This window comes from Diabrotica virgifera, chromosome 9, assembly GCF_917563875.1.
Source record: "Diabrotica virgifera virgifera chromosome 9, PGI_DIABVI_V3a".
Classification (NCBI taxonomy): domain Eukaryota; kingdom Metazoa; phylum Arthropoda; class Insecta; order Coleoptera; family Chrysomelidae; genus Diabrotica; species Diabrotica virgifera.
The window spans coordinates 72,684,029-72,828,207 of record NC_065451.1 but is presented as its reverse complement, the minus strand read 5'-3'; the positions used below and the strand labels follow the sequence as shown (position 1 = coordinate 72,828,207).

The 144,179-nt window shown below is 33.1% G+C and overlaps 1 protein-coding gene across 1 annotated transcript; it reads right to left on the bottom strand.

Annotated features, from left to right (window-relative positions):
• Positions 1-81,454: 81,454 nt before the first annotated feature.
• On the bottom strand, positions 81,455-84,551 carry LOC126892519 (uncharacterized). The gene is made up of 3 exons (XM_050662077.1): positions 84,274-84,551; positions 83,804-83,919; positions 81,455-83,745 (listed from the first exon to the last, which is right to left on the bottom strand). The coding sequence occupies exons 2-3, from the start codon at positions 83,891-83,893 to the stop codon at positions 81,529-81,531; spliced, it is 2,307 nt and encodes a 768-aa protein (XP_050518034.1). The 5' UTR covers positions 83,894-83,919; positions 84,274-84,551; the 3' UTR covers positions 81,455-81,528.
• Positions 84,552-144,179: the final 59,628 nt, after the last annotated feature.

Here is a 144,179-nt window from a genome sequence, read left to right as displayed (position 1 = left end):
TATATACTCGTAAATATAGGAACTTTATAACCTATCAATATCTTACGTAATTCACAAAAATAGAACATTAATAAAATACGAGAAGAAAATACCGCTTTTATTCTTCTCTTGTTTTCATGTTCGTCTGAAAGTCTGACGTCGCAACCGTACGAACTCGTCCATCCGTAAAAAAGGATGAAGGTATATTTCTAATATACCGTAGATTATATTCTAACTGACTGATGGCCTGTCGAACGTCAGAAATAGGGCAATCGGTTAAGGACACTGTAAAAATGTACATGAGATTTATTGGTATTTTACGTTATTTTATTTTTCCGATATTTTGATTCGAGTGACTTTGTTAAAGCTCATCCAAACCCTTCTTTCAGCGACTCAAAGATAAAATGTCGAAATGTACTAACCTAGAATGACAATTGTAATTTTACCCCTTGACACAGGGTCGTAACTACCATTGGGGCAACTGGGGCAGTGCCCCCGGCCAAGAGGGTCCCCGTTTGGTTGGCCGTGCGTAGATTGTAACGAGGTCAAATAAACTTTGTAAAGTGCTTTCATTCAAGTTCAATTTCGAGTTGTCCGATTGTAATAAGTACATGCATATTAATTCTAACAACTTCAATGATCGATTTTAACCTGTTTCACCTGCACCATTATAAAAAATTTTGTCTCAAAATCTCTCCATGAAGTCACCTCATTTTCTTTGCTTTCAAACCACAAAGGATCTCCGTTTTTAGATGGCTTCTTATAATTTCTTTGCAGTTTTCAAAGTTGTGCATATGTTGGAATTGTTTTTTAAGATTTTAATGAAAGGTACCGAATCTCGTTTTCTAATATCCCCGCCAAATTGGATTCTGCTCTCAGTACACTTGTATATAATTACTTCACGACGGTCTTATCATTTTTGACATTTTCCTATCTCCATCAAGTTTTCTTCCATTTTTTCCATATCGAATTTTAACGCGTTCTTGGATTTTTCTTCCACCTTTTCAATTTTCTGTATCTTCTCAGCAATCTGGTTTACCTCTTCCGGCATTTTCTCTCATTAAACCTTTATATCTTCATATTTTTCCAACTCCCAACGAACAGTATCGTTCGGTGGGGGGGGGGGGCACTGAAGTCCCCATATCAATCTCAAGGATATTCGTCAAAAGTCACTCTAAACCTCTCAATCCAGCTCGCTGGGCAGGAAGATTTGATGCAGTCAATACATTGAAACACAGATTTTGCGATGTTTTGAAGTGCCTTTCAAGTCCAGTTCTGACAAATAACAAAAGAAATGAAAGAGACGAAGAAGCACAAGTGAAAAAAAAAAGAATGTGTGTGTACTTTGTACGCACGTAAGAAGTTATACTTCTATTATATGATTTAAACGAAATTAATATACTTTTTATTTATATTTTGTTTAAATATTAAACTAATTTATACTTACTACTTCTCAAACATTTTTATTAGAACAGTGCCAAAAATTACAATAATAAAAGAATAAAACACATTAAACAAGCCACAAATGATGTCTGAACATTAATTGTCGAAAATTTTTTTAACTAAATACGTATTTTCTGAAAATACAATTATATAATAAATATACTTACAATCATAAAATGTATTAAAAAAAACAAAAAAGAAAGTTTCTATTGGGACTCGAACCAGCGCTGATAAGAGCGGTTGGTATTGGAATCCATTCGCCTTCTCCGCTTAGCCACGGACACTATGTGTCATTATTTACGAAGATCGACTAACTAAACGGATTAAACTTGTGATATTTTGATATTTTGAAAATTGATCAAATTATTTTAATTTTGAATTGAAATGATTTAGAATTGAAAAAATACAACAAAACATAGAGTAAAAAAACAATATATTAGGTGAATATTGATAGAAATTTTGATGGTAATCAAATTATATAAATAAAAGTATTACATACTATGTATTTTAGGCAGATCAAATAGGTAGGTTTATACCCATGATACATTAACAATTATTACGTACCTGTTGCTTTTAAAAACTATTTAAAAGTCACTACAATTTTATAAGCTTTTTTGTTTCTGTCCTCACAACAATAAAACTGATATATTATACATTTGTTTACCTTTACCTTTACCTCCAAACCACAGCTGCCATATCGGATAATTTTTGACATGTCATTTGAACATCCGATCAGAACAAAGTTATAATGCGCATGCGCCGGGCTGATAGGTTTTAACATATAAAAAAAGTCACCCTCTATCGCCGGTAAAGAAGTATAACTTCAAAAAGAAACTAGAATCATTCAAATTTGTTTTGTTACTAGTTGCGCAAAATAAAATCCTTGAAACCCTCAATATAGTCTCGAAAATACTGCAATCAAAATCTTTGGACTAGTTAACACTACTTAACAGCTTAAAGTTTACTTGAAGAGAGCCTCTTAAAATTAACTGAAATGAGAGGACAATTTGAAACCTTCTTTGAAGTGGCTTCAAATATGTGTCAACGCTGGGGAATACCAATAGGGTTTGTTCCAAAAAAAAATGGAGAAGACGAAAAAAGATTTCGAAGAACTGTGCAAAGATGAAAGACTTCAAGATCCCAATTTGTGTTTAGTTAGATTAACCGTGTTTTCGACACATTATGGCATCAGCTAGACACTCGCTTTTAAGGAATGAAAGCAGTTAGATACGTACCGAATTGTTCAACATGATTTTATTTTGAATGCAAACGAACAAGACCTTCAAAACGAAACAATCAACTTCGTAAAACGTTTTCCAGATGAGAGATGGTGAGTTTACCCCACCCCCCTTCCACCGAGAGCCGCCAGTAGGTGGTCCCCAGATCATGTTTGCCCCGGGACCCCCAACATCGCACTTACGGCCCTGCCTTGAAATTGTAAAAGTATGCAACTCTCTGTCAACGAATACATAATTTTCTCAGTTCTATGTATATGTATCACGATATAGAGAATTTGACGACAAAATTACATGCAATGAAAGAAGGGTTTAGTATGAACTTTACAGAAAAAACATACCGTTAAATACATTTTGTTTTCACCCATTTTAAAAAATTATGAAATCCTGGAATTATTATCCATGTCCGTCTGTCCCGGCTTGTAACTTGTAAACTTTGTAAACACGAATCCTGCTTCATTAGACCAGACAAAATGACAGAGGAGGTATCGAATGAAAGCTTATAAACCGACGATATGACTAAAGGTCAAAAATTTGACCTCGAATTCTGGCTTTAGAGTTCTATGCTACCGGATGCTACTACTATACTATTTTTGACATTTTCCCCACCAATTATGAGGTAGAGTCTAGCAGCGCGTTTTATATATGGTATCTCCAGAAGGCCTAATCCAGGGCAATTTTTGGACAAAATGATATTATTTGTTATTATACAGGGTGTCCCGAAAATATTGGTCATAAATTATACCACAGATTCTGGGGTAAAAAATAGGTTGATTGGACCTCACTTACCTATATACAATAGTGCACACAAAAAAAGTTAGAGCCCTTTGAAGTTACAAAATGAAAATCGATTTTTTTTCATATATCGAAAATTCTCAGAGATTTTTTATTGAAATTGGGCATGTGGCATTTTTATGGCAGCAACATCTTAAAAAAAATAAAGTGAAATTTGTGCACCCCATAAAAATTTTATGGGGGCTTTGTTCCCTTAAACCCCCCCCCCCCAAACTTTTGTGTACGTTCCAATAAAATTATTATTGTGACACCATTAGTTAAACACAATGTTTTTAAAACTTTTTTGCCTCTTAGTACTTTTTCGATAAGCCAGTGTATATCGAGATATTTTGAATATTTGTCGAATCCACTACATATTTGTATATGGTTAAGTACGATTATAGAGACCTATTAATATTCTGAATTTTTTTTACAATTTACATTTTTAGGTATATTTTGAAAAAGAAGCTACATCTCGATAAAAGGTGACTTATGAAAAAAAGACTAAGAGGCAAAAGTTTTAAAAACACTGTGTTTAACTAATGGTACCACAATAATAGTTTAATTGGAACGTACACAAACATTTGGGGCGTTTTAGAGGAACAAAACCCCCATAAAATTTTTACGTAAATACAGGGTGTAACGAAAATACAGGTCATAAATTAAATCACATATTATGAGACCAAAAATAGTTCGAATGAACCTAACTTACCTTAGTACAAATATGCACATAAAAAAAGTTACAGCCCTTTGAAATTACAAAATAAAAATCGATTTTTTCGAATATATCGAAAACTATTAGAGATTTTTTATTGAAAATGGACATGTGGCATTCTTATGGTAGGAACATCTTAAAAAAGAATTATAGTGAAATTTGTGCACCCCATAAAAATTTTATGGGGGTTTTGTTCCCCCCAAACTTTTGTGCACGTTCCAATTAAATTATTATTGTGGTACCATTAGTTCAATTTAATATTTTTATAACTTTTTTGCCTCCTAGTATTTTTTCGATAAGGCAGTTTTTATCGAGTTGCGGCTTCTTTTTTAATATGTTAACATAAAAATTTTATAGGGGTTTTGTTCCTTTAAACCCCCCAAATGTTTGTGTATGTTCCAATTAAACTTTTACTGCGGTACCATTAGTTAAACACAGTGTTTTTATAACTATTTTGCCTCTTTGTATTTTTTCGAGAAGGCACTTTTTATCAAGATATTACTTCTTTTTTAATATGGTTCAAAATATACCTAAAAATGTAAATCATAAATAAATTTTTATATTATTACCAAGTCTCCATAATCGTACTTAGCCATATACAAATATGTGGTGGATTTGACAAATATTCAAAATATCTCGATAAAAACTGACTTTTGGAAAAAGTATTAAGAGGCAAAAAAGTTTTTAAAATATTGTATTTAGCTAATGGTACTACAATAATAATTAAATTGGAACGTACACAAAAGTTTGGGGGGGTATAAAGGAACAAAACCCCCATAAAAATTCCAAATCCATAATGTCCAAATTTCACTGTATTTTTTTCTTAAGATACTACTACCATAAGAATACCACACGTCTATTTTCAATAAAAGATCTGTAATAGTTTTCGATATATTGGAAAAAATCGATTTTTATTTTGTAAATTCAAAGGGCTGTAACTTTTTTTATGTGCACATTTGTACTAAGGTAAGTTAGATTTAATCGAACTATTATGGGTCCCAGAATATGTGATTAAATTTATGACCTGTATTTTTGTTACACTCTGTATATTGAAAAAGAAGCCGCATATCGATAAAAACTGGATTATCGAAAAAAGACTAGGAGGCAAAAAAGTTTTAAAAACGTTGTGTTTAACTAATGGTACCACAATAATGAATTAATTGGAACGTATACAAAAGTTTAGGGGGGTTTAAGGGAACAAAATCCCCATAAATTTTTTATGGGGTGGACAAATTTCACTATAATTTTGTTTTAAGATATTCCTGCCATAAGAATAACACATGCCCATTTTCAATAAAAAATCTCTAATGGTTTTCGATATATTGAAAAAAATCAATTTTCATTTTGTAACTTCAAAGGGCTGTAACTTTTTTTATGAGCACATTTGTACTAAGGTAAGTTAGGCTCAGTCGAACTATTTTTGTCCCCAGAATGAGTGGTATAATTTATGACCATTCTTTTCGGGACACCCTGTATATTGAAAAATGTCTGTAATAGTTATTATTTTTTCATTCTCTCCAATGGTCCATGCTGCGAGTTAAGATCTGAATCAGTATCTGAGGTGAATTTTTGTGGTATGATGGGAGTGAAGGTTGGCGTCATTGTCAGTAATTCATCTTCCAATTCATTTTCTTTAATTAACGTTGATATGTCCACGATGTTGTGAAATATCTATACTCTGGGTATTGAGATTTTCAAAAGGAAGAACTGACGGAATAGGGGAAAACTGGAAGATAAGTTATTTACGATACTAATGAAGAGTGGCTTAGCTCGGAAGAACAAATCAAATGGGCAGGGAGACACTATATCCAAGTGAGTATTCGGGCTACCTTCAATACACTGAATATGGGCTTTGAGATATAAAAATAGAGAGATGTGATAATGAAATGATGAAAACAAGGAAGAAAATGAGACCTGTTAATACAAAATGGAAGGCAACTTGATAAGAACGATAGAAATAGAGTGATATGAAAAGTACGACAAGGAAAGAAGAAGATGGGCTTCAACTGGGGATTTCTGGGCCTAGAATTTGAAAAATTTACTTTACCTCTAGCGAAAAAACCTAATTTCTGGGCCTGGAATTTGAAAATATCGAGGTTTTTTTGAGGTAACGAACCACAGGAAATAAATGACAGTTGACACAATGACCTGAAATACAAAAATACTCAACTTACCTTGTCTTGCTATATTTATACTGGTAATAGAGACTGGAATAAAAAAACCAACCTTACTAATAATAAATATATTTATAATAAATATATTATTTATATATAAACAATTAACATGTAACGCAAAAAACTGAAGATCAGTGGTAGTGGGTGGTGTAAAGATCGAACAGGACCTAATAGCCACTTAACAAGCAAATAACCACTACCACTGGGCCAAGCAAAGGTATTAATATCATAATCCAAAACAAAGTCCGTTAGAATAGCAAAATGGTCTTACAACTAAAAGTTAGTAATATTAACTAAATGATCTCGACTAGAGTGAGATACACGAAAAGAACATCTACGGTTGCCAAAAAAAAAATAAGTATCTGACCTAGCAAAATAATAATTATATAAATGAGTTGGTCAGTGACTCTTTATATTCTATTCAAAAAACCATAATAGACGTATTCTTAAAAACCTCTACATAAATTTTAACAACCCTATTCCCTGTCAAATTTTAATATGCAATTGTTTATAATGATTATTTAGCAAGACCTGATTTTATTTACTTGAAAAAACTATTATTTATATTGAACAAAAACAAAGACCTAAAAACCCTATCTATCAAGAAAAATATGTAGTCTACTTGATCATTTGCATATGAACAATTGTACACTGTAAACAAATATAGATTACCCAAAATATGTAATGAAAAGTAAATATAACTTAGCTTTTACGACAACAGCTCGTTAAAAGTAAAGTTGAAAGTTCATAGGAATAAATGTCCTCGTGGTACGGTAAAGCTGATTGGCTGCTGTGTGTGTAAGTGACTCAAATGTGTGTATTCAAGTGACCAAGTTTTCAAGTGACGTAAAGTGACGGAATTGTAAATTTTATCAAATTTCAGTTATTATGTATTTTACTAAATGTAGTAGTTCAGATTGAACAGGCCCAAACAAAAACATTAAACATTAGGTTAGGTCAGGTATATGTCATGTAAAAATTTCTGAAGCTACTTTCAATGAAAACATGCCAGAGACATTGCCTTAGATTCGTATGACGAAAGGCTGCCTGATATATGTTAAAACTTTTTATATATTACCTCATATAAAAAATGGAAGAAAAAGCCTAATGATAAGACATGAAATAAATTTAAATTAAAGTTTGACAATAGAAAAAAAAACATGACCTTAAATTAATAAAGGATATTATGCTATAGTTGGCAAAAATTAATCCCTAACGAAATGATGAATTGGATTTTATGACGAAGAAATAATGAGAAATATATCCATATAGTACTTACTTAAAACAAGCAACACGCCGCGCCGCCGCACATAGGGGTATTTAAACGATCTAGCCGGTCAAAAGTCCATTTTTCAAAACTCAAAGCGGTAGAAAAAAAACGGATACTCGTGAAGTTAAATAAATAGAGAACCCAAGGCGACCTTTTCCGTTGTGTAATAAGTTGCACCAGTGCCGTAGCTTTAGTCGGAATTTGACCTTGTCGCTACAGGTGTATGTATCTTTCTCAGCTGTTTGGTGCAAGTGCAAGTGCAAGTAATAAAAAAAATATCAAGTGTTTGTTGTTAAAAAAATACAGTTATGGATCTAGAACAAGCAGGGAAGAACACATACTTTTCATGTACTTATTGATTTATTTGTTGATGTATTAATAATATTTTGGATGTTTGGAAACGGGGTTTAAATATTTTAAAGTTTCGACCACATTTTAACACATCAAAAGGTTTTTGTTATACTTTAGGGTGAGATCCGGTTGTTGTATTTTTTTTAATTGGAAGATATGAATTTGTACATCCTAATAATTATCAAATCAGCCGCCCATATTCGCACTTTCTTGACTTATGGGCAAAAAATCATGAAAGAAAGAAATTACACATATTTAAATTAAAAATTTAGATTACGTTTACGTGAGATAACGTTAAGATAACTTAAAACCATAAAATTATCCAAAAAGTATCGCAAATTCCTTCAAATGGAATTTGCGATGCAATGACATAAATTTGAGAATTGGCATAATTATTATGGTTTTAAGTTATTTTTCGGGTGTAACTACAATGCTATTATGCTAAAAATGATGGTGTATCGCAGATTTAAAATGCGTTTATCTCGAAAACGGTTGAGTTTAGGGAGATGAAAAAGTATACCTTTTTTAAGTAAAACTAATAGGAGAATAAAAATTTTAATGTCAAAATTATACAGAGTGAGGGATAAAAAAAATTGAACGTAATAAATTAGTGCTGAAAGGCGTATGTGGCGCCCTCTGGGCAATACATAATTTTTGTTAAGGAATTTAGTTTTCTCGACCCAAAAAAACCCTATATACCAAATTTCATGTTGTTATCTCATTCCTGTCAGGAAATATTCAATAATAAATAAAAAAAAAGTTTAACTTTGACACCCTGTATCTCGGTTATTATAAACTTTGTACTAAGGTGAGTTAGCTTAAATCGGTCTATTTTAACCTCAGGAACCTGAGGTTAAGCTATGGCCCATTCTTTACCAAACACCCTGTATATGTAGTAGAATATGGGTCAATAAAACGAGACAGACGCACTGCGCATGCGCCGGCACAGTCCCAGACAATGTCGGTAAGCATTGGATCTGCATTACCGGCCAACACGTAACTTAGCATGGTTCAGAACCTAGAACCTAATATTTTTTAATATACTCCGGGACTGCGCGGCTAATAAAAATTAAAAAAGGAAGTACAAGGTAGTGTGACGTCATAACGTCATATATGACGTCATAAAGTCAGATATGGTTTCGGTCTTGACTAAAAGGTTCTGAACCATGCTAAGTTACGTGTTGGCCGGTAATGCAGATCCAATGCTTACCGACATTGTCTGGGACTGTACCGGCGCATGCGCAGTGCGTCTGTCTCGTTTTAGTGACTCATATTCTACTTATATATATGTTGTAAAACACTCTCTATAGCTTAATTCAATTAGGAAATCATTTTAGAATAATAAAATCGAAAGAAATAATTATGACCGCCTAGATTGGCAAAATACCCCTATGTGCGCCGGTAAATATAATTCTTTTATATGAATAAGTCCCAAGATATATTTAATTGTGATTTACTATTTTTCGCACATGGTATTGGCTGATGTTTGATTTTCTTTTAGTTAAATTTCAGTTCGAGATCTCGCTTCAAATTTCGCTTCAAATTCCTCCACTTATAAGTAATGCAGCGTGTTACCTTGGCGAGCTTTTGACCAACTGAAGTTCCAATCGAAAAATGACTTTCGCTTCCACTACAAAAAGCTTGTCGCGCGTGAGCAGAAAAACGTCGTTTTAAAATCAATCGCGGGCGTATCACAACGAATTTCTTGAGGGATATTATTAACGCAACTTTAATTGAATTAATTTAATTAGTAGCGTAACCGCTACAGTTGCTGCAGCTTTCACCACCACAATGGAAGCACACTGCTGAACATTTGAGGCCTGCTTTTCGTCAACCGCACGCACCTCCTCAGTTTCTTTTGCATCTGCAAAAGATTAATTTCGTAAGTCCAGAGGGTGCTGGAGACTTGGAAGTTTGGATTGGTATCCACAATTTTTCATGCTTTTTCAGGCCCCAATCTTCTGGACCGCAATGTTTACCGAGTCATGATCGATTCTGGTAATACACTCGGAGACTGTGAAAATGGGTTGCATCAAGAAATCGCTTTTGGTGTCCATGCATGAGTAATTAGAATGTGCACAAAATTATGTATGAAGCATTTTAATAAAGGGCATGGTGTATGAAGGTAATGTAAAGGGCTTGGTGTATGAGTATGAAGTATGAAAGTGAAAATCACTTTCTTTATTAATTCTTCCATTTTTGGGGTGGTTCCAGAAAAAAATGGGGTGCATTATAGAAATTTAAAAATAACACCAGTGCATGGATAATCGCTGAAAGTTTTTTTACTTAAGCATAGGCGATTCAGATGGTATAAAAAGGGGTTTTTTAAAATTTAACACCCTGTAATTAAAAAATTTGCAATTGCCCTTAAATGGAACCTATACCAGAAAATCAGTCACTCATTTGTAATTAATTGCCACAGGGTTTCTTCTTAAGTTTCATGACAGTTAGGGAAAAATATATTTTTGAAGTAATACTTCTTTACCGGCGATATGAGGGTGAATTTTTATGTGTTAAAACCTATGATCCCGGCGCATGCGCATTATAATTTTGTTCTGATTGGATGTTCAAATGACATGTCAAAAATTATTCAATATGGCGGCTGTGGCACAGCTGTAGTTAGATTATTTATGGTTGTTGCGTTTTAAAATTTGTGTGAAAAGAAACAAAAAACAAAAGTTAGTTAATAGTTATACTGCCTTTTTAAATAGTTTTCATATACCTATATTTTTAGACTCTTGGACAAGGAAAACTCATTCTAATTTGGTAAGTAGTTTTTATTATAATCATATTGTAATTATACATTTGGATTATGTTGAAATACAGTAGAGCGTCGATTATCCGAACTAATTGGGGGACATAGGTGTTCGGAAAACCGATTTGTTCGGATACTCGAACTACAATATATTGATATATATTTATAGTCATACATATTTATCCACAAGTGAATAAAAGCCATATTTATATACCTACATATTTATTTATATCTTGATAATGACAACTAGCAACTAAACAAAAAAGTGCAGTCTTTGCAACAACATAATTATTTTTGGATACAATATTGAAGAAAATTGAAGATATTTTAAGCGTCAATTACTAACGCTTTCTCGGATAATCAACGCTCTACTGTACATTTATTTTCTCAAGAATGGGGATTTTAGACAGAAATCCCAAATTAGGTCCGATTTTTATTTTTAAATTATGATTTTTTGGCGTAGATTTATTTATCTAGTAGGTATGTAATGCTTTGATTTACATACTTAATTTGATTACCAACAAAAGTTCTACCAATCTTCATCTAATATATTGTTTTCTTACTGTTTTGTTATATTTTAATATTTCCTTCAACAAAATTTGAACTGTATAATTTAATTATATTCAAAACAACTGTCAAAGAGTAAAACGTTCAGTTACCCTATTTTTCCAAATGACAAATAATGTGGAATGGGACGAGTGAGTCTAGGCTTCGATTACGAATCAAAGCGCCCAGAAATTCACGGGTTCGATTCCCGATGCAAGTTTTTATTTTTTTATTTTTTTATGCATTTTATGATGGTAAGTATACTTGTTATATAATTTTTTTTTCAGAAAATGCGTATTTAAAATTTTTGCCAACAATTATTATCGTTCAGAAATCATTTTTTCTTTGTGGCATTTTTCAACGTGTTTGTGTGCGTTTTATTCTTTTATTTTTTTTAATTTTTGGTATTGTCTTAAAAATCACATAATATGTAGTAGAAGTATAACTTCCTACGTGCGTACAAAGTACACACACATTCATTTTTTTTTAAAACATGTTTTATAAAAATTGGTCAAATTTGGGGCGCCACCACCGCTAAACGGTGGGTGATAGACATATGCTGTCGGGAAGTAAATAGTAGGAAATATAGTCCACTTTATATTTCTATTAAGTAAACTTTTTACAAAACGTACAGGAAGGGCTACGTTTCGCAAAAATTACAAATTACCCCCTTTAAAGAGATGAAAAGGGGGGTTATGACACGAAATTTTTTAAGAAAAGGTTAGTCTCATAATACGCAGCCCTTGATATATCAGAAAAAAAAAGAGAATGTGTGTACTATGTACGCACGTAAGAAGTCATATTTGTATTATATGATTTCAACAAAATAAATATACATTCAACAGGTTATTTGTATTTAAAAATTAAACTAATTTTTACTTACTACTTTCCAAAAATTTATAATACTAAAAATACCAAAATACTAAAAATAAAAAAAAGTTAGATAACAGACGGAATTGAAACAGGGACCCCTCGATCTCCGGTCGAACGCGCTACCACCGAGCTAAACCCCCTTTGCTTTGACAGCTTACAAGATTTGTCATAGATACTGACATAGTGAGGTATAAAAATACTTTAAAATTTAAAGTAAATATACTTACTATTATTATAAAATATTTTATTCCCGAGGAAGACAAATCCAAAGACACAAAAATTTTAATAAATAATACATTTACTAAAAACACTAATATATTCTTTTAATGAATTATTTGTGCTGATACATACATAATTTGAAAGATTAGCAACGAACTACATACTGTCTGTCTGCGCATGCGCCAGGTAAGTATAAAATTTCACCCTCGACCCTAAAGAAGTATAACTTCTCTTTCAACCTCTGTTTCCTACACTAAAATGTAACACTTCAATGATCATTCACACCCAGTACATTAACATTGTAATTTTGGATAATCGCCTAGGTGACCATTTCGTACTTTAGGAAAATCTGGGTGTCCGATTAATTTTAAATCCCAATGTAATATTCCACGCCAAAACAAGCATCTCTCGAATGCCTCCAATCTCTGTAAATTTCTTTAAACCACAAAGTCCTTTAGAAATTAAAAAGAATGCATTTAAGTTAGTGCATGTTAAAAAGTTTAGCTATATCCAGGGTTGCTTTACCTTTCAAACGCGCTTTAAACTATAAAGCCTACATTCACATAAAATATCTCTATACATAGTTCAAAGCCTTTAGCCTTTGTACATACGACGTGAATACTTGCTTGTGAAAGATTTTAAAAAAGCGGTGACTTTTGTTATGACTATCATCGCGATATCTAGTTACCCTGCTTTTCATTACGTATTACATGTAAATAGATACCAATCAGCTACTCGTTCTAGACAGAACAAAGGAATCTTCCTCGAACACAGACAAATTCAGTTCTCAATCGGTCAACGATTTCGTTTGAACTCGATTTTGCTCGCAAAGGCCTATTTCACCACTTTACACTGACTTCTCACTTTTCAAAAACTGGACTGCTCTCTCCCTATATTAATCACACAGTGACAATCTTTTCTCTCTCAAATTCAGACACCACATTCTCATCCCTTCCATCGATCTTTCTCTACCAATCAAAAACAACCTCTCTACTTAAAACATCCATACTTTTCTTTCCTAAGAAAACCAACTTAATTTGTATCCAACTTTTCATTTTGTTAAAATTCTAAGAGACATCAAATCGTTTTTTTACAAAACTAAACAAAAGACCTTACATTCCAAACTCAATAAAATTTGTTTACCGTTTAAATCTTCTACGAATTATTTACAAAAATCCTATTGATGTTCACAAAACGAAATAACATGCACTTTCCAATTTTTTCGAACCATTGTCTGTAAATCCTTTCAAAAAACCCATTAACGAAAACCACATTAGCGATTTCACCTTCCCCGAAAAAGCACTGATTATTAGCTAAATTAGACTCTATACAATTTTTGGTCATATACAGGGTGAAGAAAATCTACGATCTCTTGGTTCCTGATATAAATTTATTTTCCGAATTTTTCCAAAAAACCATTCTACAACAATATATACATATAGTCATTCCACCAAAGGACTTTTTTATAAAAGTATTCACACGAAAATTCCTACCAAACCATGGTTCTCTAATGGCATTGCAAAAAAAGATGTAATGGTAAATATCCCAAACTGCGAATGTGGAGAATATAGCACACTAGAACATATGATATTAAATTGTAATAAAAATAGAACGAAGATCAATATGTTTATGGAATTAATTATGAAAATGAAATTTTTAGTAAAACCAATCAATCTTTATGAATGAATAATAGTGTCTAATACTTTATAAGTTTATAAGTTGATATATCAATACATACGCAGTTTAAATATAAGAATTTGAAGTATTAGTTTATAAAGAAAATGTATACCAAAACATACATGTTTGTACATAATTGGGAAACAGAAAAAAAAAGGAAAAAAAAGTAAACAAAAATAAAAGAAAAAGTCATTCTAATAAAAAAATTATTGGTTAAAAAGATAGAAAAAAAAAGGAAAAAAAAGACAAAAAAATCAATAAATAAATAATAATAAAAAAGAGTTATGGGCACAATAAAAAATATAATAATAAAATAATAAATAAATATTTAAAAAAAAAACAAGAAAATAAATACAATTACTGGAAGCGAAACTGGACAATACGGAAGAAATAGAACCACTGGATTGGGAACTGGATTGGGAACTGGATATGGAACTGGATAATATTAGAAAACTGTGTACGAACATTAATATTATGTGATTTGCAAGTTTGCCAATTGTAGAATGTAGAATTTTTTACCATACTGATATTGTTTAAAAACATTAATAATATTGATTTAAAATGTTAATAAATTTTATTTTTTGCTATAAGAATCAAAGGTAAATATGATTAGGCGAATGAAGTTTTAGGTTTCGCAGTCGATATCCCAACCACTCACACAGGCATCTCTCGAATGCCTCCAATCCCTGTAAATCTCTATAAACCACAAAGTCCTTTAGAAATTAAAAAGAATGCATTTCAGTTAGTGCATGTTAAAAAGTGTAGCTATATCCAGGGTAGCTTTACCTTTCAAACGCGCTTTAAACTATAAAGCCTACATTCACATGAAATATCTCTGTACATAGTTCAAAGCCTTTACCCTTTGTACATACGACGTGAATACTTGCTTGTGAAAGATTTAAAAAAAGCGGTGACTTTTAATAGGACTTTCATCGCGATATCTAGTTACCCTGCTTTTCATTACGTATTATATGTGGATGTGGTAAATACTTGTTGAGAGCTCTTGGTGTTTGCAGATTTTTCCCAATTCGGCTTGAAGTTGAATTGAAAAGTTTGTGAAAGACTTGTTGCGGCTGTGTTCATTGAACAAAATCGAAATATTCGTCAGCATATAAAACGGGGCCTCGTTATTTATACCTGCGCTGCGGGTAAATATGTACTTACAGTTTGTTTTGAAACGAATATATTTAGCGAAATAGGTTTAATATGAAAATATTTGATATAAAATAAATAATAATTAACCCTTAAGTACTAACATCTTAAATCAATGACGTAAACACTAAACTAACCGCCTGACAGACGGGTTTAACATTTTAATGGTAATTTTTGTTTTTGTTAAATATTTTAATGCAAAAAATATCTCGATAACTTACTGACAGGAATGATTATCTAAAAAATACAGTAATTAATCTAGTTTTGCTGTATTTGTTAAAATAAAAAACATTATAACAAGAATGGAAGGATTGTTTGTGTACCTTTTTTTATGTGTAAAAGATTATAGCTAATCAAGCTAAACTAGAAATGCTGAATAACTAAAGATGAAAGAAAGACAAAAAGAACACCCAAAATTTATATCGCACGCCGAGTTCAATAGTGCCATAAACCTAAAAAATGGAATATTAAATTCTTTTTCCGCCTATCGCGTTTCATTAGGCGTTTTCTTCATTGTGTAATAATGTCATATACGTTAGTTATCTTAAAATCATTATAGTCGCCTGTGTCGTTATTATCATTTCCGGTTTTTGCTCTCTAAATGGGATCTCACAAGAAATAAAATATGTATAGAATAGAGAAGGCTAGGAGTGCATTCAATAGCATGGCCAAACTCTTTAAAAGCCACAACCTTAATCCGGAGGTAAAAGTAAGGCTCCTAGGATGTTATATTTTCTCAATATTGTATTAAGGAGTTGAATCCTAGACACTCACTAAAGCAATAGAGAAAAAGCTTAAAGCCATCGAGATGTGGCTATACAGACGAATCCTAAGGATATCATGGACGGACAAGATAACCAACTAGACCGTATTACGAAGAGTGGGCAAAGAAAGAGAGGTGATGTATACCATTAAAAGGAGAAAGTTAGAATATCTCGGACGCATAATGAGAAACGGCACTAAATACAGATTACTGAAGGTAATCCTTCAAGGTATAGTATTCGGAAAGCGAGGAATTTGGAGAAGAAGAATATCATGGTTAAAGAACCTGAGGAAATGGTTCTCCACAACAACAACTAATCTATTTAAACATCAGTTTAAGATTACAATGTTCCATCTCCTTTCTCTAATTTATCCTATAGTTTTCCTTTTTGTTTTACTTCTCATATACAGATTTTCTCTTTATTTTGTTTTTTTGACATTTGGGTTAATTTTTGTTCCAAGCCTTTTCGTTATAGTTAACATTTCATTCTGTAGTATTTACATTCAAATTAAGTTCCCATTCGCGTCAAAAATTAAGTTCCTCACTTCAATTGTTCTAGCTCCTGTCTTATTCCCTTAACGTACTTCAAATAATAATTTTCTGAAACCCGATCTATTTATTGTAATTAGCGAGCATCAAATATTCGTCAGTACTAGTTTTTCTCCAATATGTTAACCACTTAAAAATGAGTGCCTTCATATAATTTGTTCTCTTCCGAATAAAACTAGAAAGAAGCAAAACCCATAAAATATAATTATCTACAACAAGAAGTTTTTCCCAACTTACTTGGGTCGCTGGGAAGAACCTATTCCATAATCCATAAGACGAGACATTAATAATATAATAATAATAATATAATTTATTTGTAGCAATTAGTACATAATAATAAACCCAAGTTCTCACTGAAGTTGCGTTAGTCACATGGACTACAACTTTTGCACGAGGGTTAAATTTTTATTATAAGACAACATTAATTTATCTTAGAGTTTACAAAAAAAATATTAAATAGTCTGTTTCGCTCATCTGTCTTCAAATTTGGGCTCCTCTTCTCACTAATTCAGTTAACGTTAAATTTTGTTTATCGGACCTACGAAAATCTCTAACAAAATTCAACAAAGGATTGCGAAAAACTTCAGATGGGATTGTTTTGGCGGGACTTCGTTTTATATGAGAATTATCATGACTTTTTAAGTGTTTTATTCATTTTTACAGCAATTTTCTCAATTTAAACATTTATAAGTGACATTTAATATAAATTGCCTGTGCACTATTATTTAGACCAAAAGGTGAGACATTGAAGCAAAACATTCCCCTCCTTGGCATAGAAAATGCGGTTTTTAACCTGGATTCTTCGTCTAATGGAATTTGATAAAATGCCTGACGTAGATCAATGAAAGAGATGAATTTAGCGTCTCGTACTTTTGAATTATATTAATTAATCTCCCTTAGATCCTTGGGGGGGGGGGGTGTTGGGGTATTTTATAGAGGTAGTACCTTTTATGAGAACGGCCACATCGAGCGTAATATACGGGAGATGGTTCGAAGTAACTGGTCCTCATAAGACATCCAACTGTCACTTATGGCTCCACGTGCCACACCCTGGGCAACTGCATTGGTCTGTAAGCTAAACTAAGTGAGGGTAACCACCGAGCGATTGCCGGTGTAAGCAATCTCCACTTACTAGCCAACAGCTTCGGGTGGATGATCTAGTAAGTGTTAGGGCACTCTTTTGTCCTGAGACTGAGAAATCGGTCTCGAAGGCGGATGAACCCTACAGAATGGTCAACGGCATAAGAATGCAGAAGGCAACGGGGAACCACTGCATTAAGGACTCATAGAGTACCCCTAGTAGTAATCATCATGGTGGACATGCAAAAGAGAAGTACTGATCATGGACATCGGATACCAAGATCCGGCAGAGGAAGACAAATAGATAAGTACAAGGCTTCCTCGGTCGTAAACCTGCGAAACCCTTGTAATAAGGAAAAGACAACCATAAAAATTGCTACGTGGAATGTGAGGAGCTTATTCTCTTCGGGAAAATTAGATAACACCGTGTTGGAAATGGATCGTTTGGGTATAGACATATTAGGCATAAGCGATACACAATGGCCAGGAAATGGCAAATGCCCCACAACTAATCATGGTATGTTTTATTATGCCGGAAGTGACACCACAACCCATCGATATGGAGTTGGAGTCATCATCTCAAAAAAATGGAAAGATGCTGTAGAAAATTTTAGTCCATTCTCAGAGCGCGTGATGTTAATACAACTGAAAGATAAGAAGAACATAATAAACATCATACAAGTGTACGCTCCTACAGCAGACAAAGACGAAGAGGAAATAGAACAATTCTATAATAACTTAGAAGAGGTGATGAGAACAACAAAGAGACAACACATTAACATAGTAATGGGCGATCTGAACGCCAAGGTAGGTCAGGGTAAAGTTGGAGAAAATGTCGGTGAATACGGCTTAGGTAATAGCAATGAAAGGGGTGATCGTTTAGTTCAGTTTTGTCAAAGCGAAGATTTAATAATAACTAATACATTCTTTAAATTACCCCCAAGGAGACTGTATACGTGGACGTCACCTCAACACACACAAGAAAAAGTAATCAGAAACCAAATAGATTACATAATGGTGACAAAAAGATACCGTAATGCCGTGAAATCTACTAAAACTTACCCTGGAACTGATATCGGTTCGGATCATAATCCAGTAGTATCTGTGGATCTGTATCTTTGGAAGCTAGACCAAAGAAAATGAGAAAAACCATCATCCCAACGTTAGACTTAAGTCAGCTTAAAAGTGAACACCGACGACAAACAGTGCGCGAAGAAATCAACACCGACCTCAGTGTAGCAGAAAACCAAATCCGCAGAACAGACAACATAAATGAAAAACTGAAGTATATAAACAATATAATAAGAACTACGGGAAAGAAACACCTAACCAAATCTCCAAAGAAACATAAGGTGTGGATGACACCAGACATACTACAACTAATGGATGAAAGACGCAAATTGAAGAATAATTCAGAAAAATACAGAGAGGTTGATAAGAACATAAAGCAAATAATAAAGAAGGCCAAAGAATCATGGATTAAAGAACAATGTGTAGAAATGGAAGACTATGAAAGAAAGTATGACACATTCAATATACATAAAAAAGTAAAAGAACTTACAGGAACCCAAAGAAGACATCAAATAAGTTTGCTTAAGGACAAAGACGGAAATATTATTGTATGCTTAACAAAAAAATTAATAGATGGAGTGAATACATAAGAGAATTGTTTGAGGACAACAGAAATAACATTGACAAGGTAAATGGTGAAACGGGACCTAAAATCCTAAAATGTGAAGTAGAAATGGCACTTAGAAATTCCAAAACTGGAAAGGCAAATGGACCCGATGAGGTTCCTACTGAATTACTAAAGCTCTTGAATGATGAATCAATAGGTATAATATTGCACTTATTTAACACAGTATACAATACTGGTATTATACCTCAAGAATGGCTGCTGTCTACATTCGTTACACTGCCAAAGAAATCCAATGCAAAAGAATGTTCAGAACATCGAACAATATCTTTAATGAGCCATCTACTAAAGATATTTCTAAAAATCATCCACAACCGAGTTTATCAGAAGTTGGAGTCAGATATTAGTAATACACAAATGGGGTTCAGAAAAGGACTAGGTACTCGAGAAGCTCTCTTCGGTTTGAATGTTCTTACACAAAGATGCTTTGACGTTAATCAAGAAGTACATGCATGTTTTATCGATTTTGAAAAAGCATTTGACAGAGTACGCCACGATAGGCTAAGAGACATTCTTGAAAGAAAAGACATAGATAATAAAGATCTGCGAATAATTCTCAACTTATATTGGAATCAGAAAGCTAACATCAAAATAGAAAACGAGATATAAAAAGCAATAGAAATACGTAGAAGAGTAAGACAGGGATGCATTTTGTCACCACTGCTATTTAATATATATAGTGAAAGCATCTGTCAGGAAGCCCTTTTGCAAGCAAATGAAGGAATCGTAATCAATGGAGAGGTTGTAAATAATATTCGATACGCAGACGACACTGTACTAGTTGCAAGAACAGTAGAAGAATTACAACGATTACTTACAAACATAAATATAAATAACATAAGTATATGGTCTTCAGTAAAATCATGACACAACCAGAACATATTAGTATAAACGGCATTCAAATTGAAAAAGTATCAAGTTTTAAATACTTGGGAACTTTAATAAACGAAACTGGAGACCAAAACAATGAAATAAAAAGACGTATCGAAATTGCCAGGGCCACCTTCATAAAGATGAGAAAATTCTTCTGCAACAGAGATATAAGCATCCCTCTACGATTAAGAATGCTAAGTGGCTACGTATTTAACACACTACTATACGGTGTAGAGGCCTGGACTCTCAAACAGAACAACATAAAAAATATTGAAAGTTTCGAGATGTGGTGCTACCGTCGAATGCTGAAGATAAGTTGGGTTGAAAGAATCACAAATCTTGAAGTAATACGAAGGATAGGAAGAGACCCAGAAATTTTATTAACGATAAAACGAAGAAAACTCGAATATTTGGGTCACCTGATGAGAGGTCATAAATACGTATTACTTCAAAATATAATGCAAGGAAAAATAGAAGGAAAACGGAATCCAGGCCGTAGAAGAATGTCGTGGATGCGGAATTTGAGAGAGTGGTTTGGCTGCGCCACTAATGAACTTTTTAGGTCAGCTTTAAACAAAGTCAGGGTAGCCTTGATGATTTCCAATCTCCGATAGGAGTGGCACAAGAAGAAGAAGAAGATCCTTGGAAAAGTGATTTATTATTGCACAGCACAGGACCTACGCCAGGCTGAGCTAGCCAATAACCTATGTAAGGGTTACAATTGGCGCCCAACGTGGGGCGCAATAATAAAATAATTAAAGCCAGAATGATCGCCAATACTCGAAACGAATAGACACTATAGACACTAAAAGAAAAAGAAGCTCTCTAAATATTAGCAAGCGTATTACACGGCAAATTACGTTAGGGTGCGTCTAAGGTGCACACTGGTTTTCGAAGTCACCCCTGAGTCCGTTTGCGAATAATCCTTTGTACGTAAACGGACCTGTACAAAGTGCAGCTGACAACTGAATACTAAGGGATATTCGCACACTGACTCGGTGCTGACTCCTAAAACCAGCGTGCACCTTGGACGTTCCCTGGCGCTGTAGGTGGAGTAGTCGAAAGTGGACGTGAAATAGGTACTGTTTATTTTTAAATATTGCCCTAAATATATGATAGGTACAACGCATTTGTTAGCCAAGAAAAATGACTTAAGGCTATGGGTACATAATTCGCAAATATTTTACGGCTATCCCTACCTTTTCTGTCTTTACATGGCAAATTACATGTAGTAAAATTCACACTGGTATGGATATGTACATATTACTAGAGTCATTCTACTTGACAATGTCCTAACTAGCTTAAAGAGATGGCTTTTGAATGTTCTTGGATAACTGTTATTTTTTGTATAATTGCAAATTATTATTTCAGTTAATAAATGTGATAATTTTTTCACTAGCTATGTATTCAGTGATTGTAATAATATGTACCTACAACAAAAACTAATACTCAATCGGGAAAAGAGCAAAAGTGTTAAAGTGATTTTTTAATAATATATTGTTACTATGGAACGCTTACAATTTTGAACATCTTTAAAAACAAAATACTTGGATAACAGAATATATCTTAATGTATTCTCTGCTTCTATCTTCCATAAATAATACACAATAAATAACTTTTTTCAAGTTCACCTCTTAAATCAATTATTTATCAATATTATTTAATCAACAACTAAAAATATTCCCGATTCATGTCAAAAATTATTTAAAATTGTCACTGATTGTCAGTGTCTGACTGACAATATTCTATTCGACTAAATGCGTTGTATGACAAAGATAGATTTGGAAAATATTACCACGGACATGTGTTCATTTTTTTCAAATCCTGAAAAAACCAATAAATATTTTTGAAAAATCTAAACGCAGAATGAAAGATTAAATTATTACCGAGGGCCGAAAGTCCCTTAGAATAAATAAAAAGTTTATTTTGAGTGAGATATTTGAAATTAAAAATAACACTAAATTTTCTCTTAGTTTTTCACATCTGTAACTTATTAAAATAAACAATATAGAAGTTCTCAGGGACTTTCGGCCCTCGCTAATAACGTAATCTTTCATTCTGCGTTTAAATTTTTTAAAAATACTTATTAGTTTTCTCAGGATTCGAAAAAAATGAATCCCCATTTGAATAGCATTGCAGCCGAAAAAACGTACCGATCCTCTTAAGTAAAACTTCTCTAGTGCCATATATCTTATTTAGGAGTGATACTCCCTAAACCTCGAATTTTGAATATGGGTGCCTTAGCAATAGCGCCTTATAATATTTTAAGGATGTATTTAAGGGTAAAACAATGTCAATAACTAGAAGTAAATAATAGCATTCGATGGCTACACATATAATCAACAAAGTACAGAATTTGGTTAACTTAGATATGGAAGTTGCAGTGAAAAAAATTGAGGACTTCACACGAGATTTTTACTTTCCTGAAAAGTTTGTGATTTCCGGGTAATGGAATTAATGAAGTAGAGGTACGATATATAAACAAAAAACATGAAACAACTACACTACATACCTTGTAGGTTGTTACAAATTGGTCATTTTTATAAGAGCTTCTTCTTCTTCTTCAAGTGCCGTCTCCTAATCGGAGGTTGGATATCATCATCACTATCTTTACTCTATCCACCGCTGCTCTAAAGAGTTGTATAGAACTGCATCTAAACCAGTCCCTTAAATTCTTTAACCATGACACTCTCCTTCTTCCTATACTCCTTCCGCCTCTTATCTTTCCCTGTATTATCAGTCTTAGCATTTCATATCGCGGTCCCCTCATTACGTGGCCCAGATATTGCAACTTTCTTATTTTTATTGTGTTTATTATTTCGCATTCTTTACCCATTTCTCGCAGTACTTCCGTGTTCGTTTTCCTCTGTGTCCATGCTATTCTAAGCATTCTTCTGTAACACCACATTTCAAATGACTGTAGCTTATTTATGTGTTCTTGCTTTAATGTCCAGCTTTCAAGTCCATATTGTAGTATCGAGAACACGTAACATCTCAAAGCTCTTGCTCTCAGTTCTAAACTAAGGTCTTTGTTGCAGAGAACTGTTTTCATTTTTACAAACGCATTTCTTGCTATTTCTATCCTGGTCCCTATTTCTGTTGTTTGATCATTTTTCTCCGAAATCCAGGTTCCTAGGTATTTGTATTTATCAACCCTTTCTATCGGTACATTTCCCAAATGTATGCTTGTTTGTATGTTTGTTTTCTTAGTTATAATCATGTATTTGGTCTTTTTTATATTCATTTTTAGTCCATATTCTTTACAGAAATTGTTTGTTTTGTTCAGTAGTAGTTGGAGTTGTTCATCAGAGCTTGCTATAATCACGGTGTCATCTGCATATCTTATGTTGTTAATAGATCTTCCGTTAATTATTATTCCTTCACTTTGAGATAGCAATGCTTCTTCAAAAATGGCTTCACTATATGCATTAAAGAGTAATGGAGACATAATACATCCCTGCCGAACTCCTCTCCTGATTTCAATTTCTGAACTGGGTTCGTTATCTATTACAATTGTGCTCTTTGATTCCAGTAAAGGTTTGTTATTATTCGTAAGTCCCTTTTGTCTATGTTTTTTGTCTTTAGAATTTGGACTAATTTTTCATGTCTTAAGAGCTTATTGAGAATTAAGAGCTTATTGAGAGGTAAATCATAAATTTTCTACCTGCAATATTCGTATATATTTAAAAGAATAATAAAAAAATTAATTATCTTTTAAAAATAAAACATAAACGAATTTACAACAAATGTGTATAAAGGTCAGGAGACACCAAAATTGATTTAAAAAGCAACATGGTTGGTCTTCTCTTTCATTTTTTTTTCGCTTTTAGTTTCTAATATTTTATTTAACTTTCTCTTAAGATTTTCAACACTGCTCTTAGTGTATATTAAATAAAAACTTCTCAGATATCTGGGATAAGGTCCAAAAATCTTGTTACCTATTTCTAATATTTTTTATTTCATTGTTTTATTTTTATTTGCATAAAGGTTACGCAAATGCAAATGTCTGGAAATTTTTACTTTGGTTCAATGCCAGTATAAAAGTTTTTCTAAAATTCATAAGAGGCTAACTAAGAAAAAGTTCTGGGCACTAATGTGTTAAATATGTTAAACGTATTCCATTTTTTATTTTTCTAATTTTTTCATCCTCCCTTGAAATAAGTTTTAGGCATTAAACTTAATGTTATTTAAATATTTTTTTTTTGGAGCGTATTTTAATTTATATATTCACCATTTAAATAACCCACAAGGAAAAACTTGCTGTAGCTGGCTGTATAGATACCATTAATTTAAAAAATTGAAGAAAAATCTTCTGTGCAAAAGGTATATTTATTTTAAAAACCCCCAAAAAGGGCTACAAATACAAAACAGAACGTTTTCGCTCTAAAGAGAGCATTATCAGTGTTCTTTGCAAGCTTTACATGCTAAGCCACCAAAAATACATGGGTTAAAACCCTTAAAATCCTGACAATGGATGAAATTAATAAAGATACCCTAAGGCAGTATATGACTATTCCACGAAGCACGTGGTTTGTTGAGTCGAATTATCTGTCTTCACAAACAAAAAGGTGAAAGCCAACTTTGGCTTTCAGCTGGCTTTCACCCTTCTCTTTGTGAAGACAAAAAATTCGACTCAACAAACCACGTGCTTCGTGGAATAGTCATATAATGCTTTAGACTGTCCGCACATGGGTCGATCGAACACACGTCTCGAAGTTCGCGCGTCTTGCTCGTCTTGTACGAACCCTGCGCCACAAGCGATTGCCCTCCGCACACTAGTCGATTCTGTTTTTATAAATTATCGCATTTTTTATATAGTAACCAAAACAACTATTTCGATCTGTAAAGAGTACGGTATTATTACATTTTTATACAGTTGCATTATACAGATGAGGGTATTTTTCTACTTCCTCAACGAATTTTATAATAAACATCTAGAAACAGAAGTTCAATGTTTGCAGAATTTTATATTGCAAACAATATATTTCCACAAAGCTAATAGTACTACAATCAACGAACATAACATTCACCGATCTTTAAAAAGACTAAAATTTAATTGAAGGCAAAAATCAACAAAAACGAAGCAAACAAATAAAATAATGACCGTGAACATGCGTCTCACTCGAGTTTTCTCGTTCGCTTCAGATCGCACGGAACGAGAGTCGTACAAGACGAGGAGATTTTGCAATCGTAAACGCCCCGTGTACTGAACTCAATGCCACAACGAAAGAACTTAAGTGACGGGCAGAGATCTACGCGATTGGAATCGAGTCGATTTCTTCGAGCGTCGCTCCATGTGCGGACGGCCTTAGGGTATCTTTATTAATTTCATCCATCGTCCGGATTTAGTATATAACATTTCAATGTAAGACTTTTATTCGATATTTGAAGGGTTTTAACCCATGTATTTTTGGTGGCTTAGCATGTAGAGCTTACATAGAACACTAATGATGCTCTCTTTAGAACGAAAACGTTCTGATTTGTATTTTTAGCCATTTTTTTTGGTGATTTTAAAATAAATGTGCCTTTTACACAGAAGATTTTTCCTCAATTTTAATTTAAATAACGTTTTCATTAATTAATACAAGTTATGTAAAATATTTTAAATATTAGTGGTCAACAAATTTAATAAATGCAAACAAAACAGATTTAAAATTTTAAATAATAAAACAGATAAAAAGGTTTCCCTAAAAAAACAGTTAACTATAATAAAGTGAGAATGGGTGTTTCAATATACAACTTTGTGATGTTTATTTATTAAGTTACAGTTGAGCATAAAGGAACTTGCCTAAAGTATTTGAATGAAACAACAATAATGTTTTTTATTGAGTAACAAAAACAGTAAATGAACGGTATGCCATTCAGTTGGTAAAATTAAATTCTGTTATTCTTTCGTCTACCGAAAACAAATTCGGGTACATTGAACCCTTTGGTTGAATGAACGCAGTTAATTACAACAAATAATTATGTATATTATTTGTACAGTAAATAAGAACAAAGAAAACTATCTCTGACAAGTAATGATGCCTAGCTTCTCACTGTACAAGAAACATGGCCATAATAAAAAGTTATATTTTATTATTATTGCGATACTCGGACGTTAGAAGTAGGGATGGCGGTTTTTGACAAAACACCGGTTTTCGGTTATACCGGTTTTTTTGCTTACGGTTTAACCTGGCGGTTATAACTGGCCAAAAAACCGGTTATTCCAAAAACCGGTATTAGGTTTTTTTTAATCCAATAGGTTACAAAGTTACATTTACAATACACTTTAGTTTGCGATACTCCATTCGACTCGATACCAATATGATCAAAATTAGTACTATCGAAAGGACATGTATTACTTTTAACACGTTTGTATATTTGTAGAATAGGTACATTTTAACTCATTTAATACTTCCTGTATGAGTGTATCGTTTTGAAAGCGTAGCGAAATTCTTGGAGATTCGTATTCGTAATCAGTAATTCGATAGTCATAGTCAGAGCATTATTTTTGGTAATCAGAAAAAGTCATTCACCCACTTTCAAAGTCAAGAGTTTAAGTGTGAAAAATAGATGATGTTTGCGTCTAATTCAACCAGATCACTTCTTATGTAAATATTATGATTACAAATACCTTTTCAAGGAAATATTATAATAAAACTTAATAATTGTTTCTGGCTGATGTGAGTGTGCACTTTCTGTTTGCTTCGGTATTTTATAAAATAAAATAAAATTTGAATTATGGTTTTATTTGCAATAATTACTTGAGAATAATAATTATGATTGGGATCCAAAATAATACCTAACCTAATCCTAATCACTGTAAAAACCTAATAACCGGTTTTTACTTTAAAAAGAAAAAACCGGTTATAACCGGAACAAAAAATCAACCGGTAAAACAGGTTATTGCGAAGTGAAAAAACCGGTTTTAAGTTTAAACCGGTAGGTTTTTCCCATCCCTAGTTAGAAGTCTTAATCTTGAATAACTTCTAGCGAAATTTTGTAGTAAAGGGACTCACCGAAATACCATTGGGAATATCATACAAGTCGATTAGACCTGCACTTGAAATTATTCTTGAGTATTTTTAGATGAATAGTGTCACTTGTCATCTGAGAATGAGAACTGGGAGCACTTTTATAAAAAATATATATTCACAAAAAGAATTAAAATTTAAAATAAAAAAAATCATAATTATATCTTATTTATTGGAATTGTTATTAATTGTTATAAGAATAAAAACAAATTTCAAAATTAAAGAAGTGGATAGGACATACACAGAGACGCCTACACTCAGATACGTTCTTCTTCTTTTTATATAATTTGTCTGTTTTTCAATGTGCCTCCAGTAAGTTGTCATTCCATCTTTTTCGTGGTCTTCCCACTGATCGTCTTCCTATTGGGGAACCGTCTCTCGCTGTCCTTACTACTCTATTTGTTATCATTCGACTTATGTGGTCGTTCCATTCTACTCTTCTGCTTTTCACCCAGTTATTAATGTTGTCCACCTTGCATATCCTTCGTGTATCTGCACTTCTAGCTCTATCCTACAGCGTCTTACCATCGATTTTTCGCAATGTTTTCATCTCTCCTGTTTCTAGCATTCTTTTTGTCCTTTCTGTATCAGGTCGTGTTTCTGCCGCGTATGTCATTATTGGTCTGATGACTGTTTTGTAAATTCTGCTTTTCACTTCTTTTCCGATGTTTTCATTTCTCCATATTGTTTCATTCAGGCAACCTGCGGCTCTGTTTGCTTTATTCACCTGATCTTCCAATTTTGTTTCGAGCTTTCCGTAGCTGCATAATGTGATGCCTAGATATTTAAACTCCATGACTTGTTCTATTATTTGACCCTCCAGCTCAAATTTACACCTTATTAGATCTGCTGTTATAACCATGCATTTAGTCTTTTTTGGGGAAATTAACATAATAAATTTGCTAGCGGTTATATTAAATTCGTGCAGCATACGTTGTAAATCATCTTCACTTTGATAGATTAGTATTGCGTCGTCTGCATAGCAGATTATTTTAAGTTGTTTTTCTCCCATTTGGTATCCTCTTTTTGTTCTTAATTTTTTTATTATTTCATCCATGATCAGGTTGAACAACAGAGGAATCAGTTAATCTCCCTGTCTTGTCCCATTGCCAGCTTCAATTGGGTCAGTTAGTTCTTCATCTACTTTTACTTTTATTGTGTTGTTCTGGTAGATATTTTCGATCGTTTTAATTATTCCTAGAGATACTTCTCTTGCGTACAATAAATGGATAACGTCCTTTAACACTGCCTGGGGTAATTGCAGGGTGGATCGAGTAGCTCTGCGGTTACCACAGCCGGTCCCAAACCCTGATAAAATGTGGAGGGTGATTGGGAAGGTTAGCAACCTACCAATCGTAAAAACGAAAACTGCTCAAAGAGACAATGTGACTCAGATATGTTCTTCTTCTTCTTCCTCTTTATAAGCAATTCTGATTGTTCATTGGCGGATTGATACCTCGGATTTATCTCGTGCTATTTTGACCACACATGTCTCCCCCATCCTCGTTATGTGGTTGTTCCATTCTTTTTTTCTATTTAGTGTCCATTCGTTTATACACTGTACGTTACATTGTCTTCTAATATCTTCCTTCCTCTTTCGATCTCTCAGTGTATTTCCTGTAATTCTTCTCAGTACTCTCATCTCTGCCGTTTCTAGTAGTCTTTGTGTTGTGGCTGTATCAGGTCTTGTTTCTGATGCATATGTCATTATTGGTCTTACACTGGCTTTATAAATTCTTGACTTCATCTCAGTGTTAATATGTCGGTTTCACCATATAGTGTTATTAAGGCATCCTGCCAATCTATTTGCTTTTTGTACTTGATTTCTCACTTCTTTGTCTATGTCTGCGTAACTTGACCATGTAACTCCAAGGTATTTTACTTCCATTACTTGTTTAATACTGATACCATCAATTTCTATTTTGCATCTGATTGGTTCTTTACTGATTACTATTGTTTTGGTTTTCTGAGATGAAATTGTCATATTGAATTCTTTTGGGCTTATTTTAAATCTGTTGACTAACCTTTGCAGACTATCTTCATCTTGGGCTATCAATATTACATCGTCTGCGTAGCAGAGTATTTTTACTTCTTTGTTTCCCATTCTATATCCTCTTCCTTTGTTGACGTTTTTGATGATTTCATCCATGATTAAATTGAAAAGCATATGACTCAATGAGTCTCTCTGTCTATTTGCGCTGCCTATATCTATAGGTTCTGTAAGTTGTCCATCTATTCTGACTTCCATTTTGTTGTTTTGGTAGATATTCTCAATAGTTTTTATGATATCTAGGGGGACTTCTCTATTATACAGAAGATGGATTACATCTTTGAGTCTTACTCTGTCAAATGCTTTCTTTAAGTCAATCAGACATAGAAATGCTGGTCTATTATACTCTAGTGATTTCTCAGTAATTTGCTTTATGACGAATGTTGCATCTGTACACGATCTTCCAGTATGAAAACCCTGTTGTTCATCTGCTAAACTTATCCTCTGATTCTTTACGTCTTGTAATATTTTAGTTGTAAATTTTAGGGTAGTATTTAACCAGTTGATACCTCTGTAGTTCTCTGGCTGCTTTTTATCTCCTTTTTTGAATAGTAGAATTAGTTCGCTCGATCTCCATTCTTCCGGTATTTTACCGTGTTTTATGATTTTGTTAATTAATGTTATTAATTGTTTTGTCATTGCTGCTCCACAATATTTCAGTAATTCGTTTGGTATTCCATCCTTACATGCAGCTTTTCTGTTCTTCAGCTTTTCGAGTGTTTTTCGTACTTCCTGTGCACTTATATTAACATCTTCATCTGTGGTAATTTCTGGTGTTTCCGGTTCTCGCATTATTTGTTCTTCCTCTGCATAGAGCTTTTTTAGATAGTCAATCCATGTACCTATCCTTTTATATGTGTTTTGGTTCTATCAGTTCCTTTACCTCCATTCTTTGACCTCTTATAAATCGCCATATTTCCTTTTGGAGACCATAAAAATCATGTTCCATTTCTTTCGAAAAACGTTCCCAGTGATCGTTTTTTATTCTTCTTACTACTGAAAGTGTTTCGTTTCTTATAGTCTTATAATTATCGTATGCCTCTTGTGTTTTATTTGACATGTATTTTAGGTAAGCTTTTTTCTTCTCTTTATATTTTTCCTTCACTTCTGTACAAAACCATGAAGTTCTTCGTCTTGGAAGCGATTTATTTTTATTAATGTTTCTTTCACCAGAACTTCCGTGGCTGAGGCTAAGATATTAGACTTCATTTCTGCCCAGCTTTCTTCAACTCCGTCACTTTCTGTGATATACATGTTGCTGCTTTTTTCCGTTAGTCTTTTTTGGAATAGGTATCTGGTGGAGTTGTCCTGTAAGCTTTCGACTTTAATCTTGGTGGTGCATTCTGCGGTTTTGTTATCACATAGATGTGTTTTTATTCTGATTTTGCACAATACCAATTTATGATCGCTTCCTATTTCTGCTGATGTTAGTGCCCTTACATCCAAGATTAGAGACGGGTGTAACTCTCTATTCGACAGAATATAGTCTATCATAGATCTTTGTCCTCTAGTGTTTTCAAAAGTGTATTTGTATTGTTCTTTGTGAGGGAAAAATGTATTGTTAATTCGTATTTACTCAGATATGTTGAGAAACGTAATCATTTGAACACCACTATCGCCCAGGTATACAGGAAAACCTAAAAGAAGATGGCTGGATGATGTAGAAGGAGGCATAAGAGAAATGAATTTAAAGATTGGAAAGTTTAGTTCAAGGACAGAAAAAATGAAAACAAAAAGAATCACGGCAGCATCAAAAATACACTGCAAGCTATAAATGACATAGAAGATTAATCCAACCAAGAATAGGATTTTGAAAGCCATAGTGTTAGCTATAATCCCTAGGACTTGGTATATCGGGTGGTGAATCGTCAAACGGGCCATAGGAAACTCAATATAAAATTCTAAATTATTGAATTTCTGCTTCCTTAATAATTGCTTTAAAATAAAAGGTAAGTATAGACTTTTTCTCATGAGGATCTTTCAGTGCGTCACCGTTTTTCGATTTCTTTCTAACGCGCTAAATTACATGTGACAGAAAAAACGCACGTCGGTGATTACATTTCGTCGGTGACATTTATAACATTTATTCTAGTTGCCAATAGATGGCGCTATAATCGAAATAAAAATTATTTTCGAATTATATAATAATATATCTACGAATATAATCTGTACAATTTATAAGACTATACAAATCAAAAAAAATACCATTTTATAAATGCAATAAACAGAATTGAAGAACTATTGAATCATGACAACCGTACAGAAACCAATACTGAACCAGAAGAAACACCTGAAGAAAATGTAGAAGAACCAATAACATTAGAAGAACTACAAGAAGCCATAAAACAGCTAAAATATGGAAAAGCTCCGGGAATTGACAAAGTAGCGGTGGAAATAATAAAAAACATGGGACAACAAGGTACTGAAATACTACTAAAAATAATGAATAAAGTATGGAAAGATGAAATATTACCAGAGGACTGGAAAACCGCATTGATAGTTCCCATACATAAGAAAGGTGACAAAAGAGAATGTAATAACTACAGAGGATTGACATTGCTATGTGTATCCATGAAAATATTAGAGAAAATCATAGATAAACGAATAAGAATAATCGCGGAAGATACACTAGACGAGTCACAAAGTGGTTTCAGAAGCGGAGGAGCATACAAGATCATATATTCACGCTAAAACAAATAGGTGAAAAAGCGCTTCAAGAGAAAAAGAACATATACTTAGCCTTCTTAGACCTAGAAAAGGCCTTCGACAAAGTACCCAGACAGAGAATGTGGAAAGTGCTGAGAGAGAAAGGTGTAGGACATAAAATGATACGAATCATCCAGAAAATATATAGTCAGAATGTGAACTCGGTGATTAATAACAACAATAGATCAAACACTTTCACAGTAACAGGAGGACTAAGACAAGGCGGAGGTCTTAGCCCAACGCTGTGTATATTGTTCATGGACCAAATAATTAAAAGATGCACAATAGAAAGCAGAAAATTAAATGTTGGACACAGATATCTTCGTAGAGTGGAAATATCAGAAGGAGTGTTTGCAGACGACTTGGTGTTAATTGCAAGAAGTGAAAAAGATTTACAACACAACATTGAAATATGGAACAGAGTATTCATCGAAAATGAAATGGTAATAAACAAAAGCAAGACCAAAGTACTACAGATCGGTGAAGAGAGACAGGAGCTAAGAATAGAAATTGAAGGAACACAAATTGAACAAATGAAAACTTTCTCTTATCTAGGTGTAATAATTGATTACGCAGGCACTCAAGATGCTGAAGTAAACAATAGAATAGACAAAACAATAAAGCTGTACCATGCAATGAATAAAAAATTTATCAGTAGAAAAGAAATTTCAAGAGAAACAAAAATAAAAGTGTTCAAATCAATCTATAGACCAGTACTAACATTCGGCAGCGAATCTTGGGTCTTAATAAACCGACAAAAAAAATCAAGCTCCAAGCCATGGAACTGAAGTTCCTGAGAAGAGTAAAAGGCGTCACTAAATTAGATCGACTACGGAATGTAGACATAAGAAGCGAGTTAAAAATACCATCTACATTGAAGTATATAGAGCAAAGACAATTATGTTGGTGGGGACATCTACAACGAATGAAAGAAACTAGAACGGCTCGAAGAGTATAAGAAGCAAAAATATCAAAAAATAGGAAGAGAGGGAGACCCAGACAAACATGGGATAAAGCAATAGAAGCCATACTGCAAAAGAAAAGATCAAACTGGATAGATGTCAAAGCGATAGCATAAGACAGAAAAGAGTGGAAAAAATTTGTATATTATGGATAACTGATACTTTTATAGAATTAATGAAATTAATTTTAGAAATGTAGAATTAGATGTAAAAGTGTAATTTGTATATTTGTAAGTACCTATGTAAAACTAGATATGTTAATTTGGCAGATTAATGTTGCAACCCTACACCATTGTATGGTAGGAGGGAAATGATTATATATATAATAAACAGAGTTGATTTGTTTTTATGCCAAATTGCAAATAAAATTTGACAACTGTCAGATCTAACTAAAATGTCATGTCACTAAAATGTATATTATCATGGACTTACCTTTTTTTCTATCATTTGTAACGCACTGAAAAATGCTCATGAAAAGAAGCATAACAAACTTTTGTAGAGAATTTAAATCTCTTTGAAAAACGAATGTTAGATTTATTCTACAAATTGAACAGATTCCAAAATTTTTCAAAAATATAATTTATTTGCCAGAGTATTATTAGTAGGTACACTCATGAAAGATTTGACCTCTAAAAATTATACGAACAAGCTGACTTTTGCTGAGACCATCAATTTTGGGACCCCCCAAAAAAATGCAAAAAAGTTTGCCACTCCTACCACTTGACTTCCCCCTAAGACCCCTATAAAAATAGTAAAACATGTCAAAAATCGCGCAATTTTTATTTATATAACAGCTGTAAAAAAACTGACATTATTTGCCACAGAATACAGTGGAACCTCGGTAAGTCGGATTAATCGGGACCGCGACCGATCCGGGTTATCGAAAATCCGGGTTTGCCGGAGAGCATAGTTAAAATTAATAAAATACAGTATTCTCACAGATAAACTCCATTAAAATTGCAAAACATGTAATACATTATGCACAGTACATCTAAATTACGTACAGTTGTACACAGTATTGTTCATTTCTTCGTAAAAAATTCAGTCAGTTTCGATTGTGTCAATATTACGTTTTTATTGTTGAAATGTTTGTCTGATGAATATCGGTCCGGGTTAACCGGACTTCCGAGTTATCGGAGGCCGACTTATTGGGGTTCCACTGTACACAAATTGGATGGGAAAGTTTCACCTTTAAAACACGTTTTGACGCAATCTCGACGGTAAGAATTCGATATTTTTAATTGGAGTGTCCTATCGAAAAGAATCAAAATTCATTTTAAGAGTAAACAGTAGCGATCAACAGGTAGCAACAAAATATAACTTCGGGAGATAGTATCATAAACTTTGGCAACAGTGGTAATCTTTGACATTATCTAAGATTAATATTTTGACAATATCATAGTCCCGCTAAATGGAAGTAATGGAAAATGATTTTATTATTAATAAATAGATATTTATAAAAATAAACCAAAAGGGGTGAAAATTTTATGTTAACCCTTAACTGGTCCGGTACTGTAGCAGTAGCGTAACTGGTCCGGCGTCGTCTGCGAAACTACTGTTTTCAAGAAAGCCAAACAACACTCAAAAATAATTTTTTTATATAAATAAATGTTACAAACATACCTTGATATGTTTATATAAAAGTGAACGTATTAGATTTGGGCGTTACTTGGGTTAAGAAATAGTACATTGTTTACCGGGTAGGAAAAGCTTAACATTCCTGGACGACTGTGAAGATTGCTAAGTCGAGGCGCAAGCCGAGACTTAGCAACACAGAGTCCAGGAATGTGGCTTTTCCTACGAGGTAAACATACTATTTTTCCGCAAATCGTTTAAAATTCGACAGATATTGATTGATTTAAAAAAAAAACGCGATAATTTTATTCCCAAATAAATGGTGCTTTGAAATTCCTAATAAAATTACTTGGGTTACTATGGAAACGTATTGAGGTTGAATTGTCAAACTTGACGCTTATAAATTTAACACTAACAACTGTACGGAAATATCATTTCCTTACAGTAAGGAAATGACATTTCCTTACAGTAAGGAAGTCCTGACTTTTTCTTCAAGAAATTTTGACAGGAATGTCAAAATTTCCTGGCGATTTGCGGAAAAAAATATTAAAATAAAACTGAAATCCGCACAAATATTTGTGAAAAAGTACATAGTTTTGTAAAGTTAATAAAAAAAATATAAAAAACAACATGAAAAACAAAATGTATTGCTAGGATAGATGTTCAAACTGCACACTAAACCAAAAACTAGGTAAAATAAAAATCGATCAAAAATGTTTGTTTCCAGCATCAGTCAAACTTTACCTATTTTATATGCAATTTTTACATAGGTAGTGGTTTTGTACATCCCAAACAAACAGGCTTTTTGCAACGCAAGCACAGGTATTTTGTCAGCCTGCGCTTTCTACAAGGTCATAAACTGCAAATCTTGCGTTTTTCTAAAATAAGAACATCCTCTTGTTCTTCTTGAACTCCAAGTATGAACACAAAAAAGTGACACCAACGGTCCGGCGTCGTCTGAGAAACTACTCTCAACCTAACTGTTGCGATAACTTTTTAGGAACTGAGAGAAACTTGTCTCAAATACACCCACTTGTCAAGCTCCAATAGTTTAAGGATTAGATATAACGACTTGCCTGTGGGCGGTGCCAATTTCCAACAAAAAATAATCAAAATTATTGAATCATCTGTCAGACGACGCCGGACCAGTTAAGGGTTAAGGCAGGTATTTAGAAAGGTATTTGCATGAAATATCTAATAATAGAACAATAATAAATAATCACGTTTTGTTGTGAAGCGAAACAAATTTCGATTTTTGCATAATGTTGGCACGGTTTTTAATGGACTTTTTCTTGGAAGGTTTCCAAAAGTCCTCCTAAAACTTTATATACTCGCATAAGAATTCGAAATATTTTTACGTAAAATATACTTACCTACCTACATATAACTAAAACTCACAATTAACAACAATATATTCTTTCAAAGAGGCCAACAACTTATACAACAACAACAACTATACAGGTTGTAACACAAATACAGGTCATAAATTTAATCAGATATTCTGGGACCAAAAATAGTTCGATTGAAGTTAACTTACCTTAGAAAAATGTGCACATAAAAAAAGTTACAGCCCTTTTGAAATTACAAAATAAAAATCGCTTTTTTCCAATAAATCGAAATCTGTTAGAGATATTTTATTGAAAATGGACATGTGGCATTCTTATGGCAGTAGTATCTCAAAAAGTTAAATTACAGTGAAATTTAGACACCCCATTTTTATGGGGGTTTTGTTCCTTTAAACCCCCCCAAACTTTTGTCTACGTTCCAATTTAATTATTATTGTAGTGCCATTAGTTAAACACAATGTCTTAAAAACTTTTTTGCCTCCTAGTACTTTTTCGAAAAGTCGAGTTTTATCAAGATATTTTGAATATTTGTCAAATCCACCACATATTTGTATGTATATGGTTAATATAAGTACGATTATGGAGACTTGGTAATAATATGAAAATTTATTTATGATTTACATTTTTAGGTATATTTTGAACCATATTAAAAAAGAAGCCACATCTCGATAAAAGGTGCCTTATCAAAAAAACACAAAGAGGCAAAAAGGTATCTAAAACACTGTGTTTAACTAATGGTATCGCAGTAATAGTTAAATTGGAACGTACACACAATTTGGCAGGTTTAAAGGAACAAAACCCCCATAACATTTTTATGTAAACATATTAAAAAAGAAGCCGGAACTCGATAAAAACTGCCTTATCGAAAAAATACTAAGAGCCAAAAAAGTTTTTAAAATATTGAATTTAACTAATGGTACCACAATAATAATTTAATTGGAACGTACACAAAAGTTTGGGGGTGAGGGGGGGGGGGTTTAAGGGAACAAAATTCAAATAAAGTGTTTATGGGGTGAACAAATTTCACTATAATTTTTCTGTAAGATGCTCCTGCCATAAGAATGCCACATGTCCATTTTCAATAAAATATCTCTAACAGATTTCGATATTTGGAAAAAAAAAATTTTTATTTTGTAACTTCAAAGGGCTGTAACTATTTTTGTGTGCACATTTGTACTAAGGTAAGTTAGGTTCAAACGAACTATTTTTGGTGCCGCAATATGTGATTAAATTTATGACCTGTATTTTTGCTACACCCTGTATAATAAATTAACTATCAATAAACACTACTTTCCTATGAAACAACAAAAACGAATTCTTAAATTAACACACTACTGCACTGAACAGATATCGATAAAGATGACAGAACAGATTAGAGAAAATCTTATACAGGTTTGTCAAAATGACAGTATGTAGTAATTTTTCTATGTGGCCTAATTAGTTATTTAGTTATAATATGTTCGATTTCTTGTTAGAAATAAAAAATTTTAGTAGTTCCAAGATTACACAAAATCTAGGCATGGGATAAAAAAGTTTATTTGAAGAAAGTTTATTTTTTTTTGTTCTTAATGGCGGTACAGGCTACTTTTTTCAATATTTTATTTAGTTATAGAGTAATTTCCACGTACTAACATATTTCTGAAATTGGGCTCTGTACCGCCATTCTTTATTATATTACGAATACGTGTGCCAAATATCTCGACAAAATATTCAAAATTAGAGCCGCAATCTTGTAACGCGTTTATTGCTACCTGTTGATCGCTACTGTAGCCTCTTAAAGCCTTTAAATTTTTTGCATTTTGTCGCAAATGAAGTCAGTTTCTATGCAGCTGTTAAAAAAAGAATGTGTGTGTACTTTGTACGCACGTAAGAAGATATTCTTCTATTATATAGGTAATTTAAACGAAGTAAATATGCTTAACAGGTTATTTGTATTTTATTTAAAAATTAAATTAACTTTCTTATTTACCACTTTCAAAATTTTTTTATTAAAATAACGAAAAATAAAAAAAAGTATGAATCGTCCAGGATAGAACCCGCGACCTTCCGTGTGCCTCCGTTCTCTGTCCTACCGCTCTGCCAACTACGCCATCGAGCCACTTGAATTGACACGTAAGTTTCGGATATAATTACACAACACGGCGACAAACTGTAAACATGTTATGCCTACATATTTTATTATTTTACTACAGGGAAACACAAATCCAAAAACACAAGAATTATAATAAATAATACATTTCCTAAAACCACTAATATATTCTTTTAATGACTTATTTGCACGGTTACAGATACATACATACCTAAAATACCTATCTTGAAAGATTAGCAATGAACTACATACTGTCAGTGTGCGCAGGCGCGTGGTTCATGTACCGGGTGTCCCAATAAGAATGGCTCTCGGCCATATTTCAGGAACCGTTTATAGTAGAGCTTTGAAATAAAAAATTTTATAACAAAAGTTGCCTCAGGAAAAGCCTGGAAATTATCTTCATAATTGTGGGACCACCGCTAGAGGGCGTAATTGAATATTAAAAATTGAAAAATCTAAATTTTACAAAATTTTCCTAATGAAGGGGCACTGGAAATCCAATCGTCGTATTCTTCATAAAATTCTACGCATATTTGATTTGACAAGTTTAGGTCTACCTTTAGAAATAAGAGGTGGGGGTGAGTGGGAACCTTGTTATGAAAAACTGGCTGTGAGTCCGGTTCTGCTTAATCAAATTTTGCAAACTTGGTCTTGTTGAAGACAGATCTTTTTCGTCAATGTAAAAGTTATGATTTTGAACCAACTTACTGAGTAATATGCCAGCTAGAAGGCGTTATTTAATTTTTTTCAGAAATCTAGTGTTCCTTGGAAAATATTAAATACAAACATGCATTTTTATACAATATTACAAAATTAGACAAAATTAGCAACAGAATAGCGAAAACCGCATGTTAATACCTTTTTTCTATCTCGAGATATCTTACAAAACGTGTCAATTTAAAAACATAACTGTAACTGTCACCGGTAAAGGAAATTCATTAAAAGTAGTGTGCTATGGAAACAACAAAGAAAAATTTTCCAGCTGTCAACGTATATTAGGTATTTTCAACGCTTCTCATTTGTTTCGAGCCTCGTTCATATCTCGTATATTAATATTATACACGGATTACACGGCATATGACAGAGGCTCGAAACAAATGAGAAGCGTTGAAAAGCCATATTACAAAGAAATAAAAACAACTATTTAGTGATGACATAAACGTTCAAATTTTTGCCCATCATTTTCGTTGCAAACATTTACTCTTTCAAGAGTAGATTGAACAGCAGTCTCAATTTCTGCTCTCGATATGCTTTGAATGGCGTTTAGTATTCTCTGGATAATGTCTTCTAGAGTAGTGCATGATGGGCAACAATTTGAATATCTAGGTCGTCACTAAGTAGTTCTTTTTGTTCTGTGTTATATTTAATTTTAATAGTATTGTTTCTCTTTATATTGTTGTTTTAATTAATTATATTTTTATACGTTGACATCTGGAAAATGTTATTTTGTTTTTTCCACAGCACACTACTTTTCATTAACTTAGTTTACCGGTGATAGTAACAGTTATGTATAAAATTTACACGTTTCTCGAGATATCTTGAGATAGAAAAAAGGTATCGACATGCGGTTTTCGCTATTTTATTGCTAATTTAATCTAATTTTATAAAGTATGATTAAAAATGCATACTTGTATTTAATATTTTCCAAAGAAAACTAGATTAGAAAAGAAAAAGATCTGTCTTCAACAAGACCCAGTTTTCAAAATTTGATTTAGCAGAACCGGACTTACAGCCATTTTTTCATAACAAGGTTCCCACTCACCCCCACCTCTTATTTGCAAAGGTAGAGTTAAACTTGTTAAATCAAATATGCGCAGAATTTGATGAAGAATACAATAATCGGATCTCCAGTGCCCCTTCAATAGGAAAATTTTGTAAAATTTAGATTTTTTTATTTTTGATATTCAATTACGCCCTCTAGCGGTGGACCCACAATTATGAAAATAATTTCCAGGCTTTTCCTGAGGCAACTTTTGTTATAAATTTTTTTATTTTAAAGCTCTACTATAAACGGTTCCTGAGATATGGCCTAGAGCCATTCTTATTGGGACACCCGGTACAATTTTACCCTCAATCGATTCGCCGCTAAAGAAGAATATCTTCAATAAATAAAAATTGCGCGATTTTTGACATTTTTTACGATTCTTATTGGTAGCCCGGGGGTAGGAGTAGCAAACTTTATTGCATCTTTTTGGGATCCCACAATTGAGTCAAATTCAGCTTGTTTTTTTATATCAAATCTCTCACGGTTGGACTAACAATACTCTGAAAAATGTTTTATATTTTTGCAAAATTTTGGAATGTCTTAAATTCGTAGAACAAATGTAACGTTTGTTTTTAATAGAGATTTCAGTACTCTACAAGTAATTTCTCATAACTTTGATGTAAAATAATTAGGGAACAAGGAATTCAACCAATTAAAATTTTTGATTGATTTTCCTATGGCTCGTTTGACGATTCACCATCTGGTATAACTAAGATTTTGCAGATAATGAAGTTCTTAATAATCATCACATGTGTAACATTACCACTAGTACTCAAAATTAAGGAAATCCTAATTTGTTGTTTGAACATTTCCAAATTTTTGAAGTTATACTTCTTTACGATCGAGGGTGAAATTGTATAATTCCCTGGCGCATGCACAGACAGACAGTATGTAGTTCGTTGCTAATCTTTCAAACTGTATATGTATCAGCGCAAATAAGTCATTAAAAGAATATATTACTGTTTTTAGTAAATGAATTATTATTTATAATTTTTGTGTCTTTGGATTTGTCTTCCGCGGGAATAAAATATTTTATAATAATAGTAAGTATCTTTACTTTAAATTTTAAAGTATTTTTATACTTCACTTGGTCTATTTTTGTCAGTATGTATGAGAAATCTTATAACCTGTCAAAGCAAAGGGAGTATAGCTCACTGGTAGAGCGTTCGACCGGAGATCGAGAGGTCGCCGGTTCAAATCCGTGTGTTATCTAACTTTTTTTTATTTTTAGTATTGATTTAATAAACATTTTTGGAAAGTAGTAAGTAAAAATTAGTTTAATTTTTAAATACAAATACCCTGTGGAAAGTATATTTATTTCGTTGAAATCATATAATACAAGTATAACTTCTTACGTGCGTACAAAGTACACACACATTCTTTTTTTCTTAATTATTTAATTTACTAAAATTATAACTTTTCTAAATTAGCAATTTTTTCTAATTATCCTTGTTTACGTGATTGCTCCATATTTTACCGTTCAAGATTCATACAGAACATGAAGAGAGAAAAACTACTACGTGTTCAGCCTTCATACTTCGATGTGTAGTGGACTAAAACACATCTTGCTCTCTATACGTCGTTCTATCCAGTTGCACTCACTCTATCACTCCAGCTAGCCACCACATCCCATGAATATAAATTGTGCTGGCCGACTATAGGCTAAAAACTGGGAGTGACTAAGTGACCTTCTTACGTAAACAACAGTTGTTTGTGAAGTTCAATTATTACCCGACTGCAAATTCTGATTCTCAAATGCAGTTGCCATGGATGTGGCTGTTTGCCTGGATGATTTATGTATGGAACATCTAGTTCGACCATTACGTGCCACAAGGATTAGACTGCGGTTTAAATTATTAACCCAAAAAATATGTTTTGCGACACCTATTATTATACAAGTAATATACGAATACATACGAACAATATACAAATACAGTATGGTGCAAATGTTTGGAATAAATTCATTAATTTGTAAGCCAACGACTTTAAGAAAAAATACCGAAACAGGTCGATTTTTTTTTAAATTATGAGTTTTTGACATATATATGTCAAACAACATGTTTTAACAACATGAACAGTATACATATACAATATGGTGCAAATTTTTGGAATAAATTCATTCATTTGTAAGCCAACGACTTTAAGGAAATCCTGAAACAGGTCGATTTTTATTTTTATATTATGATTTTTTGACGTATACACCATACTAGTGACGTCATCCATCTGGGCGTGATGACGTAATCGCTGACTTTTTTAAATGAAAGTAATAGGAGTCGTATGCTATGGGCCATTCCACGAACATACGCCTGTTTTGGATTACTTCGACAACAAGTATTTTACTGTGCAACATAAAAAGTACGAAAGTAAATGGCGCTAATAATTATTCCAATAAACAACAATGTAATTTGCAATTTACTTTCGTTCTTCTTATTTTGCACAGTAAAATATTCGTTGTCTAAGTAATCCAAAATAGGCGTATATTCGTGGAATAGGGTATAGCTCATTTGATCGGATATTTAATTCTTCATTCAGTAATATAAATATTAATATAATTATTTATACAGGGTGTCTAAGAAAAATTATTTTGAAATAATTAAATTGAGACAAAAAGAACAATGTATGTAATTTATTTAATTCAAAATACAATCTACTGCTGTCAGAAAACAGTCAGAGGATTTTTCGCTCAAAACCTTTAAGGCAGTTCTTGATCTTTCTGCCACTTCTGCAACTGTTTTGGTGCCACTTATTTTCTCAAGCCATAGTAACACTTATTTTTTTTTATTTACTCCATTGAGTACAACAGTCTGACCATTGGGCATTAAGCATTTGTTATGGTAGGTAAAAAAATACAGACATGTAGAGAGTTACTCCAGTAAGTAACCCTTTTACAATTCTAAAACTAAAATTTTATCAGTCTGAATACACTTTTGATTACATTCAGTTGGTCAAGTCAGACGGCAGTTGCCGTTTTAGTCTACGCACTTCAAACACGTCCCGCACATTTAATTGTCTGGCAAACGCATTAGGATGCACTAACACTCGTTCACAGTATTTAACACTAAAACGTTGTATAGCTTCTTTCACGGATTCTAGGGGGATGTCGTGTTGAATCAACTCGTTGGATACATAGTATGGCTCATTGACTATGGCACGCAGCACCTTGTTTTGAAATCTCTGTAAGATGTTTGTACTGGAGACGGTAGCAGTGCCCCATAGCTGAATCCCATAAGTTCATATGGGCTTGAGGATGGACTTGTAGAGTAAAATTTTGTTATCCAAAGATAGTTTGGAATTGCGTCCAATGAGCCAATACATATTTCTCAATTTAAGTCCAAGCTGTTTTCGTTTGGTAAAAATATGTTTTTTCCAAGTTAGACGGCGATCCAAGTACATGCCAAGATATTTAGCGTCCTCGGATTGAGGAATTAGACAATTATCAATAATACAGGGGGGCATGTTTCTCTGCGTAGCGTGAATGTTACATGCAATGATTTAGTTCCATTAGATTTGATGCGCCATACTTTCATCCATTGCTGAATTCTATTTAGGTTTGATTGAAGATTCCTTGATGCTGTTGTTGGATCTGTGTGGGATGCCAGGATAGCAGTGTCATCTGCATACGTTGCAACTGTAGTTTTACCAGATGTTGGAATGTCCGCTGTGTATAAAATATATAGAATTGGGCCGAGAACGCTGCCTTGTGGGATGCCTGAGTGAATAGGATATATCTTAGTGTGCTCGTTACCGTACTTCACAAGGAAGTGTCTATTTTCTATGTAGGATTTTAAAAGTTGGAAGTGAGGGTAGGGTAGGAGCTTCTTTAATTTAATTTGTAGCCCTATATGCCATACCTTGTCAAAAGCCTAAGATATGTCAAGGAAAGCAGCAGAACAGTATCTTTTGGCGTTAAAATCCTTGTTTATTTGGTTGACTAGTCTATGCACTTGTTCTAGGTTCCGTGTTTGTCTCGGAAACCGAATTGATGTTCGGGAATTATTTTATTTTCGTCTATTATCGTTTTCAACCTTATTACGTACATTTTTTCAAAGACTTTGCTAATCATAGGCAAAAAGCTTATAGGCCGGTATGAAGATGCATTTTTCGGTCTTTTTCCGGGATTAAGGATCATTGGGATTTGTGTCACTTTCTATGAACTAGGGAAGTAGTTTAGGCGCAGGACTGCAATAAATATAAAGGTGATTAGTTTTATGCACTTATCCGAGACTTGCACTTGCACTTGCACTTATTCTTTTAGAATCTTGCCAGAGGTCAAATCCAGGGGCTTTTTTGAGATTGATTTCATGTACTCGTATTATTGTTTGTTTTACTTGGTTGACTGTAAATTTCATGTGAGGCAGATCCGTTTGAAACGGTGCTGTTAGGAATCTGGTTAATTCTGTTTCTTCCCCTGTTGATATTGTAGAAGGGTACGGCGTGAATACTTTTTGAAGGTGCTTGCCAAAAGATCAGCTTTTTCTTTGTCGTTCCTAGCCCAGGTGTTTGCCTCATCTTTGATTGGTGGGTTATGCTGTTGGGGCCCTTTGAGTTTTTTCGTGGCTTTCCAGAGTGACTAATCTGTAGCTTCAGTTGGTGTTAAATTTTTTAAATGTTCTTGTATTCCACGGTTTTCTTCTCCTTGGATTAGATCCTTTAATTCCTTTGTTGCTTTTTAAGTGTTTTCTTATTTTCTGCCGTTTTTGACTGTTGCCAATTTTTACGTAATTTTAATAGAGTGTTTAATAGAATCATGTATAATCATGGCACTTCCACCGTGAGCTCTACCGTCTGGGTGATTTGTATAATACAACTTGTAGTTGGGAATCCGCATGTAGTGTTTTTCTGTAAAGTGAGTCTCAGAAATTAAAAATATATCAATATTTTGATTAAGTATGAATGTTTTGAGTTCTTTGGCCCGTTGATAAAGACCATTTGCGTTCCACACTACTATTTTATATTTTAGTTGTGAAGCCATTAAGCGATCTTATTTGATGACAGTAGTAAGCAAATTGAACATTGTGCCCATTTGCTCCATGAGTTTTTACATCATTTCTTCCAGCTTGGCTAAGTTGTTATTAGGTTGCTTAGGTCCTGGTATTGTTTGGTTGTTATAGCTACAGTGTGGTTGATTTATGTTGACTATTTGAGTATAGGTTAAGTCAGGTTGTATTTGTTGAGTATTATTTGTTTGGATATGTGGTTGCATAATTCTTTTCTCTCTTAGTGTAGGATATAGCTTCTGCTGTAGTTGAATGCGAATTTGGCATCCTCTATAGTTAGCCGGGTGGTCACCGTTACAATTGACACATTTTACTTTGTCATCACGTGATTTTCGAGGACAACCTTTTGTTACATGATTACCTGTACATTTTACGTATCTGTGTATTTTGCGGCAGTATGTTTTGGTGTGTTCGTAGTCTTGGCATCTTGTACACTGGGGGATTGTCCTTTTCGTACGAGGAGGTTTGCATTTGATGATATTGTTTCCTAATTTTTCTATTTTATAAACTTCTTTGTTGTTTTCCTTCGATACGATATCAATGAAAAACATTGGCAAGGGTGTTTTTGATACATAATGTTTTATATTGTGAATGTTCACTGCTTTGTGTCCTTGTGCTGCTAGATTTGCCTTTATGTCATCAGTATCTGTACCATGATGCAGTCCTTTTATGACAAACCTGAATGTTTTTTCGCTTTTTGGCCTAAAAGTATGGTATTGTGTATTCCTTTTATCAAGTTCAGTGATCAGTGTTTTAAAATGTTCGGCCACAAGGACTTGAACTTTTACTTTTTCATAACTAATGGTTTTAATCGTGTATTTATCTCCTGTGGTTTGTTTAATAATAGCACTAAATCGAAGGCACTATTATTCTTTTAATTTCTCATCTGTCGTTGTTATCGAATCTTATCTTATGAACAGCGAGCCTAGGTATGTGAATGTGTCCACACCTTCCAGTTCTAAATCATAAATTATTATTCTTCTAGGTATCTGGTTGCTTGATCTAGTGCCAGACATACATATATTTGGTTTTTTGAGCATGTATATTTAGTCCTATTCTCTACTCAGTTGTCCTTAATGACCTGAAAGCATCGGTCACAGACTCTGGGGAAATAGATCTGATGTCGATGTCCTCTGCATATCAGATAACTTCCTTATATTTGTTAAAGACAGTGCTATTTTTGTTAATATAGGACTCTCGAGTTACCTTTTCCACTGCAAGGTTAAATAAAATAGTCGCTAGCCCATCGCCCTGTCTTAGTTTATTTTTGCAATGGAAGTGCCTGGAAAGATCGTTCCAGATTATAAGGATGCTTGCTGCATTTGTTAGTGTAAGTTCAATGTTCAATTAGTTGAATAAGATGAAACGTTAGATATTTGAATATAGTGCAGAAAGCCACTGCGCATCCGCTAGGAAAAATATTCCGATTCGGATTTTTTACACAGTCTTACTCAAAAAGGGCCCCTTTTAACAAATTTGCATGTTGCCAGGACCAAAAGTGAGTCAAAAATTTTTTAAAGGATTTTTTTTCCTAAAATTATTTTTTTTGCATGGATTAAATTTTTTTAGGTTGTTTGGATCATTCCAAACAAAAAAGGTCTTTAGTGACTTTTCTCTAAAGATGATAGTTTTTGACATATAAGCGATTAAAAATTTAAAAACTGCGAAATCGGCCATTTTTAACCTTCAAAAACTATGTGAAAACTTAAAATTTGAATGTTGCCAAGGTAGGTAAATATTCTTTAAACATCGATTGATGAAATCCCGAAGATTTTTTTGCCATGCAGTATTCAAAACTCCTATGTTTTTTAATGTCTAATCACGCGTGCGCGACACTATTTTCCACCGTTGCATGTGTATACAGTATGGTGCAAATGAAAGGAATAAATTCTTTATTTCGTTAACCGGCGACTTTAAGGAAAAAATCCGAAACAGGTCGATTTTTATTTTTAAGTTATGATATTGTGGCATATATGGTATACTAGTGACGTCATCCGCCTGGGCGTAATGACGTAATCGATGATTTTGTTAAATGAGAATGGGGGTCGTGTGGTAGCTCATTTGAAAGGTTCTTCAATTTTCTATCCACCAATGTAAACATTTATATAACTATTTATACAGGGTGTCTAAAAATTTTTATTAAATTAAATTATTTGACAAAAAAGAAGTACACCCTGTATAAATAATTATATAAATGTTTATATTACTGAATAGAGAATTGAAGAACCTTTCAAATGAGCTAGCGCAAGACCCTATTCTCATTTAAAAAAATCATCGCTTACATCATCACCTGCAGATGGATGACGTCACTAGTATACCATATATGCCACAATATCATAACTTAAAAATAAAAATCGACCTGTTTCGGGATTTTTCCTTGAAGTTGCCGGTTTATGAAATAACGAATTTATTCCTTTCATTTGCACCATACTGTTGGTGGAAAATAGTGTCGCGCACGCTTGATTAGCAATTAAAAAATAAATGAGTTTTGAATATTGTATTGCAAAAAACTCTTTCAAAATTTCATCAATCGATGTTTAAAGAATATCTACCTATCTTGGCAACATTAAAATTTTCAATTTTTCACATAGTTTTTGAGGGTTAAAAATGGTCAATTTCGCAATTTTTCAATTTTTAATCCCTTGTATGTCAAAAACAATCAACTTTAGAGAGATGTCACTAAAGACCTTTTTGTTTGGAATGATCCAAAAAACCTAAAAAACTTTGTTACATGCAAATAAAATAATTTTAGGCAAAAAACAAAAAAACGTTTAAAAAATTTTTGACCCACTTTTGGTCCTGGCAACATGCAAATTTGTTAAAAGGGGTCCTTTTTGAGTAAGATTGTGCAACAAATCCGAATCGGAATATTTTTCCTAGCCGATGCGCAGTGGCTTTCTGGACTAATATAATAGTTGGATAGATGAAAAGTTAAACACGATGTAGTAGGAATTCCAACATAGCCATGAGAAGTTTATATCTATTAAGTGGGTAGTATGCAACTTTAATATTCACGAAAATATGGTAGATGTCGACGCCAAACTACAGGACTTTTTCAAAAATCTGCCTTACTGTGAATATTTTGTCTGTTGTTGATTTATTATTAGTTGGAAGCCGCACTGATATCCAGCCACTATTCGTTAAGCAAAGGGAAGCATTGTTCTGTAAAATACGTTGGACAGTATTTTTTATGCAATGATACAATTAATGTAAACATTAATGTAACATGTTTAATTTGTGTTTAAGTTTAATTTTAATCTTCTTAATGGTAGGGGAGCCCAAGCGGGGATTTTTGCAGTTAGTCGAGCGCGTCAGATTATCATATGGAGAGAAACCTGGTACCCTGCACATGTACCTCTACCATATATCGGCTCTTAACACAGGGGAGTTCGTTAAGGGGAGTCCGAAAAAAAATCTATCCTTAAAAAACTCGAGATTGTCAGATTAAGATAAGGTAATATAAGTACATGTAAAAGAGTGTATATTTCAAAAATCTGACGATGTGAGCCAGGCGTAAGGAAATGGGTGAGTCCCAAAGTTTCACAACGAAAAAACGAATATTTCGTGAAAAACTAAAAACTATGTGCTAAATATTTCTTAAAAATCTATCGAATGATACCGAACACGACTTCCCACGATAAGGGGTGGGGGGTAGAGCTCAATCCATTGAGTGCAGTAGAGAGAACAACATTAGCGCGGTATCCAGGGGGAAGAGGACTTCTGGTTGCTAATTTAAAAACCTATTTTCAGACGCAAGCCGAGATAGCGTCTTAAACAACGGGGCTTAAACTGATGGAAAAAACAATGAGCATAAACCACTTTTCTAAGCAAGAAAATGCAAACCTGAATGAGTCGAACTACTGGTTGATATCAGGAAGGATATTTGCCGAAGCAGAGGAAATATTATTCACCAGGAATTTACCAGTAAACTGGGACTTCTCGAAACCGACCATCTCCCTTGTTATCAATACATCCCTGACTAAATGCTTCAAAACGACAACTACAAGCTCTACTGGGACCGCAACTCAGAGTCTTAGGCAGAGCGCGAGCCGTATGGCTAAATCTGGATAATAATAATAATAACATTTTCGGGAAGTCCAGCCCCCCTATTATGAATTTCTAGATCCGCGCCTGGCTACCGGTATTATAATTATTATATTCTGGATGGAGTGACGAGTGCGTCCATATGGTTTCCTGTTTCTTCCCGTATTGAGAACATTTGGTAGGAATTCGGTTTAGGATATGGATTGATTTTATGGCTTTAACCCGGCTTTAAGCCCGATTTTTTTAATGTTTGTCTGGGTCCACAGTCCACGTGTCGTGGAGCATGACTTAAGTGCACTAAAGTGCAACATAGTGTGTTAATTCTACGAGCCTGTTGGGTTTTAATCTGAATTTTTTATTGCAAGTTTTTTTAAATATATTTAGAGCTATTCTGCGCGTAGGATGCGTTAGCATATGATAACTTTTTATTAAGTTAATTTTTATCAAGTGCCCAAGCATAAAATTATCTGATAATTTTTTTGTCTGGTCTGGTCGTTATAAGCGGTTCAAAGCTTCAATGTAATAGACCTGGATCTCGCGTACCAAAAAAAAGTTGATTAATGGCAAGCTGAAAATTTGTTAATAGCTTATCGGTGTCTAGTCGGACAAATTTTGATGTATGGGAACACTGGAACAGGGAACTTTTAATTGTGGAACAGTTTAAAAATTTGGAACGTCAGATTACGAAAACGTTCCATGTATTCTGTCGGACAGAACATCCAATTGATTTGTTACCCTTTCATTACACTCTCATGCAAACATCAGACTGTTATTAGTAACCAAAATGATTCTTGTCATTTAATATGTTCCACTCATTAAAATGCTCGGTTGGTGATAAACGCCAGTCTGATTTTTGCACGAGAGTTTAATGAAATGGTAACAAATCAATTGGAAATTCTGTCCGACAAAATACATGGATCGTTTTCGTAATCTGACGTTCCAAATTTAAACTGTTCCAAAATGAAAACTTCCCCTGTTCCAGTGTTCTCGTACATTAAAGTTTGTCCGACTAGACACCGGTAAGCTATTAACAAATTTTCAGCTTGCTATTAATCAATCTTGTTTTGGTACGCGGGATCCAGGTCTATAACCAATCAACCTTTTAATTAACTTTGTTAATATAATCTAATAAAAGTTTTAAAACCCCCTCTGTGGCTCAGTGGTAAGAGCGCGTACCTTTGGATTGAAAGGTCCGAATGGTCGTGAGTTCGAATCTCACCAGGGTCAGGAATTTTTCGTTTATTATAAATTAATAAATGAAAATAGTTTCTGTCCTTGTGGGATCGGTACTAACCGGAGGGACCGCAGACGTTCGGATACAATTAGCGTCTCTTTGCAAAGACAATGACGTCGACTTGTAAAGTAACAAGACACTTACTCAACACATACACACACTACACATGACACTAGGTAACTAACTGCAAAAATTCACCGTACCTACCATGCTAATGGCCATTAGTTGTGGAGGCATTAGCTAAATGAAAAAAAAAAATAAAATATTTGTAAATTATAATTGAATATTACGAGGAAAACGAAAAGCCCTAGATACAAAGTTTACTACTTTTTAAACAATTAGAATAATTGAAATAAAAATATAATAAACAATATTTTAAATCCAAGACTTTTCGTTAATAAACTGCTTTCTGGCTGCATCCCATATCTCCGGATTTTACAATATATAATCAAATAGAGACGACGAAATAGGAGAAAGCAAACAGAGGACACTTAGGCCACGCATTTACCTTCTCTTCGTCTAGAAAAAGGACCGAAAGACAGTTTCTAAATACTCACAAATTGAGTAAAAATGAAAAAGATAAAAAAGGGTTCAAGTCAGATTTTGTTTATATTCGATTCAGAGTTGGACTACCATCTCCATATAGTAACTATTTCAGCATCCTTATGCATCATCAGTGAAGATTATGCAGTCACAACTCTGAAGGGAATACAAACATTCTGCCTCTTTTAAAGCAAACCATCGCGATGCGATGAACCCGCCTTTTGAGACGAAAAACAGCGACATCTCTCGTATTACGAGGAAAACGAAAAGCCCTAGATACAAAGCTTACTACTTTTTAAACAATTAGAATAATTGAAATAAAAATATAATAAACAATATTTTAAATCCAAGACTTTTCGTTAATAAACTGCTTTCTGGCTGCATTCCATATCTCCGGATTTTACAATATATAATCACATAGAGACGACGAAATAGGAGAAAGCAAATAGAGGACACTTAGGCCACGCATTTACCTTCTCTTCGTCTAGAAAAAGGACCGAAAGACAGTTTCTAGATACTCACAAATTGAGTAAAAATGAAAAAGATAAAAAAGGGTTCAAGGCAGGTTTTGTTTATATTCGATTCAGAGTTGGACTACCATCTCCATATAGTAATTATTTCAGCATCCTTATGCATCATCAGTGAAGATTATGCAGTCACAACTCTGAAGGGAATACAAACATTCTGCCTCTTTTAAAGCAAACCATCGCAATGCGATGAACCCGCCTTTTGAGACGCAAAACAGGGTTCATCGCATCGCGATGGTTTGCTTTAAAAGAGGCAGAATGTTTGTATTCCCTTCAGAGTTGTGACTGCATAATCTTCACTGATGATGCATAAGGATGCTGAAATAGTTACTATCTGGAGATAGTAGTCCAACTCTGAATCGAATATAAACAAAACCTGCCTTGAACCCTTTTTTATCTTTTTCATTTTTACTCAATTTGTGAGTATTTAGAAACTGTCTTTCGGTCCTTTTTCTAGACGAAGAGAAGGTAAATGCGTGGCCTAAGTGTCCTCTATTTGCTTTCTCCTATTTCGTCGTCTCTATGTGATTATATGTTGTAAAATCCGGAGATATGGGATGCAGCCAGAAAGCAGTTTATTAACGAAAAGCCTTGGATTTAAAATATTGTTTATTATATTTTTATTTCAATTATTCTAATTGTTTAAAAAGTAGTAAACTTTGTATCTAGGGCTTTTCGTTTTCCTCGTAATACGAGAGATGTCGCTGTTTTGCGTCTCAAAAGGCGGGTTCATCGCATCGCGATGGTTTGCTTTAAAAGAGGCAGAATGTTTGTATTCCCTTCAGAGTTGTGACTGCATAATCTTCACTGATGATGCATAAGGATGCTGAAATAGTTACTATATGGAGATGGTAGTCCAACTCTGAATCGAATATAAACAAAACCTGCCTTGAACCCTTTTTTATCTTTTTCATTTTTACTCAATTTGTGAGTATTTAAAAACTGTCTTTCGGTCCTTTTTCTAGACGAAAAGAAGGTAAATGCGTGGCCTAAGTGTCCTCTATTTGCTTTCTCCTATTTCGTCGTCTCTATGTGATTATATATTGTAAAATCCGGAGATATGGGATGCAGCCAGAAAGCAGTTTATTAACGAAAAGTCTTGGATTTAAAATATTGTTTATTATATTATTATTTCAATTATTCTAATTGTTTAAAAAGTAGTAAACTTTGTATCTAGGGCTTTTCGTTTTCCTCGTAATACGAGAGATGTCGCTGTTTTGCGTCTCAAAAGGCGGGTTCATCGCATCGCGATGGTTTGCTTTAAAAGAGGCAGAATGTTTGTATTCCCTTCAAAGTTGTGACTGCATAATCTTCACTGATGATGCATAAGGATGCTGAAATAGTTACTATATGGAGATGGTAGTCCAACTCTGAATCGAATATAAACAAAACCTGCCTTGAACCCTTTTTTATCTTTTTCATTTTTACTCAATTTGTGAGTATTTAGAAACTGTCTTTCGGTCCTTTTTCTAGACGAAGAGAAGGTAAATGCGTGGCCTAAGTGTCCTCTATTTGCTTTCTCCTATTTCGTCGTCTCTATGTGATTATATATTGTAAAATCCGGAGATATGGGATGCAGCCAGAAAGCAGTTTATTAACGAAAAGTCTTGGATTTAAAATATTGTTTATTATATTTTTATTTCAATTATTCTAATTGTTTAAAAAGTAGTAAACTTTGTATCTAGGGCTTTTCGTTTTCCTCGTAATACGAGAGATGTCGCTGTTTTGCGTCTCAAAAGGCGGGTTCATCGCATCGCGATGGTTTGCTTTAAAACAGGCAGAATGTTTGTATTCCCTTCAGAGTTGTGACTGCATAATCTTCACTGATGATGCATAAGGATGCTGAAATAGTTACTATATGGAGATGGTAGTCCAACTCTGAATCGAATATAAACAAAACCTGCCTTGAACCCTTTTTTATCTTTTTCATTTTTACTCAATTTGTGAGTATTTAGAAACTGTCTTTCGGTCCTTTTTCTAGACGAAGAGAAGGTAAATGCGTGGCCTAAGTGTCCTCTATTTGCTTTCTCCTATTTCGTCGTCTCTATGTGATTATATATTGTAAAATCCGGAGATATGGGATGCAGCCAGAAAGAGGTTTATTAACGAAAAGTCTTGGATTTAAAATATTGTTTATTATATTTTTATTTCAATTATTCTAATTGTTAAAAAGTAGTAAACTTTGTATCTAGGGCTTTTCGTTTTCCTCGTAATACGAGAGATGTCGCTGTTTTGCGTCTCAAAAGGCGGGTTCATCGCATCGCGATGGTTTGCTTTAAAAGAGGCAGAATGTTTGTATTCCCTTCAGAGTTGTGACTGCATAATCTTCACTGATGATGCATAAGGATGCTGAAATAGTTACTATATAGAGATGGTAGTCCAACTCTGAATCGAATATAAACAAAACCTGCCTTGAACCCTTTTTTATCTTTTTCATTTTTACTCAATTTGTGAGTATTTAGAAACTGTCTTTCGGTCCTTTTTCTAGACGAAGAGAAGGTAAATGCGTGGCCTAAGTGTCCTCTATTTGCTTTCTCCTATTTCGTCGTCTCTATGTGATTATATATTTTAAAATCCGGAGATATGGGATGCAGCCAGAAAGCAGTTTATTAACGAAAAGTCTTGGATTTAAAATATTGTTTATTATATTTTTATTTCAATTATTCTAATTGTTTAAAAAGTAGTAAACTTTGTATCTAGGGCTTTTCGTTTTCCTCGTAATACGAGAGATGTCGCTGTTTTGCGTCTCAAAAGGCGGGTTCATCGCATCGCGATGGTTTGCTTTAAAAGAGGCAGAATGTTTGTATTCCCTTCAGAGTTGTGACTGCATAATCTTCACTGATGATGCATAAGGATGCTGAAATAGTTACTATATGGAGATGGTAGTCCAACTCTGTATCGAATATAAACAAAACCTGCCTTGAACCCTTTTTTATCTTTTTCATTTTTACTCAATTTGTGAGTATTTAGAAACTGTCTTTCGGTCCTTTTTCTAGACGAAGAGAAGGTAAATGCGTGGCCTAAGTGTCCTCTATTTGCTTTCTCCTATTTCGTCGTCTCTATGTGATTATATATTGTAAAATCCGGAGATATGGGATGCAGCCAGAAAGCAGTTTATTAACGAAAAGTCTTGGATTTAAAATATTGTTTATTATATTTTTATTTCAATTATTCTAATTGTTTAAAAAGTAGTAAACTTTGTATCTAGGGCTTTTCGTTTTCCTCGTAATACGAGAGATGTCGCTGTTTTGCGTCTCAAATGCGGGTTCATCGCATCGCGATGGTTTGCTTTAAAAGAGGCAGAATGTTTGTATTCCCTTCAGAGTTGTGACTGCATAATCTTCACTGATGATGCATAAGGATGCTGAAATAGTTACTATATGGAGATGGTAGTCCAACTCTGAATCGAATATAAACAAAACCTGCCTTGAACCCTTTTTTATATAATTGAATAATTTAACATGATTTTGTAACTTTGGATTTTTTTATTTAGGAATTTGTACTTATCATTAAAAGGATATTTTTATTTTTCGATAAATATAGTGCTCATTTTCTATGAAGGTATTTGTTTAATTTTTTTATCTAGCCCTGGACGTATTTGTTCAATAAGAATCCAAGAACCATAAATATTATTTTTTTGAGTTTTGGTTTAGAGTAGAGATTTAATCAAATTTAAGTACCTTGATGGCATACTCGGGGCACAATCCTTTTAATATTTGAATATCTGGCACCTTTAAAAAATATTTTTTGGTGAATGGATTCTTTTGAACCTCTTGAGGAAGAAGCAATTTCCCTAAGAGTATACTTCCCTTGGAAATTTAAGAGTACTCAGTAAACTTTTGCTTTTAGTTTCATAGCCGGACCTTTAAATTTTTTTTCAGTTTTGAGTAGTAAATTTTTTATTTCGTTTACAGTAAAGTTTTTATGTTGTAACAGCTTTATCAAGTTGAGTGATACCTATATATCGTCGGTATACTGCGAAAACCAGGTAAATGCCGAAATACCGAAACCGAGAAAAAGCGTTTTTAAAGTTTAGTGTTTTATTTTGAATTAACAGGACAACTTGTGTTTGATATTCGGTATTCTGGTGAAAGATGCATATATCAGAAATGATCTTATATCATAAGTTTGAAAAAGTTAAGACACCTAGCTGATTAAACCTAAATTTAAGATGGAGATGCGGTCACTTATCTGGTTTTACCTGTAAATCTAAATTAATCAGTTACCCTTAAAATAACACATTTATAAAAAATATAATAAACCAGGTATAATATTCTGTAGTTTTGTGATCGGAATATGAGGCTTTAACTAGTTAATAGTAATGTTTTTAAGGGTTTAGTCAATAATTATAACATTTAACTGGTTTTCCCTGAACATTTTATTCAGAGCTGTTTGCAGTTATATGGATATTATTTACATAAATGATAGGCAGTTTCATAGAAAAAACAAATTTATTTTGAACGTGTTATAGATACAAGAAAATAATATTACTATACGTAATACTCGTCAGATTAGTCACTGAAAGCAGGATCTGACAAGATGCCATTGGCATCGTAAAATACGATACCACCTGTTATAATATTCCTCCGGTATCACTCCCTTATCAAATAGCTGTTACAAATCTCTGTTTTTTGCTATGTTAGGTGGCGTAGTTCTATCATAAAGTTGCTTAAGTTTTTATCGACTAACATAAGCATGCTTATGTTACATAAGCATGCTTATGTTAGTTGATAACTCAGCTTGCTTTTTTCGTGTTGACTGCCGTACAGTATGAATTAGGAAATGAAGCTTGGTGACGCGTCATAATTGAAATGGATTCTGTTTGTCTCTTGTTTCACAAACTTATTTTTCGCAGTTTTGGTCTTTTGTTTGGTTTATAATTAGAGTGTGTGCCAATTTTTTTAAATCATAAAAGTCGTAGTACCTATTTAAAATTGACATTTTTAGTTTCCCTTGCATTTTGAAGAAACAGACAAGTAATATGACTTAATATAGAGAGACCTAATTTCTAGCGGTTTAGATGCTGCTATGTATAGAGTCAACTTCCATACAAGAATGTCCCGACTCTAAAAATTTATGTTACGATACTGTCCTCCGCAGGTATAAGAAAACACACTTATTTCACTTGCTTACCTATTCTGGGACACATTTTGATAAATAGTTGAGTATAATGCTTTCTATTTCAGAACTTCCTCGTCTACCGTTAATTTCTGACTAGGCCAAACGGTAAGCGACATTTGGTAATGCGGCTTCATTTACACACAAATTGTTGACCCATAATTTTTGGGAAGAATATATGAATTGTTCAGTTAATCTGGAATCTGTAGTATAGCCTGTAGATCGAAAGTGATTGAAACAAAATCCCGTTGTTTACTAGAGCTTTTCTTATCATTTCGTTTTTCGAGATTTCATACTTATTTTCTTTTCTGATGTTGTCTTTAACTGTTTTTTTTAAATCCGGTTTCTTAGTTGAATTAGCCGTATCATACTATGATAGGGCTAATAAATATTATTTATTACAAACTAAACATTGATCTTATATAGGACAAAAAAGCTTAAATTATAGTCGGTAAAAAAGATTCTTCGGTCTCTAATTTCGCTAATAACTTCCGGTTTTTTCAGCTGACAATTATTTATATAAAGTTGATACATTTTCCTTATACTCAAATTTTTGTCGAAATTTTCGAACGCTGGCGAATATAATGTGGGACCATGGTTGGAAAAGACTCAACATGAGCCTTCACAATTTTTCGCTTTTCATTGCTTGTTATATTTGGCAGTATATGCTTGCCTCTTTTTTCCGTATCTGCATAACAACATAGAATATCAATTTATCTTACAACATCTTGTTTTAACGACGCTGATATACAGAATGTCTTACAAAAAAACTTCTCACGTACCTGTACCTCTTGACCATTCAAAGAAACATAGTCGATACTATCGATTTTACCAGTCGATATGAACGAGAAATTTTACTAAAATATACATGTAAAATATATTAAAGACATTTATCACCTTTTTACTGAATATGGTATGCAGCAGTAGACATATATTTTTGTCCGGCAAAATAATATATGTGCGCTTACTTGGTTTTACATGCACCAGAACTTTAATTTTGTGGAAGTAAGCAGCGATATATTGTTTTACTTGAAAATGAAAAGTTGGTTATGTGTAACTTATTTGTTTATCACACAAATTATCTGCTGAATGGTAAGTCGTATCATTTACTGGGTTTTACCTGTATGTAGAGCGTAAAAAGCTGAGCATTTTGGTATACTTAACTCAATATTTTAAAATTTGTCATTTACCTGGTTTTCGCAGTATACCGACGATATAATTATCCGGTGCCGCCCAAAATCCCGACAGCCAAAATCCCGACAGCCAAAATCCCGACGGCCAAAACACCGACACGCCAGAAAACCGACACGCCAGAATCCCGACAGGCCAAAATCCCGACATGTACATTATTATGCATTTTAAAAGAAAAAATTATTTAAACACTTCATTTTATAATATAAAAGCTATACTTATTGAAATGAAAGGTTATAAGTGATATGATAATATCTATTATATGAAAGTAAACTTGAATTCAGGATTTAATTATACATATATTATTGGACTATATATTGGCAAAAAAAATATTTAATTCATATACCCATGTTAGAAATTTTATTTAGAAAATTAGTTTATATTAAATGGTAAATACTTTTGTTTAGTAAAAAAAATAAAACAAACAACAAAAAACAAGAAATAAATGTAATTATATGTTAAAAAGAAACTTATCAAACCTGTCGGGATTCTGGCCTGTCGGTATTTTGGCCTGTTGGGATTCTGGCGTGTCGGGATTTTGGCCGTCGGGATTGTGGCTGTCGGGATTTTGGCTGTCGGGATTCTGGCCTGTCGGAATTTTGGCCTGTTGGGATTCTGGCGTGTCGGGATTTTGGCCGTCGGGATTGTGGCTGTCGGGATTTTGGCTGTCGGGATTCTGGCGTGTCGGGATTTTGGCCGTCGGGATTGTGGCTGTTGGGATTTTGGCTGTCCGGATTTTGGGGTAGCCCCATAATTATCACACCGTCAAGTTAGACAGGGAGATTATCCGAACAGTGGGTTTTGATATTTTTCAGTTTTAAAATGGCGTCTCTAATAATTTCTTCTTCGGTAGGAAGTGGCTGTCGATCGTTTTCATTCATTTCAATCATGTAGCCTTTATCCCATCTTCATGATTATATTAATCAGTACTTCAAAATAATCCGTCTGTCTGTTTAGTATAATGTTCCTTGTCGTTTGTATATTTTTTTATTTTGGGTTTGAATATTTTTCTGATGACACTGTGATTCTAGCGAGTGGCATGGAGAAACTGAGTTGCTTAATGAGTAAGATACAACAAACAAATGCACAATATGGACTCAAACTGAATATGTATCACAAAAACCGACTGGATGTTAGTAAGCAAAACTAAATAACGAACAAGACAACTAATATTAGACAATGAGAAAATTGAACACGTGGATTCGTACATCTATTTAGGAACAACAGTTAACTCAGGATGGGATCAAGCGAAGGAAATACGTATAAGAATAGAAAAAGCAAGAGCGTCGGTCACTAGTATGAAGCAAATTTTCACCTCTAACAACCTCACCCTACTTTTTTTTTTAAAACCCGTAACAAAATCAGGAGTTTAGTGTATTATTCATTCTCTAAAACCAAAAAAATCTCCTGTGGCATAGATAACATTTCTGCTGATCTGTTAAAGATAATTTCCCATTATGTTGTTGATACAATAGCTAATTTAATAAATATGTATAATATTTGAACAAGGTACATGTCCTGACAATTTTAAAAAAGCTGTAATTAATTATACCTATATTTAAAAAAGGTGATAAAAAATTAGTGCAAAATTTTCGTCCAATATAACTTATTACCAGCCTTGCAAAATCTTTGAAAAGGCATTAGCCGAACGAGTTCATCAATATCTTGAATGAATGAATGAATGAACTTTATTCAAAAAAAAAAATTACAGCTTTGTATACATATATAAATAAAATATTTGAATAAAGTAGTACATATACCGATAAGTGTCTACACACTTGTTTCGGTTACATAATAATATAAATAGGTATAATTTATAATCTATAAAACTATGTATAAAAATTTGAAATTAAAATAATATAGATTATTTAATTCAAGGGAAATATAAATTCAACAATATGTACAATATAAAATTTATAAAAATCAATTTAAGTTAAAAATATTAATGTCTAATAATATAATAAAAGGTAACAAAAACATTTAAATCTAACAATTCAATCTACCAATGGATCATTATAATATATCAAAGTAGTTGTGTATAATTGATCTGTCTGTATTCAAAAGAAATATTTTCAATTGGTGTTTAAAACTATATAAATTAACAATGTACCTAATATAGTCCGGAATAGTATTATATAGTTTGGGAGCCATGTAGGTATACGATTTTTGTGTACTAGTTTTATTCATAAGAGGAACAATAAAATGGTCTCTTTGACGAGTATTATATTGGTGTGTTGGTAGTGCATCTAAACTTTTATTTGAATAATACCTGATGCCAGAACACAGATAGTATAACTGCCTTACATCCAAAATTTTCATTTCAGTATATAGACTATCAGATGCATACACTGTACTTCTGGACAAGATTAATTTAAGAAATTTTCTTTGCATAATTTCTAGGGAGGTGATATGTGTTTTATAAGTTGAACCCCATACTAAAATTCCATATCGCAGATGAGTTTCAACCAATGCAAAATATAAAGTTTTCAAGTGATTGGTAGGTACCAGTTGTTTTAGTTTTCTAAATTTGTACAGTATTACTCTTAATTTATTTATTAAATACTTTATATGTAGATCCCATTTCATGTGGGGGTCTATAATAATCCCTAAATATTTCATTTTCTTTTCAGGTGCAATGGACATTGATTGTGTAATACATAAGTGGTTAAATTGAGGAGCACCCGAAGAATAGCAACTAAATGGTAGATAATTGGTTTTACTTAGGTTGACTGTTAATAATTTATAGTCCAACCATTTTTTAATTTTTAGAAAGTCAATTTCAGCTGTATGTTTTAGTTCTTCCCAATTGGTAGCATTATAGAATATTCTTATCTTAAATAGTTTAACCTGCTTTCTACAAACCAATTTCCGAAAGCATTTAACACTGTTCGTCATCAATAAAGCTCGGATTTATAGGCAACAAAAATTGAAGAAAAAGGTGCCTATATAGGCAAAGATTTTTATTATAAAAGGCAGGAATATTAACATTTAGGCAAAATATAGGCAATAAAGGAATATAACTTATTATTTATAACCACTTAAAATTTTATCATTAATAGAAACAACTAAATGTTTGTCAATATTTTCGGTTTTAAAACTATGTCTTCGATCACTTAAAATTAATTTGTACATTGAAAACGAACGTTCGACATCGACAGATGTAATTGGAGCATCTTTCAGAGCGGATAATAAATCTGGCATAATTTGTAATTCCTCGGAAAATGTCCCACTCAAAACTTTAGCAACATTAGATAAAAACGAAAAACCTTCATTCTTGTCGAAAACATATTTCATTTTTTTTTTAAATTAATTGACCGTTACTTCCAGGTGCCGATTTAATTTTCGTCTTTAAATTATCTATTAATTTTACTGACTCACATAAATTTATCTCTTGTTTTTCTAATAAGGTAATTGTGGTAACTATTAATTTATAATTGTCATTGATATAAACGAGTTCCTGTTTCAATTTGGGATTTTTTAATATTTTTTTTGCTTTTCTAATGGCTTCGGAAATATCATCATCAAATTCTGACATAACTAATTCTATTTCATTGCAGTGTTCAAAGTAAAAAAACTGCTTCGAGCCAGGTTCCCCACCTTGTAATTACTGGTTTAGGTGGCAAAGGCACACCGGGAAGTCTTTCTTTATATATTTGCACCCTCAACGGAGCCTTTACGAAAACTTTTTTCATAAAATTTATAAAATTATTTACCAACGGAAACAGATTTCTTATTTCTTCAGCAATTCTATTTACCCCGTGGGATACACAAGTGCAATGATTTAGATTAGGATAAAAAATCTTTAAATTAACAGCAGCTTTTAACATATATGCCGCATCATCTGAAAGCATTAAAACTATTTTATTCACTGGTATAGGGTTGGGTAAAAAGAGGTTTGTTAAGCTATCTTGTATAAATCGACTTATTGTTAAATTGTTTGTTTTTTCCAATTCTTTAACGGCAACTAAATAAGGTTTTCTCGCAAAGTTTTCGTTCAAAATTCCAATCATTAAATTAGCTATATACCTGCCGCATACATCTGTCGTTTCATCCACGATAATATACAAAAAATTGCCCTCTAACTCCCGCTTAATTTTTGAAATACATTCCACATAACATTTTTCCACAGTATGTTTTCTCAATGTACTCTCGTCCGGTAAGGATTTATTAAGATATTTTTCGAAAAAGCATTTAAAACTAGGGTTATTAACTTTATATAGAGGAATGTTGGATGCAATCATCATCTGGCATAAATCAAATTTAAATGCGTCTTCCTCCTTTTTTTTTGAACTGCTTAAACTATACCGCAGAGATATTTGGGCTAACTTAGAGGAATTTCATTTTTCCAAATTACGTTTATGAAGTGGGGTTCCACAATGCTGGTCAATAAAGTATTTTTTTCTACTTGAAATCTGAGAATTTAAAAAAAAATAATTAGAATTCTAAAACCGCTTTAGAATTTAGTTATGTTGTGGGACGAGAAAAAAAGAGAAAAAATAAAACTTGCCGATTTGCCGCATGGTTTACAAAATGCTCCATCTCCTTCTAGAGAAAGTTCCGAATAAGGTGCGATCCATAGCCTTAATTTAGATGTCGTATTTTCACACAAATGTCTAAAACGTTTTAAAACGTGTTCTTTGCTTTTCGGTATACGCAACAAAACTAAACTAGGATATAACAATTTGTGACTAAACTCTGATACAGTAACCGACTGTACAACTGATAATAAACTAATAAAGCTTAGGGATTTTAAAATAGTTAACCCTCAAGTCTCGATCAGGTACATTTTCCTAGAAATCTGTTATATAAACAAACCATTGATATTTTATTATTGACCCAAAATTTTATTATAGAATGGTTTAGTAATAGAATAATATCATGGGTAGTACCATGAAATTTTAAAAAAGGCACAAATAGGCGGAATATACGAAAAAAGGCAAAAAGTGCAAAAAAACAATTATAATAGGCAAAATAGGCAAAAAAGGCATTTTGCCCATAATCCGAGCTTTAGTCATCAGCAGTTATTAGGTGCTTCGGACGATCTTGAAATAAGAGGCATACCATATTTACTATTTCAAAGTTATTTAAAAAATAGATTGCAAATTGTCAAAATTAATAACAAACTTTGTACTGAAAGAAGCATTGAGAATGGTGTGCCTCAAGGTACTGTTTTGGGCCCTTTATTGTTTTCAATATAAATAAATGATCTAGCGGCAATGAAGATAAATGGAAAGATTATTTGTTTTGCTGACGACACAGTTATACTTTACACTAGTAATTCTTGGAGTGAACTTAAAACTTTGGCAGAAACAGAAACTGTAAAAGTTCTAGATTGGCTAAGTAGGAAACTACTGACAGTTAATACAGATAAAACTTACTTTAAACCATTTTCAATATATAAAAATAATTTACCCGAAAAAAAAACTCGCTTATATTCATCAGAACTTCTTTATCAGCAAGCTGGTGTTTTTAAAATTAGACAGTTATATTTATTAAACATAACTTTGCATACATACAAAAATAAACAAATATTGAAATCGATAGATCATAATTACGACAATAGAAGAAAACATGACTATGTACAAATTATTAGTAATTTTAAATCAATTGGTAAACATAATTTCACATACTATATTCCTAAAATATTTAATTATTTACCCGAAAATTATAAAATATATTTGAGAAAAATAAACTCATTCAACATGATTAAATCCATTTTAAAAAATTTATTAAGAACACTGGAACTGAATTTTTGAATGCGATTTTTAATTAAATTTATAATATAACTACTAATATATAATATATTTGTTATGCGTTATGAGTTGTTATGCGTTATGTATTGTTAATTTTTAATATTTGTTATGCGTTTTGTATTGTTAATGTTTAATATTTGAATAATGTAATCCCTGAGCACAACCTCTGGTTCTTCAGAGAATTTCTTCTTTTGGTTTATGAAAAATCAAAATAAGAATGTCAAATAAAAAGAAATAAAATATTGGGCGCCACTGGTTACCTGATGGGAACCAAAAATTTCAAAAATAAAAACGTAAGCGAAAAGATAGCTAACTCAAAAATTAAACAAAAAAAACATAGTCAATATAAAATATACAAAATACTTTTGGCGTGACTTACCTTATCTATGTCTATACTCAGCTAAATCTTTGTTGTATTTACGAAACAAGAGAGAAGAGAAAGAGAAATAATAAAATTGTATTTTGCAAATTAAACATTTCTTTATTGAAAAAAAAATGAAATTAAATTTGTGATCCCTCACGGTGTTACAAATAGAGATCGTGATTACCAAAAAGAAAATGAAAAGTTTGACATAGAAAAAATAATACCTTGTACATCATAGTCCTGTATCTTCTTGGTTGGTTTTAAGTCCAAGGCACAATTCACTAACAGTAACTGACATCTCCCTGCAATTGCTTTTTCCTTGAGGAATTAGAGAAAATCTAAAAAACGTCAGATTTTCTACATAACTATTTAGTTTTAATTTTAATAGAAGTATAGCTTCTTAAGTGCGTACAAAGTGCACACACATTCTCTTTTTTACGCAGAATAACCCCTTGAATATTGTCGCATTTACTTACTAACTCCCTGCATAACCTTATTTGTTATTTTATTATATATGCATGCGGGCATATTTTTGTGACCGTTAAATCTACAAAACTTATTAAATTTTTATGCTCCATGTATTCCTCTAAAGTTGCTCCCCGTAAACGTCCGTAGGTACGGTTGAGTAATCACTGCTAAAAAATTCAGTGTAGATTCGCCCATATGACACGTAGAAAGCATGCTACGACTATTGAAAAATTAAATTGCCTGCCGGGTAGTACAAGCTTCTATATTACGGCGTGACAGCTTGTTATTAAATAGAGGAAATAAGTGCCCTTTGCACGGATACGTCGTGGACGAAGCTCTTCACAAAATTCCAAAAAGAATCGCTGAAGGAAACCACACACCGACACAGGGTCACCTGTCGATGGCAGATTGTGCTGAAGCTGGAAAATACTACGGAATTATTAATAAATTGATAAGGAAAATTTAACAGGGTCAATTCCTTTATGGCATTTTTAATACTGGCCCTTTATTTATAGCATATTATTTTTTTTATGATCTTCTTTTTATTAACCGCATTAATCACTAAGGGTTATTAGCGGCAAGACAAAATACAATATTTGGATTAAAATAGCACCAATGACTAGTTAACAGTGTTTTCGATTAGCTCTTAGTTTTTATCAAAATTAAGGTGGTTTTACTTGTTAGAAAATTATCAAAGTTGGTATAATAGTGTATTATATAGTGCTTACTCCAATTTTGGGATCAAACTGTAAGTTAGACCAGCTTTTTTTACTATTATTTAATCAACAAACAGTAAACAACGGTTATAAATACCAGTACCGAGGTAATTAAGTAGTTCAATTACTAATGAACCTGTCCAAGTACCAGGGCTTAATCAGGCAACATAGGCCCAATATGCAGGAAATTTCAGAGGAGAAAACTTCTGAACTTCTGAACAAAAATTTTCCAAGCAAAAACCAAGCCATTTTGTTCAATTCACTTCCAAATACTAAAATTGAAGATTATTTAAATGCCATAGCAACTAAGGTCGATCCCAATAAAATTCTCGCCATTTCCAGGATTGTAAATAATCGTATTTGCATATATTTTACTACTGGAAAAACAGTGACCGAATTTTTAAGAACAGATAATGGAACAATAGTTATCAATAAAGAACGTATCCAAGCCAGGAAGTTAATCACACCAACCAAAAAACTGATAATCTCTAATGTTTGCCCGTCACTACCCCACAGTATTATAGAGACTGAACTACAAAATATTGGAATTCATCAAATATCTCCGTTGGATTTTCTAAGAATAGGAACAAATAACTCGTTATTTAAGCATATCTTGAGTTTCCGACGCTATACTTACATTTCTCCAAAAATCTGGAAAATATTCCTGAATTTATATTAATTAACTATGAACAAATCAGTTATCGAATTTATTTTTTACTTGAATAACAGTCATGCTACATTTGCAAACAACAAGGTCATCTAGCCTCTCAGTGCACAAAAAATACAAACACTCAAACATCTATCGAGAATTCATCACCTACTTCTCAACCAAATTACATCCAAAATTGCCACCCCAACATCACAGATGCTCAGCCAACTATCCATCCTTCACAATCTTCGCAAGAATCTACTAAATTACAATCAAAAGAAACAACCAATACTTCTCTATTAGATTCAAATCCCATTCAAACACCTATCCAGCCAGATAACGTTGAAATGAATAATCACAGTCAAAATCAACCTCCTACATCCTCTGACACTCAATCGTCTAAACGAACGGTATCAGAAATAACGTCTTCTCCAACATCAGTAGACCAGAATCCATTTAAAGAACATCTCCGTAAATCTAAGAAAGCAAAAACTGTTCCTGAAGATAATAAAAATTTAGCAGAATATCTTATTAAATGCACTAGTTATTTTTTCCAAGATAATTCTGACAACGGATATTTAACCCAGGAAAAATTAATTGATTTCTTCGAAAACGCACACGGCTCTGCTTATCCTCTCAGCATTGCTAAAACGTATACAGAAGATATCGAAGAACTACTCAATTGTTTAACTGAAATCCATCCAGCATTAACTCCCAAGTATCTGAAAAGTCGCTGTACAAGATTAAAAACTAAAATTAATAAACAGCATGTAGTATGTCTTTCTCTACTGATCACAGTGATTACAGCAACGACGCCTCTGCTAAAATTTATTACAACATTCATATGTATACTGCAATGGAACCTAAATGGGTATTACACCCATTTAGAAGAACTTAAATTAATTATAGCTAAATTTAAACCATCTGATTCACAGCTGAACTCTTTGCTATCCTCCAGTCATTAACGTTTGTTAACACACATGACATCAAATTCTCAATAATCATTAGCGATTCCTTAAGTGCATTATCAGCCTTAAAGCAAGTATACCGCAAACATCCTGTCCCACTTTTAATTAAGGCGAAACTCTAGATATTCCAACAAACTCAAAGATTAGTTCAGTTCCTCTGGGTACCTTCACATTGCGAGATAAGTGGAAATGATAAAGCTGACACATTAGCAAAAAATGCGAGTGAGAATCCGTTAACAGACATCATAACTACTTGCGTTCATACTGATCTAAAGCAATATTTTAAGAACAAGATCATGACAAACTGGCAAACAAATTGGAACAAATCAAACTCTACATTAAGACCCATCAAACAAAGTGTATTGCCGTCCAAACATCATACTAAAAGAAGAGACCAAGTGCTCATGTCCAGATTGTGACTTGGTAATACGAAGATCACCCACGATTTTATATTAAAGAAGGAAGCCCCTACGATGTGTTACGTGTGTGATAGTGAACTAACCGTGGAACATATAATAATAGGCTGTCCCCTCTACGTTATAGAACGACAACATCAACAGTTACCAACTATGTATATTTAAAAATTGTTTAAGTGAAAATAATGCATCTAAGACTCTCAATCTTTTACGTACCTTCTGTAGTACTCATTAACAAAATTTAATATAAACTTTGTAATTTGATATCAATACAGTTCATTGCTAATGACCCTTTGTGGTTGAAGCAAATTGTAAATAAAAAAAATACAATGTTTGCAGTATAAAAAGTCAACTACAACTTCGGTTGGTATGTTAATTAGAAATTGAAGTTATATAATAATAATAATATGACAAAAAACTAAATGTTTGCATTCGTGATGAAAGTTGGCGATCATCATGACTATCTTTACCTTATCTGCCGCAGCGAGGAAGAACTGCACATATGTTGTGTTGAACCAGGTTCTGAGGTTCTTCAACCAGGATGTTCTTTCTCTTCCTTGACATGGTTTTCCCAATATTTTTCCTTGCAGAATGGCTAATTATGCAGAAGGGCATATCTCCGGTCCGGAAGAAGAATCGAGTAACTTTAAATTTTTTCAATTGCTGTTTATTGCGTAATTCACTTCTAAAATATTTTAAAATCTTGGAAGAAATTCCTTTGAATTCTAAGGATAAGCCGGCAGACTTCATGCCAGTCAAATTCGACTTCGAAACACCATTTGAAGTGGTCACAAAAAACCACCAAATATATGAAACAGTTGAACCGAAACTGGAGAAGGTTTACTCGTATGGTATACGGATGGATCTAAGATAGATGAAAGGGCAGGAGTGGGAGTTACTGGGCCGAATTTCAGGCTATCCAAATCTCTTGGAAACGTCCAAACTATCTTTCAGGCAGAAATATATGCCATACAGATTAGTGCCCAAGAATGTCTCAACCGAGACACTCGTAGGGCAAAAGTCTTCATTTTATCAGACAGCCAAGCTGCCTTAAAGGCTCTAAAGTCATTTACTTGTGAGTCAAAGTTGGTTTGTTACTGTAATCAATCCCTTAAGAAGCTGGCGGAACGCAACAAAGTAACTTTGATGTGGGTGCCAGGTCACAAGAGAATTACAGGGAATGAGGAAGCTGATAGCCTCGCAAAAGAAGGAGCTAATACCCTATTCCGAGGTCCAGAACCATTATGTGGACTACCAAAAAGCCACATCAGAGAGGAACTCCGGACCTGGGAACTCAATCAACTACCATCATACTGGTCCAACACACCAGGACAAAGGCAAGAAAAAAGGCGCATACAGGTGTCGCCAAGTGCAACAAACCGCCTTCTCGAATTGAGTAAAAAAGATATAAAAATGGTCACTGGCCTTCTCGCTGGTCACTGCCCTCTGAGATATCATCTCAAAAAAATATGCAAATCAGATAGTGAGAACTGTGGTTTCTGTGACAACGAAATAAGGCTCCATAGCCTTAACGACGTCACAATATCTAATCTAACCTAACTTATAAAATCCTGTGTACGGATGATATAAAAGAGACAGAACTGTAATTATATGCTGAGCAACTACTAGGGTAGTTGCGTCGTTATTGAAATATTTTAAACCTTGTCGCACCATTTTAAACTTTGTTTCAGATGAATAATGACGCAACTGTAAATATGGTTGAAATGGGGGGACTAAATTAAGATAATGAAATTGGACCAATAGGGATGAAAATAAAGGCAATCGCTGAAAGAATAAACGGCATACTAAATATTTAAAAATAGTTTTTTTGTACAGAAACATTGTAATATCGAGAATGACGCAACTGTAGATATGATTGAAAATAGGGGGATTAAATTAAGATAATGAAATTCGAACCAATAGGGATGAAAGTAAAAGCCATCATTGTAAGAGCAAACGCCATACCGATGCTCCAGCCGGTTACTCTTTTTCCTAATCACTATTTTAAATATTTAAAAAATTTTACACTGACGCAACCATATGGATAAAAATACAAGCCTTTTTCAAACATCTTTCAAGCCTTTTTCAAAAATCATTTTAAGAATAAACGGCACACCGATACTCCTGGATGATTAATCCTCGTTTAATTCCTATTTTAAATATTTAAAAATTATTTTTTTTGCTCTCCTGAGAAATTTGGCTTTTGCAGTTACGTCATTCTTCTTCCGGACGGCGGTACTGGATTATTATACGAATTATACCGTTACGAATAGTTACAGTTACGAAATGTCGATGTTAGAAAGTGTCTTATAGACAGGGTGGGCAAGATTTTTTTGTCTCCTCATATAGGTATACCATCTAATTAAAAGGCTTAAATCATTATAGGAATTTTTTTGTTTTTTTTTTGTTTGGTTTACTTGACATTCTCTCTTGTGTCATAGCGTTTCGACAATATGTTTTGATTATTTTGAGACAATGTAACGGTCACGTTACGAAAGTAGCTCTTTAATAATTATTATTATTATTTTTCCTCGGTCTCTCATTTAAATTCTCGTATAGGACCACTGAGGTGACGTCATACCTCGGTGATGGAACGTACTCCACCTATCGAGAATTATTCGGGTTCTGAGAGAATTTGACGTTTACCTTGGCGGAGAAACGCCTCTCGTTCTTTACTTGACTGTGAGCTGTGGTGTCGAATAGATATACCATATAGAATGGCGGATGATTTCCTCCAACTTATTTTATCACATAAGAAATTTAACGTAAAGTAAAAAGTTACCACCAGGGATTGTCTGGAGTGAGGAGACATGTGGGTGACAACTCCTGTTGGAGTATAAATAGGAATCATTCGGTGAGATCTACTTTTTCATAGTAATTTTTTTTTGTATAGCCTTGGTTTTTGTGATGGAACCTTTGAGATATTAGGTTCATTGTTAAATTTCTTAGTCAACTCATTATTTGGATTTTATGTAGATTATTTCGATTATTGAATATTCATTCAAGGAAAATTATATATTAATATATTTTTTGGTTAGACATAACCAAACATATGCAATTCTCAATTAATATTAGAAACAATTATCATTTCTCTGTAGGTTTTAAATTATTCAACATCCAATATTTTATAAATTCAATATATTTTTACAGATATTTCCTCAAATAAATCATTTCAATGTCATTTGTCCATGTATTCACACTCAAAACAGTTCAAGGTTACCTGAGATTGGTTTTTGTTCCAGTTTTAATGGTCGGTTTTTCTATACTATTGCTTCTAAAAAGTTCCTCAATTATTTCTTCTTCCCTTTACTTTTTGCTCATGTTTAAAATGAGAAATAAAACTGGGAATGTTTTTTAGCCATTTGGGAGAAACCCTACCATGAAGTCACAGACCTTATTTGACCACCTAGAGAAACCACTACAGCCACAGTCAAGTCATCATGGGAATACGTCTTTTTGGGAACAAGCTATGGGAGCGTTCCAGCTCAATTTTCGTCTTGGCACCTGGGCCTACAGGAGTCATGGGGTCGCACCATCCTGGTGCATCATTTTCTAGGATGCAACCGCAACCTTGTTTGGGAACATTTAGTGAGGTGTTGTAGTAACTATTGGTTTTTTTTTATATTTCAGACTATCTGTTAAATACACTATGTTTTTTTTCCAGATTTAGGTTACCTCTGGTTTTTTTTTTGACATATTTGTATATTAGATTATTTGGTTCCCAAACTTTGTATCTACGGTAACTTCTTGTGCACAGGAATAAGCCTAGAGAAAATTAGGTTTTTAATACTTTATTATTGGTTTATGTAATTCGGGTAAATTTATTTTTTAATATTACTAGCTTGTTTCCCAAATATTTTACTGTTATTCGCTTTATTCCATTTGTTCGGTTAATTTAGGTCATGGTCGGTATTTATCTCAACTTCATTTCTACTTTAGTCAATTGTATATTTAACTTTATTTATTCATTATTGTGTTTTGCCTTAGTGAGGCTTGGGCCTATTTATTTGTAGTATTTTCATCTTTGTCAGTTTCCTTTAGTTGTACGTAGCAGGCGTACTATAACCATTTGGTAGAAGACTTATGTAATTTTGTACCCTATATGTTAGTGAAAGGTACTTATACCTGTAATTTTGTAACAGGTAACATTGTTGTTATCTTAGGTTGAACATAACTTTTGCAAACTTTTGTCATGTTAGAGTCACATAATATGAACTTGTTTAACTCAGAGATTGTTAAAAATCTGGTAGTTCATTTTAATAAATGTTTATTTATTTTGTATATCATTTATTTTTATTACTCCTTTATGTTCATTATTACAGGTTTAGTATATTTAATATTTGACAGCAGTATAAGATACCTGGGAAAATGATCGAAGATCATTTTCATGGCGCCCATGATTTGTTAGATTTATTTATTTTGTTCGTCTTTAGCAATTATCCATCTTCATTCAGTTTCAGTACATTATTCTTATTTTATTATTTCATCTTTTAGTCATCATTACTATCTATATAGAGCTACTGTTCTTCGACAGGCATGCAAACGAGCCGTATCCATCCTTGAGTGTCAAGTTGCTCTCTTGCATCTATAGCTAGCCAACTCTATTCAGTTTGCCTCTGTCTCTTCCCACTTCTACTTCTATCCCTTTTATTATTCCCTTTCTTCAGTACTACTGCACTTTAGTAGTATTTTTTTTTTTTGATTTTTCCTATTGCGGCTTCTCAACGTAGAAGTCACTTCACCCTTTTACTCACACCCCACCTCTCTACATCTATGTCCCATTAGTTATTTAATTATTTTTTCCTTACTTCTGTTGGAGTATATCTTTCTTTTTACTTTCACTCCAACAGAAGTTTTCTTATTTTTGTTACCTCATTTTTATACCAGTTCTTTTCTTTATTCTTTTTCCTTACTTCTGTTGGAGTATATCTTTCTTTTTGCTTTCACTCCAACAGAAGTTTTCTTATTTTGTTACACTGGCTGCCCAATGCGTGGTGCCAACCGTTTTTGGTTCTAAGACAGTAGTTCTTTTAGTTCAATTTTCTTTTATTGGAATTTTCTGTTTTATTAACTTTTTGATATCTTTGTATACATGTTACTTCTGATTTATTTTTGGTCTTTAAAACTTTACGAATACTAAACAGGTAGACTTATGCTGCTTTTGGTTTTGATTAGTTTATTTCGATACCTCATTTTTAGTTTTAGTGGTACAGCTCATATGTTAGTTTGGATTTTGTATTTTTATTGGAAACTTATTTATGTATTTAGATTGAGTATACATAACTGACATTATGTTCTATTAGTTAAATTTTTAGTCCTTCTACCAATGGTAGTATGTTTGCACGTACAATTAATTATTGACTATATGCATATATTTTTTTTCTAGTGTGGTTATATTTTACACCTAACTAGAAATTATTTTCAGTATTTAGGTATTTTATTTAATTTATTGATTTGATTATTTATATATTTTGCTGGCATTTTGATTTGTTGGTGTGTCGCTAATATTTTCTCCATATGTATCTTTGTCTTAAACAAACTTTAGATTATATTTTATATTTGTTATTTTTGATATTTGGGTTGTTTGGTAAGACAGGCACACACCACAAAGCAATATCGGTCCACAACATTAGCTTCTATACATGATACGTTGAATTCGCATGGTTCGGATGATTACAGATGGTCATCCAAATTTATTTTCTTTAATTGGTAGTGTTAAACATTACAATGATAAATTGTATAGTAAAGTAGTTCCATTATCCATCTCACCTTCTAGTTTGTTAATGTTGATAATAATATTATACCAGTGTGGGTACCATAATATAATGCTTATATAAATCAGATGCTTTGGGTTGAGATGTAAATATAAATTTTTTGTTAGCTAAGAATCATTGATAATAGTCCTTATTTGTCTATTAAGTTTTAGAACAATACTCAGAAGATGATTGACTTAACAGTGGTTGAGCCAATCTCTTCTTTGGTTTGCCTTTAGTTCAATTTTTATTGTTATATTTTAATCTAATGTTTTTAATCATCAGGTAGTGCAGGTACCTACATTACTCGATTTCATCTTTTGGCTTTGTTGTCGATGACTTTTAATTTATTATTTATTAATTTAATTATTATGTAGTACTCTCGTTTATGAGCTTATCATTTTGTTGCATTATTAATGGTGCACTTTTCAATATGTAAGCTCAGACAAGTACGTTGGTTTAATATTGATATTTTGTATGGAACTATGGAACTTATCATAATGTACACTACTATATCTCAGTTTATGTGTTATATTTTGAATATTTGATTACTTACTATTTTTTTATATTATTTCTATATCTTATTATTGGATTTGCCATATTGGAAAGATGTTGTGGCTTATAATTTGTTATTGGGTTACTCTATTAACATTTGTCTCCAATATCTTAAACACTTTATAATAATTTATATCCTTATATCCTACACACTATGATTCTGGAATTAGTTTGGAAGTTTGAGGTATGTACGGATTCTTAAGTCTCTAAGTCTGAATGTATGCATGGTATGTGGTTGTATGCATAATGTATGTATGCATGGATGATGTATGTAGGTATGGATAATGTATGTATGTATGAATGAGGTAGGTATGTATGGATGATGTATGTATTGATTTCTTCTTTTGGACTAGTTTGTCATTACTCTGTTGATACTTTGATTTGTGAATGCGTGGGTTCGAGGTTGTTGCTCAGCAACTGATCACTGCTGTTCGATTGACTTCGTGATCTATGTCTTTCATGGCTGAGTACGCAGATGTTTTTTTTTCATCATAATATTTCTGGTCAGGAAATGTTGGCCACATTTCCTAACCATTCTTCTGTAATTAGTCCAATTATTCCAGTTACATTTTTACCATTAGATAGGGAAGTATTTAGTTCATATTAGGTCTTTTACTTCATAGTATGTTTGTACTTTGAGTTGATGAGTAAACATGGATAAATATCTTGCGCACTTGTTTATAAATCAATGCTTAGGCCATCCCTATACATAGTTGGTTCGTTAAGTCAGTATTTGGAGTGTTTAGACAGATGAGTTGTTCATTTGAGTATATTCCCACTTCTTTCCTTAGGCATTAGTTGCTATTCAGATTCTGGAATATTTCCTGAATAATTCCACGTATGTGAGAACGCATGAATTTGCAGTTTTATTTAAAATTGTGCTCGTTCTCGTCAATTTTTTTTCCCTATCACTTATCATATTTTTTTTTAGACCTTGTAAGTTCACCATTCATTCTGTTTTTCTTTCTTACTTATTCTTACGTTATAAGTACTTTATCTGAGTCTGGTTATTCTCATACATCTGTTGTAGCAACATGCTATAATTCGCGAATACCAGCACGAATTAAGTTTATGTAGTTTCTATAATATTTTAGTCAGTACACTGTAGGTATACCTACAGTGATATACCTTTGATTTAGTCAGTATACAGTATACAGTCAGTATACCTTTGATTTAGTTTGGTTACATCTCTGTTACTTAGTCTGTTAGTAATTTTTTTATTGTGACTTATTTTGATTACTTAGTTTGGATAGGTTCATATTACCGGATGAGGGTGTATGTAGACCTAATTTATTTATTTTGTTCAGTATTAGTTACCATTGGATCCAATAATTTAGTTTATTTAGTATTAGTAAGAATTGGTCCATAAATTTGCCTGATCGTTCTTCTTTGGATATACTCCTATATAAATCTGGTGTCCATTGATAGTCCGATTCTGGATAAGTGTCCGATTCTTCATTTATTTTGTGTATTTGGTTGGATAGGTTCGTATTACCGGATGTGGGTGTACGTAGACCTGATCTGTTTATGTGGTTTAGTATTGGTGTGAATTGGTCCATAAATTTGCCTGGTCGTTCTTCTTTGGATATGCCTTTTATGAATCTGGTGTCCACTGATATTCCGACTTTGGATTAAGTGTCCGATTCCACATCTATTTTGGTTATTGAGTTTTGGATTCCTTTGGTATGTTTATTATTGGTATTATTTGACATTAGTGAGAGTTGTTCCATAAATCTTCCTGATTGTTCTTCTCTGGATATACTATTATGAATCTGGTGTCCATTGTTAGTTCAATTTTGGATTAAGTGTTCAATTCTTTACTTATTTTAGTTACTGATTTTTTTTTTATTCACTTTGGTACATTTACTTTTGATATGGTTCGAATTTGCTCACACCTTTTCCTGGTTGTTCCGTCCTTGGATATATCCTTTATAAATCTGATGTCCATGGATATTTCAATTTTGGTTTTAGTGCCCAATTCGACACTTAGCATTATTATGAACTTTAGTGCAATATTTAGTTCTGTTTTGACTTTTAAGCAATATTATGTCAATATTTGGTAGCAGAGAGTAACAGTAACATTTTAGTATGAATTTGAGTCATATATTTATTTTTCCTTGATCATTAGTTTATATTTAGAAGTAATCTTGCGAATCAACGTGGATTGTTAGACTATTGTAAATTTAGTTGTTAATATTTTGAAGTTTAGAAAAAAAAATTTTATGGATAAAATTTTTTTTCCAAGTAGAAGGGGATTGTAACGGTCACGTTACGAAAGTAGCTCTTTAATAATTATTATTATTATTTTCCCCCGGTCTCTCATTTAAATTCTCGTATAGGACCACTGAGGTGACGTCATACCTCGGTGATGGAACGTACTCCACCTATCGAGAATTATTCGGGTTCTGAGAGAATTTGACGTTTAACTTGGCGGAGAAACGCCTCTCGTTCTTTACTTGACTGTGAGCTGTGGTGTCGAATAGATATACCATATAGAATGGCGGATGATTTCCTCCAACTTATTTTATCACATAAGAAATTTAACGTAAAGTAAAAAGTTACCACCAGGGATTGTCTGGAGTGAGGAGACATGTGGGTGACAACTCCTGTTGGAGTATAAATAGGAATCATTCGGTGAGATCTACTTTTTCATAGTAATTTTTTTTGTATAGCCTTGGTTTTTGTGATGGAACCTTTGAGATATTAGGTTCATTGTTAAATTTGTTAGTCAACTCATTATTTGGATTTTATGTAGATTATTTCGATTATTGAATATTCATTCAAGGAAAATTATATATTAATATATTTTTTGGTTAGACATAACCAAACATATGCAATTCTCAATTAATATTAGAAATAATTATCATTTCTCTGTAGGTTTTAAATTATTCAACATCCAATATTTTATAAATTCAATATATTTTTACAGATATTTCCTCAAATAAATCATTTCAATGTCATTTGTCCATGTATTCACACTCAAAACAGTTCAAGGTTACCTGAGATTGGTTTTTGTTCCAGTTTTAATGGTCGGTTTTTCTATACTATTGCTTCTAAAAAGTTCCTCAATTATTTCTTCTTCCCTTTACTTTTTGCTCATGTTTAAAATGAGAAATAAAACTGGGAATGTCTTTTAGCCATTTGGGAGAAACCCTACCATGAAGTCACAGACCTTATTTGACCACCTAGAGAAACCACTACAGCCACAGTCAAGTCATCATGAGAATACGTCTTTTTGGGAACAAGCTATGGGAGCGTTCCAGCTCAATTTTCGTCTTGGCACCTGGGCCTACAGGAGTCATGGGGTCGCACCATCCTGGTGCATCATTTTCTAGGATGCAACCGCAACCTTGTTTGGGAACATTTAGTGAGGTGTTGTAGTAACTATTGGTTTTTTTTTATATTTCAGACTATCTGTTAAATACACTATGTTTTTTTTCCAGATTTAGGTTACCTCTGGTTTTTTTTTTGACATATTTGTATATTAGATTATTTGGTTCCCAAACTTTGTATCTACGGTAACTTCTTGTGCACAGGAATAAGCCTAGAGAAAATTAGGTTTTTAATACTTTATTATTGGTTTATGTAATTCGGGTAAATTTATTTTTTAATATTACTAGCTTGTTTCCCAAATATTTTACTGTTATTCGCTTTATTCCATTTGTTCGGTTAATTTAGGTCATGGTCGGTATTTATCTCAACTTCATTTCTACTTTAGTCAATTGTATATTTAACTTTATTTATTCATTATTGTATTTTGCCTTAGTGAGGCTTGGGCCTATTTATTTGTAGTATTTTCATCTTTGTCAGTTTCCTTTAGTTGTACGTAGCAGGCGTACTATAACCATTTGGTAGAAGACTTATGTAATTTTGTACCCTATATGTTAGTGAAAGGTACTTATACCTGTAATTTTGTAACAGGTAACATTGTTGTTATCTTAGGTTGAACATAACTTTTGCAAACTTTTGTCATGTTAGAGTCACATAATATGAACTTGTTTAACTCAGAGATTGTTAAAAATCTGGTAGTTCATTTTAATAAATGTTTATTTATTTTGTATATCATTTATTTTTATTACTCCTTTATGTTCATTATTACAGGTTTAGTATATTTAATATTTGACAGCAGTATAAGATACCTGGGAAAATGATCGAAGATCATTTTCATGGCGCCCATGATTTGTTAGATTTATTTATTTTGTTCGTCTTTAGCAATTATCCATCTTCATTCAGTTTCAGTACATTATTCTTATTTTATTATTTCATCTTTTAGTCATCATTACTATCTATATAGAGCTACTGTTCTTCGACAGGCATGCAAACGAGCCGTATCCATCCTTGAGTGTCAAGTTGCTCTCTTGCATCTATAGCTAGCCAACTCTATTCAGTTTGCCTCTGTCTCTTCCCACTTCTACTTCTATCCCTTCTAATTCCCCTTTCTTAAGTAATACTGCAAAGTAGTATTTTTTTTGTTTCCTCTTCATTTTTATTCCTATAGTTTATTATTTTTTCCTTACTTCTGTTGGAGTATATCTTTCTTTTTACTTTCACTCCAACAGAAGTTTTCTTATTTTTGTTACACAAGTCTTTTTTTTTCTTACTTCTATTGGAGTATATCTTTTTACTTTCACTCCAACAGAAGTTTTCTTCTTTTTGTTACAACAAGAGAAATCCCGTTCATTTGACGCAGAAGTTAGTGGTAATAAGAGAATATATGAACAGTTTATGTAGTGAATTGCAGTACTTACTATATAAAATTATACATATTTATAACTTATCCCACTTTCCGAAAATATTTGGATCAGCTTAATTTTTAAGTAACTTGTAAATAAATATATTGGAAATTTTTTGGCGAAGGTAACTTTTACATTTTGAATTATCAAAAAGGTCAACAATTTTCAAATCTTTAAAATTCGAAAACTGGTATCTACAGTCACCGGCACAAAATTTTGCCACCCAAAATGATTAAGTTTATTACTTGTACCTTACCTATTACCTATTACCTTATATTAAAGTAACTTATAACTTTATTATTTATACTCCAATTTTCAAGATCCTTGCACCAGTTTGTAGGTACATGTATTGATATCGTTATGTATTATTCCGGTAACACAACAATTTTGCTTGTATTGCATTATACGGGGGTGAATGGAAGTGTTGTATGGAAGTATATAATAAATAATGACAATTGACTGATTTTAAACAACAATGAATATCAAATGGGTTTGGCCAGCACTTTCTTAAAAATATTTATAAGAATATTAAAAGAGTAATCATTTAATAAAATTCTCAAACCGATTGCTTTACGGATCGAGATATCACCGCTTTCAAAATCGTCGCCTTCGATAATAAAATAAAAAATTTGCAAAAAGCTGTTCGCGAAAACCTGCTACAGTGAAAACTAACCGAGACTTAAAATTTCATCGCGTCTGACAAACTGTTTACATTTTTTTCGAAACAAATTGTTCTAAAACAGTAGTCCGTTTAGGCGAGCTAAAATGGCAAGAAAAGACGATATTCTTTAATTTTTTACACGTATCCTGCAAAACTATATTCATTCAATGCGCATGACAGTGAGTAAATAAAGCTTGTGTTGCAATAGCTTATAGTTGTAACTTTTGCCTGGAGACCGTTCAATTCACCGGATGTCACGGCAGCGCCGTCGTAAATTTGCCTTACCAATTGTTTTTTGGATATCCAAAAATTTTAATCTGTCCTTTAAAACACCAAAAATATATTCTGCCTTAATGCTTTTACTGACGTCAGAGAAACCTAAAAACCTCTCATAAATATTACCACGTAACGCCTATCGAACAAAAATTGCTACTTGTGAATGACATAATAATCAGAAGTTTCATATACTTCTAGCGAAAAGCAAATGATTTTCAGAATCTCAGATTCAATAACGTTATTCAAAATGTAACTAATTGATTATATTAATTCATTCTGCACTGTTTTAGATACGTCGATAAATATCTTCGAATCAGGAAAACAATTGGAAAATTTCAAATCGTATTTCTTAACAATTTTATTAGGTCTCTATCATTACTTTGATTTAACGAATGCTCCGATTCATCATGACCCGTAAATGATAATTCCTGACAACTTAAATAAATTACAATATCAATTAAATGACGTAAAACAGCGTGATTATTTTTTAAAATTTATGTCGATGCTTCCAAATGAAACATCAGCGGCAGGTACATGCCGTACCTGCCGCTTAATGCTTACGGAGAGAAATATACGTTTGGTTTCTCTTCGACTCATATTTCGTTGAGTTTTACATGTAAATCGTAAAGCTCGAGATGATCTGGGGTCGGCTTGCCGAAAACAGTCAGATGAATGGCTCGGATCATTCATTTTTTGTGTGTCTTATGCACAGGGATCACTTAACGCTCGGATTGGCTGAATCCTTTTAAAAACCATGAATAAAATTCAGTCTGTATTATCTGACAGATTTTTTTATTTCACAGATACAAATGACATCAACTCTGATTAGATTAAATATTAAAAAAATCTATATCTATACATGTGTGGGTCGGCACTGCCGACCCTGCCGACCCTGACCGGCCGACACTGCATGCCAGATTGTCTGTCACCGTTTGTGGGTCACGACCTGTAGTATTACGAGATATCATGAAACCAAGAACACCACCCTCAAATTTTTTTCAACCATATACGTGCTACAAGATCGAAGCCAGATATATGTCAATTTTGAAGAGACATAACCTAATAACAAGTTGGTTATACATTTTCGCAGAATGGTTTACAATGACTTCTTATGAGAACGATTTTTGGAGTGGAAATCGAAACGTCAATCATTAGCTAGTTAACACGTTAATCGCCCAAATCAAGCGACAAATATCCCACCCACAGGCCCAACTTAGTTTTTCTAGTAAATCATTAGGTTTTTACACTGGATATGATGTACTGGTCGTTATAAAGTGCTAGGTTAAAAAAATTCTCTAAAAATGTATTTTGAAAATGACACCCTACTTATGGGTTTCAGATCCTCTGATGACCGAGCGCCGCAAAACCCCATTATTGTTTGTAATTTATTTTGAGTTCTAACAAGTCTGCGTGTGCTAAAATTGTAGATGTTTTGTTTTGTCTATAATCCATTCGTTGAAACTTGTCGGTATTTTAAGGAAAAGTAGAAAAAACAATCCAAAGGATGTATAGTCCCAAATATTAAATAAAGGACACATTTACGCAAAGGAAAGTAATACAGGGGTAGGTGTTTTAAAATGGCAGAATAAACGTGATATTCTTTGTCTAAGCACTATTCATACAGACACAACCAATACAAAAAAAAAACAGACCTAGAAAATTGGTCTCTTATAGTTGACTATAATTATTATTCATGTAAGTCATTCATAGATCTATCCGATCAGTTGAAATCATATTCTTCCCATTTGCCTAAAGGGGAATGGATTAAGTGGTATAGAAAACTTGCATTTGAAATATTACTTGGCTCAGTAGTAGTAAACGCTTTTATAATATACAAAACGGTGACAAATGCCAAAATATCAATAACGGATTTTAGACAGAGCATTGCTCTAAGTATGTTACAAATAGATGAAGTAGATGTCCGGAAAAAGCCGGAAAATGATCACAGAAAGCATATTTAACATAAATAAGTTGCTTCAAAAGATCGTCGAAAATGTGTAGGATGTTACACGAAAATAAGCGCTGAAGAAGGCAGAAAAACAGCTCAGAAGGGACCAAAATTAAAATTTTCATTCGCTCCCTTAGTATTAAAAGGGCACATCTCGAAAATCGTTACTTTTGGGAAAACGAGATTAAAGATTAAGCAACTTCATCGTTTTCATTTACTCACCTATAACATTTTTATTTGAAAAGATAGATAAATAAAAATCTAGGTATACAATTTACAGTATTTGTACTCTATAATGGATAATCGAAATATTACAAAAAAAAATAATTTAATTAAAAAAAAAACGTTTCAAAAAATCTCTCCCAAGATAGGCCCCTCTCCCACTAAATTTCTTTAAATTTTGAAGGCATCTTACGAATTAAGCCTTTTAATGATTAAATATACACTATTTTTTAAGTTACAAATCTAAATATGGCTGTGTAATAATAATGTTTAACTACTTTCAATGATAAAAGTGCCTCTTGTAAAGGAATTAATAAAACATTAAATCGTAAAAGATTAACAAAAAATAACTTTATTCTCAAAAACCAAAAAGTAATAGGCATGTAGCATACAAATCCAATAACAAAAACTATAACACTCTTTTTGGGACAGTCATATAAAAAAAACCAGAATTGTCTTAACGTTTATAATGTAACACAAAACTAAAATATTCTCACAAAAAATTACTGAATTTACTAGACAAAAAAATTAACAAATTTTCTCAACATAAAATCATTCTTCTTTTGTGCGAGCGCTTAAGATCTATCATATTCATTTTTTACAATCAGTCGTGTTTGAATAGAATAGAATAGCTAACGACTGGAATAGTAGCTAAAGAACTATGAAATATAAAATAGCCAGCAGGTTTAAGTTTTAAGTAATAGTCATAAATCATTTCAAAAATAAAACAAAGTATTAAAAATTACAATTAGAAAACAGTTACATTAACATATTATTATAGTAACAGGCATGATAAGGGTCAATAAGTCTCTTAGAAATTAATTCTTTGAGATCCTGTTTCTTATTTAAACTTAACTCAAATGGCGCACTATAAACTGTTTTGATAGATATTTCTTTATTATCCAACATTTTCTTTCTTTTGTTTCTAACATTTATTTGTTTAAACGCGTCTTTGTATGATGTCTTATATTGAAAAAAGAATGGGTTCCCTTTCGTAAATTTCATAACTTTGATGTGATTCCATACGATGGTATTCTTCTCTTCGTCAACGTTGAAATTATATCCCCACTTGACTTGTAAATCTTTCAAGTCGTAAAAGAAATCATGATTCAAAGTATGAACGATAAAAGGTTTCCCCGTTTTCCTAGCTCTCTGAATTGCGGTGGTGTATTGAAGTGGTGTTAAGATTGGACCAGCTTTTAAATCTCTTGATATTTGTTTCTGTATCAGCATGTGTACATTGTCGGCTTCATTTTGCGTATGACCTTTTATAAGGAATTTGTGAGTTATGCCCTTTAAGTTTTTTATAGTAGTGACTGCAAACATGTATAAAGAAGCTATGTATTTATTTTTGTTTTGGCCACAACAATTATCTGTTACAAATGTTACGTTAACTTCATGTTCACCTGCATCCTCACAAACCTTCTTTAAAAAGTCTAAAACGCAACTTCCAATCTCCACTGCACCTCTTTTTCCTTGGGTCTCATCCCAGAAATAGCAATGCACGTCACCATAGCCTTTAAAATCGTCTTCATTCTCTGGTAATTTATTTAACACAGTCAAAGTAAAGTTGTAGCTATTCAATTTGGATTTATAATAAAACGATGATGTTTCTCCATTGGGACTTTGCATTATCGCTTGAACATCGTAGCAAACGCATAAATTATATTTGTCAAGAGTCATTCTATCATTCTTTTTTTCTGCTCGGCTTAATTCCTTTTCTTCTAGGTGAGTATCATATTTGACTTTGAGAGCAAGCCTCTGATCAGCAGAAGAGTTGTTATACTGTAAACAAAGATCGCATTGATCTTTCTTGGGTTGAAAAAAACCCAAATTAAAATGGGTAGTAAAAATCTCATAAAACAAATGAAACTTTCCAGAATCTCGGGAATTATTCTTCTGTTTTTCTTGAAAGTCTCTAAACAAGTCAGTAATACTTTTCGATCCACTTATGAACTCTCTTGAGGTCGACGCTCTTAAATAATGCGATTCAATTCGTGGTATTAGATTGATAAATCTAATGATATCTTCTTTCAGATTGTCATCCACGCGTCTATGACTATTATGTTTGCCTCTTCTATCTTCTTCAACAGAATTGCAATTGTTAGTCTTATATCTTACTGTGCGAATCATTTTACTTGTTATTCCCAACGTATTGATAAAAAATGTTTTGCAGACTCTGATTTTGGCGTTATCATCGTACAAGTAGAAAGCAGCATTTGGTGCTCTGGGATGTTGAGCGTTTGAATACTTATATTTAGGTTCAACTAAAGCCATTCTTGCTTTTATAAACATACGCTGTAATTGCAAATCTCCTAGTGCCCAAAAACATTTGAAATGTTGAAGTCTTTTAGCCTCATCAAAATTTTCGCTGCATTTCAATCTGCATTTCTGATTGCATGGACTCTTCATTTGACGCGCAGGAACAACGTTTCTAGTCTTAGTAGAAATGTATTGTTCTCCTGCATTTCGTTTTATCTTTTGGTTATTTTGCTTCCATTTAGTAGGATCAGCTTTACGTTTCTTCGATCTCCTGGGCGATGTTGCAACTACTTCAGAAGTACCATCATCAGAGGAACTTGAAGATGAGCTTGGCGAACGTTTTCTACCTTGATGTTCATTATAAGTGGGATCATTGTCACTAATATCAGCATCACTCTCTTCTGAATTCATTGGCGATATACGGTAATGTACAGCTGGAGTTCGTGGTGTTAAAATTACGGATTCTAGTATTGAAGGTGAAGTAGTTCTAGACGATAAAGACTGAGGCTGGGCTTCAATTTCTTTACCTTTTAAGATATGGGAAACAAATCGTCCTTGTTCCAGTGAACAACATCGAGAGGAAGAGCTGCTGCTAGAAGATGACGAACTGCTACTGTTGACGCTAGAAGACGAACTGGAACTACTAGATGACGATCTCGACGAACGTTTTGATGTTGAACTTAAAGGGATGTTCTCTTTTTCTTCATTGCTGACCTAAAAATGCAAAATAATATGTAAGTAGTTTATACATGTTAGTAAATTATAAACTTACGTTTGGGTCCTTATCGCAACTGTTTTCCCATTCATCAGGTAGATGTGAAACATTAAGAAGGTTCATAATTCTTCGCGATCGTGATGACATATTTCTTCAATTTTTTTGCAATGTATCTGTAAGAGGTTAAGATATGGTTACCCTCTTATTTAATACTTGTTAGTACATAAAATAATAACAATAATTAAGGCCTTAGTACCAAAAAACTTTGTAGTTTATGGACACAACTAAGAAACTCGTTGAATTATTTTAGTATTACAAGGATTTAACTTTCAATGATATTGTAAATCAAACAGATATTTTTGTAATAACAAGAATCCTTTAGATATAGTTCCAAAAATCATACAATAGTTTTAGTAATATAAAGAACTCTTTTTAAATAAACCCATAAATTTTCGGAAGTTTTAGAAATATACAGCATTTAATCTTAATGTGCCTTTATAAAACAAAAAATATAAAACAACACGTACCTCAAGTTTTGTAATAGAAGGGCTCAACTCGTAATGAGAGCGCTCACTAACACACCTGCTTCGACAGACATCGGCACCTTACTGAATGGGTCTATCTCGCGGGAAGATGTGTTGGCGGAGAGGGGAGTACGAAAGGGTCACATTATATCGGGACTTGCTTTATATTCTCCGTTTTCAATTTCTGTCAAGGCCAAGTTGTAGTACTAGTAGTTTTGTGCCCATTTATGCCAAAAACTCAGAAACGCTAATTTTCGAGATGTGCCCTTTTAATACTAAGGGTGCGATGTAATGCAAGTTTTATTTTTTGTTATGTTTTTTTGATGTTCACCATTATTCTGTATAAATAATAAAAACTGTTTATATTATTTAATTAAAATAAAAATATTTTTTCATAAATCCTTAAACCTTTTTTGAAAAAATTTTAATCATAGTGCCTGCCTGCTAGGCCCTTCTGTAAAAACTTCCTTATAGATAAATGTGTTTCGAAGCACTGCATTTGGGTTACAGGCTTTGATGTTAACGCTAGTAGTGAAGGTTGCCCTATTATGGGTGTCGGGGCGTATACGACCACAGGATCTGAAACCCAAATACCGGGTGTCATGGCGATTAACGTGTTAAAAATGTAATTTTTATTACAATTAACAATTGTGATTTAATCCCGGAGACGGTCCTGCGAGTGGAAAGCGATTAGCTGTGTATAAAGTGCTCCTAATCAAATCCAATTTTTGTAGGGTTATTAGTGTATTTTAATTCATTAGACCGATTGTGTAGCTAAGTGCCATAGCATAGATTGCATGTAGGAAACAAAAGCGGTAAAAACTGTAAGTAGAACTAATTTAAATACATATAATTAATTTAGACAATAATAAACGCCGTCAGCTGAGCCAAAATAAAAAGCAGAAAAGCGACATCAGTACTGATAAGAACCACATTATTTGGAAGCGGAAAGAAAACAGGGCCGGCCTAAGAGATATTTCAAATACCGCAGACAACATCAAAAATAGAGAAAATATTTTGAGGTTTTAGGAAGGTAGACACGGCCAGCTCGGAAGACAGGGAAGGGTGAGCTTGAATTGAGTAGGGTTCACGCCTTATGAACTGCACTCGAGACGCGGTGGATGCCTAACCTGATTCCATTCAAATAAAAATGGAGAAACAAATGGAGGCGTTGTTGGAGATGCTACAAGCCGTGCATCAAGAAATAAAAGATATAAAGGAGGTCAATAAGCAGTATTTTAATGAGATGAAGGAAATAGTGAAAGAGAATGAATTAATTAAAGAAGAAAACAAGATACTGAAAAATCATATAAACATGATAAATAATAGATTAGACAAATTAGAAAACAAAGAAAGGAGAAATAACATCGTAATCCAAGGCCTTAATGTCAAGACGGATGAACGCAGCACTCTAAAAGAGGAAATGAAAACTTTCCTAGATAACGAGCTAGGAGTGCAAGTAACAGTAGCACATGCTAAAAAGTTAGGCAGTAAAACCTGTTTGATCAAGCTAAGCAACGAGTCTGAAAAATATAATGTCATGAAGAATAAAATCAAACTAAGAGGGTACAGACAAGGAAAAATATATATTAACGAGGACATGAGCAAGAAGGAAAGGGATATACAAGGACAAATAAGAATAAAGGCAAAAGAAGAAAGAAGCAAGGGAAAGAAAGTCAAAGTAAGGTTTCAAAAAATTATAATAGATAACGAAGAATGGATATGGGACAATGATGCGGATAAACTAATACCTGAGATAAGTAACAAATACCCAGGAACAATCCATCCAAAAAACTGATAAGCGAATTGGACGGAGAGACTTTGATGACGACCAGGAAAGGACATGGAACATCCAGTAATATGAAAGAGCAAACAACGAGGAAAACTAATAAGGAAGAAAAGAAAAATGAAAATGAATGTCAAACGAGAATAGGTACATGGAATATAACCTCGATAACAGGAAAGGAACGTGAATTAACAGAGGAAATGGAAAGATTTGAGCTGCAGTTGATAGGAGTAAGCGAGACGAAAAAAGTAGGAAATGGAATTGTCGATATTGGAGGGCAGCACATACTATACTATTCCGGAGTTCAGATAGGACAAAGGGCAAAAGAAGGCGTGGGAATAGTTGTAACGAAAGAAATGAATAGAAGAATAACCAAATTCAAACCAGTATCATCAAGAACCATATACATAAAAATAGAGTTAGAAGAAGAAGAATGTCACATAATACAGGTATATGCACCGGTAGAAGGAACAGAGCAAGAAAAAATAGAACTATTCTATGATGAGATACAGAAACTTATTGATGAGATACAAGAGGAAAGCAAAAACATAATTTTACTAGGAGACTGGAATGCACGAATAGGAAATGATGAAAATATGGCATTAGGCTGCTTGGGAAGGTATGGAGAAGAGACGATAAATAGAAATGGAAGAAGAATGATAAGTTTCTGCCAAATAAATGACTTGTTAATAGGTAATTCTTTCTGGTATCAACCGAGAAACGAAAAATATACATACGTAGCAGAAGAAAGAAATGCGAGAAGCATAATTGACTACATAGTATATCCTCGAGACGCAGAACTAACGATACAAAATATAAAAACAGAGAACGAAGCCGAACTCGGTACCCAACACAGACTAGTGACAGCAGAGATAAACATGAAACTAATGGAAATAATAGAGAGTCCTCAATACACAAGAATAGCAATACATAAGATGAAAAATATAGAAATGAGGAAGTTATACCAAAGATAGACAGATAAAATACTGGAACAGTATGAAAACAATGAGGAAATATGGAATATGGAAGAGAGATGGAAAAAATTAGGAGACACGTTACGGAACACTGCAAAACAAGTATGTGGAATAAGAAATAATGGTAATAATAATAAAAGAACTGGATGGTGGAATAAGGAAATAAAGCAAGCTGTAAAAAGGAAGAAAGAAATGTGGAAGCGATAAATAAACACAAATCAAGAGCAAGACAGAGACGAATACAGAAGACAGAGAAATATAGTGAAAGAACTAGTAAAAGATGCGAAGAAGAAGAGCTGGAAGGAATTCGGTGAAGAATTGAACGAAGGTTTTGGGAATAACAATAAACAGTTTTGGAATAAAATAAGAAGCATGAAAGGAACAAAAAGGAAACAAATAAGAGGAATTAGAAATGAGCGAAATGAATTGAAAACAAACATACAAGACATACTAACCATATGGAATAAGCACTATAAAGAAAAATTCGAGGCAAGTAACCAACAACATGAGGAGAGAGGACAGCAGGCAAGAGAAGTGGATAGGGACAATCGAGTAGACGAAATTCATATCAAAGATATTGAAGAAGGATTGGCAAGAATAAAGATTGGAAAAGCGGGAGGTGCCGATGACATAGATCCGGAGATGATGAAGTACGTGGGAGAACGAGCCAAGTTTTGGCTGCTGGAAATAATGAGGGAAGCATGGAGAACAGAAAAGATACCGGAAGACTGGGAAGAAAATTTATTGATACCAATACACAAGAAAGGAGATGAAGCGGAATGTGATAACTATAGGGCTATATGCTTATCATCAGTGGCATATAAAGTCTACACCGGGATAATAGAAAGGAAGCTCAGGAAAGAACTGGAAGGAAAACTAGAAGAAGAACAAGCGGCTTTTAGGAAGGAAAGAGGAACAACAGATAATATATACATACTGAGAAATATAATTGAAAGGAAAAACGAAATAGGAGAAGACTTATATGTTACGTTTATAGATATTAAAGCTGCTTTTGATTCTATAAATAGAGAAGTAATATGGTCAGTAATGGAAGATCTGCAAATCCGGCAAAAGATAGTAAGCGTGGTAAAAAGTACGTATAGAAACGTACTTGCTAAAGTACAAATAAATGGAAACAGATCGCCAATAATAAACCTAAGGAGAGGAATAAAACAAGGGGACAGTCTCAGCCCAGTTTTGTTTATATTAGTAATGGATAGAGTAATGAAGAGCGCTAAAAGAAGGTCAAGGCAATTACAGTCAATAATAGGGTACAGGAATTTAGTACCAGTGAGAATGGAGGGATTACTATATGCAGATGACTTAGTAATAATAGCAGACAAAGAGAAAATGCAAAAATTAATCAATGTATGGGTGGAGGAAATAGAAAATTTGAAAATGGAGGTAAATGTAAAGAAAACGAAGACCATGATAGTAACCCAAAAGAAAAGGGAAGAAATAAACCAAACGATATTTAGGTGCAAAAACCAAATAATAGAAACAGTCTCGACGTTTGAATACCTTGGAGTAATAATATCAGAGGATGGTAAGATAGATCAAGAAATCTCATACAGAGCGAAAAAAGCAAATAAGATCTACTATGCACTAAATAAAACAATATTTGGAAAGGAAGAAATAGATAAAGAAATAAAACTGAAGGTATACAACGCAATCTCTGTGCCAACTTTAATGTATGCAAGTGAGACATGGGTAAACAATGCAAAAATAGACAGTACAATAAACGCAGCGGAGATGAAGCAGCTAAGAAAAATAGCAGGAAAAACGAAATTGGACAGAATAAGAAATGAAGATATTAGACAAAGACTGAAACAGGAATCGATAATAACCAAGATACAAAAAAGAAAATTAAAATGGTATGGACACATTAACAGAATGGACCAGGGAAGACTACCAAAGCAGGTGATGGAATCGAAAAGATATGGTAAAAGAAGGAAAGGAAGGCCAAGGAAGAGATGGATCGATCAGATTATAGAAATTGGACAGGAAAAAGGAAAAACACATCAACAAATGAAAGAGTTAGCAAAGGACCGCAAGAAATGGAAGAGATGGATAGAAGATGAATAAAACCTCCGACGCCCCTGGGGGGCATAAGGAGTTTCGAGAAAGAAGAAGAAGAAGAAGATTTAATCCCTTAACTATTATCATAATGTGGCTTAAATAATAATATAAATAGAGGAGACCGGTCCTGCATCGATAACTATAATGTTGTATTCAATGTGGGCTCCGAATATTTTTAATATTAACAAGGTTTAATATAAGTTATAAATTGTGAATCTCAGTGATATATGGAAATAAACTGTAAGTGTACAAACTCGTTACATAATATCCAGTTAAATTAGCATTAAAGACAGCAAATTGCAATTATTTGTTATTGTTGTCATTAAACAAATCCAGTTTTACCAGTAAAATAACCGCTTTCAGTAAAGACCCATATACCTGTTTTTGCAGGTGTACAGAGTCGGACTTACTTTTCACTTAACGTTTATCCAAATTTCGAAATTAATTCAAACATGGAATCACAAAACAGTTCTACAATACAAGACCATCAAAGTCAAATAAACGCACCACAGTCATACTATTTGGCAGCGTCGAGAGTGCAATTTCCTTTAAGTCCCAAGGAATTATCTTTAGTGCCTTAGAAAACACCAAACTTCAAGACTACCTTCTCCCACTTGGAAATATAATTCAACCGAAAAATATAATCTTCTCTTATAGATTATCTAATAATCGCATATGTATGTATTTATCCAATAAACAAATGGTGGATGATTTTATGAATAATCATGGTCAAATAGAAATACAAGGTGAAATTATCAGAGCGAGAAGGTTAGTTACAACAGCGGAACGACTTGTGCTCTCCGGCGTATGTCCTTCAATACCGCACGACTTGCTAATCAATGAGTTACAAAAAATCGGCATAGTTCCTGTCTCCCCCATGACATTCCTCAAAATTAGTGCTTCTATGCCTGAGTACAATCACATCCTTAGTTTTCGAAGACAAATCTATATTAGTCCTCACAGTCTAACACTACCAGAGACATTTACTCTTGTTTTTGACAACACGATATATAGACTATTCATTTCTCAAGACAGTTTAGTTTGCTTTAGATGCAAGAAGCCAGGTCACATTGCATCCCAGTGCTCCGAACCACTAGCTCAACTAAACACTAACCAAAACAATGAAGCATCGGTATCCAGCGCAACAAATATATCTTCGCAATCACCCAATGATACAAATTATTCTCAGTGTGAACAAATGTCTATTTCTAATGTCCCGGAGATACCAAACAAAGTATATGCATCAAATAAGGACCGTCACATAATCAATCAACCAAAACGTAACTTTGATGAAATTATTTCACCTGAAGCAGACCCATCTTCAAAAGAACGTAACATTTCTCCACCGCCTAAAGTCAAAGTCAAACTCTACCTTTCCCTCTAAACTTTGATCAACTTGACATGCTCCTAATGAATATCACGGGATCAACAGATCAGATAGCCACCATTAAAGAATATACCACAGACCTAGAAGCCTTAACCGATATGATCACTGAAGTTTACCCCCATTTAAAGGAAAGATCTATAAAACGCAAAATCACGTCCTTAACCTTTAACTACGGGCTACGGTGTACACAGTACACCATGCGTGTTAAGTTGGTTGCCGTTTCTTAAAACTATTTTCTGCGTTTACGGCGCTCGACGTAACCTATCAGTATAGTATCAACCATTATGTGTTACAGTCGATACGTGATTTTTGATCGAATAGTTGAGTTGTGATAAAAAATATCAAAGTGAGTTCCCGAACGGTGCCTTCAGTACACCACGCACATAGTTATGTAAGTAAATTTAACGAATGTTAAACTTTAAACTACCTGCAAACGAGTTATTTTCTGTGTAGTAAATGTTACATTCTACTTTTTATACAAAAATGTGAAATGGAAACTTAGGAGAAATATTTTTTATAGGGATCGAGTGCGTGTTAGAAACCCTAAAAGTCTCACACAAGATGAGCTTAGAGCTATGGCTGAAGCATTGTTCGAAGAAGAACCTGAGGAAGAAGTTAGGGGAGAAGAGGATGCTAGTTCGTCAGAAGAAGAGGAAGAAATTACGGAAGACAACGATTATAACACTGAGTCGGAGATAGAACTAAATGATAAAGAGTCTTCTGATTCAGATAACGAGAGTGATGGTGAGAGTTTAGAAAGCGATGAAGATGAGTATTTTATAGCGAAAGATAAACAAACAAAGTGGTATAAAAATTCAGTGGTGAGCAAATTTAGCAAAACTTCCAGCAAAAATATTGTAAAAATACTTCCTGGGCCAAAGCTGAGTGCTAGGGTTATTACCAATGAGAGAAGTGCTTTCGAAAAAATTTTTAGTGACGACAATATTGAAAATATAGTTGAGTGTACAAACTTGAAAATTGCAAATATGCGAATAAAGTATAACCGGCCGAAACGGGCTAAAGACACAACAAAAACAGAAATTATGCCATTTATCGGACTACTACTTCTTGCAGGAACTAAAAAGCAAAACCATACACATTTTCTTGAATTGTGGACTAAAGGCGGAACCGGCTCAGAAGTATTTAGAGCGTGCATAAGTGCTGATCGATTTTTATTTTTGCTTGCTGCTCTAAGATTTGATGACAAAAATAGTAGAGGGATACGCAAGGAAACTGATAAGCTTGCTGCTATTCGAGTTACACTGGATCGTTTTGTGGAGAACTGCAACAATAACTACTGTTTAGGAGAAGAAGTAACAATTGACGAAATGTTAATACCTTTCAGAGGTAGATGCAGTTTTATTCAATATATCCCGTCCAAGCCTGCAAAGTATGGGTTAAAAGTATTTGTATTGTGTGATGCCCAGACATTTTATGTTACAAATTTAAAGGTGTATTGTGGTAATCAGCCACAAGGACCTTACAACAAATCATTTAAACCTGCTGATATTGTACATCGTTTACTTCAAGACTGGAAAGGGAAAACCGGAACTTGACATGTGATAATTGGTACACAAGTTACTCATTGGCCAAGGATCTTTTGAAAGATAAAGTAACAATGGTTGGCACACTAAAGCAAAATAAACAGGAGCTGCCGTTGGAGTTCCTACCACATAAAGAAAGAGAAGTTGGATCGTCCCTTTTCGGATTTCAAAAAGAGGTAACTATAGTGTCATATGTCCCTGCAAAAAATAAAGCTGTGCCTTTGATATCAACCATGCATAATGATTCTGCAGTAGATCCGGAGAAAAAAAAGCCAAATATAATTTTAGATTATAATTCTCACAAAGGAGGTGTCGACACAGTAGATAAAATGTGCGGTACATACTCGGTATCGAGGAGAACGCAAAGGTGGCCGATGGTTATATTTTTCAGCTACTAAACATCGCAGGAATTAACAGCCAAATCCTGTATAATGCTGCAAATAAAAACAATCCTCAAAAATATAGAAGGATATTTTTAAAGGAATTATCTTTATCTTTGTTGAGACCACACCTTTCAGAACGAGCTGAAATACAGAGTTTGCCCTTAGATTTAAAACTATTCCTGAAGAAATATAAAGCTACTGTAGTGGAACAAGAAGAAGAAGAACCACCAGCAAAAATACGAGGAAGGCGCTATTGCTGCGGAAGGCGTAAAAATAGAGTGACAACCATTTCGTGTCAGACATGCAGGATAATGGTTTGCAAAGAACATTCCACCATTATTTGTCCTGAGTGTATTAACTCAAATAACCAGGAAGAAGACGAAAGTGAATAAAGACTCGTATGTGTTTATTTTTCTACCTAGTTAAAAATTTAAAAATTTTCGCATATTTTTTAGGTTGGTGTTTCAATATGTAATAAATTACTGTTTTCGTTTTTTCTCACTGGTTTACCATTTTGAATTATTTTTTAGTTTTATTTTTTATTATATAATAACTAGTTATTGATTAAACACAAGTTGTGCAATTTAATATAGTTCTAATTATTAAAGAAATTTTGTTTCTGTAGCTATTTGTAACTGGTGTATAGAGTACACCGCGCCCGTATTTGAGATTCATGGTTGGGCGCCCGTAGTTAAAGGTTAACGAAAAAAATTCATAAACACCTTGATAGTGAGGAGGCATCGGACTGGGAAAGTGACACATCTCAATTAAGTCAACATTAAGATTTAAGTTTCTACTTCAAAAGATTATGGATTTATCCATCGCCTAGCTATGCTCCAACATCTTTCTCTAAATTCCAGCATCTATACTGCAGAGCTCTTTGGTTTGTTTAAAGCCATTAAACGTGTAAATATTAAAAACCTCTCTTGTTGTCTAGTCCTTTCCGACTCTCTTAGCATAGTCAAAGCTATGCAAAATATATACCATAAACACCCCATTGAGAAAAGAATCAAGGCCGAACTAATGGAAGCTCAAGAAAGTTTCAGAAAAATCTTTCTGTGGATACCATCTCACATAGGCATAGAAGGAAATATGAACAAGCAGAATACTAATGCGCGTAACGCTATCACTAATGATGTATCAGAAAGAGAGTGTCGGAGTGTCGCTAGCGATCTGAAAGTTCATTTCAAAGATAAAGTGTTAGTGCGTGGAATCCAATTATTGCTCCAAAGGATTAATTGTTTACAAATTGTAATTAATGTTTACCAATTTTTGATTTAATATTGTTACAAATGTTACAGGAATGTCGCTAATAACCTTCGGGTGGATGCGACTTTGTCTTTCTTAAATAAAAAAAAATATAAATATTTTATCTTTTTAACACAATAATAATACAATAATAATAAGTGAAAACATGAAATTCCGGTTTTGCTTCATACTACTCAGCAACGTTACACTGACAGAAATATTTTTATTTTATTAGTAAATTATGAGAAACTGAAGAAATTTTAAAAGTCTTAGAAAGCAGTAGTTAATAAAATTTATAATCCTAACGTGTTGAACAAAACGGATTTAAACACAAAATAGTTTTATTTTTGAAAACGTCGATTGTAATAGATACAAAATAAGTGAACAATTAAAAGAAATGTTCCGTTTGATACTCTCGACGTGGTAAAGGGAGTTTTCTTTCTTTCTTTCTTTGCTCAATCGTATCAGAATTCCTTTGTCGTGTTAACTACTAAGCACTCACATTTCTTTCCTCAAAGTTTACAGACAAAATGTTGATTACACAGCTCGTTACAAAGCTAGTCAAATAAACGGGTCTTGTTTCTTTTTTCAACGATCTCTCTATTCATTCACTGGTTACAAGGTTTCGAAATCAGTAGGTCTTGCCATATACAGTGCTAGCCAAAAGTTCGCCCCCCCCTCGTATCTTTTGAACGGTTATACTTATAATAGTGAAATTTGGAGGGAGAAAATAAAGAGACGTAGGCTCCTTAACTAGTCCTGAGAGGTGACGTAATAGTGACAGATGACTTTACAGCGCCACTGTGACAGATAATTTTAAATGGGACCTTATGGCAAGTGATACCTCATTTGAAAGTTATTGAAAATACCTATTCAGTCATACTAATTTTTTTGGGTTTAAGTTGATTTTTATTTTGGTGAATAAAGCAAATAAATTTAACAATGTCGTTTCGCATTTAATTGATAAAAATTCAAATGTCCGCTTATCGTTGTTTTGTCAAAAAAGTTGACGTTTTCAGTTCTCTAGTAGTTTTTACGTCAACGTCAACCTTTTTGACAAGTAACCATAGGCGGAGATTTGAATTTTTATTAATTAAGTGCGAAACTACAGTTTTATATAACTTCATTTATTCATCAAAATGAGCTGAATGAGCATAAACTCAAACAAAATTAGTATGAATGAATAGGTATTTTCAATACGTTTCACACGAGGTATCACTTGCCATAAGGTCCCATTTAAAATTATCTGTCACTATTACTTCACTTTTCATGACTAGTTAAGAAGCCTACGTCCGTTTATTTCTTCCCCTCCAAATTTCACTACTATAAGTATAACCATTCAAAAGATACGAGGGGCTTTTGACTAGCACTGTATAAATATCTATAATAAAATGTATATAGTCCAGAAAGCCACTGCGCATCCGCTAGGAAAAATATTCTTATTCGGATTTTTGCGCAATCTTAATCAAAAAGGACCCCTTTTAACAAAATTGCATGTTGCCAGTTCCAAAAGTGGGTAAAAAATTTTTTGAACGTTTTTTTTTTTTGGTTTTTTCCCAAAATTATTTTTTTTTTGCATCGAACTCAGCTTTTTTAGATTTCTTGGATCATTCCAAACAGAAAAGGTCTTTAGTGACTTTTCGCTAAAATTGATAGTTTTTGACATAATATAAGCGATTAAAAATTAAAAAATTGCGAAATCGGCTGTTTTTAACACTCAAGGACTAGGGATGGCGGTTTTTAACAAAACACCGGTTTTCTGCTATACCGTTTTTTTTTTGCTTGCAGTTTAACTTGGCGGTTATAACCGGCCAAAAGGAAAAACCGGTTTTCGTTTTTTTTAATCCAATAGGTTACAATGTTACATTTACAATGCACTTTAGTTTGCGCTACTCCATTGGACTCGATATCAATATGATCAAAATTAGTATTATCGAAAGAACATCAATATCAATATAAATAAAACACAATTTTTATTAAAACCATTTTATTCTATTAATTATTATATTTATTTATTATTTTATTATTATTATATATTTATTGATTATTATTAAATATAATCTAGCGTAAGATTAATATATACATATTGCAATAATATACAATTTAGCCCAACCATTTCAACTTATAAAAAATATCCCAGACTTTTTCAAATGGGTTTTAAAAAAAGTAATATCAACATAAATATTTTACTTAAACATAAATTGGATAATTCAATTTATCTTTTATTTTTACTACCATCAAAAAAAATATCAAGTATTTCTTTTAACACGTTTGTATATTTGGATACATTTTAACTCATTTATTACTTCCTGTATGGGTGTATAATTTTGAAAACGTAGGGAAATTCTTGGAGATTCGTATTCGTAATCGGTAATTCGATATTTATAGTCAGAACATTATTTTTTCTAATCAGAAAAAAGTCATTCACCCACTTTCAATGTCAAGAGTCAAGTGTGAAAAATAGATGATGTTTGCGTCTACTTCAACCAGATCACTTCTTATGTAAATATTATGATTACAAATACCTTTTCAACGAAATATTATAATAAAGCTTAATTGTTTCTGGCTGATATGAGATTGCACGACGCTCGCGACGGGGATCACGCCTAAGATCTACAGAACCAAACACCCTCTAGTTAGTCATCCGAGACCAATTCACGAAGAACTGAATCACCAAAAAAGACGAAACTGTTTAAGGGACCACGACGTGTAGAAAAGAAACGTTTGCCAATGAAAATACCTTAAACCGTCAACGATAAAACAAGCAGGAAGAATGTCACCATCTGCTGTAGAAAAGCCTTGGCACAGTGTCCCAATGAATGGATTTGAGAGGACCACGCCGAAGATCTACAGAGGGAAGCATCTTTTTGACAATCATCCCAGACCAGTTTGCGAAGAGAAAACCGACAAAAAGAATATGCCTTAAGAGTAATACGTCGCAGATGCAGCCAGCAGAAAGGTGATTATTTGCTGTAGAAAAGCCTTGGCGCACTCTCCCAATAGATTTCAGCGGACCACTTCCAAAGTCTAGAGAGTGAAGCATCTTCTTGACAGCCATCCAGGACCAGTTTACGAAGTAACGAAGAACCGACGAAGACCACACCGTTGATGAGTCCAAGCCACGTAACATGCACGGCACAAAAAATGTTTGCTACATTTTTTTGTTTTCCAAAGAGAAGGGGGTGTAATGATAGGATGCCCATAGCTGACGATCGGCAGGTCAAGCGTAGAGCATCGAAGGAGTATCCATGTTTACGCATCCCCTCTAGATACCACCACTAGGTGAAACTGAAGGAGAAATGGCAGCGAGAGCGTATTTAAGACGATAATCATAAAATCAGTTCTTCTTGAGGGATTGAATCAAGAAGAGCTCGATAAAAGAGATGCAACGGTTTGAGTCGGTACTTTGCCGCCTCCGTATTGACTAGGCGTTTCACCGGAACCGTTACTACAGTGAGCGGTAGAGGCCAGTGGCCACGTCCGATCGGGAGACGGTATACGAGTGACTGTGTGTTGCTGTTTGATTGTTGTCGCATTGGATTGAAATACGTTAACCTTCGAGCATCAGAAGAAGCCGAATTTCATGGCTGAAGAACCTGAGGGAATGGTTTGGATGCAGCTCAAAACAACTATTTAGAGCTACTGCCTCAAAAATTAAAATAGCTATGATGATTGCCAACCTCCGTAGCGGAGATGGCAACTGAAGAAGAAGAACCTTCGAGTATGAATGGGTAGATAGATTTATTTCGTGGAGCATGATTGCTATTGAATATAATATTGTGTTGCGTATTGTATTCTTCTAATATTGGTATTATGTTTTGATGACCGTAATAAATATAATGATATTTTTCCTTTGCAGAAGATATAATTATATTTTATTTTATTTATTTTGAACTGTATATAAATATTTTCAATATATTTACTTTAGTTTTAGCCTGTGTTTTACTGAGTATGTCGTCCTAAAAGAGCTACCCGTCACAAGTTTTAGGGTAAAATTGCATTTTTGACTATGTTTCCCCATTTATACTTCAAAATAAACCTCATTTTCGTTATCAGCACCATTAAAAACATAAAGTGGAACCAAAATTAGCCATTTACCACACCGTGCGTGGTCAGTACGATGTCATTTTGGGGGTACCTGCCGCTCGCCTATATAACGTTACAATTCAATAGAAAATTGTTAGGTAGAGTTCTTTTCATGAGCATTTTTAAGTGCGTCACAAATGATAGAAAAAAAGTATACCCCATTCCACGAATATACGACCCTCTTGGATTATCGCGACAACGAATATTTTACTGTGCAAAATATGAAGAACAAAAGTAAATTGCAAATTATGTTGTTGTTTATTGGAATAATTATTAGAGCAAAATACTTCCGTACTTCTTATGTTGCACACTAAAATATTCGTTGTCGCGATAATCCAAAACAGTCGTATATTCGTGGAATACACCATAAGTCCGTGATAATACACATTTATGACATTTATTCTAACATGACATTTTAGTTAAATCTGACAGTTGTCACATTTTTTATTTGTAATTTGGCATAAAAACTAATCAATTGTGTTTATTGCATTTATAAAATAGTATTTTCTTTGATTTGTATAGTCTTATAAATTGTACAGATTATATTCGTAGATATATTATATAATTTGTAAATAATTTTTTCTTCGATTAATGCGCCATCTATCGACAACTAGAATAACTGGTATAAATGTTATAAATGTATGTAATAACAGACGTGCCTTTTTTCTGTCACATACAATTTAATGCGTTAGAACGAAATCGAAAATCTGTGACGCACTGAAAAATGCTCATGAAAAGGACTTTACTGTATGTAGATGTAGAATAAAATAACCTTTTTTTCAGTAGTAATTACGAAAACAAAAATTATTATGATCACATAAAAGAAATCATTTTAAGATAAAGAAGTGAATTTAGTTATGAATAATAAAATATGCATTTCATAAAAGTAATAGCCCTATAATAAAATCAAAAATTTAATACTACTGCACATTTGAAAATTTTTATATTCCTCTCAAATTCCAGGAGCTGTATATTTAATTTATGGATACAAGTTTATGCTTCTTATATGACGAATAAAAATTAATCATTAACCAAATTTATAGATATATATAGGGTGAGGCAGATAAAGGGCCTATTAGAAATATCTCGAGAACTAAAGGTAAGAGAATTATAAAAATTGGAATACAGGGGTTTTGAGGTATGAACTATTTAATGAAAATATTTTGGTCTCTTTGCTACTTCCGGTTATCCCGGAAGTTGATTGTAACTTCGTTTTTTTGAATGAGACACCCTGTATATTTTTACATTTTTGGATTCTGCTCGATGTATTCTTTCTTAAAATATGAGGTTTTGTAATATTATACAGGGTAGTTTAAAAGATAATTAAGGTTTTTTATAAATTTTGTAGCAAATTTCACACCCTGTAGAATTGTACTGATTTGCTATAAAAAACTACATTTATATTCAAATGATTTTTAATATAGTCTTTTATTATTAAAAATTATTCATATAGAGAAATGTTTAATTTTATTATACAGGGTGGGTCGAAAATCGACATGATCATTTTCTGAGTTTTCTTAAATAGAACACCCTGTATTTTAGTATTGTAATGAAATGATATTTTGTAGTACTTTTTTATTTCTTAAGCATTCCCTATACCTAACTGCTTTAATTTGTAAGTTATTCGTAGTTCTTTAAGCCAAACATTAATTGCAACAAAAATTACGTGAAATTTTATTAGGATTGCCGTGAAAATATTCAATCATTAATCCTTTTTTGGAAAATAAATACATGTTAATCTAGAATGATCCTTAAATCATTAAAAACAAACATAAGACACTTAGGGCCGGTTGTTCGAACGCTGATCAAAAATGATCATTATCAAATATTTAATTACTGTCACAACTGTCAATGTCAACTTTGATTGGGTTGCTGAAAACATAATTATTGATTACAATTATGAAATTAGTTAATCAATTATGTTAATAATTGTTATGTTAATTGATTAACTAATATCATAATTATAATCAATTATGTTTTCAGCAACCCAACCAAAGTTGACATTGACAGTTGTGACAGTAATTAAATATTTGATAGTGATCATTGTTGATTAGCGTTCGAACAACCGGCCCTTAGAATAAAAGAACGTTCATACTAATATGCAGATTCTCAGTGACACTAACATTTAATTCATTTTAATCATTTACAATAGTTTTTGTTTGATCAGATTTCTCGTAATCTAAATGTCCAGTTCGTTGAAACCGCTCTAGTAAATTTTGAAAAGTTTCTCTTTTTGGTTGTCATTTATCATGGAATTGCTGATGATAAGTTCTTATTGCTAGTACTTAGCATATTTTAATTTTTTCTACTATCCTAGAACAAAAAAACATCTGAATCATTTCCTCATTAGAAAAAATAATATTAGTAATGGTAGCAAAGCAACTGGAACTTCAAAGCTAGTAGATTGTTTACGCAAAGCTTATTTTAGTTTAAGCATATTTAGTGTCAAAGTCATAGCCAACTAGATAGAATATTGTATGTTTTTATTAATATTAAACACACCAACAATCTTAACTACGTAGGTATCTTGATATTTCAAGTATCAACCAGTATTAATAAATTAAGGGTCAGTCGAGATTAACATGTGTTTATTTTCGAAAAATTATTTATGATTAAATATTTTCACGGCAAACTTAATAAAATTTCACGTAATTTTTGTTGCAATTAATGTTTGGCTTAAAGAACTACGAATAACTTACAAATTAAAGCAGCTAGGTATAGGGAATGCTTAAGAAATAGAAAAGTACTATAAAATATCATTATACAGTTTTTTAAAAACTAATAATTCTAAGCTAGTCAAACTTCTAGAATCTATTATTAATACATAAATAAATAAAAATGAATAAGGTCAATGACTAAAAACACCGCTAACTTACATTCTTATGCTTCCAATTGAATTTCTCCTTTTATTTTCAAATAAATATAATAATATTAATTTTTTAGCCATAACTTTTTCATTTTTTGTCTTAAAAAGTTTGGTAAAAAAGAATTTGGTAGAATTTTACAAGATCTATAAGGCTATTAAAATTACATCCTTTTAAAATTCTCAATCACAAAAGAGGTGACTTTGAAAAGGTTGCTAAAGGTGGTTTTTGCATGTTATTTCAAGTTTTAATTGTTAATAGCCCACTCAATTTTTATCGTAGAAAAAATTTTTGAAAATCAAGTTCTTGGGAATTAAATAAGCTACAATTTCATTTTTAAATATTTTTTCGTATCTCTGATGCTAATCTGTCTCGTATATCTGATGCTAATCTTTCCATTCTGTACAAAAATCCATTGTTTACCAAACCACAAAAACTCGTTATTCGCTTTTAACTCCATTTTTTTTTAAACTAATCATTCTAAGCCAATCAAGCTTCTAGAACCTATTAATAATACTAAATAAAGAAGACTAGATTAGGTCATTGACTAATTTTAATTAGGGTGGTGATTATGGCGTTTTTTCAGATCACATTTTGCTAAAAAAAATACGGACTGACATTCTTTTCACTAGTAATACCACTAGAGGTCAAATTATTTCCGGAAATTTTCTAAAAATATTCATGATCAAAAAAAAATTTCCGGATATTAATTTGACTTCGCGTGGTATTCGGTAAAAAAATTCCACACCAAATTTGCATTTGAAAATCCAAAGCTGCATGAACAGATTAATAGCGCGCCATAGCTTTGTCAGCAATTATTTAGGCTTTCAAATTCGTAATTTCTACTCATTGTAGTTGCATGGGAATACCATTTCAAGATAGAAAATAGTATATTCTTCAATTTTACATAAGGTTTGAATAACTACAAGTGATAGAAAATTATTTTTTGGCGTTTTATTTTAAATTATGTAAACAAATAAAAACCAGTCTGTCAAAAATGTTCTGTTATTGTAAACGTCAAAAAATTTCCACTATAATTCGCTGTTGGGTACCCCACGAGCAAAAAATTTCCGATAAAATACCTCCGTTGCCATGGTGATCTGTCAAAATAACGTATTTTGATTGGTTCAAAATTACAGGTGTGGAATTTTCATTATAATTCACTTAATTTTTGAGCTAGAGACTTGTTTTTATTTCTGGAGATAGATGTTTTTAAATACTTTAAATTAGTTTAAACCAGTTGTCCTCGAAAAATGCATAGTTTTTCCGTCTTTTGACTTTGAAACTTCAATATATAGTATTTGACGAAGAAGAGCTAACATATAATAAAGTATAGCTCGATTACTATTGGTCCTAAAGAAAACTAAAAAAGACGGTTTTGTTTATTTTTTTAAAAGATATATTTTTGTTTAGTAAAGTTGTTTTGATAAAACGAAAACTTCTTGAGTTATTAGCAGAAAACTGATTAAAAACATTTTTTTTTCGATATAAAACTAACACTTTCGATAGCGAATAAATCGAAAACTATTAATTTTATCAAAAAATGTTATAGAATGTTTTTTGCTTCTAATGAATGTTTTTATCAATTTTTGTGGTCAAAATATAATAAAAAATTTCCACCTCCGAGATGGGATGGCAACCACCCTCATGGTAAAAGCGCCTTTTGGCATCATATAGATTTTGATCCTTGGACTATCCACTACTTATTCTCAAATTTTCAAGCAAATCGATCCATTCTGTAAAAATTGCGAGGTTTTGTCCTATTTTAAGCTTCATTACTTAGACTAATAACATAATATCAATTTGCTTAGTTGTTATTTAGTTATGGCATATACAGGGTGTAACAAAAATACAGGTCATAAATTAAATCACATATTCTGGGACCAAAAATAGTTCGAATGAACCTAACTTACCTTAGTACAAATATGCACATAAAAAAAGTTATAGCCCTTTGAAGTTACAAAATGTAAATCGGTTTTTCGAATATATCGAAAACTATTAGAGATTTTTTATTGAAAATGGATATGTGGCATTCTTATGGCAGGAGCATCTTAAAGAAAAATTATAGTGAAATTTGTGCTTCCCATAAAAATTTTATGGGGTTTTGTTCCCTTAAACCCCCCCCCAAACTTTTCTTTACGTTCCAATTAAATTATTATTGTGGTACCATTAGTTAAACTCAATATTTTTAAAACTTTTTTGGCTCTTAGTATTTTTTCGATAAGGCATTTTTTATCGAGTTGTAGCTTCTTTTTTAATATGTTTACATAAAAATTTTATGGGGGTTTTGTTCTTTAAACCCCCCAAATGTTTGTGTACGCTTCAATTAAACTATTACTGGGATACCATTAGTTAAACAACATGTTTTTAAAACTTTTTTGCCTCTTTGTATTTTTTCGAGAAGGCAACTTTTATCGAGATATGGCTTCTTTTATAATACGGTTCAAAATATACCTAAAAATGTAAATCATACATAAATTTGCATATTATTACTAAGTCTCCATAATCGTACTTAACCATATACAAATATGTGGCGGATTTGACAAATATTCAAAATATCTCGATAAAAATTGAATTGTCGAAAAAGTACTAAGAGCCAAAAAAGTTTTAAAAATATTGTGTTTAAGTAATGGTACTACAATAATAATTTAATTGGAACGTACACAAAAGTTTGGGTGGTTTAAAGGAACTAAACCCCCATTAAATTTTTATAGGGTGTCCAAATTTCACTATAATTTTTTGTTAAGATGCTACTGTCATAAGAATGCCATACGTCCATTTTCAATAAAAAATCTTTACTAGTTTTCAATATATTGGAAAAAATCTATTTTCATTTTGTAACTTCAAAGGGTTGTAACTTTTTTTATATGCACATTTGTACTAAGGTAAGTTAGGTTCAATCAAACTATTTTTGGTCCCAGAATATGCGATTAAATTTATGACCTGTATTTTCGTTACACCCTGTACATGTTGCACCTCTTATTTTAAAAATTAATCACTCAGTCATTTGACAACCGATTTTAAAAAACTTTATATCGCTGGGTAGGTAAATGGCCATTCTTTCAATTTACAAAAAAAATACTGGGTATTTTATTAAAAAAAAAGTCAACAAAGTTTTTTTCAAAAACTTCGCAAATTTTTTTTCGTAATTGAAAGGGATATAAAAAACGCAATCCATTCAGACAAAACTTTTACGAAAAAAAAAACATTTCAGCGAAAACCGCATATTTCTATCTTGAGCCGTTTAGAAGTTAAAGGCAGTTAAAATGGGGGAAAATATAAGTGGACACCCGGTATAATAGAATAGTCTAGATGTCACAAACAATATACCTAAATAAAGCCGGCTGAATGGTGAAATTTTTCATTTTAATATATACGGAAATCGTGAAATGAAATTTTCTTCTAAAACTTTTGATTATAGTATGTCTTACAGGGTGCAACAAAGAGGAAGGCGATACATTAAATCATATATTCTAGGACAAGTAATTGTTCGAGTGAACCTAACTTGCCGTAGTATAATGTACAATGTACATTGTGCATATAAAATAGTTACAGTCCTATGAAATTACAAAATGAAAATCGAGTTTTCCAATACATATATCGAAAATTTATTATGTTCACAATATTATTACCAGGTTTCTATATTCTTATTTAACTATTTACAAATATGTGGAAGATTTTACAAAGTTCAAAATATCTCGATAAAAACTGGCTTATCGAAAAAGTACTAGAAGGCAAAACAAGTTTTAAAATCATGGTATTTAAAAAACGGTGCCACAATAATAGTTTAATTGGAACGTACACAAATAGTTGTGCGGGGTTTTTAGGGAATAAATCCCCAAAAAATTGTTATGGGGTGCACGAATTTTACTGGTATTTTTTTAAGATGTTCCTGCCATAAGAACGCGACATGTCCATTTCCAATAAAAAACCTAGAATAGTTTTCGAGATATTGGAAAAAATTGATTTTAATTTTGTAACTTAAAAGGGCTATACTTTTTTATGTGCATATTTGTACTAAGACAAGTTAGGTTTAATCGAACTATATTTGGTTACAGAATATGTGATTTAATTTATGACTTGAGTTTTTGTTACCCCCTGTATATAAAAAAGTATTAAAATGCGATACAATTTTAAACCTTTCATCCCGACTAATAAGAATATCGAGAGTGGAATATAGTGTGTGCGAAGCCTATACAAGGCTGAGCGCCATTATAGTAAATAGTAAATTTCAAAACACAGTTAACCTACTTGGTCTACAAAAGATGTTGCGACAAAAATGTTAATTGAACGACAAAGGATGCCGGCACTTTTCTTCTGTGAAAGCAATTTCGGTTAAATTGGCTGAAGCTTTACAGAGAGGTAATGTTGGTCATACTGATCAAAAGATTTCCATGCCCCTAGACTCAGAAATCAATTGTTTCTAAATTATAGAGGTTCAAAGTATCGGTTTTTAGTATACATATATTTTAATAACACATATTTTTATAATAATATATCGCACCTCCGTTCAAACAGTGTCATTAGTCAAAAAAGCCAAAAAGCAAAGAAGCAGGGTTTAATTCAAAAACTGTCAAAATTAGTATAATAACTATTTTAGCCAGTTACAAATATTGTTGAAGCTCTACAAAATGGTGTATTATTTCTGTTAAAATCATTAAATTTTTTTTGAGTTGTGAAACTATACAGATAAAATAAAGAAAAAAATACGAGATATTATTTATCAAAAGTGGCTCTTGCAGTGCAAAATTTAATATTAGGTCTGGATCCAGCGTACCAAAAAAAGTTGATTAATAGCAAGCTGAAAATTTGGTAATAGCTTAAAGATGTCTAGTCGGACAAACTTTGATAAATGGGAACACTGGAACAGGGGAAGTTTTAATTTTGGAACAGGTTAAAAATTTGGAACCGTCAGACCACGAAAACGTCACATGTATTTTGTCCGACAGAACTTTCAATTGATTTGTTACCCTTTCATTAAACTCTCATGCATAAATCAGACTACTGTTTATCACCTGTCATAATTCCTGTCATTTGATATATTTTACGTGTTCCACTCATTATAATTCCCATTTGGTGATAAATAGCAGCCTGATTTTTGCATGAGAGTTTAATGAAATGGTAGCCAATCAATTGGAATTTCTGTCGGACAAAATACATATGACGTTTTCGTGGTCTGACCGTTCCAAATTTTTAACCTGTTCCACAATTAAAACTTTCCCTGTTCCAGTGTTCCTATATATCAAAGTTTGTCCTACTAGACACCCTTAAGCTACAAATTTTCAGCTTGCTATTAATCAACTTTTTTTCATAGGCGGTATCCAGACCTATATATCATTATTATTATCTGGTTAACAGAGGTATACTTTTTAATGATGTACATTTTAAATACAAGTAACAACATTTAACAAAAAATACTGCAAAAGGAAAGATAAATAAGTGATAAATATGTCACTTTTTCTTGAGCACATACGCAGATTGTTTTGAATAAAATAATCACATATACTGTCTTAACTCGACAAACGACGCTTTGTACGCTCTGAGCTTCGCTGATGTCGCTAACTTGCGGATTACTAATGCAACTTCCGCCGGAATTTATAAATTTATTATTTAATTTTTATCGCGTAATATTTACAACGCAAAAAAGTAATTAAATTGTAATCTGTTTTTAAGATTTTGCTAATCATTTTGACGTTCTATTGATGAAATATTAATTTCTTACTTCGGATACTTTCACAATTATCGTGTAGATGGCGCTTAGATTAATTTATAATTACATATTACGAAATATTAAAAAAACTTAAATTCAGTACCTATTTAAAACGTAATTATATTTAAGGTAAAAATATACACCACAGCTATGACCAACTAATATTTTTTCCTATTATTGTTTTTAATTTCAATGTTTTAAATTAATCACTTTGACATTTATGTCAAATTTCCAGAAAAAGTGCACTGACTTACCTTTACTGGCGCTCACGGACTTATAAACATCCGCTCTACGTACGAGCTCATCGCGTATACACATCTTACATGGACAAATGCCTTATGCACAAGTCGATTACAGTTGAGTCAGCGAGTCTTTACCCGTGCGTCATTAATACCTGGCAAGATAAAACACATACTTTTTATCTAGCATCATTCTCTTACACCCATGAAACTAATGGCAAACTAGCTGCTGCCTGTTATTAAGTAAAAACACATGTTATTTTTATGAACGATCTAGATTCAATGCATTGAAAAGAGATAGGTACAAAGAAAGACAATGGGGATCTTTTCACATATTTTAAGAACAATTTCTGACGTTTTGGTTTGTTTACTTTTGTGGCTGCCAGTTTGTTGAATTTTTTGCTCTTATTTTGTCGAATTTTTGCATTTTGAAGTTTTTTATAGTACACAAACAGTTCTTTTCACAACTAATTTTATATTGGAGATAGAAATTTTATGATAAGTTTATGTTATTTTACGATAAATTTTGATAACGTACAAAGCTAACCTCATTGTTGACACAGTTAAGGAATGCTTGTATTTAATTGTCCGCCAAAGTGAATAAAATAACAAAAAGAAAATATATTTTTGATTTTTTTTATAAATTGTTTATTTATTTATTAATCAATGATAATAAAAGGATTTATTAAGCTACTTCAAATGTAGCTGTAAATATGCACCAAAATTTTAAAGCAAAACTTAAATTTGACATTCTATTTATTTGATAACATCAAATTTTATACTATAACCCGTGATCGGAATAATACCCACTTTCTGTCACTTCTTGCTGTTGCGTTTAGTAAATTTCCGACTTATTTCGTATGCTTTAAATGATGACGCACGGGTAAAGACTCGGGGACTCAACTGTATGTGACACTGTTTATGTTCGTTGCATCATTGATTTTGATTAATCATATAATGACTCTAGTGTCATCTAACGAAAAATACTTGAACTATAAGCGTAACACTTTCGAGATAAGCATAGGGATTACGAACACTCGATACGAATCGTATCCGCCATGTTTTCCCATAAGGCGCTATGGTAAAACATGGCGGATACGATGCGTATCGAGTGTACGTAATCCGGGCCAAGATTTTGTAGTTTTATTAAACTGTTGGTGCAATAAAACAGTTTTTATTTTTTTTTTTTTAAGTTCTGACACCATTTGAACGGAGGTGCGATATGGTGTTGATACACATCTTAGATGGATAAATGCCTTGCACAAGTCGATTCTGTGACACTGTTTATGTTCGATGCACCGTTGATTTTAGTTAGTCATAAATATAATGACTCTACTGTCATCTAACAAAAAATACTTAAACTATAAACGTAACACTTTTGAGATAAGATTTTGTAGTTTTGTAAAACTGTTGGTGCAATAAAACAGTTTCTATTTGTTTTTTTTTTAGTTGTGACACTATTTGAACGGAGGTGCGATATGGTGTTGATAAATAACTACATACAACAAATTTTGCGGAGTGATTCTGTATGCAAAAATAATGACAGTTTCTTACATAATCGTATATCTGAAAATGCTTTTCTTAAAAACTGAGGATTAGTTTATTGCTCTGAAATAGGTTAAGATATGTAATTAAAATTTGGTGTGAGTTTTAGGAAGAAGTTATTGCTCATTTTTATCCAGACAACCATGAGTTTTATGTTTATGATTGGCGCGCATACCGGTAGTGGTGTCAAATTTTTTTAAGAAAAAATGGTACGCGACTGAAACGACATATTTTCGAAATTTTTGGTTAATTTGTGTAACTTTTAATCATATCGGTCGCTGTTTTTATGGGAGAAGAAATTAAACATCTGAACGGGTATTTTTTTATTTCTTTAATACATTCTCAAAAACTGCCTAATACAATAACATTGAACCAGAACAAAAAGAGAAAGTAAGACTAATTAAATTTTAAATAGTCACAAATCTACAAAAAGCGTTCAAAATAATCTCCCTGAAACGTTACACAAAATTCAACTCTCAGCCTCAGTGGTTGTTGTATTCTTGCTGTACCTATTTCTTATTTACTTATATTGTATATAAAAGTCATGTCAGTTAAATTGTTTTAAAACTTTGCATGGAGGTACAGATAAATAGATTCAACTGCAACCCTCAAGGTCACTTACACCGCAATAACAAACGTCTGTCGTGTATTCTCTTGGCGGTTGCAGATAAATCGGTTTTACTGTAGCTTTGACCATGCTGACGACAAGTGCGTATGTCCCAAGACTCAGAAATTAATTATTGTTTCGAATTTATAGAGAATAAATTTTTAGTTTTCAGTCTCTTTTTAAAAATCATGAATTTGGAAACCTACCGTAACATACATTCAATATACGGCATCTGAATCTCAATAAACATAGAATCAGTTTTTTTAACAGGGGAACATGGAATGTTATTTACATAGATACCATGTTCGTGTTTATTGAGATTCAGATGCCGTATATTAAATGTGTGGGGTGGGACGACACATTTAAAAATTCAGGATTTTGAAAATGAACCAAGAACCAACATTTTGAAATTCTCTATTTTATTGTTATAAACGTCACATCTTTGTAATTTTATTTTTATATAACTATTTTATTCTATTTTCTTTAATAATTCAATAATAATAATATTTTTCTATTTGTTTTTAATCGATTTCGTTAACCTTGTAACCTTCACACCTTAAATTCATTGAAATAAAAATCTAAAAATTCGTGTGAGTGTTTTAAGCGACTATGAACGCATCAGTGGGGTTGGTATATGCAATTTTTGTTTAATAAGTGGAGTTTGAAAATGTTGCCCTCAAGTAACATTGTCAATTAGTGGTATAATGAGAACGTTGGTCCAAAGCAACACCAAGAGTTTGAGGTTAAAATTTTTGTATTGTGCAAACGAGAGATCACCACTAACAAAAGTAATTTTTTAGGGCTTACAATATGTAAGAAAAATTACAGAAATAAGCAAACTTGAACTTTAATACTTACAAAGTTACAAGAAAAAACGCAGATAAAAATTTATGAAGAGTTATTAAAAATAAAAAAACAATTCTTAGATGGTGTAAACCATAGTCTCATGTCACATTTTTGACACAGAATTGTCGTGTAGCCATTCTTGCAAAAGTCTTATCTTCGGTTTGGTTCATAGATAAGCCAATGTCCTAGGTTGTCTTTCCTAGTGATGTCATGTGGTCGACTTTTCGTAGCAGTTACAATTTTTTCGGTCGTCTCGTTCAGTGAAGTCCGCCCTTCTTTTCTATTTTACCTGTTTGTTAAAAAAAGATTCAGCTATGTCCATTGTAAATTTTTTAAGGTATTGGTATAATATATATAAGGTATTTTCGTTTTCTTGGGTTGTGGCTCTTCCAAATCTATTTCTTCCTGCTCAATATCAAATTCTTCTATTACCAACTACGTATAGTTCTACCTATTTGCATTTCATAATATTCATCTCCCGACGAATCTGCAACAAAATATTTATCAAAATGCGTACTTTCTATGTCCTCATCATCGGATATACCTTCTGTATCTGATCATCTGCCCTAACAGGAACTACGTAGCTCTTTTTTTCATAACACGTAAGAGGAGGAATATCCATATTTCTGAAAAGAACATTGATGTTTTGACCATTACCGCTTAGCGTCAACGTTGATTCTAAGCAACACACTTTTTAGGTGAAGATTTTGCTAAAACTTCTCAAAACAGAAAGTAACTGTATCTTTTAGATTATATGTAAATACACCTTTGCTAAATGTATTCTGAAAATATTACAACAAAATACATATTTTTACTTACCGATTTGTTTATATTTAATTATCAATGTCGGCAGTACAACACTGCTGTTGAAATCTCATACTCGAAATGATGTATCTCACAATAAAACACTGAAAACTTTTGTTTTCTATACTTTCACAAAATTTATTATTTATAACTATGTGACTACAGCTGTTTCGGCAGAGTGCCTTTCTCAAGTGATATAATTTACAATGTGTTTGCCTTTTTAAGCCTCTAACTGAAGAGGTTGAGGAGTGGGGAGCTGTTTGTCTCGATTTGGTCATTCAGAATTATATCTGTATTTTTCAGTTTATTAATTTCCATAGATCCTAACAAAGATAGCTTAAGGCCTTTATTCTGGATATGCAGAATTTGAAACTCTTCATTGAAAGAATGATTATGATCTAGAAGGTGAAGTGCGTATGTAGAAGTGTCTGTTTTTCTATTGTTGAAAGCCCTTTTGTGTTCTGCTATCCGTTTGTCAAAAGTTCTGCCAGTTTGACCGATGTACGTTTTCTGACAGAAATTCCCATGACAAAAAATAACTTCGAGATAGAACTAAACATCATTAAACAAATAGCAGTAAACAACGGCTATAACGAACAAACAGTTTTAAATCAAAAACTCCATAAGAAAGCCCTGAAATTAGTGTATCCACCACCACAGAAAGAACCCAGTAGGGGAGCAAGGGGCTAGTTGTAACAATTTTCATAAAATCAAATGTATCTTGACAGCTATTTTCCCAATTATCACTAATTAAACATTAAACTCTAGTTTAACTCTTTCTGAATAAAACTGAACTAAAGAAAAGTTAAGAAAACTGTTATTTTTTAATCAACTAGCATTTTACCAAAAAAAGTGCATTGTTACAACTTACCCCGCGCTTGGGGCTAGTTGTAACATCTATTGGGGCAGGTTGTAACATTACGAAAATTCGAATTTTTTGGAATATTTCGAAGAAAATACCAACGTTGTTCCTGTTGAAAGGTGTTGCTCGACTTAATAAGGTGGCTTCTGATGATCTTAAATATAAATGTAGATTTATACGCATAAAATTTTGGACCGAATTTTGGAAGTTGCTTAGCACTGAGTTTCACAGCATATTGGTAAGGCAGTTTTCGCATCTTCATGGGAATTAATCCAAAATATACTTCGGTGGACTTTAGAATATACGAAGCCATTTTACTTTCTTCTTCGGCTGTAAAAACTATCCCTGGTAGATCATAAATTTAGTAAGATTCAGCGCAATTTGTAATATGTTACAACAAGCCCCAACGTTTTGTTACAACATACCCCGTAGCACACTTTTGTATATTTATTAAAATAACTGTAAAAATATCTTGCTAATCGTAAAATCGTTAAGCAGCAACTTTAAAGTATAACTAAATTTAGAAAAGAAATGAACACCGAAAGATTCATTTCCGTTTAAAAAAATAGCGATAACCAAAATTTTATGAGTCAAATTTTAAATTGCCCCATCCAAATGAAGGACGTGCACAAAACTACTATTTGCAACTATCGGAGGATGGCTGGCTAGACGGTGTCATTTGCAGGGCGATAAGAGAATAAGATACAGTCAGCTAAATTAGATAAAAACGGTCAAATTACCTATGAAAAAGCCGTGTGACTACTTACCCCTGTTACAACAAGCCCCTTGTTCCCCTACCTTCTGCTCTCTCACATATACTGGGAAAATAACAACAAAAATAGCCAGATACATAAAAAAGAAAGGAATAATACCAGCTTTCAGAACTAACAACAACTTTAGCAAATATATTAAGAACAATAAAAGCCGAAAGAGAAAGCAACTACAGAGTGGTGTGTACAAACTAACTTGTGGTGACTGTCCGAAAACGTACATCGGTCAAACTGGCAGAACTTTTGACAAAGGGATAGCAGAACACAAAAGGGCTTTCAACAATAGAAAAACAGACACTTCTACATACGCACTTCACCTTCTAGATCATAATCATTCTTTCAATGAAGAGTTTCAAATTCTGCATATCCAGAATAAAGGCCTTAAACTATCTTTTTTAGAATCTATGGAAATTAATAAACTGAAAAATACAGATATAATTCTGAAGAACCAACTCGAGACAAACAGCTCCCCACTCCTCAACCTCTTCAGTTGGAGACTTAAAAAGGCAAATACATTGTAAATTATATCACTTGAGAAAGGCACTCTGCCGAAACAGCTGTAGTCACATAGTTGTAAATAATAAATTTTGTGGAAGTATAGAAAACAAAAGTTTTCAGTGTTTTATTTTGAGATAAAATGAACTTCCATCAAGTAACGGTCGAATCCATCAATTGAAATGATGTATGTTTACTAAGTTAAAATATTTTAGTATAGGTGGCGCACATGCCGAAATCATAGACGAATGGTTGTCGCTTGCATACCACACCGTCCTTCTTCTTCTTCTTAAGGTGCCTATCCGTTCCGAATGTTGGCGATCAGCATGGCTATCCTAACTTTGCTTGCTGCTATTCTGAATAGTTTGGTTTTTGATGTATTAAACCACTTTCTCAGGTTTTGAAGCCAAGATATTCTTCTCCTCCCTGGTCCTCTCTTTCCAAATACCTTGCCTTGAAGGATGAGTTGCTACTGTGGTAAAATTCGACGTATATGGAAATTTAACAGTTTGAAGTCAACGTTGCTTAAGAGCAACAAGCGCGCTTACAGGTTTAAAAAGCTAAGTTGGCGCCCCGTTATTATAGGCAACTTTCTTTTCATTCTACTTCTATCCTAAGACATTCTTTATCTTTTACGTTCTACACTTCACGCTGTTCATAAGGAACTGTGCTCTTTGGCTAAGTGTTACACTACTGTACGATTTTTTTATACACTTACATTCATATTTCTTATAACCATTTTTTCGTATATAATCCCCAAATCTTCAAAGGCACGTGTCGAATTTATAAATTAATTCTTTATTAATATGCATGTAGAAATTAAATAATTTAACTAGTTAAAGGGAATTCTATAAACTGTAAATTCTATATAACTAATAATAATTGCAAAATTGCCAAATCTATAGCCACTTGCTATACTTTTCGATTATTTGTCAAGAAAATGTTTCTTCATTGATTCTTGATGTCACTAATATACGGCTTGTATTCGAGTTTTTGGGAATAAAATAAACCATCTCTCCTTTTGGGAAGAATCATCGCCGGCGATGCGACTACAAGAAGCTATCCAACACCTGTAGTTGAAGCAGCTATCCAACATATGTAATTGTACCAGCTAAACACCACTAAAAACTACAGCTGCAGGAACCTGAGGCCGACCATCTGTGCCCAGGTCAACAAGTCAACAGCTGTACCATACGACATCAAGAAGCTATCAAACAGAAAAGCCATAAGTAAAATCCAAATTGTTAGCTCTTCAGTAATAACTTGAATATATATGTATTATTGAATCTAATACATCATATTATTATTTTCTTTATATTTTTAATGAAAAATAAACCTATAAGTTAACTTATTGTTTTGTTTGTCTCTATCTAGATTTTCATAGTTTATATTTTTGATTAGGTCAAGGCGTACTCACAACCTGAGAGATTGAGCAAAAGCTGTCCTAAACGAAAACTATCAAGGTTGATTGAAATATTATTTCACAATAGTGTTTCAATTCTCTGTGGTAGTTTACGCTATCAGTAACACATTGTCACCCATCGTGCTTTCTCAGCAACACATTGGCGCCCAATGTGCTTTCATCGCAACAATATGATACTCCTTTTATTGACGACGAATTTTGAGTTTAGTAATAAATTAAATCTCTTTTGTAAATCTTTCATCCCGATGTTCTATTATTAGAGTTTCATATGGTCGGCCTATCGTGTTGGAGATTTTCCTCTAGGTCTTCGGATTTATACCTTTCATTCTGTGGAGAGACATACAACTTGATCCAACTGATTATGCAAGGAAAGATTGCGTATGGCTGTGCAATCTGATAGAATGGTATGGATGTCATGACTGCGCAGTGCGCAACCTGATAAAATGGTACAGATGTACATCAAATGAACTTTTCAGAAAATCTGCCTCTAGTGCCGCGTACGCATTGGTAAATTTTTCGTGCGTACCAGCTGTTGGTCGCAAATATTTGCGTGCTTGAAATAAATTGTGCCAGTGTGGACGTGTTCGTCGCATAAATCGGACGCAAGAATTTTCGACGCACACAACGCACACGCTCCATCGGTTATCGTTTTCAAGTGAAGATCAAATGATTTGAGCTCCGAGTCCTCACTGGCAAAAATTTGCGGCGCAAATTCTTGCGACGAAACATTAGTTCAACACGCGCGAAAAATTTACCAATGCAGACGCGCCATAAAGTCCGAATAGCTATGATGATTGCATACCTCCGTCGCACAGTGGTGAATTTTGCCGAAAACCTGGCCAAAATGCAAAAATTTAAGTTAATATATTCCGAGAAATTTTATATGAATCTTGCTCTGTGGGTTTCGGAGGATCATAAACGGCCGTTGAGGGTAGAACAATACAAGCATATCACACATTTATATTAGCGTAAAGTTGGAATTGAACGAAAGCGGACCGAATAAAATTAAAGTGTGTTATACAATTGAGGCATTGTTAGGTTTTCGTTTAAAACTATAGACGTGTACTATTTTGTTATTTTATAGTGGATGCTATTTCTTGAGGTAAGTGGAGTATTTCAATATACTTTTTAGATTCTTTTTCCTAACATAAACTTTATTTACAACATATTTACAAAATGATGTCAAGAATCTTTAATCGTTTTGTGTTTACCAAGATTTAAAATGGGAAAAGTAAAAAAGTCAGCTTTGGTCAGCAAAGTTTTTTTACTTAATAAATAACTCAATACGTATATAAATATTCCTCAAGAAATCATCTGCAACAAGTTGCAGACTTAGCGGAATTCTTCGTTTTAAAAAACTATAACATGCTGGAGAATTTCTACATTAAGAGATTTAATGTTATGGTCAGTTAATAAAGTAAGAACAAAATATGAAGCAGCTGATCCAGTAAATTTACAGTTTTTTTACGCAAGAACCGCAGTTTTTTGTTATTTTTTTTTGCTTTCTTCTTCTTTTTTTAATCTTTAAGTCATTTTACCTTTATGTATAATAGGTCTATCTTTTTGCTTTCTTATTTTTATCTTTTTTAATAATTTTGTTCGTGTGAGTCCAAAAATTTTGCCTTTTTTTAAAAATAGAATGCATAAACAATATTTTATGTTAACCTTTAACAACCCGCGCATCAAGTTATAACATAACTACACGCGTGGCGTACTTTATACGCCACAAAAAAATACACTTAAAAACAGCAGATTTGTTTATTTTTTTTTTTTTTTTTTGAAAAGAATACACTTAGTTGCTTGTTATAAACCTTATTCGACATCAGTGAATACTTGGAGTTCCTTCTCAGTAAGCCAATTGGGATTTATAAGTGGAATCATGGAATTACTGGATTCCATGATAAATAAAATTTCTAATAAAAAAATTTTTGAAATGTGATTTTTTACAGGAGAAAAAGTATTGTTTATAAAGAAAAACATATTTTGTGTCATAATGACTAAAAAACAATTGAAATATGTACTTATATTACTACTTATATTAATATAATTGTGGCGTATATTGTCCGCCATCGGAAACAACAAATTATAAACTGTAAAATTACGATGTTCCCAAAAAGCCGATTATAACGAAACTAAAACCAAATTGTAAAGCACATTCCAGTGATAGGTTAGAGAGATAAACAAGGACAAAAATTAAATTTTTAAATATATTTGCAGTAGAATTCTTATATTATCTGGCGTACAAAGTACGCCAGCGCGTGTAGTTAAAGGTTAAGAAGCCAAAAATAGGTAGGTCAACTTTTAATGGATCCGATTAATTATAATTATTACCTACCAATGTGTGGCTTCTTAACACAAAGTTTCGCTTATGCATTTCATTTTTTAAAAATTAAAATTTTTGGCTCACACGACCAAAATTTAATCGTTTATTTCAAAAAGGGGTCAAGTGACAAGTATCTATTTTTGTCAACAACAACCTAGAGTATTTGTCAAAAAGTGTTGTATTTTTGAAAAGTGTATCTTGTTAATTTGTTTAAGAAAAAAAAATTAATTTTTTGCACTCATTTTGTCAAGATTTGTCACTTGACCCCTTTCTGAAATAAACGATTCAATTATTAAAAAATATAAAAGTAAGGAAGCAAAAACATAGGATTATACATAAGAGTAAAAGGACTTAAAGATTAAGAAAAAGAAGAAGAAAGCAAAAAATAACAAAAAACGGCGGCCCTTGTGTAAAAAAACTGTAAATTTACTGGATCACATGCTTCATATTTTGTTCTGGCCATATAACATTAAAGTCTTTTTATGTACAAATTCTCCAGCATGTTATATTTTTTTTAAATGAAAAATTCCGCTAAGGATGCATTTGGCTGCAGATGATTTTTTGAAGAATATTTATATACATTTTAAACTATTTATTAAGCAAAATATCTTTGCTGAGCAAAGTAGACTTTTTTACTTTTTCCTTTTTAAAACTTGGAAAACTTAAAACGATTGAAAATTCTTGCCAATTTGCAATCATGTTATAAATAAAGTCTATTTTACGAAAAAAATAAAGACTAAAAAGTTTATTAAAATACTCCACTTACCTCCAGACATAGCATCCACTATAAACTAACAAAATAATACACGTTCTAAATTAAAACCAAACAATGCCCCAATATTATTGTATAACACTTAATTTTTATTTGGTCCGCTGTCGTTCAATTACAACTTAACACCAATATCAATATATGATCTCATAGGTGCCCATGCCCACGGCCACGGCCCCCCTAGCTTTTACGTTGCTTTAAACTGTAATATATTGTCATCCAAAGTATACAAAATGTAATGTGCAACAACTTCACGTCTGGCCCCTCCTCTAAAAAATTTTTAGATGGACGCCCATGCATGATCTGCTTGTATTGTTCGACCCTTAACGGCCATTTATGATTCTCAAAAATCTACAGAGCAAGGTTCATATAAAATTTCTCAGGGTATACCTTTAAACTTAAGCCACGGTTTGTTAGAACAGTGAGCGACGCACAACTCACAGTCAGTCGAACGCCGCGCACGTCAGTCCAAATCAAAGGAATGGCTTCTGTATGTTAACGGATTGTTAGGTTCTGCTTAGCTGCGCGCTCTGAAGACCGACAGCAGTGTACGTCGACGGTGTGCGCTGGAATCAGCTGGGGTTTGATTTGGACGCAAACGTTCAGCTGAACTCACGGTTTACAATATGGTGATAAACTAATTTCGTTCAAACAAAAATAAGTTTAGATGATTTGATATATTTTAAATTGCACAAAGTAAATGAAAAAGTCACTTGTATTAAATTGATATCATTAGTATTTAATTGGTATTTAAATTAATTGGTATTATTACTATTATTTATTAAACTGAGGCATGCATTATAATAAAACAACGTTGGTACAAAATAAAGTGTATCGTTATTATTCAACACGTAACACAATTTTTTTCTTGCCATATTATACAGATCCCTGATCACTATTAAAGTATGCTTTGATTAAATATATTATTTATTAATATTCTATTTTCATATTTTTAAATATGTACATAGTTCTCTGTTAATTGACCTGTTTTCAGGTCAATACTTTGGGTAAATACTCAAAGAGAAAAGCAGGTTGCCTTTAACAAAAGATACGATAAACCTTTCAGTAGTGCCCTTCAAAGACACCATATGCTTCACGGGAAGCGAACATCTAATTTCTATTACTATTGTATTATACGATTTATTACTCCTGGTTCCTGTCGCCAGGAGCCATAAATATACACTTGCTAAGTCTCTTTACTTCGAAAACATTTTGGTCAATGTAATGGTAATATAAAATACAAATGGTCAATAACTTCCACATAAGAGAAATTTCTGACATTTACATTTCAGTCTGACAAGGAGTCTCCTAATCGAAAACAGTCAATGTCTAAAAACAGAAATTTCTCATTAATGAGTGAATTAAAAATGGGACGAGAGGAACGAACCGCTTTGATTGAAAAACTTTTTAAAAATTCGGAAACATCATCGACATTGACTCAAAAATCAGGTGATCCTTCTATACACATGTTTTTTGAAAGTGTGGCTTCCACATTATCGAAATTTCTTACAACTGAAAAGGCAAGAATAAAAGCTGAACTCATGAATATTGTTTCGCGATATGAAACTGAGCTGGCTGCAAATTAATTAGGTATATGAATTGGTTCCTATACATAACAAATATTTCTTGTGACCAAAAATTCTTTGGAACCCAATATAGGATCTCAGAGCGTGAATTCGTTTGTATTTTCGCCAGAATCAATTTATAGCAATGCAGAAATGCAAGATACATTTATGATATACATTTTTAAGAAGTTTTCTTTTTTGTACTTAAACACTGTATTTTTATTTTTTCTCTAAATAAAAAAAAACTTAGGTACTTCAAAGTTACGCTTAATATTTCTTCTGCAGAAATCGAATGTTGTCTTCTGTTGTAAGTTTTGTTAGTAATTTCATCCCTTATAAATTGTAATACAGTTTCAAATAAATCCCTGGACAGTCTAAATTTAAAATATTCTCGAAATTTTTCCTCGTTCTGAAACAATCTTATTTCGACTATTCATTTAAATGCACATGAAAACATTTCGTTTACATTTTTATTTCTTTTATTTAAATGTAGTATTATTAACTCTTCTTCCGCCTCCTCTTCTAGGAGTAATAAAATGATTGCTTTGATTTTGTCAGAATTCTTTTTCTACGTACATATACCCTTCGTGAGAACAAACGTCAAACTGAAACTATTTTGAGAGCCACAGAATATGCTAACAAACCGACCCAGTCAAATCTGCCGTGCGTCGAGTACAACAGATTCTGCTGTACGCGTATGCCGTGCGTCGCTCACTGTTCTAACAAACCATGGCTTAGATCTTTAGAAACCATTAGATTTTTACATTTTGGCCAGGTTTTCGGCGAAATTCACCACTGTGCGTCGTGGAGATGGCACTTAACCCTTAACTACAGAGATCCGGTATTTTTTACCGGCGGGCATTCCCAAAATGTGGATTTCATGGTAACCTCACGACTTACAAGTTCATGTGTCTCTTTACCTCTCGGGTAGTTCGTATAACAATGCTAGTCAAACCGTGTAGTGTGTATTGTCAATATTTTCTTTTCTAGCACACACCAAAAATCATAACCGGTAAAAATGACCGGATGTCTGTTTTAAGTAAGTATTTTTATATGAGTACTATATTTGTAAATCTGAAATGTTTATATTATTTTTTTGTGTTTTTAGGAAAAAGTAAAGAAAAGGACTGTGGAAGTCATCTTGGACCTTCAATGAAGGTTAAATTTGACGATAAAAATTTTGAGGCCACTTTGCAATAATGGAATTGCCATTTAATTCTGTCATAATTTTACCCCTTGTAGATTTTTTCTCATGGATGTAAAATTTTTTGTAAATGCTATTTTATGTTTCCTTTTTGATTCTATGTTACATTTATTTGTTAAAAAAATGTCTAAATTTTTGTTCATAGCATTTATGGCCGTTTGTTTCAATAGACCAAAAATGTTACCAAAATTCTGGTTTAATAGATTATTCTTCAAAAATCTTGTATTATATTATTAAAATCACTCATTTTACCATTTTTCCCATATCTAGAGACTCCATAAAAACTCATATTGCGAAATTTTTTTGTTTTTTATTATTAACTTTATATTTTGACTCTATTTTATAATGACCGGTAAAAAATACCGGGGATCTGTAATTACGTGCTAATATTGGGATGTCTGTAGTTAAGGGTTAAAGAAGTATAATCTAGGAACAGAGTAGCATCGCGCATCGGTATATTGGGTTCATTCGCTGTTTCTGTCGTTTGATGACAACGATTTTCTGGAATTCACAAGGATAGTCTACATCGACTACCTGGAGAAGGGCAAAACGGTCAGAGGGCTCAACTATGCCGAATTATTGGACAAATTCGACATAGAATTGCAGAAAAAACGACCCCATTTAGTTAATAAAAATGTGCTCTTCTATCTCGACAACGCACTGGCTCACACCTTCGCCATCACCATAGCAAAATTCGTCGAATTAGGCTTCGAACTCTTGCCCCATCCAGTATACTCTCCAAATTTGCCTACGTGCAACTTCTTTTGGTTTCCAAACTTGAAAAGGCACTCTTTTAGCAGAAATTTAATACATATGAGGAAATCATCGCCGCCACGTGGCTTACGTGCTTTGCAGACCTCAAAAAAATCTATTTTTCAGACGATCTAAAGAGAGAAACTTTTTGTTTTTATTTTGTAGGCTAAATAACGATCTGACCGCCCTAGTATATCTGTTTTTATCTCTGACGTCCATACATTTTATTTCCTACTTTTGTAAATAATTATTTTTAAATTCGTATATGGTATTTATTTAACTTATAGTCCAGTTGGGTTAGACGAATAAAAGACCCAACCTTGCATGCCGAGTTGCCCCAAATTTTATTTTTCTAATCTTTAGGGAGGGTCAATAGTAGTGTAAATTTAAAATCTAGACCAAATTCCTCCGTTGCGTTAGCCGCCATCTTGATTTTAAACTAGAACCGTTTTTGCTCAATATCTCCGCCATTTTCAACTTTTCGACAAATAGTATTCATACCAAAATTGATGAAAATGTGATTTTTTTAAATTTCTATTATTACAATTTTTTCGTGCGGTCGATATTTTCCGAGTTTGGCGGAAAATATTGACAGTTAGAGCATAGTTATTGAATTATTTAGTTTATGATTAGTTTTACGACAAAAATGTTCCTATACAAAAATAGAGAGAATTAAATTCTATACAATTTTGATTTCGTTCATTTTTTTGCTAAAATTAATATTTAAGGTAGTACGTATGCGGAAATGGCACGAGCGCAAGACCTGCTTGATTTTATAGCAATTGTTTTTGTTTAATATCTACGCCATTTTCAACTAGAATTGTTCAAAATATGATTTCCTACAATTTCTTTTTAACATTTTTTTTCATGCGGTTGATATTTTCCGAGTTACATGGGAAAATAATAAAAGGTGGTGGGGGAGCATAATTATTGAATTGAATCTTGTTTCCGAGCTGCCCCAAATTTTACAATTCTTTTCTTTAGGGCAGATCAATAGTAGTGTAAATTTAAAATCTCGACTGAATTCCGCGGTTGCATTAGCCGCCATATTAATTTTAAACGAGAACTGTTGTTGTCGGATAATATCTCCCCCATTTTCAACTTTTCGATAAAAATGGTGTAAACTAAAATGCAATTTCCTTCAATTTCTTTTGCACAATTATTTTATGCCATCAATATTCTCCGAGTTAATGGGAAAAATAGTGGAAGCGGAGGGAGGCATAATTAATTATTGAATTGTCTCAATTATTATTAAATTTACGACAAAATTGTACAAAAACAAAAATAAAGGAAATTATATTTTATACAATTTTTGAAACTTCCAATGAAACATCAACCAAACTAAGTACATAAAAGACATAAATAATAACTTTACCATTTTTTTTTAAATTTTGGACCATGTTGGGGGGAATTTTCCCATCCCCCTCGTAGACCCGCCACTGGTTCTCTCGAAAAATTGTAGTAAATCGTAATTGCAACAATTTCAGTCCTCACACTTTTTGTCGAAATGTTGAAAATGGCGTAGATATTGAATAGAAACAATTGCTATAAAATCAATCAGGTCTTACGCTCGCACTTTTACCGCATACGTATTACCTTAAATATTGATTTAATCAAAAAAATTAACAACATCAAAATTGTACAAAACGTAATTCTCTTCATTTTTGTATAGATACATATTTGTTGTAAAACTAATGATAAACGAGATAATTCAATAATTAAATAATTATGCTCTAACTGTCACTATTTCCCCCCCATAACTCGGATAATATCGACCGCACGCAAAAAACAATAATAAACGAAATTATAGAAAATCGCATTTTCAACAATTTCAGTCTGTACACTTTTTGTTGAAAAGTTGAAAATGGCGGAGATATTAAGCAAAAATGGTTCTCGTTTAAAATCAAGATGGCGGCTAACGCAACGGTGGAATTCAGTCGAGATTTTAAATTCGTACTAATATTGACCTCCCTAAAGATTAGAAAAATAAAATTTGGGGCAGCTCGTAATGCAAGGTCAAATGCTATCCCGACTGGTCTATTAATGATGGTCTGATATAAAATATGCAACAAAGAAATCATACTTTTAATAATATTTCAACAATATTTTTTATTAAAACGTGAAAAACAAAAAATAATATAAATATCAAGTACAATCATCGTATTCATATAACAAACATCCTCTTACACAATGCATCATAGAAACTTAAAGAAAATCGTTAAATTTGCATGGTATTTGCAACCAAGCTATTGCTCCTTTTGCACACAAATAATATTTCTTTCCGAGAATCGTGTTCTTTTCTTCCATTAACTCTAAAAGCTGCAACCTTGCTTTATGGAAAATGCACAAACTGAGATTTGAATGCACAAAGAAATCAAAGTGCTCGTAACATAGCAAAGAGAGAAAATGCTTTTAATTGGGGCTATTTTCCTGCACTGGGAAAAGCTGATCAAGAATTTAAAATATACTTTAGGGAATTTTCTGCTATTTTCAGAATATTGCCTGCAGAAAATCATCGTTAAAATTCGTTCCTCGTGATATTGCTTTACTAGAGAGCGGATCTCAGAATGAGAAACATTTTTAAGATAATATATTCTTATGGGTTTAAGTATATAGACGAAGCAACGAAGCCCTAAAAAGCCCAAAACCTAGGAATTTTGTGCAGTAAAATGAATCGCCATGCAACTTTTTGCATTCAATTGGAGAAAGTGTCAGGCAATTTTGTGAACTAAATTGATCTCCGGCAAAAAATTTTGTGAATGAGAAAATGCATTTTCAAAGTGCATCTCGAAGAGATGGAAAATGAAAAATTTGAAAAAATGAAAAATTATTTCAATTTATTTTTATATCTGGGGGTTTTGGAGGTCAGTGAATACAAATTTCATGACGGCAATGGTCTCCGAGGTACCTGGTGCCCAGGGTGTAGCTCGTCGCCTGGGACGATCGAATAATTCACGAAATGAAGATTGGATCGAAAAACTGAAAAATATGCATTTAATATTTTTCAAAAATCTATCGAATGACACTAAAGACGACCCCCCACTCCATCCCCTAGAGGTGGGGTAGGGGTAAATTTAAAATCTTAAACAGAAACGCCCATTTTGTATTACACATTTGGATTGCTTACGTAAAAATAAGCAACTTTTACTCGAGAATTATTATCGAATATTGTGAAAAAACCATTTATCGTGATACCATTGGTAAATTATAGAAAAGGTCTAATATTTCTAGAAATACACATCCAAATAAAAGACTAAAAATACGTATTTAATATTTTTCAAGAACCTATCGAATAACATCAAACACGACTTTGCACTCCTTTTTGTAAATTATAGAAAAGGTCTAATATTTCTAGAAATACACATCCAAATAAAAGACCAAAAATACGTATTTAGTATTTTTCAAGAACCTATCGAATAACATCAAACACGACTTTGCACTCCACCTCCTGGAGGTGGTTAACTTAAAAATCTTAAATGAGAATCCCCATGTTTTATTGCAGATTTGGATTTCTCATAAAAAAATAAGTAATATTTATTCGAAACTTTTAGAATTGTTAATAGATGGCGCTAATAAATAGTGTTTTTCCGATTATAGCGCCATCTATCCATAATTCGAAAAAATTGCTCGAATAAAAGTTACTTATTTTTACGTAAGGAATCCAAATCTACAAAAAAAGGGGGGCTCATATTTAAGATTTTAAAGTTACACGCCATCTCACCTCCAGGGGTTGGAGTGGAGGGTCGTGTTTTATGTTATTCGATAGGTTCTTATAAAAGACGTATTTTTTTAGTTTTTTATTTGGAAGAGTATTTCTCGAGATATTAGACCGTTTGTATAATTTACCTATGGTATCACGAAAAAATTGTTTTTCCGATTATAGCACCATCTATCCACAATTCTAAAAAATGTCTTCAATAAGAGTTGCTTACTTTTACGTAAGCAATCCAAATCTGCAATATCAAATAGGATTTATATTTAAGATTTTAAAGTTACCCCCACCAGGGGGTGGAGCGGGGTGGTCGTGTTTAGTGTCATGCGATAGATTTTTGAAAAATATTGAAAACGTATTTTTCAATTTTTCGATCCAATCTTCATTTCGCGAATTATTCGATAGTCCCGCGAATTATTCGCTCGTTGCAGGCCACAAATTCCACCCTGGGCACCAGGTACCTCGGAGACGATAGCCGTCATGAAATTCATATTCAGTGACCTCCAAGACCCCAAGTATAAAAATATAACTCATTTCCATCAATATTTCCTGAGCCATAAATTTTTTATTTTCCATCTCTTCGAGATGCACTTTAACCTTTCCGTGGCCGTGCGGGGCAACTTGGTTACCCCAGATGCGGTTTTGTCTTTATAACTTTTCAAAATATTTTTATTTTTTTTTATCCCTCCAGGTAATCTTGGAAAATATATTACTAAATCGTTTTTTTATAAAAATTATCAAATATAATTTAAATTTTATACTAAAATTGAAATTAACTCCTCGGGGCACACAGTGCTAGAAACCCCTGCCAGAGACATTCAACAATATACAAGTCGAAGATGCAGCTTTTGTGCCAGGGCACGTGATAGAAAGACTCAAATATCATGTAGTACATGCATAAAACCAATTTGTACCATACATCGAGAAGAAAGTAAAACATTTTTATGCCCTGACTAAAAATCAGGAATAAAATCAAATTGTAATTACAGGTAAAAATAAAAAAAATGTAAATCTTTTTAATAATAAAAACAAATTATTTCAGTTACTAGTGCCTTATTATATAACTTTCCAAACAATAATGTAAAATTTAAATGAATTATTAGAGTATTTTAGTGGGGTAACGTAGTTGCCCCGCACGGCCTGCAGCGTAAGTTTTTATAGCACGGTTCCGGAAAGGTTAAAGATGCTTTTCCTCATGCACAAAATTTTTTGCCGGAGATCAATTTAGTTCAAAAATTGCCGGACACTCTCACGAATCCAACGCAAAAAGTAGCATGACGATTCATCTTACTGCACAAAATTCCTAGGTTTAATGCTTCGTTGCCTCGTCTAATATTTACGTGCTTTTTCATGAGATTTCGGGTCAGGCACAATGGTATAAAACAGCGGTTCTCAAAGTTTTTGAGTCATGTACCACCTACAGTTCTTTTTATTATTTTTGGTACCACATATGTATACAGGGTGTAACAAAAATACAGGTCATAAATTAAATCACATATTCTGGAACCAAAAATAGTTCGATTGAACCTAACTTACCCTCGTATAAATATGCACACAAAAAAAGTTACAGCCCTCTGAAGTTACAAAATGAAACTCTATTTTTTCCGATATATCGAAAACTATTGTAGATTTTTTAATGAAAATGGACATGTGGCATTACTATGGCAGGAAATTATAGTGAAATTTGTGCACCCATAAAAATTTTATGGGGGTTTTGTTCCCTTAAACCCCCCCCCCAAACTTTTATGTACGTTCCAATTAAATTATTATTGTGGTACCGTTAGTTAAACACAATGTTTTTGAAACTTTTTTGCCTCTTAGTATTTTTTCGATAAACCAGTTTCTTTTTTAATATGTTTACATAACAATTTTATGGAGGTTTTGTGCCTTTAAACCCCCCAAATGTTTGGGTATGTTCCAATTAAACTATTATTGCGGTACCACTAGTTGAATACAGCGTTTTTAAAACTTTTTTGCCTTATCTGCTTCTTTTTTAATATGGTTAAAAATATACCTCAATCTGTAATTTATAAATAAATTTTCATATTATTATCGGGTCTCTATATAATAATCGTACTTAACAGTATACAAATATGCGGTGGATTTGACAAATATTCAAAATATCTCGATAAAAACTAGCTTTTCGAAACATTACTAAGAGGCAAAAAAGTTTTAAAAACATTGAGTTTAACTAATGGTGCCACAATGATAATTTACCTGGAACGCACACAAAAGTTTGGGGGGGGGGAAGGTTTAAAGGAACAAAACCCTCATAAAATTTTTATGGGGTGCACAAATTTCACTATAATTTTTTTTAAGATATTAATATATCCGTTTTCAATAAGAAAACTCAAATAGTTTCGATATATTGGAAAAAAATCGATTTTTATTTTGTAACGTCAAAGGGCTGTAACTTTTTTTATGTGCCCATTTGTACTAAGGTAAAATCGAACTATTTTTGGTCCCAGAATATGTGATTTAATTTATGACCTGTATTTTTGTTACACCCTGTATTTTTATATGTAGTATTTATGTGTATTATGAAGACTTACTAAGTACTACTATTTTAATTTTTTTTTGTGTTTTGTGTACCACCGCAAGTAATGAAATGTACCACCAGTGGTACATGTACCACAGATTGAGAATCGCTGGTATAAAATATTAAAGTGGTAGCTACAATGCAAAATAAAACTGAAGACCTCATACAAAATTGTCTATATTTATAGTAATACACTCCTGTTCTGAAATTCTCTATGCCGGTTCATGCAGGTAAACATCTCCATCCATACGCCTCTAGAACAAATGGACGGAACCAAATACGGATAAACAATTATTTCTATTTGCATCGCCGATGGTCCCATTTGAATTCAAGAAAAGCGTATCGCGCCAAGTCATAAACAATCATCGGAGGGTCGGATTTGTAACCATGCAACTGGAGCAGATACCTCGGAATAGGTTCCAATCGAATATTCCACGCACCAGTGACAAGAAATCGACAGCATCGGTTTCGATTCCAACGGCGCCGCATGATAATTTTTACAATAAACTCGAACTAGATTCACGCTCGAAATAGGTTTTAGCACAGCCATTTAGACATCGAAAGAGCCACCACCGTTAGGTTAGTAGGGAATGCATCGGCGACGTTCGTTTCGTTAGGGATGGCATAATGGAACTGGAGCGGGTACGTCGGAATTGTTTTAATCGACTATTCGACGTATTACAAGTGACAAAATTTTGACGGAATCGGTTTCGATTCTAGCGCCGGTCGTAGTTGAGTACACTTTCCGGAAGGACCGGGAAAGGGATTTAAAATGAAACTTGAACTGATCTCTCGGAATAGGTACCATAAAGAAACGCATCGGTGGCGTGTTTCGATTCCAACATCTCATATCTGTTTAAGGTGATGGGTTCAAAAGAATTTCAGGTCATGGCGGGTATAGTTGTCACTTAAAACTATTAAAATTTTGACTCTTTCGCATTATGTTTTTATTTATGTGGCTATAATCTAATCGATACTATCTTCTGTAATAACTTAGTATCTTCATTTTTTATTTGCATAAACGAATTTTGAATAAACCTCAACTAAGGTAATTTAAAAACCATAATTACATGTAAGAAAAATTTGTTTTAATAGTTGTTATACAGATTTTCGAGTTGTAGGAAAAACATGATAAGAAATATAAATATATTTAAAAATCAAATTAATTACATCGTCTAGATCAAAAATACAAAATTATAGGTACCCACTAGTTTGATCGTTTGAATTTGGTGCAGCGCAAGACAATAGTGGCACAACTAGGAACAAGTTTGGGCCATCGATATATCGTCTTTTTACGTCGGAATCAGAAATTTGCATTAGGTTTCCAGAATAGGTATTTATTTGGAATAGGTTCAATTCCAACCTATTACGAATAAATGCTATCCTGTACCATCTCTAAGTCACCCTATTTCGATGGTTTTTACTGTCTTTACATGCTTTGAGTTTATGTTTAGTGTCAAGCATAATGGCACAAAATATTAAAATTATATCTACAGTGCAAAAGAGACAAATAAAATATTTTATTCTTTTTCAATTAAATAACTCCCATGGTATGGTATGGTACAGCGGGCCAGGGCCAACTTGTGAGCCTTTCAGACACTTACACCTCATACGGCGGGTCCTTTGTACCACCCGTATCTTACGGATTAGGTCCATAAAGACCTGGTCTTTCGCGATTCTGGGGCCCAGGCTTCACCAGGCTCCCATGCCTGTCATAATTAGTAGGTTCTACAAATCTAGACTCCTCCTGCCGACGCCAGTCCGAATGTCTAACCTTTTAGCAATCGTATGGCCTCATAGAAAGCGACAAGTCTCTTCAAAGGCAACTTCCTCACCCGGATCGGCTGCATAGAAGCCGATCTCAGGATCTTCCACTTTATGGTGGTACTCCACCCTCAGGAACGTCCTATGTTAGTTGGGGAAGTTACCCCCTAACATGGGGATTGAAGAAGCAGACACTATTTGTTAAACATGTATTTATTAACCAACTATAAATGCAACAGTAACTAGCTGGTGAGCTTGAGGTCTAAATATCGAATGATGAATCAGCGATGTTTCTCCTGAATCTATAAATAAACTTGTAAATGTTGTTACTTAGATTGTTGACACGACTGGACCGTAAAATATTAATAATATTGAATAGCTGACAAGGCGTTCTTGAAAACTAGTGCACTATGTTGGGCAATCGGTGTCACCTAATTATTTTACAACAACCGGCGATGTTTGTTTTTAAGATATTTCAAAATTAAATGAATATGAGTTGCTTTGATTTTGGATGCTAATATAATTCTATACAACCTCTGACAGGCCAATTTCGGGCACTTTCAGAGGACATACGAGGAGATTTCCACCTCCCTATCCGCTATGGGCCATCCGCCATTCCAAACAGATGAAGGTGGGCCGTCGGAGTCTACAGTGGCTGGTGAGCATACTGGCCACCAGGGAACATCTGTTAGGATCCAGAGGAAGGAGTTGGGATGAAATTGGATAACTTTTGATCAGAGTATTCCATCGAAAAAACTTACAATGCACTTTAAAAGCGCAGAGTGCAGTTTTGTATGCAGTTTTTGCATTGGGTCGGACATCTAGTCAGTATCTAAAAGTTGTTAAATAAATAAACGTGGCTTGATTTTTGTCATTTCTTACGATTTTCTTGAGATCGATATAATTTATTACTTTCATTATCGAAAGATATAAAACGTTTAAAACAGCTACTTTGCGATTGCGTAAGTATGTTTTTCGAGATAACACAACTTCAGCTACAAATTCCATTGAATATCTTCTTGGCTGAAGCATTTCCCGTGACGTGATATATCTTGTATTGTGAAAGTCTAAACCCAGCATTCTTATTGCTTTTGAAAGTGCTGGCGATAATATGTTCTTCAAATGCATAAAAGACAAATTAAAAGAGGAGTGCGGCGGGGTGTATATTGTCGCCACTACTATTCAATGCATACTCTGAAGAAATTATGAAAAGAGCTCTTGAGGGAGAAACAGTAGGAATAAAGGTAAATGTAACGTCAACCAACAACATTAGATATGCGGACGATACTATCAAAATAGCAGACAACCTTCAAGACCCCCAAAAGCTAATGGACAAGATAGTTGAGTAGGAGAAGGATATGGTTTATCAATAAACCTCAAGGTCCAAGAAAACTAAATTTATGAAGATAACAAAAACCCTAAATAATGATGAAAGCTTGACAATTAAAGTTAAATCTTTAGAACAAGTTGAAAACTACAACTATCTTTGCACAATAATTAATCACACAAACGATTACTCCAAAGAAATCAAAGTTTGAATAGAGAAAGCACGAAAAAACTTCAATAAAATGAGAAAGGTACTTTGTGCAAGAGAACTGAAATTAGATTTGAGAGTTAGGCTGGCAAGGTGTTATATTTTCTTGACTCTGCTTTACGGGATAGAAGCATGGACACCTAACGCGTCGACTACTAAAAAGTTGGAAGCATTTGAACTCACAAAGAGGTTTCGGCTTTATAATAATAAAATTATTAAACAACTTCCTAGGAAAGGAATTGTGTATCTGACTGAATTATTTAATGCAGTATTAAGAACCGCATATTTCCCTCTTATCTGGAAAGTCGTAAAAATTATACTAATTCCCAAACCAGGTACTCTTCTGGAAGACGTCAAATCATAATCGAGCCATAAGTTTGTTGCCGATAATGCCAAAGATCTTAGAGAAACTGATACTCTCAAGAATTAAACCACTCCTATGACATAGAGAACTAATCCCTGTCCAGTCCACCAGTTTGGATTCAGATCCCAACATACAACCATAGAAGACGTTAATCGGATATGCACAACTTTGAATCGAGCATTGGAAGACAAAATGTACTCTCTCCTTCCTAGACATCTCGAAAGCATTCGATAAAGTCTAGCACAAAGGCCTTCTACACACACTTAAAAAAATGCTTCCCCTCACTCGTATCCTAATTCTAAAAGCCTACCTGCATGACTGTTACTTTTTTGTACAAGATATGTAGAGATGAGTGCATGCCACCATCTCCAGTTGGTGTCCCAGGGCCTATTTTATCACTAGGCCTATGAGGCACCTGCCTCGCACCCGTATTTTAATAGGGCCCGAAAAGATCGCAAAAAATTTATTTTTATTAGAATAACAAAATAAATTTTTAAAATTCTTTCATTTTACGAACAGGAAATGATAAATGATAAAATAAGAATTATAATTAAACAATGTTTTAATTGCTTAAATATAAACTTTATTTATTGTTAATAAAAATTTGAATTTCTGATGCAACTGTACCTATTTCTATTAAATAATTAATACGTTTAACAATGTTATTGATATTATTAAATTATATTTAGGGGTCCGAAAACTGTGTAGTGCCTCGGGCCTGATTTGAAATAAAATAGACGCTGGACGTCCCACAGTGTCTTGGGGCAGGTGTTATACCTACTGTACACAGCGGACTTACCAACAAATTGTCAAACCACAACAGCTACATATCAAGATGACAAGTAGTGATGTCAGTACATCAGGACCCACGGAGAGCTTCTCAACTTCTGCAAACTAGCCTCAACAAAATGTAAACTTGGCTAAAACGGCGGCGTTTTTAAACAAGTGAAACAAAGTCGGTTCATATTATCTTTACAAACCGCTAAGGTCACTACCAGCCTGTATATATTAAAAACCACCAACTAAAATATCAAGAAGCAATATAAAACTAAAAGAAAGCACTGAAATAGCACTCAAATACCTTGGAATGCAGATTTATCAAAAATTAAGCTGGAAAACAATTTTATAAATTTTAAACAACTTTTATCTTCTTCTGTCACCTTCTCCCCTTTCTTCTTTTTCCTTGTTTCGTTGCCAAATTCATCTCCATTGTTTGTTCTTTTTCTGAATTGTCCATTTTCCGTTTTTCATGTTTCTTGTCCTTTTCCGGTTTTTATTCTTTTTCCTCTGTGAGTTTCGTCTTGTTATTTTTGAAATCAATTACTACGTATTTTTCTGTCAATTCGTCAACTCCTACGATCATGTCATGCGCCATGTTTGGCATTATCACACATTGTAGTGCATCAAATTTCCCTCCGAATCGTACCTTTATTCGTATGCTTTCATTTATCGTTCCCAATGTCCGTTTATTCGCGCCCACTAAGTTAACCCTAGGTATTTTGTAAATTAAATTTGTTAAATTAACTTCTTCTATTAATTTTCTGTTGACTATTGTTATTTACGAGCCAGTGTCTATCATAATTTTAATTGGTGTCTCGTTGATAAAACCATCCACAAATTTTAAATTTATTCCATTTCTTTTATCATTGTTTCCTGCCAGTTTTATAAATTTCTTCGGGTGACAAAAAATTCCTGTTTGGTTTTTTGTTTTTAGTGAGCGCCTTCGTGAAAAGACGCCGGTTGCTCCTCGTTGTTTCTATTTTCGTCGTAGTGTCTCTCTTCTTCATACTCTTCTATCTGGGTATTGTTTACCTCTCTTCTATTTTCTTTAGGTTTATCGGATCTGTATCGATTTTCTCGATACTCCTGTTTATTTTGTCTACTATTATTTGTCTTTTCTTATTGTGTGCGGGTGGTGTTTCTATTCTGGTTTTCTCGATTTCTGTCCTCATTCCATTGCCGATTTCTTGGTTCATAATTTCCTCTTCCGTTGTCTCTATTTTCGTTTTCTATCTTTGTCTTCTATCTTTGTCTTCTATCTCTGTGTTCTTGTATTTCTCGGGGTCTGTAATCTTCTTGCGATCTTCTTGATTTTTTTTCTCGCAAACGCGATTCTCTTATTTGTAGAAATTGGCACAAAATATCTATGTCTTTATATTATGAGAAGAGCACATGAAGGATGGGAAAAAGGCATCTCAATAAATGGTCATAAAATAAACAACCTACGTTTCGCAGCTGACACATCGCTTCTTGCAAATAGTCAAGCAGAGCTGATTGATCTTATAAAACTTTTTTTTTTTTTTTTGTATTAACATCCAAGTTTTTTTACAATCTGTTTTACAATGAAAACAATAAGTAAATTTGTTTGTCTTTACAATGACAGAGAGATGTAAGGTCCAGTGACCAAAGCATCACGACACACACACATTACCTTGTTTACCGGTGAGATGCGCACATACACTGATACGCGAGCACGAAAACTAAAACTAAAACTGGCACAGAACACAATGGCTGGACGCTGTTGAAGGCGTAGCTTCCTCTGCTGTAGGCTCTGTCAGGATCGGTTAGGTAGGTCCAAGGGATCATATCGCTTCAATCTCTTCGCTTGTTGGTTGTTGAGAAGATTGTGTGCCAGGGTGTTTGGATGTACCCGCAACCTATTTTGATATTGTTCAGAAGATTTTTTGCACTCTTCGGAGACTGATAGTACCTGAAGATCTCTATGTATTGCATCATTATGGATGTACCAAGGGGCATTAGCGATTGTTCTTAGAGTTTTGGATTGAAATCTTTGTATTTTCATAATATTAGATTTGCTAGCTGATCCCCAGAGCTGCAAACCATATGTCCAAATGGGTTTTATTATTGTTTTGTATATAAGCAGCTTGTTATCGATCGATAGGTGAGAGTTTTTTCCCAACATCCAGTAAAGTTTTCTGTATACAATTCCCAGTTGAAGTCTTTTCGTCCATATATGTTTGGTCCAAGTTAGTCGTTTGTCAAGGTGAATACCTAGATATTTTACGTCATCCTTTTGAGGTAAAGGATGTCCATCGAGATTAAGTTCTGGACATGTACCTCTTCTTAGAGTGAATGTAATGTGTGTGGATTTTGAGGGGTTTACTCTAATTCTCCAGAGTTTAAGCCATTCATTTGTTTTGTTCAGATGTAGTTGCAGTCTCTTTGATGCTATTATTGGGTTACCATGAGAGGCCAGGAAAGCAGTATCATCTGCGAATGTTGCAAGTGTTAGGTCGTTGCTTGTTGGCAAGTCAGCCGTATATATTAGGTATAGGATCGGTCCGAGCACACCACCCTGAGGTACACCAGATAAGATGGGGTAGAGTTTTGTATACGCTTCACTATATTTTACCAGATATCTCCTTTCTGTAAAGTATGATTGAAGCAGTTTGAAGTAAGTGTAAGGTAGGTTTTTCTTTAATTTGTACAGAAGTCCTGTGTGCCACACCTTGTCAAAAGCTTGAGAGGCATCTAAAAAGGCTGCAGTGCAGTATTGCTTGTTTTCGAGACTAGATCTTATTGTTGTGTACAGTCTGTGAACTTGTTCTGTTGTACTATGTTGATTACGAAATCCGAATTGATGGTCAGGTATGAGACTCTTCTCTTCTAATATTGGTTTTATTTTTCTTAATAGAAGTTTTTCAAACACCTTAGAAATGACTGGGAGCAGACTTATCGGTCGGTATGAGTTGACATCTTTGGGATCTTTTCCAGGTTTTTGAATTAGTATAATCTGTGCCACTTTCCATTGCAACGGGAAGTAGTGCAGACTTAACATAGCATTAAAAATCATACTGATTATTCTGTAACAATCATCGGTTAGTTCCTGAAGGACCTTACCCGTTATGAGGTCGAATCCTGGTGCCTTATTAGGTTGTATCTCATTATTTATTATCTGTTTTACTTCTTTAATATTAAACTTGGAGATTGGCAGTTCCATTTGATATGGAGCCTCAAGAAAAGAATGAAATGGTTCTTCTTGTTCTAATGGTACTACTCTAGTAAAGGGACTAAATACTGTCGAAAGATGTTCTGCGAATGTCTCGGATTTCTCTGTGTCTCTTCTTGCCCATTTACCTTTGGCTTTTTCTAAAGGAGGTATGGCGTCTTTTGGTCCTTTTACTTTTCTCGTCGCCTTCCATAGCGAATAGTTAGTGTCTTTGAATGGAGTCAGATTTTCTAAGTAAGTTTGAATCCCCCTGTTTTTTTCTTCTTTTAATAGATTTTTAAGTCTTCTGGTAATTCTGTTTAGATTTTCTTTGTCAATAGGTGCATGTGTGTTTTGCCATTTTCTCCTAAGTTTTCTTTTTTCTTCAATCATGTTTTTTGCACTCGGAGAACAATTTATGGTTTCCTTCCATAATGTTTGTTCAGGTGTAGCACTCTATCCCGCCTTTTGTATGGAGGTAGTAAATTGTTGTACTGCATTTTCAATTTGTATTTCTGTTTTGAGTGGCAAATTCGTTGATATTTGTTCTATTAATGCACTTCGGAATATGTTCCAATTTGTTTGGTTATTGGTTAGGACTGGAGGCTTATTTTTGAGTATGACTTTGGAGTCTAGGTCAATTAGAATATTGCTAAGTAGTTAAGAGAGATACCTTTAATCACACAGAAGTCTAAGAGTTCTGGTGTTTTATTGGGATCTGTAGGCCAATAAGTTGGTTCTCCTGTAGATATGTGTTGTAGATTGTTTCCTATTATCGACTTCAGCAGTTGTCTACCCCTTGTTGTGATTGTTCTAGAGCCCCAGTGATGATGTTTACAGTTAAAGTCTCCTCCTGCTATGAATTTGTGTCCAAGTGAACTAAAATAGGTATTAAAGTTATTTTCGTTGATGGATTGGCCAGGAGGACAGTAGACAGCAGATAAGGTAAGGTTGCCTAACCAGTCATCAATGACAATTCTAGTTGACTGCAGGTACTTTTCACTGAACTTATTTAACTCATGGTGTTTTATATTAGATTTGATAATGATAGCTGTGCCACCGTGTGCTTTGTCATTTGGATGTTTTGTGTAGTGAACAGAGTGTTTTGGAATTTTTATATAATTTTTGTCTGTTAGATGGGCTTCTGATATGAGCATAACATCAATTTTCTTCTCGTCGAGAAAAATTTTTATTTCTTGGATATGATTCGTTAGCCCATTTGAGTTCCAGACGGCTATTTTAAGTGCGTTTTGCATTAGTGCATTTTGGAGATCATAGTGGTAAGGAGATTAAGCATAGTATCCATTCTCTCCATTAATTTTGCCATCATGTTTTCCAGGTTGGCAATTGTCGTTAAATGGTTTGAGTCAACATTACTTTGTTGGTTTGTGATTTCATCTGTTTGACTATTTCCTGACGTTTTTTGAGCGTAAGAAACACCAGGGGTTACTGTTTGGCTGTTAATTGTATTGATGTCTGTTCTATGGGTCTCCTGTTTCTGTCTGAGTTGGGGGAACTTTTCTTTTTGTATTTGTTTGTATACGCTGCAGCCCTTATAGTTGGCCGGATGGTTTCCCATACAGAGTACACATTGTACGTTATTGCTGCGTTCCTTGCGTGGGCAGTCTAGAGTATGATGATTAATCATCATAATCTTATAAAACTGGTTGAAAATGAAAGTCAAATATTTGGTCTGCAATTAAACATATCAAAGACAAAGATCATGATAGTGGATAGACTACATAACAATCATCCACACATAAACACAATTGATCGGTTTGAGGTTGTGAGCTCATACTTATATCTGACATCATTAATCACAAACACAGGGTCACTACAGGAAGAAATAAAACGTAGATGTGATCTAGCAAAAGTCGCCACAACAAAAATGACCACAATATGGAAGGACTTGGTTTCAGATTGGACAATCTGTACTGGCTGATTGGTCACAAATCATCACTATCAATAAATAATACTTGTCTAGTAAGTAAGTACTTGTCTACAGAGCAATCTTAAAAGAAATACGGAGTTATGGAATCCAACTTTGGGGTACTGTATCGAACTCCAACATGAAAATCTTGAACAGGTTCCAGTAAAAGGTTTTTCGAATTGTGACAAACGACCCATTGGTTTGTTACAAATAATATTATTACAGGCGACCTAGAAATTGTAACGGTAAAAGAAGAAATTAGTAACTTGCTCTATAGCTTCTATTTTAATGCTATTCAGGGTGTTAATATTTAACACACATAATCTTTATAACACATAAAGAAACTAAAAACAAACTTTTCTGGCTTCCGTTTCGGAGAAATTTTTACAATGTCTTGGTTTTTAATATCCAATGTCACACACACTTCATGTTCGATAGATAACATTGCTAAAGCAGAAAGTCTATCTTGCTTCATTGAAAATCGCAAATAATTTTTAATAATTTTAAGTTTTGAAACGATCGCTCACCCTTAGCTACAGTAAAGGGTAGAATTAGGAATATACGTACGATTATAGTTAAGTTTGGAAATTTTGATATAATATTATTTCGTAAATGTATTCAAAGAATATCACCAGGTCGTTTTTCTGCGGTAACATATGGTTGAATAGCTTTAATTTCTTCATAAATCGGTTGCACTAATGTCAGTCTCCGAGCTGTTTATGTGTGTAAGGGCTTAATACACTTTCTCACAACTGAATATGTTTATCCATTGAATTTCCAAATTCATATCCCTTTTGTTATCATTTTGCAATTCTTCTAAAGCATCATATATTTTACTTATCTGGGTTTTTAATGGTGCGATTACATCGATCAGACTCTCCCATCGCATGTGCAACAATGCTTTTAATGTCCACTTTGGAAAGTGCTTTAATAAAATTTTTCTTCAAATATTAGAAGAAGAAAAAAATACATATAGTTCCTGTACCTACAGTATTAAAAAATTCCACCCACTCAAAACTTAATTTTACTGCATCATTCACCACCAGATTTAAACTATGTGCAGAAAAGGGAATAAAAAATGATCGAGGATATTTCTCTCGAGGATTTTCTGCAATCCAATGTGTCTACCACGCATATTGGCTCCATTATCGTAACCCTGTCCACGAATATTATCCATAATATTTTTCTTCAAGTTTATTCTCTATAAATTCAAAGAGACCTTGTCCACTTACGTCAGTTTCAGGAGAAAAATTATCCGAACTGGCGTTGAAGTTGAAACACATTTTACTAAAATAATTAATTGTTATTTATTTGTTCTACGTGCGTTATATCTGGGCTACAATCTATTATAATAGAAAAATATTTAGATTCGCGAAAAAAAGCACTATAATGTTAAATGAAGCGCATCTTAGTATTATCAGGTAATAATAATAATAATTATTGTTTGGAATATTAGACTTTAGAATTAGAATTATCTGAAATATTACTATTTAATTATTTGAACTTATTTGCGTTTTAAAAAAAGTAGTATCATCGGTGGCCTGCTTTTGGCCGCCCCTATTCTTGGCCGCCTGTGTGCGATGCACGCTTTGCACACATGGTAGCGGCGGCCCTGTCTTATTATATTCGAAAGCTCTGCTTAAGTTTGTAACGTATGAAAATCTGTTGTCCAGAATAGATATAGCTTTTAAGTTACTTAGTTATGGAAGTTTTCTGAAACTAGATTAGCTGGCTCTTTAAGAGACTAAACAATTTGCATGCCCTAGTAAGACGCTACCTACTGAAATACTTAAATGAAAAGAAAATAAATTAATATAAGGAGTAATGAAAAGAAAAGAAATATTGACCAAGAATATATTCAGAAGTAGTGTTGAGCGCCAGGGAAGGATTGAATGAATTCTTCGCCGTATGACTTATATTGCTGCACCTAACTAATATTTTTAATAGATACTAAAAAATAGTAGGATAATAAAACATATATTTATGTACAACCAAATTTAATCAAATATGCATACCTATACCCCTATATACAATTTTTATACAAACTAGCTAAACTGTCGTACTACAAGAGTACGCTCCTGTTGACAATAAGAGTTTCAGTAACAAGAAAATAAAACAAAAATTTAGTTAATTAGACCAAGAAAGTTATTTATAATTACAAATTATGTACCTGAACGAAATATGATATTGATATTAATTACGGTATGGGTTGACTATCGTATCTGATCGAAAGGATAAACCTAAGTACAATATTTAATAAGTGAAATGACTGTTATGACACCAGGGGGTAAACCAGAGTATATTGTGCATAATAACTTTACAGATGGGTTTTATAACCTCAGCCTGTGATATGAATGGTGAACCAATTAATTTATCAAAAAAAACGAAGATTACAAAGTGAACGTTAAAAAATGTTTTAGATAAGTGAATTTATACTATTATTTACGTTGTTTATTCAAAAGTTATTGACAAAAAAAAATTATTAAAGTTGGACCAATATTATTAAAAGAATTTACATGCAAATTTAATTATATAAAAAAACCTGTCACTCCTCCAGGAGTGAGGGCCTAGATCCTTGCAACCTGACGGTCAAGATGGTGGATAAGACCAGTCAGTTTCCAGTTCACCAACACTGGAGGGGAAATACTTGTCAGCAACAAGGAGGCACACGTCTAGTACCGCAAAATCAGATATACTAGTCCATTTCTCCACAACCATTAATTAAATTAATCCAAATTCGACCCAAATTCCCAAAATTGTTTCCATTAAAAAAAATTAACCAAATTGTGACTCAATTTCCTTCTTCTGTTCCAATGACTAAAAGAATATAAAAAAAACCTTTTAGTATATGTGGAAAGGGCCTATAAGAAAAGGTATAAAACCTTATCATAAGAAATGATATAAAAAGTAAAGCCTAGTGACAATCCTTGTTGTTTGACCTTCTATAACCTTTGGCTTGAAATCGGCTTTTGAGCAATATTTGAGGAAGTATTCGGAACAAATAGATATGGATATTATAATAAAGGATTACTTTATAGAATTAGTTAAATGAGAGAATGAAAATGTCAGGGATTTTAACGTATTTGGAGTGAGAATGTAATTTTTCAGAATTTTTTTAATCTATAGAACGTAGATTAGACGTATTGAAGCATGGAAAATCTACTTGTTGAGGTGTAAAATTTATTTTAATATGATATAAATCTAGTATTAGGAAAAGATAAAGATGGTATTTTTTTATTAGAAAAAAAGAGGAAAAAATTAGAAGAAAATATTTCTACATACCCGGTGAATCTGCAAGACCAACGAAACTCCTCTCCTAAATTTCACCAAAACCAAAACACGACTTCTAACTTAAGTTATTCTCCCAAAAAAACAATTTCCAACATAAATTAAATTCTAAAAATCACCGGCCATTGGAAAATAAATAACGTCCAACTTTACTGGAGGCTTCGAAGGGAGTGCCAAGTAAAAGTCTTTGACATTGTCAAATGAGTTCCGCGGACATTTCTTGACAGATTTCCAACTTACCAATTTCAATGTTACCAAATATTCCATCAAACCCTACTAAAAATCAACGCAATACCTCAAACGACTCGCTGTATAATTGGTTGCATACCATTCAGTAACGATTAGAACGCTGAACGTTACATTCCCCCTTAACTTGGAGAAAAAAAATTGATCTAATGAACAATTTTTCTTTTTTTTTATATACTTACATACCTATAAATACTCAAGCAATACTAGTTTCCATAGAGGAAAATCACACGCTGTGGGATCCAACACAGGTGTGAATAAACCAAATATCTAAAATATAATAAGGACCTAGGAATACTACACTACTATAAACTAACCTATCGTCGGACACCGTCCAAAACTCTTAGGACCCGTCCTCTGTGACGTATATCCTAAAGACCAAATTGTGTTCAAGTTGACCTAGTAGATTTCTATAAAACCCCAAGTTAGAGTCAACAAGAACACCATAACAACAATATTCGAATACAAAACTCAATATAACCTATACGACGAGGAACTTACACTTACAGCTGACTCGACCGATTATACCTAACCGCAAATTATGAGTCATGTAAATGGGGTTGTCTTAATGCCCAATATATCTCATATGATACCAACATACATACTTCAGGTTTATTATAACCCTTTTGTACATTACACAATTCAGATAAATCCTAATCTCAAAAAAAATGTCGAATGGGACGAGTAATACAAAATTGTTCTATCGATCGACAACAGATTTAAATAGAGCATATCCAAAGTGAACAATTAGTAGATTTCGTATCCATTTCGCAATAAGCCAACATAGACCCTAGCATATACGAAAATAAATAAGTATAAGAGTTATTGACAAGAAAACAAATTCTTGTAGCAAGCCTTTCATCCTAAATTGATCCGACAGTGGACAACCGATTTATATGGAAGCATATTCAAGGTGGAACAATCAGGCAGATTTAATAGAGCAACGCTACAACCTAACACTAAATGTGCTAAGATTATATATTGGGTAACCTAATTCAACTGATCATCCAGATTGTATCAGATGCAATGGAAGATCTTCCTGAAAGTACCTAATCGAATAGTTGACATAACAGAAGTTAGCTCATTCTGGGATTCTCTAACTGTAACTATAACTACAACAGATTGATAAGAATGGCCAGAAGAAGCCAACCAATATTTCGAAGTCATCACACGTGAAATAAATCAAGAAGTCACATATTATAACTCTTATAAATAAATCCAATTAAGGAAATACTAGAGAACAAGTACATCAATTTCTAAAGAAACTGCAGATTAAGAAAATGTTCCCTAGTTACTCACAGACTACAGAATGTTGATCCTGACTCTAATTTACATACAAACAAAAAATAATGAGTTTCCAGCAAAGCTGATGCTCAAACACAATAATACCTTGGTGTAGGCAAAAGCTACCCTATTTTCATAGGACTGATATCCAATAAGTTACCATTATTATCAGAACAATAAAATTATAAAACTAAAGGAGAGTAAGTATACAATAGACAGACAAGTTTAAGACTAAGTCTCTATAGAATGATCATAAACTGAACATTGAGTAAGAATGCCTAGTGCATGATTAAAATGATGATTAAATATTCTATCATAAAAATTCAGCATTTTAACTAATTAAGGTATGACCCAGGACTAGGCAACTGTGAGCCAGGAAATCCGTCTCCTATCATGTGCACAGTCGATAAGTAATACAAGTTTCGAACCCACGTATTTGCATAGCCAAGCTAGGCAAACCATTTTCCTAAGAAATATTCAATACGATAAATAATGAAATGGTTTCATAATCTTTACCATAAATTTCATCTCAATTAACTTAATTGTATATTTGACAAATGAAATATAACTTTGGAATCACACTGTATACTCAAATTGCATTTACCAAAACAAATATCAGGATGACTTCTTTAGACCAAAACAAGCTAATGTACCAAGGAATCATACCAAGCATTGGAATAACTTTCCAGTAGAACCTACAAAATTAAACACAACACCAGATAAACATAAACTAAACCTATTATGTAGATACACTAATCTACAAGTGATGCCATATATAAGCATAATCACATACAAGGTGTTACAGTTCCATACCAGTTCAATAACAAGCCAAATTAAGCTAAATCTCAATGCTAAAACTAATGACATCTAAGATACATAGAATATGGAAAGCTAAAAATATTATTATAATGGATAAAACATAGTGTCCCTATCCGGTGACTAAAATCAAAATCCAATCATTTACCTATTCATTAACCAATCGAGTATTCCTGAAATTTAGAAAGAGGAATTAACGTAATCAATAATGTTAAGTTAATCTTCTTCTTCTGATGATGAAGATTCTAAGTCGTTGACAGTATTATCTGGTAGTAAGTCCTTTATATGAAATCGACCAAGTTTCCTGTTGGACGAACTATCTTTCAATTCATATATTAGAGGAGAGATTACTATACTGATAACACATGGGACGTATTTCTGACAAAATTTGGCAGAAATAGCATCACCTTTACTAGACTTAAAAAATTACGTTTCAATACCCGATCACCAACAAAGAATCGCAAATCTCTTTTCCTCAAATTATGTTGACTCTGTGACTTAAGGTAAGAAGATTTTAACTTCTTTCTGATGTCTGCAAATATTGGAGGAAAGTCTGAAGATCATCTAAACGATGAAGCTTCTCAGAGATCGAAGGGAGATTTGTGGAATTGTCCAAAATTAAACCAAAATAATCACCAGACAAAGCAATATTTCTACCAAAATTCAAATAAGCTGGAGAACATTGAGTAACTTCATGGACCGAAGTTCTTATGGCTTGAGCTATTGAGTGAATATACTGGTCCCAAGCTCTGTGGTCTGGATAAGTGTACGATCTAAGGGCTGTTACAATACTGCGATTCACTCGCTCACTATGATTAGCTTGTGGATGGTATGCAGCATTAAAAAAGATCTTCTGAACTTTGTATTTAGTTAGAAGGTCTTTAAAAGCCTTAGACACAAATTGAGGACCATTGTCACAAGAAACAATTTGGGGAACACCAAACAACAAAAAGACCTGCTCCTCCAAATATTTCACAATGGCAGGGACAGTAGCATTGCGAAGAGGAAAAACTAGTGGAAATTTAGTAAAGTAGTCCACAACCACCAAACAATAGGTATAGCCATTGTAACTACGAGGATATGGTCCAATCAGATCCATGGATATCATCTGCCATGGGAAGTCAATGTTCCTAAAAGTACCCATTAATCCAGCTTGTGGCATAGTACTTGGCTTGCAAGTAGCACAAACTTTGCATCTAGATATATATTTCTTAATATAGTTGCGCATGCCAGGCCAATAATATAATTCTGCTATCCTACTAAATGTCTTATAAGAACCAAAATGACCAGATGTCACATTATCATGAAATGTACGAAGAATTTCATCCCTGTTTGCTGTTGGGACGACAATTTTCCAATCAGACATATTAGACAAAGCTTCTACTAAACTAACGACATGCTTATAAAGGATATTATTCTCTACTTTAAAATCAGGGTACTGATCAGGTGCTTGAGTAACATTTTCCAACATTTTTTGATACCATGTATCCGGAACTAAAGTGGATAAGTCAAGAAGATTGACATCAAACGTTCGAGACAAAGCATCGGCTACTACAACACCATTTGCCTTACGATGGACGATATTATAATCAGAGGCTGACAACTTACAAATCCATCGAGACAAACGTTGGGATGGGTTACGCATAGAATGCATCCAGAGTAAAGAACTATGATCAGTGATAAGGGTACACTTACGACCTTCTAAATAGTAACGGAAAGCCTCCAAGCCGTGAATATTAGCAAGGAGTTCACGCTCTGTAGTGGAATAATTTTTCTGAGCCTTATTAAGCTTCTTACTAGTATATGCTATGGGGTGTTCAGAACCATCTTTCATCTGAAAGAGTACACCACCTGAAGCGGTATTCGAACAATCAGTCATGAGGTAGAAATGTTCACTGAAATCAGGTGACGTCATGACAGGAGCACTGGTAAGAGCTTCTTTAATGCGATGAAAAGCATCATCAGCTTCAGGAGTCCAGGTGATAGTCTGGCCCTTTTTCCTATTTTTAAGGAGGTCAGTAAGCGGTGATAATAAAGTAGAATAAGAAGGCACAAATCGACGATAGTACCCACACATGCCCAAGATCCTACGTAATTGTGTAGTAGTTTTAGGAATGGGGAAGTCCTTAATAGCGGTTACTTTATCAGGGTCTGTCCTCAAACCTTGATTATCCACAACATATCCTAGAAATTTCAAATTAGGACGACAAAAATTAC

Bases quoted from the DNA above. Each gene is read 5' to 3' on its own strand.
- LOC126892519 (XM_050662077.1), bottom strand. From the start codon at position 83,893: ATGTCATCACGATCGCGAAGAATTATGAACCTTCTTAATGTTTCACAT. The intron at 83,746-83,803 runs GTAAGTTTATAA...TTGCATTTTTAG, and splicing joins GTTGCGATAAGGACCCAAAC to GTCAGCAATGAAGAAAAAGA.